Source organism: Chlorocebus sabaeus, chromosome 18 (assembly GCF_047675955.1).
Source record: "Chlorocebus sabaeus isolate Y175 chromosome 18, mChlSab1.0.hap1, whole genome shotgun sequence".
NCBI classification, from domain to species: domain Eukaryota; kingdom Metazoa; phylum Chordata; class Mammalia; order Primates; family Cercopithecidae; genus Chlorocebus; species Chlorocebus sabaeus.
In genome coordinates, this window is record NC_132921.1 from 35,034,237 (window position 1) to 35,137,921 (window position 103,685).

The 103,685-nt window shown below is 37.0% G+C and overlaps 1 protein-coding gene across 3 annotated transcripts; it reads left to right on the forward strand.

Annotated features, from left to right (window-relative positions):
* Window positions 1-2,468: 2,468 nt before the first annotated feature.
* Window positions 2,469-91,879, forward strand: SMAD2 (SMAD family member 2). 3 transcript variants are annotated; one of them, XM_007974097.3, is made up of 12 exons: window positions 2,469-2,793; window positions 3,147-3,232; window positions 36,452-36,740; window positions 62,757-62,846; window positions 63,880-64,073; window positions 64,833-64,967; window positions 68,185-68,259; window positions 81,841-81,894; window positions 83,765-83,977; window positions 86,341-86,478; window positions 86,653-86,797; window positions 90,189-91,879. In XM_007974097.3, the coding sequence occupies exons 3-12, from the start codon at window positions 36,505-36,507 to the stop codon at window positions 90,310-90,312; spliced, it is 1,404 nt and encodes a 467-aa protein (XP_007972288.1). In that variant the 5' UTR covers window positions 2,469-2,793; window positions 3,147-3,232; window positions 36,452-36,504; the 3' UTR covers window positions 90,313-91,879. The 3 variants fall into 3 exon arrangements, with proteins under 3 accessions (XP_007972288.1, XP_007972289.1, XP_072862433.1); XM_007974098.3 differs by lacking the exon at window positions 3,147-3,232; XM_073006332.1 differs by lacking the exons at window positions 2,469-2,793; window positions 3,147-3,232 and adding an exon at window positions 25,682-25,704.
* Window positions 91,880-103,685: the final 11,806 nt, after the last annotated feature.

Genomic DNA, 103,685 nt, shown 5'->3' on the forward strand with positions numbered 1-103,685 from the left:
TTGAATTGGATTCTGAATTGATTTAGATGTGATTTTGCAGTGTCATGTTTAATGAAGGGTTAAACTTGGTCTCTATCCATATAAAAATAAGACTCATTCAATCTAATTTATACAATAGGGACTTACTGATAGATCTTGAGGTACCCTAGTGGATTTCCAAGCTGTTTGTTGCCATGGCAATCCCTGCTTTATGTGCCTTCAGTTTCTGTCTTGACCCACTTTGGTTTAGATGCATTTCTAGCAGAGGGGACAGTAGGCATGTTCCCATTTCTAAACCCTTTGGGGACTGCATTGGTAGCCAGATCGTCCCTCCTCGCTCTTCCTCAATTATACATCCTGGAAGGCTTCCTAAATGGAAGAGTTATGGACCCAAAGTCTGTGACTTTGGATAAATGGTCTAACTTAGACCTCAGGCATACTACCCACTTAGTGTAACCTCAAAGTACCTAACTCGCATACTAGGAGTACATTCTGGAATTCCAGCCAGACCTGCTTTTGTTCCTATTCCTACTACTCAGGTGGACACCCAAATCCCCACCTTGTTCACATACGAGAAAATACTTGTGTGACCAGGGTAGCTTTTAATATGCTACTTCATATTACAACTGTTGACTTGTCTTAGCAGTAAGACAGACCAAAAACCAGAAACAGCCTTCCTACTTGTAAGTTGAACAGCCTTTGCCCTAGACCGGCCTCCCTAGTGGCTCTGGAAAGAGGAAACAAGGCAGAGGAGGTGGGACAGCTCCACCAATTGGCTTCCTGGGTCTCCTTCACAAACCATTTTCATTAAGGGGTTAGTAGAGCTATCTCTAAACTAATAATGGAAGAAACCACCCTGGAAGGGAATTTTTGGAGGAAGAATTTCTGCTGAGTAGGTTCGTCTTAACATAAATGTTTGCAAGCAACAGAAGAGAAGTTAATGATCACCGACTTTACTTGAACTTCAAAGCCCTATGCTATTTACTTTCATATTTATTATTTAATCATCACACAACTATATTTAAGTAGGCATCGTTGCAGGTGAGTTCCATTTGCCAAAGATAACAGATCTGGAACAGAGTCGTACTCAAAGCTACAATGTGCCTGACTCCTGGGTTTATGCTCTTCATCGCAACTTTCCCATGAGAAAAGTTCCTCTATGTGAGAGGAGAGAGACGGTGGAAAGGACAGAGATTTTCAAAGGACATCTGGAAAACTTGTATGACTCAGGGGATGGCCACATCTCTCTTAAGGTCCATCTGAAGGCACCCTCCTCTGGGACACGTTCATTTCTCAGAAGAAAGAGTATACTTCAAAAACTCTCATTGTTTGGAGTGCTCATTTGGTACTTTCTGATTACTGATTTGTATTGCTAGTGCTTCTTTCCCGCTTATCTGAAGTCCCCAATTATATCTATAAAGTAATCCATACATGAGAATGAATTACTGGACAGGCACCCCCCAAAAAACCGTGTTCTAGTCTTGTCTTTGGCACCTGTGTGAGACCTAAGTTTATTTTCAACTTTAGTTCTACGGTACTCCCTGCCTGTGTCACAGTGGGTGCATAGTAAACACCTGATGTGATTAGTTGGGCTCAATATTTTGTCAGCAGAGGCCTGGGTGCTCCTAAGGGTAAAAGCAACAAGGTTTTCCCTGGGTGCGGTTATGCCCTGGTCTGTGGTAAGTTTAGGGCCTTGCTGCCTCCTGTAGGGCAGATGTGCAAGCTGGGGCCTAAACGCCGCAACGGGAGAAAAGAGGAAGGGAAGATATCCCAGCCATTAGAGGACATTGTGAGATGCGTTTCTTTTAGACTTCACAGACCCTTCGGGACGTGGATTACTGATATTATTTTTACTGAAGACGGAACCAAGATTTAGGTTAAACACTTAAATCTGGCATCCCCTACCCGGGCCCTAAATGCTCTCCAAAGACTCCACCTCTGGGCTTATTTACATCGCGAACCTACCCTCGTACAGCAGCACGAGGGCCCCGCCCATTCATTTGCATAGGGCGCGCCCAGTCGCGGGACGGGTCCTCGGGCTTCTCCCAAACCCCCTTTCTCTCCTAGGCGCGTCCTCCGGGCTGCCCAGGGCCTCCCAGTGGGATGAGCACGTGTCTGTTGCCGGCCTCATGACGGACTGTGGACGAGGCGGCAGGCCCCCACAGGCCCTACCCCACGACGCTGGCGAGGGATCGGGCGGTCGCCGGGAATCGCCTTCCCGCGCGGCAGGGCGCAGGCCTTTCCCCCGCCGCCCCCGAACTCCGGTGGGAGCGCGCCGGAGTCCAACTCAAGCGAAACCGCGGGCGTCGAGCCCCGCCCGGCCGCGCCCCGCCTCGCCTCGCCTCACGCTAGACTGGGGAGGCGGGACCAATCAGCGAGCGACGTCTCCCTTCCGATTCGAGGCCCCCGACGCGCGGCTCACACCCCGAGCTCCCCGCGTGCTGATTGGCTGCGGGCGCCGCCGGTCCGGCCGGGAGGCGGGGCGGGCCGTAGGCAAAGGGAGGTGGGGAGGCGGTGGCCGGCGACTCCCCGCGCCCTGCTCGCCCCCCGGCCCTGCCCGCGGCGCTCGGCCTCGTTCCTTTCCTCCTCCGCTCCCTCCGTCTTCCGTGCCCGCCCCGCGCGGCTTTCGGCCGGCGTGCCTCGCGCCCTAACGGGCGGCTGGAGGCGCCAATCAGCGGGCGGCAGGGTGCCAGCCCCGGGGCTGCGCTGGCGAATCGGCGGGGCCCGCGGCCCAGGGTGGCAGGCGGGTCTACCCGCGCGGCCGCGGCGGCGGAGGAGCAGCTCGCCAGCCAGCAGCCCGCCAGCCGCCGGGAGGTGGGTGCGTGGCGCCGCGGCGGCCGGCGGCCGAGGGTGGAGGGCGGAAGCGGAGGTGGGCTGGCGGTGGAGGGCGCGGCCGTGCGGGCGGCCGGTAGGGCTGCGGACGCGCGCCTGAGGGGAGGAGGGGCAGCGCGGGCGCGCGCGTCCTCACCCCCTCCTTCCCCGCGGGCGGCGGCCAGGCTCCGTCCCCTCCCCTCCCCTCCCCTACCTCCCTTCCCTCTACCCTCCTCTACCCTCCCGCGCGCCGGGGCAGGCGGCCGGGCCCGGGCCTGGGGGCGGGGCGGGAAGACGGCGGCCGGGAGTGTTTTCAGTTCCGCCTCCAATCGCCCATTCCCCTGTTCCCCTCCCAGCCCCCTCCATCCCATCGGAAGAGGAAGGAACAAAAGGTCCCGGACCCCCCGGATCTGACGGGGCGGGACCTGGCGCCACCGTGCAGGTAAAGCCAGAGCGCCCGCGGGCCTCCGGCTAGGGGTGTGTTTGCGTGCGTCCGCGGCCGGGGCGATGGGCTGTGTCACATGGCCGCGGCGGGTGGGGGCTGGGGTGTGGTGAGTTCGGGGGCTGTGGGTGCGCCGGCCCGGGCGTGCGGGTTCGGGGCCAGAGAGCCGGGGAGGTACAGTGCTCGGCGGCCCGGCGCTGCAGCCCAGCCTGGCGGGGGTGGGGGCTGCCTGCGTCCCTTCCCCTCGCGGCTCTAACACTCCATAGTTTGTGGTTCTGATTTTTAAAGCCGAAGGGCCAGAGCTCTTGTTTCAGGAGTTGTGGGGAAGCCTTGTTAGGGGCGCGTAATACTTTGCCTCCACTTTTTTTTTTTTTTGGTCCGGTAACCTTTGTTAACCATAGTAGTCTCGGGTTTTCCATGGCTTATGTGTACTCACAAACACGCACACAGCTGATAACTGTGATCATCCTTCACTCACTTGTGAAAGTTGTTTTGCGGGTGGAGCCTATTAGTTTTTATTCACACGCTTTTGGAAAAGCCCTCGAAGTGATTTCTTTTATTTCAAACTTGGTTTTCAAAATTGCAACTTACTTTGTTCTCTTGGAGGGGGATACTGTCCTTGGGTCAGGTCCTTTTTTGTCTTTTATTTATCCTTACGGTTTCCTTTTGATCCTAAACAGAAAATACCTGGGTTGGTTTTGTTATTCCTTCCTCTTAACACTTTAAAAACAAAATACCACCAGTGTATTGTCAACCATATCTTTTAAAAAGAAATCTCCAGGGAAAACGAGTTTGCAAGCGGCATTTTCCATCGAAGTCATGTCTTGTTTGTTACAATTTGGACTATCTTAAATTTGGGTGTGTGAAACTTTTAAAACGTCATGTGTAAAATAATTGTTAATAAATAAATAACTTGGAGTAGTTACATCCTTTTAGAAATATCTTTGCAATGTGAATTTCCAAAATTCTTTTTCTCTCTTCTGACTTCATATGAATTGAACCTGATAGTTTCGTATGAATGAATCGCTGATAGGATGTTTTCCTTTAGCCTAATAATAAATTTGCTCTTATGCTGAAAATTTGTTATTCTACTTTAACCCCCGTTAAAAAAGTTTCTATCTTACAGAGAAGTTAGTTAAATTGTTAAATGGAGTTTCAACAGTTTTAATACCTGAATTAGTGAAGCAGAGATGGAAGAAATAATTTAAAATGAGCTTCATAAATATACCATAGTTTGAGGGTTTTTAAAAAGTTTGCCTTCGGAAAACCCATACAAGATATTTAAAGAATTTCCTCTGTCAGAAGGTCATTTAGCAGACGTTTATATTAAATTCAAAAGTAATACTTTTATTTTTAAAGTTCCTTACCCTTTGCCGTAAACTTAGCTTTGGTAGTAAATATAAATAGTTCACATCTTTTGGCATTTCTAAAGAGTGTACCCACTTTTACTATAAATACTAAATTCTATTGGATTTAATTGAGTTCAGGGCAGTTCACTGGCCAGGTTTAATGTAATGTGATTGGAAACGTTGATTTTGGGGTTTTAGTAAGAAAATACTCTTAGGGCTTGGTTTTTATACTTAGCCACACCTTCTTAAGTGCGGCCACAAGCATTGTAGGTGTTCAACAAAAGTTTGGTTTTTCAAGGTTGTAACCTACGTTTACTTAGTCATAAGTGGTCATGTCTCTACACAGTCTGTATGCTTCATGAAATAATAGTCTTTTAAGAAACTGTGCAGGGTAATTTCTTGTTGTTTGTGACTTACCAGGCTTGGTATGTGTTTTAACTCTGGTGTAGGAATATTGGGGATGGTTTTGTGTATTTCAACAAAACTTCTCTTTGATAGAAACAAAGGTTGTTTCTATTCTACTTCAAGATGGCCAGAGGTGGTTGTCACCTTTTCATTTTCACATTGTAAATATTAGAATCATGTTGCTATAATCTGGTTACTTCACCTTTGGGGGAATATATGTGAATGGAAAAGCTCAGTTTAGCTGTGTAAACTGTTGGGCAAAGACCTATTGAATTTTTACATTTTGCAAATATTGTCAGTTTTAAAAGACTTTCCTTATTCTTTTTTGGTTTTGATTCTGTTGGTTTTGTGCTTTAGGGCTCCAAAAACCTCGTTTTGTAGCAGCTTTAAATACAGGTGTTTTTGTAATGCATATAAAAGCTGTATTTAGTGCAGCCTGGCAGATGGAGATTTATTCATATTCTTGGGACAAAGAGTCATTTTTAGAGGGTGGAGGGGGACATGTCTTTTAGATCCTAGCCTTTTGATGGGTGTAGAAGAGCCATTTTTAGGCCCATAGTTTCTGTAAGAGGTAAGATGTTTTCCACTAAGTATTCCAAAGGTATGTCAGAAAACGTGAAACGTAAAGAATTTAAAACCAGTTTAGGAGAGGTGCATTTATTTTCAACAAATAACTTGTATTGAGCAAGTAGCATTTATTCATTTATTCAACAAACAGCTTTTTCTGTGTGTCAGGCTCTGGACTAGGCAATAAAGTATCTTACCAGCAAACAAGTACACCCCTGTTCCTTAATGGAGTTAGAAAAGTGGAAACTCATGTCCTTTGCCCAATTCTCCATTGTTCAGAGTAAGACAGTTGTTAGTGTACAAATCAGGGGCACATGCGTTACTGAGCCATTCCTAAAGTATGCTTGCCTTGCTTCCTATCACATGTACCGGATAGCACTAGGGAAGATGTGAAGTGTTAACTCAGTGTCACTGGGAACAATTGTCACCAGTTTTACACAGCTTATACAAACTGAAGATACAGCCAGTCTTTCAGAAACGTGTTTATTGCTGAACAGATGTACTCTTGTAGAGCTAAGCTTCATCTGACCTTAATTTGATCACTTATTGCCCTTTAGTTACAGAAACTGGTTAAGGAAAGAAAGCAAAGTTGAATAACTCAGGTTCCAGTGGAAGGATCAGGAATAAAGTGTAAAAACAGGTAGTTAAACCGAGACTCAGGATTGGACAGCAGTCTCGTGTAGTGGGTTTTGGAATCAGAGAGCCGTAGGCTAATATTTTGTTTCTCAGTTACAATATTGGGCAATTTACTGCTTAACCCCTGACCGTTGGTTTTCTGACAGAAAATGGAAGTAATAACCCCTTCCTTATTCAGTGATCACAATTAAAGTACCTAGAACATTGCCTGAGACATAAGGGTCCTCCCAAATGATTTCTTCCTCTCTTGTAGTTGTGGGTTTGTTACTTGGGCTTTTTCTAATCCAAATGATTTGCCTACACTATTATTATTGACCTATTATAAAATGTATATGAGAAGCAGACAGTGAACAACAAAGGCCTGGGATAGCCAAATTGTCCCAGTCATAGCTTAAAGCTTTGGAGCCCTTTAATAAGAACGCGTTGGCATTTACTTAAAGTGTTTCTAACAAGCAAACTTATCTGGCTTCTAAACCTGCACTAGATTAGAAACAAGTAGATTATGGGTACTGTGGGAGGTTTACAGGGGGTGTGGTGGGGGCTGGGTAATAGGATGTTAGCCTAGTGTCTCTTGTAAGAAAAAAACAGATAACAGCCCAGTGAGGATAACAGAGATAATCTACAAGACACAAAAATAGTCAAAGCCTGACTAGCATGTCTGGGGCCATTGAGTGCAGGACCAGACCTGAAAGCATAGTAATGGATGTTCATCAATTAGCTTAAATCATGTTTGGGAAAATCTTTTTAAGAGTGCAGTAATCTACATAATATACTTTAGATTGTCACTCAGGATGATTAAGAAATGTTCTTAAAGGGGTTGAAGATTGTGCTATAGCTTATGGTTTATTTCATGAAAGATCCACAGTACCTGTTATGACCAAGATGTTTTTCATTTGTTTTGCCATTCAGACAGCCATTCAGATTCTAAGCTGAAAGGGTAGCCAGCAGTAAAGAAAGGCTGTCTCAGTGTGGTAGCACCCTATGCCACCCCCTTTCTTCAGAGTAAGTAATTTTTTTTTGTCAGAATACAGAAGTATCGTGAAATTTCACTTGTGCTTTGACAGTAGCGTATGCTTTTCACTGTGCTTTGAGACAGAGTATGCTCGAGATTTCTAGGATAAAGCAAGAGTGAATAGTTGGCCAGTCTCTCTGTTGAGGATTTCTTGACTCTTGTAATGTCTGCCCAGTATTAGCATTGATAATACTTCTGGCCAGTATTAGCATTGATAAGTTTTTTGATCTCATTTCTTCTAACCTTACCTCAGGGTTACTTTTTAAAACATCTACACCATCAGATAATTATTGGTGACCTTGTAATGTGTAGCCTTGGCTGTTTTTAAAAATCGGATTTTTTTTTTTAGCAGTAGTACAAAAAAAAAGTACTAGCCTTTTTGGTTTAAAAATGCATAGTTAGAGGCTTATTGCTTGTCTCTGATCAATTTTGATCATTTTTTTCAGGTTGGTGTAATTGTGATGTATTCAGTTAGGACATAATTTAATGTTGATTCTAGATTTACATCTCAAAGATAGCTCTCAGCTTCAGTTCAGCAATTTCATGTAGGAAGATTGTAATTTTTCCAAGCCAGGTGGATTCAGACACTGCCTTTAGTTTGGTCAGATAGCCAGAAATATTAGGGCAATTCTGTGTCTTCTGTGCTTGCCTCACATTGTACAGTGTGAATGGTTCTCCTTGGCTCTGTGGGTTCCTCTTATTTGTAACTGAGGCACATTGATAGGACAGGTGCTTGATGTGTCTTTAGATTTGTACTCTTAAGAAAATAGAAATTCTAATGTGATTAATTCTTATCAGAGTTTGTAAATTTACTGTGAAATTGTCATTAATTCTCCTAGGTAGCCCTGTCATTTTTCAAAATCTGGTTTTACATTGACCTTAAGGCTGTAGAGTAGTGGAAAGTGAGGATAGACTTTAGTTACTTCTCTTTAGTACACGTATCTACCTTAATGTAAAAATGTGCATTTCCTTGAATAATGTACAATGTCATACCTTCCCTCATTTTGTGGGAAAGGGGGATGTAGTTTTACATTTAATATATTCAGTAAGAATAATCTTGAGTGAACCACTGGTGTTCCATCTGTTCATTAGTTTGAGTCTCTTAAGTCAAAAAAGACTCTTGATCTGAGGAAGTAGCATAGTAAATCTGTGATCTTATAGTTTGCCTATATTTAAAAGTAAACTACATTTTCATATGCTGCTTCAGCTACTTCCAGAAATTCTATAAAGACATAATGGTTAAGGTCTTGTAAATGTCAAGGAAATGTTCCATCCTCATCACATCTTTCATTTCAGAATGTGGAGTGGTGAGGCCGTAGGCAATGGCTCACGCCTGTAATCCCAGCACTTTGGGAGGCCGAGGCGGGCAGATCACTTTGAGGTCAGGAGTTTGAGACCAGCCTGGCCAACATGGTGTGAAACCCTGTGTGGTGGCAGGTACCTGTAGTCCCAGCTGCTTGGGAGGCCGAGGTAGGAGACTTGCTTGAACCGGGAGGCCGAGGTTGCAGTGAGCTGAGATCCTGTCACTGCACTCCAGCCTGGGAGACAGGGTAAGACTCCATCTCAAAAAAAAAAAAAAAAAAAAAAAAAAAAAAAAGAGAGAGAGAAAACGTAGGGTGGTGAATCTTTTTTGCAGAGTCCCCTGTATAAAATCCTCATAAATGATGCTGTGGAAGCTGGGCCCATGAGCCTTCTCCCTTGACTTGAATGAACTATTGAAACTTTTTTGTTGACTAGAGATACTTTATCTGTGGCAGTGAATGCAAATTTTCCTTATTGAGATCAGCTTTTAAAATTCTCTCTCTTTTTTTTTTTTTGGAGACGGAGTTTTGCTCGTTGACCAGGCTGGAGTGCAATGGTGCGATCTTGGCTCACTGCAACCTCCGCCTCCCAAGTTCAAGCAGTTCTCCTGCCTCAGCCTCCCAGGTAGCTGGGATTACAGGCATGCGCCACCATTCCCTGCTAATTTTGTATTTTTAATAGAGACGGTTTTTCACCATGTTGGTGAGGCTGGTCTCGAACTCCTGACCTCAGGTGATCCGCCTGCCTCGGCCTCCCAAAGTGTCGGTATTACATGCGTGAGCCACTGCGCCCAGCCTAATGTTCTTAATAGGCAGTTAGGTTGTAGTTCATTTTAGCTGATCAATTAAACATTTTTTTTTTTTAAACGTTTTAGTTTTCAGGAGGGTCCAGCTTTGGCCTGAGGTTGTGCATTGGCCGTTTCTGCTCTAAACCAGTAGTAGTCAGACTTAAAACATGCACACGCCTGTGCACACAGCAGCAACTAGAAAGCCTTGAGAGAGAAATACGCAGGATTTCAAAATGTAAAGCAGATAAAAGGAGTAAAGCTGTTTTGTAGAAGGAAGAATAGGCAGTTGTTGAAGTCCTGCCTGATCAGTTTTCCTCTCATCCTCACTACTAGGAAGCCTTTGAAGCACCACTGAACAGTAGGTCTTGGAGAAATTTTTGCTGTAGACCTGCTCTATCTTAACAGGTAGCTGCCAGCCACATGTGACTATTCAGCACTTGAAATGTGGCTGCTGTGACTGAGAAACTGAACATTAAATTTTACTTAATCTAAATTTAGATAGCCATATGCAGCTGATGGCTACTGTATTAGACAGCACAGATGCCCAGGGACATTTACATCATTGTATAAAGTTGTGTTGGATGGCACTACTGTAGACTTTCCTTTAATTGAACTTTTACGGCCTGAGGACCCCACTCACGTGATTTGACGTGGTATTAGTTGCTGCTTCAGAAGAGGGTCAGGATAGACTTTGGGAATTTGAAGAGCAATTGGAGTACTAGTACTTTATATTTGTGCTGATTTGAGTCTGGGCCTGTGTAGTGTTGTCATAGGTGCTTTTTTTTTTTTTTTTTTTTTTTTAATAATCTGAGAGTGATAAACCAATATGTAAGTTATATGTTTACAAGTTGATTATAGAGTTGTGGATTCTACAAAACTCATTATAGGTGATAGGAATATAACTCCTAGGTAAAAACAAAAACAAAACAAAACAAACAAAAACAAATAGGTAGTCTCTTTACACAGCAGTCCCTATTTCATGTGAACTTTTACTAAAATAATAATTTTCTTGAATTAAATTCAAGCTTGCATTAGGTTTGACAGTCCATAAAGTTGAACACATCAGTGTTTCCTGTTTGCTTTTGTTTAAAAGAAATCACCCATTATTCTCCATGAGGGCCAACCTAGGTTTCCAGTTGGCAGTGTCTTTCCTTACTAGCTTACGCTTTGGAAAGAACATAGTTATAGTGATAATTGAAAAATCTGTTTTTAAAAAATTGGCTTTTATGTATTTTAATTTTTTTGAGGTTTTCTGTTATCCCAGTTACTAATGAATTATTTATTTGACTAAAATTCTGCTGCTTTTTTCTCTGCCTTGTAGTATGTTTGAACGTACATTGCTAAAAATCTGGGTCTCCATAGAGGATTGCTTCCAGGACCCTCCTGTAGGCACCAGAATCTAAGAATGCTGAAGTCCGTTATATAAAATGGTGTAGAATTTGTTTTATGTATGTTTTATTGTTATTCTTAAATTGTCTCTAGATTACTTAATGTCTAATACAACGTAAATAGTTGTTATTCTGTATTGTTTTAGAAATGATGAGAAAAAGTCTGTACATGTTCAGTACAGTCACAGTTTTTTCCTGAATATTTTTTATCCATGGTTGGTTTAATCCATGTATTTGGAACCCACAGATAAGGAGGCTTGACTGTACAGTGATTTTATATTATTTCTAGTGGGATCTTAGATGTTGTAGATGAGGCAGCACCACCATGTTTAAAGTATGTTATGTTGAAATAATTAACTTTGGTTTTCTCTTGAAATAAAAATTCACATAGGTATTTGGGGAATATTTTGTATTTCCCTGCAGTTTGAAGATTTGAAATTTCTCTTCCCTCCATACATTTTAAAAGTACAATCTACATTTGCATTCTACATTTAATCACTATCTGTCCTTGACTTCAATTTTGTGAAATTTTTTTTAACCATTCTTTTTCACATTTCCCTTCCTACTGGCCTTCCAGATGAACTGCCAAGTTTAGCAGTCTTTTCTCAATAATCATACCTTCTTCAGTGTTTGCTGTTATTGTTTATACTGTCTTTATCTAAATTTCTTAAAATGAGACAGACACAAGTTAGGCCCATTCTTCCTACTGTAAACAGATGAAAATGTTGGATAAAATATAAAACAAGTTTTCTCTTATGTATATAGGTTATCTTAAAGGGGGAGAGAAAGTGCCCAGGTTCTAGAAACTTAGAAAAATCAGTCAACTTTAAGAACAGTCTGGCTGTGGGGCATTTACTAGAGGTAAGATTCAGTAGCTGGGGCTGAGATTATAATACCATTCAATGAAAGGAGACAGAACTCTGGGAACTGTGTGCTTAAAAAAATTAAAAAATAAAAAGTGTTCTCATATCATTGAAACATCTAGGGCTTCTGGGAGAAAGAAGCCTCAGACCTCTCTATGAAGGAACTGGAAAAACAGGCTTTCGATGGACTTAAATATCACAGCAAGGCAAGGCAGGGTCAATGAAAGCAGATCTACAGCTGCATGTGGAATAGTGAATTTTTATATACATAATACATGACTACAATCCAAAATTCAGGGATACGCAGTGAAGAGTCTCTTTACCGGTCTGTTCTTTGCCATACAGTTGCCAATCTCAAAGTTTTGGGATCACAGGCGTGAGCCACTGTGCCTGGCTAGATGTGTGAATATATCATCAGTCCTCTGTTGAACGTTTAGATGATTTCCAGTTTTGTGGTATTAAAAACAATGCAACAACAAATAACTTCATTTATATAGCATTTTGCTCCTTTGCAGGTTTGTCTGTAAGAGAGATTGCTAGGAGTAGTTCAAAGAATATCTACATTTGTAATTTATTTTAGAGAATGTGTTTCATTCATTTTTTCGAATAACACATGCACATGGTATAAAAGTCAAAGAGAACAGAATAGTAAATACTGAGAAAAGTAAGTCTCCTTCACATCTCCTATCTCCCTGTGCCCAGTTGTGCTTTCCAGAAATGTAATCACTGTTACCAGCTTCTCATTTATCCTTCTAGAGTTGCTCTGTCCAGTATGATAGCCACTAGCCACATGTGGCTATTGAACTCTTGGAATTGAGATGGACCACAAGCGTTAAATACACACTAATTTTCTAACAGTACAAAAACAGAATGTTAAATATTTCAGTGGTTTTTAATACCGATTGCAAATTCAAATAGTATTTTGGATATATTGGGTTAAATTAGTATAATTATTAAATTATTTCATCTTGTAATTCCTGTTGTGATGGCATCAGGAAATGGGATCTTTGGAAGATAATGAGCCCTCATGAACGGAATTAGTGCCTTCATGAAAGAGACCCTTGTTAGCATTCTGTCCTCCATGTGTAGATACCCGAAAAAAGCGGCAGTCAGCAACCCAGAAGAGGGCCCTTACTTGGAACCTAACCATGCTGGTACCCTGATCTCGGACTTGCAGCCCCCGGAACTGTGAGAAATAAATTTCTGTTGTTTATAAGCCACATAGTCTATAGTACTTTGCTATAGCAGCCTGAACGGACTAAAGCACACCTGTTTTCACTTTTTTAATATGGCTGATAGAAAATTTAACAGTATATGGTTTGCATCCTGTTTCTGTTGAATAGCACTGGTCTAAATAAATCCATACATATATAAATATGTACAAATATAAGAATTCCTCTTATTTAAAATTTTTTTCTTTTGCATTGTAATCTTTGGAATCAGAAATCTGCTGAGATGTTGGTAAAGAGTGGTTAAAAACTGTTCTTTATTGCCCCATCAATCACCCTTATCCATTTGTCATTATAGCTCTCATCAGTGAAGGTTATGCTTCCGTTGACATTTACGGTGTTCATTTTGGAGAGAAGATGCCATTGTTTTGGCTTCGTCTTTTTTTAACTTGCTCTGATTTGCACTGGTTGCCTCTACACCTAGTACACAGCAGTCATCCTGAGATTCCCCCTCACTAGCATATTAGGGATTGCCTTCATTTTCTCTTTTTGTTAGATCTCCTGTTGTTTCTTTATGTGTGCATATATGTATATGTGTGTGTGTGTGTGTGTGTGTGTGTATATTTTTTGAGACAAGGTCACACTCTGTTGTCCAGTTGTAGTAGAGTGATCATGGCTCACTGCAGCCTTGCACTCCTGGGCTCAAGTGTAGATCGTATTCCTTTTTGTTTTACTAGTATCTCCTTTTGATGAGACATATTCTTCAGGACCTTCCTGGAGAGGGTGTTGGCGCCGGGAGGGAGGGGCGGGGGCGGTAAATACTTGGAGATATTGCATGTCTGAAAATGCCTTTGTTCTGGGTAACAGAAGTCTAGGTTGGAATTTTTTTTTTTTTGAAAAATTATGAAGTCCAGGATTACGAAGCCATTGCTCTCTTGACTTTATTTACAGTGTGCTGTTGGCAAAACCAAAGCCGTTTTGATTGTTTTCTGTATAACCTATTTTTTTTTCCCCCCCTCGGAAACTTCAGGCCCTTTTTTTTGTCCTTCGCATTCTGGTTTCGCTACAATGGGCCTTCATGTAGGTTTGTTTTCACTTATTTTACTGGGGTCTTGATGGGCCCTTTCCATCTGGAAACTCCCATCTTTCAGTTCAGGGGCTTTTTCTTAATTTATCTGTTTGACTCCCCTACTCTGCATCTCTGTATTTGGAATTGCTGTTGGGACATTGGACCTCTGGAACCAGCCTTCCAATTTTTTTCGCTTTTTCTCTACTGTTTCCCGTCTTTCTTTTCTCATTTCTGGAAGATTTCTTCTACTTTATCTTCTAGCACTTCTATTGATTTTTCCCCCGTATTTCTGCTGTCATGAGCTATCAAGCTACGCAAGAGCTGTTCAGTTCTCTGAATGCTGCGTTTGAGAGCGTGCTGCTCTTTCTTCAGGGTTGCTGAGTCTTGTTTCTCTGGCCATACTGATGTTTTAAAAATGTTTTCTTTCTCTGTGTAGTCTTGAAGCTGATTTTTTTCTGGTTTTGTTTGACGTTTTTCCTCAGATAAAGTAATTCTTAAGAAGTGGGGATCTAAAAAGCTGATCAAAAACTGAACGTGTGGGTGAAACTTGTCTCCTTTCAGTTTCAATGGAGAGGGATCTGAGCAGGCTGTTTGTTGGTAAACTCCCAATATTAGCATCTGTGTGCCTTTCCTCCTGGCCTGGTCGGGTACCCTGGTGAAGTCTTTTGATCTGAATAACTGGGCAGAGGTCTGGCTGCTAGTATTTGGGAGCCAGAACCCAGTGGAGGAAGGGGTTTGGGAGTTGACATTTAGCATAGTGTGCTTATGTTCATTGACACGCTCTTTTCTTTCTACTTATACCCAGGCCATCTCCTAGTCCAGGGATTGTTGTTTTCCCCTTTGCAGAAAGTAAATGTTGAGGCAGAGGATTAGTTAACCAGAGACAGTAGGGGCGCAAATCTAAGAACTGAATTCTTTTCTACAAAGCTCTAACAAGTACCATCTATTACTCCTTCCCCCGCTTGGCCCTCAGTTCTTGCCGTGACTTGCCGTTGGTTCCTTAACTTTTTGAGGATTTCTGTGTTAATCTTTTGTTTTCAGCTTTCCCTACAGCTAGCCTAGAGTTAGTAGTTTGTGATCTGTTCAATTACTACTCACCCATTTTCCAGCCATTAAAAGTTTGCTTCTGTTTTCTCCTTACCTCTTCTCCCTATCATGAGGTTTCTGCTTTTTAAAAATTCCCTTGGACGGACGTGGTGGCTCATGCCTGTAATCCTAGCACTTTGGGAGGCTGAGGCAGGAGGATCACTTGAGTCCAGGAGTTAAAGCCTGGGCAACGTAGGGAGAACCCATCTCTTAAAAAAAAATTCTTTATTATGGTTTTTCATAGACTGTTTTCATCTGCAATGCAATGATAAGTTAAAGTTTTCCATTAAAAATTTTTTACCGATAACTCTCCAAAAGAATTGAAATAGAATAATGTGTAACTCCAAGTCCGTGGGGATGAGGGGTGCAAATGAAGAGAATTTGATCACTCCAATATAAGGCAGGGAAGAAGAAAAAAGTAAAGAAAAATGGATAGATATTAGAAAACACAAAATAAGATGGTAGAAAATAAGCTCAAATATCTCCATAAACTCAATACATAATTTCAGATTAAACTTGCTGGCTAAAGGAGATCAAAAATTTAAAAAATCCAGCCAGCTGTATTTTACAAGTGAAGATACTCCTAAAAGTATGATGACATAGTTTAAAAGCAAAGGAGATACCTAGTATCTCTTTTCCATTGGAAGAATTGGAAGAATTATGGGGATAAATCAAATCTGTAATCGTAGTAGAAAATTTTAATGTATCTCTCAATAATTTATGAAAAGGTAGATAGGTAGATTTAAAAAACTACAAGGTTATAAAGGATTAGAAGAGTACAATTAGCAAGCACCCAACAATTACAGGAGATACATGCTGTAAGGAGAATCGCTTGAACCCATGAGGCAAAGGTTGCAGTGAGCTAAGATCGCACCACTGCACTCTAGCCAGGGTGACAGGGCAAGACTCCATCTCAACAACAACAACAAAAATAGTACCTTTGGTTTAGTGTATGTAACTAAGTTGAAAAGAGTGCCAAGACTGATAGAGGAGAAAAAAAATGGACAAATGTATTGGAAATGAAGAGGTGGTGTAACTGCAGACAAATTGAGATTTTAAAACTGCAAGAATACTGTGAACCGTTTTCTTTCTTTAAATTTGGAAACAGGTAAAGTGGACAATTTCTAGCAAAATAAATTACACAGTTGGCTTAATAAGAATTAGAAACTTCACTAGATTATGATTTAAAAACTTAAAAGTCGGCCGGGCGCGGTGGCTCACACCTGTAATCCCAGCACTTTGGGAGGCTGAGGTGGGCGGATCACGAGGTCAGGAGATCGAGACCATTCTGGCTAACACGATGAAACCCCGTCTCTACTAAAAATACAAAAAAAATCAGCCGGGCCTGGTGGCGGGCGCCTGTAGTCCTAGCTACTTGGGAGGCTGAGGCAGGAGAATGGCGTGAACCTGGGAGGCGGAGCTTGCAGTGAGCCGAGATAGTGCCACTGCACTCCAGCCTGGGCGACAGAGCAATACGCTGTCTCAAAAAATAAAAAATAATAAAAAAAAAAGTCATGTTGGAAATATACCAGACTGGGCATGGTGACTACCACTTCGGGAGGCTGAGGTGGGTGGATCACTTGAAGTCAGCAGTTCGAGACCAGCCTGGCCAACCTGGTGAAACCCCATCTCTATCAAAAATACAAAAATTAGCAAAGCGTCGTTTCAGGTGCCTGTAATCCCAGCTAATGAGGTGACTGAGGCAGGAGAATCACTTGAACCCAGGAGGCAGAGGTTGCAGTGAGACAAGATTGTGCCACTGCACTCTAGCCTCGGCAACAGAGTGAGATTTTTTCTCAAAACAAAACAAAATAAATATACCTGTACCAATATAAAATTTTAAGTCCTCAAGGAAAACACCAGACTGCAAATGAAAACCCCATATGGACAAGTGCAACCAAACATGAGGAATTAAATCTTATACAAAATGTTGCAGAAAAATTACTTTGCAAGGCTACTATAATCTTGATACCCCAACCAGATAGTGTGAGAAGGGGATATAGGCTGCATTCTCACCAATGAACATGGCAATAAAAATTGTAGTTTGTAAAATGTTAGCATTTACTCAAAACAAAAATGCCATGACTAGTTAGGGTTTGTCTCAGGAATGCAGTGATGATTAAACATTAGAAAACTCGTAAATGAAATTCATCACGTTAACACATTAAAGGAGAAAAGTCATATAACTTTGGACAACAGGAAAGCATATGATAACATTTAGTGTTTGTTCGTGACAAAAATTCTTAGAAAACGAATACAAGAGAACTTTCGAAAGAGTGTTAAAAAAAACACAGAGTACTGACAGCATAATTCCATCTATATGAATTTCTGGAACAGGTAAAATTAATACTCAGTAATAGAAGTCAGTAGTTGCCTGGGATGGGGAGGGTGGATTGACTGAAAAGGGACATAAGGAGACATCTGAGATGCTGGAAATGTTGTCTTGTCTGGGATGGTGGTTACATGAGTGTAAACATTTGTTAGAATTATTGATTTCATGCTCACTCATGGCTCACGACCCTCAGTTTAGAGAAATTGTAGAGTGCAGCGTATGGTGAAATGTCTCATCTAGCTAAGTGTGTGTATATACTAGCTTGCAGTGTAAAATGTACTTTTCACTGTGGGACTTTTTTTGGTTAAGAAGTTTGAAAGCTTCTGCCCTAGAAGAGCTTTTACATAGTATAAAATGATATATGCCGGCGTATTCGTAGCAGGTTGTGAGAGAGGAAAATTGGAAACCTAACTGGTCATCCAGAGTGAATGGACAATGAACTGTGCTAGTCATAAAATGGAATTTCATGTGACAGCTAAAATGAATGAACTTAGGATTTAGGATTATATATGTATCAGCATGTACTGAACAGTATCAAACTTTCATATAAGTTTATAAAATGTACAGAACTGTATTGTATGGATACAATATGTAGCAAAACTGTTAAATGACCATGGGGGAACATCAGGATAGTGATTATCTCTGAGAAGCAAGGGGGAGGGAAATGATATCAAAAAGGAATACATAGGGGGCTTTAGCTGTATCCATATCTTGTCTTGTTTCTTATGTCTGATCAAGTACTGCAAAATGCTAAGATATGACAGCTAGATGGAAAGTACAAGAGTGTTCGGTATGATATTTTTGTATAATTTAAGTCTCCATTTACAATAAAAACCAAGATACCTGGAGAAATAAGGAAATTTAACAAGATGTAAGTTTTTTTATGGAGAAAATTATGCAACTTATCAATAGATAATAAATGGAAATATTCATTTGCATAATAGGAGTACTTGATATCATAAATATGTTTTCCATAAACTAATATAAATTCATTGCACTTCCAGTCAAAATCCTATAGGATTTTTGTAGAACATGCTAAACTTAAAGTAACCAGCAATACTACACATCTGAAAAGTAAGGAAGGAGGATCACCCTGGCAAATATCAAGACTAACTAGAAAGCAGTAGTAATTAATATTCTCTTTCACTGATGTTAAGTGTGAACAAATAACAGAATAGAAAGTGTGTGATCAGTACTTTATTTAGTATGAATTTGCTATGCGACAGAAGTGGCATTATGACTTAGCGAAAGGTAAACTTGAATACACAGGCTGTCCTTATGAGAGATGATTAGATTACTGTCTCACCTCTTAAAACCAAATTTCTGATCTTTCTTTTAGAAACTTTATTTGAAAAGTAAAACTGAAGTGTCCATAAGAATATCTAGAGGGGATTCTCTGTATTACTTTGCGGTATTTATTTGTGCCTCACATTCCTCATTTGTAAATAATAGTACCTACCCCAGTTGGTTCTTAGGATTTGGAATTCTTGCTTACTGGACTGTTAGTCTGAAGCACTCAGTAAATGTTTCCTACCATATTTAGAGGCAGAGCAAGATTTCTTTGAAAAGAGGCAAGGTTGTGTCATAAAAGATTTTTAATTAAAATACAACTTTATGTGTTCCAAAAGACAATATAAAATGAAAAGTCATTCTAAGGATTTGGAGATTTTTTTGTAATACATACTCAGTGATAGAGTTATGTCAGAATAAAAACAGTAAGAAAAGGACCACATAATTGAGGACTCTGCAAAGAATATGTACTGTTTAATTAAATGTGCAGAGAATGCTATTTGTCAACCTTCAGTATAGAGTTAATAACTTGAAGGCTTTACTACAAGTTCAGGATAATTAGACCTCTTACCTTATTGAAACTTTTCGTTGAGTAATCTTAGAATCCTAATTTTACTAAGATATCATTTGGTAAGCTGACTTATTCAACTGTAAAGATAAAGTCTTTGTGTTCTTTTGAAATGTGCATTATGTAAGTATCACTTATTGCTGGAATTAGAATTAGTGTCTGAACTTAGATTTCAGTTCTGCAGATGTTGAACATTTATTTCAGTAGAGAATTTGCTGCCACACCATTGAAGGAAATCTGTATATTCTGTAAATGACTCATTCATATTTTGATGGCAACTTGATCATAAGTCTAGTTTTCTTTTTTGTGTTTCATTTGTTTTTAACCTGGAACACATCGTTATCTGTTCCTTGTCAACCTACATTCAGTCTATTTACACTTCAAAAATATTGGCTAAAAATACTTCAGTTTTTAAAATAAAAGTTTAACTGAGATGTATTATCAGCGTTACTTAACAACAGATGCTATTTTATTACATAATTTTAAAATTTTCCAGAGATATTAGACAGATGTCAGCCAGCTGTGGTTACTGAGACATGCAAAGGTAAGGCTGGTAACTTTTAAGTGTTCACTTAGTTCCAAAATGGTTTTAACTCCTCTTGGAAGACATGGGACACTGAAATCATGTGGCAATACCAGGTCATGTGGCCATTCAGATGACCCAGAATAGCCTTAACTTAAGGTAGTTTCATTTCAGTTAAGAAAAAATACTGTAAAGGTTTTATAGAAAACTTTTAGGAATACAGCTTAACTCATAAGAAACATTTCTCCTGACAAAAGTGTAACAGAAGCTGGGCACGGTGGCTCATGCCTGTAATCCCTGCGCTTTGGGAGGCCGAGGCAGATGGATCATCTGAGAGGTCTGGAGTCCGAGACCAGCCTGGCCAATATGGTGAAACCCCGTCTCTACTAAAAACACAAAAAATTAGCCCAGCGTGTTGGCACCTGCCTGTAATCCCAGCTACTCCAGAGGTTGAGGCAGGAGAATTGCTTGAACCCGGGAGGCGGAGGTTGCAGTGAGTCAGGTCACGCCATTGCACTACAGCCTGGGCAACAAGAGTGAAACTCCGTCTCAAAAGAAAGTGTTAGAGAAACAATTTACTCTCATTCCTCCTAATGCTGGAAATCACTTTTATTTTTGCTGTTTATACAGAAGCTTCATTTTTTATTCATTTTTTTAAGCTAAATTCTTATGAATGGAGTAATTGAACAAAAGATATAGATACGTCTAGAGAGATTCTTCTTAAATTTTGCTTTTTCTATCAGTTTTTCGCAAGGAACAGAGATATTACTCATGTTAACTCAAAAAGAGGTTTTGTTCTGAGGATGTAATTGTGGAGCTGGAACAGGCCTGGACAGTCCTCAGAAACCAAGCCTAGAGATTGGCCGCTCTGCTTTTCTTCAGGACACCAGTTGTCTCAGCCTAGCCCTGGCACACACCCTTACTTGTACATTGATTGCTATCTCCCGAGTCTACTGTATTTTATGCTGCCTCCTGGCCATGTGATGAACATAGTTACTTACATAAAGGCATGTATAAAACTGACCCTTTAGCCTTCAGGGTTGTTTCTTTTTCCTCATTCCAAATGGTGATGAATGTACCATTACATGCTACTCAGTTACATTAGGTAGTTGGTCACATTGGTTGTGTTTCAATCCTTTTCCCTAAACTGCACATCCGGTAGATCAGCAAAATTGCAGATTGTCACTGAAATAAATGAAGTAATACTCCTATCATTAGCAGTAATTTCTGTCTTCAGCTTTTTAATCTGCACTGGTCTTATTTTCCCCTCATCTTCTACCACAGTGCTTCCTGTGCACCATATTTTAGTGATAACCTAAATTTTTCATCTCTCCTAGAACATTTCCTGTCTTTAGAAAACATGCTGAACTTCCCACCTGGTGTACTCTCTCTCTTAATACTTGTGCTCTGGTGTCAACTTCAGTGACACCTTTCCTTTCCAAAGGTTGAATTAATCCTGTTCTCTGTGCTAGGATAAAACTGTGCTGCGGGCCGGGCGCGGTGGCTCAAGCCTGTAATCCCAGCACTTTGGGAGGCCGAGACGGGCGGATCACAAGGTCAGGAGATCGAGACCATCCTGGCTAACACGGTGAAACCCCGTCTCTACTAAAAAATACAAAAAACTAGCCGGGCGTGGTGGCGGCGCCTGTAGTCCCAGCTACTCGGGAGGCTGAGGCAGGAGAATGGCGTAAACCCGGGAGGCGGAGCTTGCAGTGAGCTGAGATCTGGCCACTGCACTCCAGCCTGGGCGACAGAGCCAGACTCCGTCTCAAAAAAAAGAAAAAACTGTGCTGCATACTACAGTGTCTGTAGTTGGCTCCTCTAGAGCATATTTTGTGGCACAGAGTAGGATTCCAACAGGGGCCAAAGGTAGCCAGGTACACTTTTTGCTGCCCAATAGTCCCAGGTTTTTAGTTGGTAGATTATTACGTGTGTTTGATGGAGTTTTGTGTATTTGCTTTATTTTATCAAGTTACATGCTACAGTGCTTATTTGTGTGTCATATTACAGTTTAACTGGGCTACTGTTAAGTTCACTGTTGCTCTTTTATTTGCATTACAATTCCCTAGTTATGCGCAAACCTCACTTTCCCACCATTTCTACTATATTGCTAAAGAAAGGTACATAATCCTATTATTGACTCCTTTCAGATTTTTAGTGTTTGAACCCTAGTTGGACCCCCAGGGTTGCCGATGCAGTATTGTTATGTGGCATTCCATACATCCCTAAAAAGGGTTGACATGGCCAAATTTATGAAATTCATGAAATTTGGCATGCTATGTTGCCTCTTCCTGAAGGGAGGCCTTGAGACCAGTCTCCTGAATTGAACTTAAGGACGCATTAATTTTTTTTCTGTTTTGAGGGGTGTGACTATGATTATATTAGGTTATGGCCATTATTTTCTTTTTTTTTTTCTTTTTTCTTTTTTTTTTTTGAGATGGAGTCTCGCTCTGTTGCCCAGGCTGGAGTGCAGCGGTGTGGTCTTGGCTCACTGCAACCTCTGCCTCCCGGGTTCTCCTGCCTCAGCCTCCTGAGTAGTTGGGAGTACGGGCACTTGCCACCATGCCCAGCTAAGTTTTGTGTTTTTAGTAGAGACGGGGTTTCACCATGTTGGTCAGGCTGGTTTTGAACTCCTGACCTCATGATCCACCGGCCTCAGCCCCCGCCTTGGCCTCCCAAAGTGCTGGGATTACAGGCGTGAGTCACCACATCCGGCAGTTAGGGCCATTATATTTTCTAACAAATTATACCAAGGGCTGAATATCTTCAGTTTGAGGACTTTTTTGAGAGCATTCTTTTGATCATTTAAAGTTCTTTATTGAGCTTTTAGTTTCTTTTTTAGTAAATATACAGTTGACCCTTGAACAATGGGGTGGTTGGGATGCTGTCCTCCTGCACAGTGAAGAATCTGTATATAACTTTTGACTTTCTTAAAACTTATTACCTACTGTTGACTGGAAGCCTTACCAATACATAAACAGTTGATTAACCCATATTTTGTATGTCACATGCATGATAAACTGTGTTCTTTAAGCTAGAGAAAAGAAACTAAGAAAATCATAAGGAAGAGAAAATACATATACTATTCACTTAGTGGAAGTGGATCATCATGAAGGTCTTCATCCTCATTGTCTTCACTCTGAGTAGGCTGAGGAGTAGTTGGTCATGCTGTCTCACAGGTGGAAGAGGCAGACTAGGAGTCAGGCACATTCAGTGTAACTTTATGAAAATAAGTAATTTTTGCCTGACTTTTTTGCATTTTCATTTCTCTGAAAATGTTTCTCTGTGGTACCAATCCTCCTTACACCTTTTGCTTTAGTTTCAGTGCCCATGGCATAGAAGAATCTGTGTTATAAGTCAAAAGCAGCCTTGAATAACTGAAACCATATATATATATAGCTAGATTGTCCTATGTCATTTGTTTTCTGGCACTGCTTTTTCTGCATCTTCTTCCTCATCTGGAGCTGATTTAGAAGCACTGATCTCCATTATGTTGTCTTCTGTTAATTCCTCTGATGTGGTGTCTGTTAGCCCTTGAATTTCTCTAAAAAGATCCGTATCTTGAAACCTTTCACTCCCCCCTCCCCCCCCCCTTTTTTTTTGCCATATCCACAGTCTCTTATGATTTCCTCGATAGGCTCTGGTGTAAATCCTGTGAAGTCAGGCATATCTGTACACTGTTTTCTCCAGTAGGAATGTGTCATTTTGGACTTGATGACTTTCATGGCTTTTTTCTATAACAGCAATGGCATCTTCAATGGCGTAATCCTTCCACACTTTGGTGACACTCTATCAAAGTTGTTTTTCGTAGCACTGACAATCTTTTCCATGGAGTACTGTGTGTAATAAGCCTTAAAGGTTCCCACGACTCCCTAATGTAAAGGCTGATTTAGAGATGTTATTAATGTCCTCTGGGACAAGTAGATAACTTTGACACATTTGGTGTTGGAATCATGGGGTTATGGGTTACTAGGGGCATTGTCCAATATCAAAAGAACTTTAAAAGGCAGTCCTTTACTGGCAGGGTAGTTGACTTCAGGGACAAAGCATTGGTGGAACAAATCCAGAAAAAGGGCTCTGGCTGCCCTGGCCTTTTTGTTGTGGCAGCTGCTGTTTATCTTTTCCCTTCAAGGATTGGAGGTCAGCAGCCTTATAGAGAAGGGCAGTCCTAATCATAAACCTGACTGTAAATGCACAAAACAGTAGAGTTAGCCTGTCCTTTCCTACCTCAAATCCTGGTACTTGCTTCTCTTTTTGCTAATAAATGTCCTTTGTGGCAGTTTTTCCCCCTAGAATAGAGCACTTGTGTCTGCATTAAAATCCTGTTCAGGCAGACACCCTTTCTCCTCAATGATTTTCTTAATGGCACCTGGGAACTCATCTAGTTTGGTTGGCAGAAGCTCCTTTCCTGTTATCTTGACATTTCTTAAGCCATGCCTCTTTCTAAATTCTCAGACATCTTTTGCTTTCATTAAATTTTCCAGCTTTAGATCCTTCACTTTAATTTTGCTTTAAGTTGTCATATAATGACTGCGCTTTTTCTCAAACCATATGATAGTCTATAGGTACGCCTTTCTTTATAGCAATCCTGTACCCACATAAAACCTGCATTTTCAATATAAGATAAAAAGTTGTTTCACAGAAGGTGCAAGGTCTTCACACCTGCTGGCGTAGCTGCAGTGACAGCTTCACAAATTTCTTTTTTTTTTAAACAGTAGTTCTTACACTGGATTCATTTATCTTGAAATGGCGGGCAGCTGCAGCTGCAGACCTCAGTCTGCGGTACATACCAAGCAGTTGGAGTTTTTCTTGTAATGTCATGATTTTTCTCTGCTTCTTGGGAGGACTTTCAGCATCACTAGTGGTACATCATGTGGATCTCATGGTGTTAGTCAAGGCTTATGGTCTTGCACTACACATGGTGAAAATTACATGAGCTATGAGAGAGATCACTTTTTACCGTGATACTCAATTTACTGGAGAGAAGAACTGCTCATGCAGACATGATTAGCCCCACTCAGTGGATACCCGCAATACTTCCGCTCACCGTGATAGCAACAGGAGGTGGCGATGAAGTTATTACAGTAGTGCAGTATGTACTACCATTAATCTTATGTAGTTACGATTTAATACTTCATCTGAATGTTTACATTTCTCTTGACTGTAAATGGCTCCATGTATGGTCTGTGTTTGTGTAAGTTTTGATCCATTTTAACTTTTTATAGTAGATTTTTGTATTTCATGGTGGTAAATGATAGGCTAGTATCTACATATCTTTTATGCATTTATAACATACCTTTTCTTAGTTTTTTTCAGTGTTTCTAGGCTACCTGGTTTTTCTGAGTTTTTTTTTTTCAGATTGTCTCAGATCTCCAAGACATTTTGCAATGTTTCTTGAGTAAAATCTGTGTATAAGTGGACCTATACAGTTTAAACCCATGTTGTCCAAGGGTCAATTGTATAGCTGTTAGAACAACCATTTTGTCAGTGCCTCATGTAAGTTTGTGTTGGCTGTCATTTGGGCTCTCAATTTTTGTCCTCAAAACAATACCCCTTCCACCCTCCATCCACGAACATTTGCCTACATGTACTTGCAGAGGCTATCTGCATGTACACTTCTGCATAGACCCTTCTAAGCTTACATCTTTGGTCACTTGCAACCTCCTGTCTTCTGAAATTTACAATGTGTGTTGACATGTTGAAGCTTTTGAGAAGTTCTTCAGTAAAGAAGTCTGTTTAGTTTATTTAGGAACTTCTTAATATGTTTGTCCAGCTCCTTTTTAATTTTTTTGAATTGTAATTTACATTGCTAAAAAGCACAAACTTTAAATGTTCAGTTCTGTGAGTGTTTTTGAGATAGAGTCTCACTGTCGCCCAGGGCTGCTGGAGTGCAGTGGGACGATCTCAGCTCAGTGCAACCTCTGCCTCCTGGGCTCAGGTGATCCTTTCAAGTAGCTAGGACTATAGACATGCACATGGCTAATTTTTTTCTGTATTTTTTGTAGAGAAAGGGTTTCGCCATGTTGCCCAGGCCGGTCTTGAACTCCAGAACTCAAGCGATCTGTCCGCCTCAGCCTCCCAAAGTGCTAGGATTATAGGTGTGAGCCACTGGGCCTGGCCAGTTCTGTAAGTTTTGGTAATTTGTACTCATGTGTGATCACCTCTCAAACAAGATAGAAAACATTCAGGAATTCAGTGGATTTACAGGAGCGAGGGAATAAAACAAAGATAGAGAACACTTTTATCACCCTAGAAAGGTACTTTGTGCTTCTGTCCAAACATTTCCACTTCTCTTCCTCAGTGCCTATGAGACGATCATTTTGACTTGTCATTAGATTAGTTTTGCCTGTTGTAGGAAGCCATGGATGAAATCAGTCTATATTTTTTTGTCTTTTGCCCAGCATGTTTTTGAGACTGATCCATGTTGTGGAGTGTATAAACTCATTCATATTTGTTCCTGAGCAGTGTTCCTTTTTATGAGTACACTATCATTTTTTGTTTTCTTTTGGTATTTTGACTGTTTTTAGTTTTGGGCTATTATTAACATGGCTACTATGAACATTCTTGTACAGGTTTCTTTTTGTGGACATATATATTTATTTTTCCTGAATGTGTGATACAGGGTAGATCTATGTTTAACTTTTTGGAACTTGACGGTTTTCCAAGTGTGCTGTACCATTTTATACTTCCATTTCGGTGGAATATGAATGTTCTAGTTGCTTGATGTGGTAGGCTGAATCATGGTCTCCAAAGATATTCAGGTTCTAATCCCAAGAACCTGTGAATGTTGTTTTATATGACAAGAGACTTTACAGATGTGATTGAGTTAAGGATCTTGAGATGGGGGATTATCCTGGATTATCTGGGTGGGCTTTATATGGAATGCCAAGAGCTCTTATTAGAAGGCTGTAGAGGGAGGTTTGAATGCAGAAGAGAAGGCAGTGTGACAATGTAAGCAGAGATTGGAGTGATGTGCTCTGAAGGTGGGGAAGGGAGCACAAGCTAAGGACTACAGGTAACCACTGGAAGCTGAAAAAGGCAAGGACAAACTTCTCCTCAGACACTCCAGGAGGATCAGTCCTGCCAACACTGTGACTTCATTGAAACTGATTTTGCTAAATTTGTGCTGTGATTGTGATTATTTGTTACAGCAGTAATGGTATACTAATACATCCACATCCTCGCCAACATTTAGTAGTGTCAGAAAATTTTTAAACCATTCTAGATGGTGTGAAATGGTATTGCATTATGGTTTTAATTTGCGTTTTCTTGATGATTGGTGATACTAAATACCTCTTAATGTGCTCCTGTATCCTCTTTTATGAGATGTCTGTAATTTGTTCTTTTTCTGTTTAACAAAAAAGCTGAGGTTATCTTTTTCTGTGATTTTTAAATTTTGATGATTTACATTATATAAACAGTATCCCTTATCCAAAATGCTTGGGACTAGAAGTGGTTCAGGTATTTTCCAATTTTTAGAATATTTGCATTATAGTTGTATACTACAATGACCATTGTTTTTTGGGTGTCATGTTGGTACTCAAGAAGTTTCAGATTTTGGAGCATTTTAGATTTCAGTTTTCAGATTTGGGATGCTTGGCCTGTATTTCTTTTTCTTTCTTTCTTTTTTTTTTTTTCCTTTGTTTCTTTTTCTTGAGACAGGGTCTTGCTCTGCCTCAGCCTGGAGTGCAGTGGAGTGATCTTGGCTCACTGCAGCCTCCACATCCCTGTGCTCAAATGATCCTCCCACCTCAGCCTCCTGAGTAACTGGGAGCACAGGCACGCACCATGCCCAGCTACTTTTTTGTTTTTTAGTAGAGATGGGATCTTGCCATGCTGCCCAGGCTGATCTTGAACTCTTGAGCTCAAGCAGTTCACCTATTTTGGCCTCCCAAAGTGCTGGGATTACAGGTGTGAGCCACCATGCCTGACTCAACCTGTATTTCTTTTATGGTTAGTGCTTTTTATGTTTTAAGGTTATGAATGTATTCTGTATTTTCCTCTAAGAGCTTAAGATTCTGTTTTCTCGCTGAAGATGGTATGCACTTGTGGTTGAGGCTTATTATTTTCCATGTTGAAAAGTTGTTGCAAACTATATTGACCTTGTGCTTTACTGGAAAATGAGTTGACTGTATATGTGTGGGTCTATTTCTAGACTTGTTCTGTTCCACTGATCTTTTTTTCTTGTGCCTACTCTATACTCTTGATTACTAAGTCTTTTTAGTAAACCTTGAAATAAGGTGGTATGAGGCCTCCAATTTTGTTTTTCAAGAATGATTTGGTTATTCTAGTTTTTTTTTTGTTTCCATATGAATTTTATATCGTATGACTTTCTTAACTCTGCTGGAATTTTGGTAGGGATTGCATTGAATCCATATATCAAATTGGAAAGAATGGACATTTAAGCAATATGAGTCTTCCAGTCTATGAACATGGTCTCTCTTTGTTCAGTGTTTTTCATTTTTCTTAGCAATATTTTGTAATTCTTAGTGTTGAGATCTTGAGTATCTTTCTTTAGATATGTAGAAAATATCTGTTGTTTCAAGCATATTTCTTGAAATTTCGTTTTCCAAATGTTTTTGCTTGTAGGTAGAAATAGCTTTTGTATGTTGAATTTGCCTCTTGACCCTTTATCTTGAAACCTTGCTAAATTTACTAATTCCAATGTTTTTGTAGATTCCATGTACTATTCCATGGAGACAGTCATATCACTGTAGAATAAAGTCAGTTTTATTTATTTCTTTCCAGTCTATCTTTTCTTTGTTGCCTAGTTGTCCTGGCTAGAACATCCAATGCATTACTGAATAGAAAGGGTAACCGTGGATATCCTTGTCTTATTCCCAGTTGTAAGGGAGAGATTTAATGTTTCTTCATGACATATGATGCTAGCTCTAGGTTTTTAATAGATATCCTTTTCAGATTGAAGAACGTTCTTTTAGTGTTGCTGAGAGTTTTAAATTATAGATGAGTGTTGAATTAACATTTTCAAATACCTTTTTTCTTGCTCATTTGAGAGAATCATAGGTGTGTTTTCTCCTTTGTACTATAAATGAGGTGCTTGATTTTTGAATGCTAAACCAGTTTTTCTCCTTGGGATAAATCCTGCTTGGTGATGATGACCTTTTCTCTTACGTTGCTGGATGTGATTTGCTAATGTTTTGTTAAGGGTTTTTGCATCTAGTAGTAACAGACCTTTGCTGTGTATTAGTACGGGATCTTGGGTCCAAGCCAGTTTGTTGTCCCTTTTAAAATATCAGACAGCTGTCGTTTCTCATTCCTCAGCATCTGTGTACCTTTGTCTGGGACTGGTGGTAGCAATGTTCCCTCGCTTCCCCTGGCAGTAGAATGTGGTGGTTATTGTTACAGAGTGAAAGGTATGTTTGTGTGTGGGAGATGGGCGAGTAAGTTGTGCTCCACACATCCCCCAACTCAACAGCACATGTCTTTTGCTCTACTTTTCCCCTTGCGGCAGGGAATCTTTGCTTGCCTTTGGGTTTGGTAGACTTTCCTGCATCTCCCGTCATAGTTGAAGGCATTTGCTTTATACGAGATGCCACCAAGTGGAGAGGAAGGAGCTCTCTCCCATTTTCTGCCTTTTTTCAAGAGCACTCAGTTGAGGCCCTTGGAAAAGAGCTTGCGAATGAGTGCAAATTCTCTTTTCTGTCTGGGGCTCCCAGGAATTCTTAACTGTTGTCCTAGCTTGGCTTTTCGTCCTTACTTTTATCTTTAATATTCAGCAGGTTGACCATGATTGTGTTTTCTTTCCATATGTGGGTTAGTATCTGTCATCTCTTGAAAAGTTTGTGACCATTGTCTCTTCATACATTTTTTTGTTCCCCATTCTCTTTCATCTTCCTCTGGCACTCCAATTAAACCCAACTGACATTTGGTTTTGGATATTCTGAGTTTTTTCCCTACACTGTTTTTTCCCTCTTTGTGTTTTAGTTTGCATACTTTTATTTGGCCTGTCTGCAAGTTCACTGCTTATTTCTCTTAAGCCCATCTAATGATATCTTTAATTTCTAATACTGTATTTTTCATTTCTAACATTTTCCTGTGATCCTCTTTTGTAACTTTGATGTCTGTGATGAAATTTTTTCATTATTCATGTTGCCATCTGTTCCATCAGCTTCTTTAGAATTTTTATTATAGTTATCTGATTTTATTCATGTTTTGACTGTTTGCTACTTCCTGTATCTTGTAATTTTTGAATGAATGCTGAACATTTGTATAAAAACAATGGAGATTGAAGTAAATAATATTTACCTTTAGAAAATGGTCCATCATTTCTTGTGTTGTCCAAGTGTGATTTTGGATCTCATTTTGGTTTATAGCTGAGCCATCAGCTTTCTGAACCATGAGAGATTTCTCTATAGCTCAGCTATCAATTTCTTGGTCATTCTTACTTTCTTTCTCTCCCCCCACCCCCTCTTTCTCTATTCCTGTCTCCAAGCTTTTGTGCCCAGTGAGAGATCTTTCTGCTCTTAATACCTTCCAGAGGTTTCTTTTAGCAATCCTACCCTGTCTTCAAGTTCACTGCTCATTTCAGCCTTGGTAGGTCAATGTCCTGAGTATCTGGGTGAAAGTTTTTCTCATCTCTTCTGTCCTACCCCAGCCCTTGGCAGCTCAATGTCTAGAGTCTCTTGGGATCATCTTTTTCTCACCTTTCTTGCCTATCCCTCCCCACCACCCCCCATTGAGAGGGTAGATTGTTTGCATTTGTGGGAGATCTTAAGCTCCTTAAGGGATCTCCCTCAGCTTTCCAGCCGTGTTCCCCAACCTTTGACATACTTTTGCAAGTACTTAGTGGAAACCTATGGGAATGAGTGGTTGGGATGGATGCAGTCTTGCTCTGTGGGATCCTTGCAATTTAATATGTCATGTCAGTGCACATGTAGGCTGGTTTCTTCTTACTTTCATTCATGGCAGGATTATTCCTCATTAGCCACTCCACCAGGAAAGAGACCATGCAGCCTCTCTTCTCTCAAGGCTCTACACTTTGGAATTTAGTTCTACTTAGGCTACTTTGTATCCTTAACTCTCTGGTTCAGAGAGACCATGATTTTGTAGCTTATCTGGCTAGTTTTGATTATTAGAATGAAAGTGATGCTCTGTTGTAACTTTCTACATCCTAATCAGAAGTGGAATTCCTTCTGTGGAATACTTTAAAATACATAGTCTGATAATATATACCTGACACATTTTCTGTTGTTTCATTCTGGTTGATTTTTCTCAGGGCTAGGTTTCTAAATTTTTCCCATTCTTCTCAAATCTTAACTCTCCATCTCTGTCCTCAAGTGGTACGTGATCTTGTGAAATAAAGTCGTAAAATTATTTCAACTCACAGGTTTATAGTTGTAGAATACTTACTAAAATGGAATGAGATTATTTTGGGGGATAGGATGCAGTAGTTCTTGGTAGTCCAAGACTCTTAATAAAACAACTAGAAAAGCCAGGTAATTTACAAATTTATATATTTAGATAGAGAACAGTGAGTGTAAAAATGATTAAAGAAAGCAAAATTTTGCAACCTGGGGGAGTACCTTTCACAAGTGAGCTGAGAGAGGTCTGCAGCTGATCGTTGTTTTTCCTGGGTCCAGACTAGAGGAGGCCTTTGGGCTGCAGCCTGAGTGGCAGATTGGAAATATGAGGGGGCTTTAAACACAGAGAACCCCCTCAATATATTCGCTAAATTCCGTAGTTCAACTGGGTGGAAGAGATAAACCAGAATCTCAGAAAAGGAGATTGGGATATTTTCTAGTCCTGCGGTGTTGAGATAAAGATTCTCTAGGGGAAACGACTTGAGAACAATAGGTGAGAGTTGAAAGCGTTTGAGGAAGTGGTGAATACACACTGATGATTTTCAGCACACCCAGTTTCTTCCCCGTAGACATTTGCTAAATTCTGAAGCTGCTTAGGCTAGAGAGCTAAACCAGAAATCTCTTTAAAACAAAGCAATTCTTATAGTATCTAGGTACCTAGAAGATAAGCATCTACTAGCTTTTGAAATAAAAGCTCAGCAGAGTCTCATCCTAGGAACAGGGACAAACCAGAGGTAGTCTCGTTCATAGCAAAACTGCTTCTCAGCAGCGTTCTATGATTCTGGCATTATAGAGGAAGTAGTAAAAGTATATTTATGAAATTGTGTTAAGTGAAGGATGAATAAGGAAGTATCTAGGGTAACCACTAAAAGAAAAGAATGTAACAAATGAATACAGACAAAAATTGGATATAGAATATGTGATAAATTCAAAAGACAAGAAAGAAAATATAAAACAAGCAGACAACTAAATTAGCAATTACATTACATGGAAATGAGCTAAATATTCCAAGTAAATGGCAAAAATTATCAGACTAGACAAATAATAATTACCTAAATATAAGTACCTAGAAAGATTGAGAGAAAATGATGGGAAAGGATATACCATCCAAATACTAACTGAAGGAAATAAGTGTGGCTGTACTAATCAGGCAAAGGAGACTTTAATACAATAAACACTAGTAGAAAACAAGAACTACATTTTATAGTGTAAGCGGATTGATCCACCAGAGTTATCACAATCCTTAATCTGTACCCAGTAAAACAGCCCGGACATCTATAAACCAAACATTTTATTTTGAACTAAAAGAAACAGACAAATATGCCATCACAGTGGATGCAGGTATATAGGACGTACATACATCACAATTAGCAGGCTTGATCTAATTGTCATATGTAGAACATTGAAACTATTAATGTTGGTATTAACCATCTTTTCCCTTGCACATGGAAGTTGTATTAGAATTGACCATAATCTGGGGCCATAAACAAAGCCTCAACAAATATCATTGATTTTAATAATTGAATATGTTGTTTGTATTATAGTAAATAAAAATAACCAAAAATAACTAGAAAATTCCCAGCTGCCTGGAAATAAAATACTATGCTTATGAAGAACATATGGCTCAAAGAAGAAATTATGATGGCTATTAGAAAATATTTTAAACTGATTGAAAATGAAGATGAACTACAATGATCTGGAATGCTGCTGCTGAAATGCTAAGATGAAATTTATAGCCTTAAATCTATGCATTGGAAAAGAAAGCTTTTTTAAGGAGGTAGAAAAGGAATAGGAAATCAAACCTAAAGACAGCAGAAGTAAGGAAATAATGAAGACAAGAGCAGAAATTAGTGAATAGAAAGTAATTCCTACATAGAGAAAATTGACAAAGCTAAGAAAAAGTTGGTTCTTTGAAAAGATTAATGTAATTGACCACTTAGCAAAACTGATCAAAAGAGGATGGGGAGGGGGAGAGAGAACATAAATTTAAATATTAGGAATGAAAAATGTCACATTACTACGGATCCTACAGTTGTTAAATAGAGGTGTTTATGAACAGTTTATAGAGAATATGGGATAGGGAGAGTAGGCAGAAATTTTGAGTAGTTAGGGCTGGACCATTCAATATGGGTAGGCAATAGCTTTGTGTTACTATTGAGTAGTTGAAATGTGGCTAGTCCTAGTTGAGTTGTCCTGTAAGTGTAAAGTACTCAACAGATTTTATAAACTTAGTATGAAAATTTTTTTTATATTGATTGCATGTTGAAACGATGGCATTTTGGATATATATATTTGGGTTAAATACATCATTAAAATGCCACCTGTTTCCTCTTACTTTTAAAAATGTCACTAGAAAACTTAAAGTACATATGTGGCTCATATTACATTTTTATAGAGGTTGTTATATTGGCTTTAAGATAGGTACTGTTATCCCTGTTTTACAGCTGAGAAAACTGAGGTGTATAGAGGTTGCCATGCAGCTAGTAAGTGTCATCCTTGGGATTTGAACTTGGCCAACTGGCTTCAGAATCTGTTCTTCGAAGCATTACACTGTGTGTTCTTAAAGGATATTAAGTCATTTTACTATTATTTTTTGTAAATATTGAAGGATTTTTAGTAGTAGGGCGACATGCAGTATGCATTTTAGAAAGCTGTTTGCATCAAAGAAAGAAGATGGAGACTGAAAGACTAGTTAAATGATTTGTAGATTGAGAAAGCAGTTGGAGCTAAATGTGTTATTCTAATGCTATCTAATGGACTAATTTGTCAGGCACAGATAGCTCCGTTGATTGTATAAAGAGCTCAGCCTTTAATGGCTCTATATAGGTCTCTAGATTAGCTCCAGATTGTTATGTGCAACACAGTATATTGACACAATTAAGTACTTGTTCTCTGGCATCATGCTGCTTGATTCATATCCTAGTGTTGGCACTTAAAAGTTGGGTTATCATGTTGTATTGCTATAAATTGTCCTTTGCATTGATGACACCTTTCTCGCTAATCATCCACATTTTTCCTCCGTTTGATAACTCCTTTATATGTATTTCTTAGAATTTTTTTTCACTTGGCGGTTTCTGAGCTCTCCCATATACCAGCATTTCACTACCATGTGACCAATTTGATCTCTGTGCTAAGCCTCAGACCTTTGTTTCTACCTGCTTATTGGGCACCTCCTGGAGTTTCATAGTCACAGCAAATGTAGCTTGAGTAACACAACACTTATGTTCCCCAAATACTTCTTATTTTGGCCAATTGTATTTTCATTCAACTGGTTTTTCAAGCAAGAACCTGTAATTTGTAACTTTTTCTTTATCAACTCTGTTCCTTCTATCTCCCTAATATCTATTCTTTCCTTTTGTGTATTGCAATTCTCTGCTGGTTGATCTCTCTGCCCTCAGAAATTTACCCCTTCTCCATTCCCCACTGCCAATACCTTGCTACAAAGGGTTTCTCTTCTTCTATCCATCCCAGCTCAAAAGTGTAGTCTGCAGATGAATAACATAGATAGGATTTGAGAATAAACAGGTAAATACAAGCACAATAGATGGGCCAAAAAAAAAGAAGAGTAAAAGAAAATTGTTGAATGCAAGAAGGAATGAATAAATGGCAAGCTGCCAAGGAAGTGCAAATGTTTCCTCAGGAAAACCTTTCCTGACACCTAATGCAAAGTTAGGTGGTGTTTCTTTGTGTACCTGTAATTCCCATTGCAATTTCTCTTATTTGTCATGTGTATTTTGATCATGGCAGTCTTCTTCACTAGTCATTGACCATCCTGAGAAGAGGGAATATTTAAAAAAAAATTATTCTTCCATGTGGTACAAACCAAAATAATGGAATTATGGAGAGTTTAGAGCAGGAATGCAGTTTGTGTACATTGGAAATGAATCTTAGCATATAATCTATGAAAATTAGCCAGTTCTTTGATGGGAAATAAATTTGCATCTTGTGTTAGGATTTTCTTTAACGTTAAAAATATGTGCAAAGTGAGTTTAAAAACTATTGTCTGATCATTATGATTATTAAGGAACAAACTAATGAAAATGTAAGCATCATTGTTTTCATAAAGATACACTTTGAAAACTACAATTTCAGTATTTGGGGTGTGTGATGTGAAGACTAGAGACCTCTTTACTTTCTAAAAAGGATGCTTTTGGGAACTTTATTAAATATGACAAATTGAACACATGTGTTTTCCTTTATCCTACATCTCACTAAAATTGAAGGCAAAGGAAAGAAAAGAAAAGCATAAGAGCTAAGGAATGAGAAAGGAAACAGCATTAAAAGGAGAGGTTACCCAGATCTTGGAATGTGAATCACATGTAGAAATGTCTTAACTGATAGAGCAATACTAGTAAGGCTGAAGTCTTAAGTTCCATGAGAGACTACAGGGAAAATAGGGAAGAAAATAATTAAAGAAATAATAAAAAATAAAACTCTTAGAATTGTAGTATCAATTAAGTGCTCAGAACAGTTGATGAGAAAAAGAATAAACACTGCATACCCTCTTAGAACATTATGAAGTTTCAGAATCACAGAGGAGATACTAAGAGCTTCTGGAGCGAAAACGTTTTTAAACCCCAATTAAAGAATCAGGAATAAAAGTTACATAGTACTTATCAGTATTAGTAGTGGAGTCTAGAAAATTGAGGGGATGGTGCTTTCTAAATTCTCTGGGAACTGATAAGGAATGACCTACAGAGAATTAAGCAAAAAAAAAAAATTCAAGATATACAAAATCAAGGATTATTATGCTACTTTTGTACAGGAATAGGGTGGTGGGAATGTGGATAACTGTGTGTACACATGTTTATATTTGTAAAATGATGCTGAATAGACAAAACAGCTTAATAAAAATGATTCCTATGGAAGAGAAAAGACAAGGTACAATTCCTTAAATTGGGAAGAGAAATGATCTGACTTTACTCACTATGCAAATTGTTATTTAGATGAAAATGAAAAAAATATGTGTTAAAAAATTTCTCTCAAGGGCAGGTAAAACCAGACAACAGCTTTTCTCTACAGACTCTGTTTGCCATGGTTTTTTCTTTATTCTTGATTACTTCACACTTGATGCATTTTCCCTTCTTGTAACTGTAGATTTTGCCTCCTGATAGTTATGAAAGTTTAAAACCTGGGGGAGAGTGAGCTTACAAATTTTCAATGTATTTTTGTATAGTCTTTTGAGAGTAGATTGAAGTTCTAAAAAGTGAGAAAACCTTTTTTTGTGAAAATATTTTAATTGACACTATTAAGAGTTTAAAATAGTATTGGTAGTGAAAAATTGTTAAAAGTATCTGATTTTACTTGCAAAATTACTGTATTTTCCCACAAGAGGCGTCCTTATAACATTCTTGTTTTTAGAAGAGTTTGTTTCCATAATTCATTTAAATTCATAAAGATAACATTTTCATGGGTGGAGAAGTCTGTTGGGAAAGTCATAATTTGAATTTCTGTCTCGTTTTGCAGTTTGCTTTCTATGATAAGTTGAAATTATTACTTGATGTTTGATGTTCAAGTTAGTCTCTACATTATCCTTTCAATATCTTTGCTAGGTTCGATACAAGAGGCTGTTTTCCTAGCGTGGCTTGCTGCCTTTGGTAAGAACATGTCGTCCATCTTGCCATTCACTCCGCCAGTTGTGAAGAGACTGCTGGGATGGAAGAAGTCAGCTGGTGGGTCTGGAGGAGCAGGCGGAGGAGAGCAGAATGGGCAGGAAGAAAAGTGGTGTGAGAAAGCAGTGAAAAGTCTGGTGAAGAAGCTTAAGAAAACAGGACGATTAGATGAGCTTGAGAAAGCCATCACCACGCAAAACTGTAATACTAAATGTGTTACCATACCAAGGTAAGTTTTGTTAGATCCCAAGTTTGATCAAATTGTGTCAAGGAATCTGAAGGAAAGTTACTGAATCTGTGTTCCTTTCAAGTTGCCTGTAAAAAGTGATGGTTAAAATACGACTGTTTTTAACCTTGTATAAATTTTTACTAGCTGACTTGTTTTATAAATTATTTTCTTGAATAGTGAGAAGGTTTAATCGAGCTAAATAAGATACTTAGATTTATTATCTTCATTGCCTAAATTTGTATGTTTTCCTTATTTCTGTGATTGAATGATATTTGAATAAAGAATTGAAGCTTTTTCTATCACTAACATAGTAGCAGCCTATAGTTTTCTCCTCCGTTGGTCAAAACGTTCATCAGTCAGAGGTGAAAAGAGGCTGCTCACTTTTTAATGAATTTTATATGATTTTTCTTTGCGTTGCAGCATTACTTCCAAGAAAGAATAATGTGTTAGAATTTTATATCGTTTTTCTTTGCGTTGCAGCATTCCTTCCAAGAAAGAATAGTGTGTTAGGTGGCTTCTTATATGTGGTAGGCATTAGTCAGAACCTGTTTTAAAGACCTGCCTCTTAGGTTAGGAGGACCTGTTACTTTAAAAGTCTGAAGTTTTCTGAGGATAAATTTAATCATTTACAGATAAGTACCACTGTCATAAGTATTGCTTTTTAATAAAGTGGCACATATTTTAAAATATGTTTTACTACTTGTGTACATTAAAGGTTTTGGGGGGAGTGTTAAGAAATGTTAGAATTCTCTAAAATGATTGTTTGCAGTGTCATAACGTGGGCTAGCATATAGCATGTGAAACCATTCTATTTGACTTTGAGAAGTACACTTTTGATGCTTGTAGATAACAGATCCCAATAACACCAGTGCAGCCTGTCTGGTTACAAATACTAACAGCAGAATGTTTCTTGCCTTGTTTGGTAGACCATCCATTTCTTTCCCTTACTTGTTTTATGTATATCTTAAAGATTGCTTTTTTTGGTTTGTTCATTTGTTTTACAAATGCTTATTGAGTGTTTGCTGTGTAGAGGCACTGTTTCTAGACATATGGGGGATACAGTGACTAACAAAACACAAAACTCCTGCCTTCCTAAGGGATAGAAATACACAATAAACAAGTAAACAAATTAATTATAATTTGATATGGTAATGAGTGCAAAGAAGACAACCAAATGCAGTGATATGATAGAATGAAGAATTAAAAAGCTCCTTTGGGTTGGATTGTGATGCTTGCGCAGAGCTTCGAGAAGCAGCAGCCAACTGAGGGAAGAGTCTTCTAGGCAGAGGGAAGAGCCAGGGTGAAGACACTGAGGTGAGCTTCTTGTATTAGAATATTAAAAGGAACCCTGTGTAGATGGAGGACAAGACTTGCCCAAAGCTTATGGAGGGCATCCTAGGGTGTGGTGAGAGTTTGAATGTTAGTCTAAATATAACAGGATGCAAGTAAATTTATTCTGATGGATTTTAAAGAGGATCTTACACATTTTTACAGATTTTTCTGGCTGCTGAAGTGTGGTATGTGTGTAGTAGGGTAGATGGAAGCAGGAAAATGAGGAGACTGTGAGGAATCTAAATGCAAGGTGATAAGAGACTGGACTGGCGTGGTGGCTGTGCTAGCACACGAAGTAAACAGATTTGGCCTGGGTTTTAGAAGTGGAACTGAGGACTTCCTGGTGAATGGGCTGAGAAGTCAAGCTGTATTTCATTCTTCATTGTGTAGTGTGTGGGATTTCAGTTAGGTAACCATTTATCATATGCCTACTACGTGCCTGGTGTGCTCCTCCTCACTGGAGTTAAGATACAGTGTTTGCTTTTAAACTACTTACTTTCTAGTAAGGGAGATAAACTTAAAAAAAGAAAAAGATGGTTTCATAAGGCTTGGTAGATGTTATAAAAGAGGTATGCTTTGGGCTATATCCAGAGGAGGCTTGTGGAAAGTTTCCTTCTGGAGGAATACTGTTGCTTTTGAGTTGAGCAGGGTAAAGGAGGAATTAGGAGAAGCCTGTTTCATCACATGTGGTGTGGTGGTGTGGAGATTGGCAGGTTGGGGAGGATTGGTGAAGTGTTCCAAACAAGTTGGGTGTCCTTAGAGTTTAAAGTAAGGGATAGCAAATGGCCAGTGTGTGTGTAGGTGGTAAGGAGTCACTGCATGCTGTGCCAGAGTTCACACTTAACCTGAGGGTGACTGGTGAGATTGGGGCCATTAAGTGCCTTAGGGTCTGAAGGCTCAGAAGTCAGATTAATTTGAAGTGCAACGTGGGTTGCAGTGAGAAAACTTATGAGGCTGTCAAGAATGGAGGTCAGGAGACTGGTATCACTTGATCGAAGGGAGCTGTGTGATACAGGCGGAGATAGAGCCATGTTTTTGCACAACTTCAATAAGGCTCAAGTTGCCATTGCAGTGAGGTTATCCACAGAGCAGAGCCTGAGAGAGTCTTATCTTTTAGGGAGGTACAACAGTACTAAAATTGGCCATTGCTGGTATTTAACCTGTGGAGGAGGTAACCTTAGTCATAGCTCTTTTCCTTATTTCCCATTCTTTTTACAGCCTCTTTTGGAGATAGAGATCTCTGAGAGCTCATATTCTAGAGCTGCTTCATCATTAAAAACATTTTTTTCTGCCCTTTCACCTGATTAATGAAGTTGAAGTGATAGTTCTCCATATCTTGTTTTTCACTATTAAAGTTTCCTTGAAGCATAGAAATTTGCCTAATTTGGTGGTTTTTTTAGATGTTGCAAAAATGGAGATTTGTTATTGATCATGGTCTATCAAAAAATTTTTAACTTTTTATACACTGTAGCTTGGTGCCATATATTTTATAAAGCTTATTTTTAGTAGTAGAACAATTAAATTGTGTCACATTATTAGTCATTTCTTAACAGCTAAATATTCTTAAATGTAAGAAATTTAGTTGGAATTCAGGGAGCTCATTTATATATAGAGTGTAAAAGATGGGAAGCGGCATGGAAAAAGGTCTGTTATGGATAAATCTAAACCTTAGCTTAAACAGAATTATTCAAAATGTGATACACAATGGATTTGTAAGCACGTTTACTCAGAATTTCAAATAAAATGTTAATAAAGTGCCTTTACAGTTTTATAAGCCAAAAAATACAACTCAGTTCGACTAATGAATAGGAAACAAATTGCTTAATTTTAAGAAATGGCAAATGTTTTCTGTTGAAATGTTTACTAAACAGTTCCTCCTCTCTACTCTCAGCCCCTTAATATTAGAGTGGGGTTAAAGTTAGGACAGAAACATAGTCCTGGCTTTGTGTACCTCCCACTCCCCTCATCTCATTACTCTTGTTGCCTCTGGCAGTTTAGAAGCTGTAGTTATAGATATGTCACTGTTGCTTCCTTCCCACCATTTTCTATGGTGACACAGAGTAATTTATAGGTAGAGCTTAACCTCAATAAAAGCTGCAGTGAGCTAAATAATAAAAAATTTCAGGAAGCTTTTTCATCTCAAGCATTTTTGAGTTCGAGGAATGGGAGACCACTTGGTCGTGAAGTCAGAATGGCAGTTGAATCAGACATAAGGAAAAAGCTGTCAATATATTATTATCCACAATAAAGCAAAATTGAAATTGCAGTGGGGATGGAGTTCTGTAAAGTTAAAAGTAAGGGACTTTGAAGTGTTAAACATTCTAAGTTATAAGTAAGGAGTGGAGTTCTGTAAAGTTAAAAGTAAGGACTATGGGGTCTAAAATGGCTATTATAATATTGATTATACATAAATGTATAGGAATGCAAAATTTATTTCCATAAGCATAAATTAAAAGGACTTTCCTAAGGTGGTACTCTGACCATGTAATCATATTTTTGATCTTTCATCCTAAGGAAATAATCAGAATATTGTCAGATTTCTGATGTTCATTTTAGTATCATTTTTTCTGTTTCCACCAGTCCATTGGAATCTGTATTGTTTTTAATATGAATTAGAAAAAAACCCAGTCCTAACCTTTAGTTTATTTAACTCTAATAAAGAACACTTTTTATACCACAATTAAACAAGGATAGCAAAAGACAAGTTTATACCACTCTCTTATAAACATAGATGCAAAAGTCATAAAATATCAGAAACTAGAATTCAGTGGTTTATTAAAAACAAAACCACAAAAACATAACTAGGCACAGTGACTCACGCCTGTAATCCCAGCACTTTGGGAGGCCGAGGCAGGCAGATCACCTGAGGTCAGGAGTTTAATACTAGCCTGGCCTTGGCAAAACCCCGTCTCTACTGAAAATACAAAAACTAGCTGGATGTGGTGGTGTGCGCCTGTAATCCCAGCTACTCGAGAGGCTGAGGCAGGAGAATTGCTTGAACCCAGGAGGCACAGGTTGCAGTGAGCCTAGATTGAGCCAATGCACTGCAGCCTGGGCGACAAGAGCGAAACTCCGTCTCACAGACACACACACACAAAAATGACTAGGTAATGTTTATTGTTGACATTCAAGGATGACAACTACAGGAAATCTGTTAGTATAAGATACCACATAATCATGTTTAAGAAGCACTTTATGATCCTCATGGATCTAGAAAGGGCTTTCTATAAAATTCACTATTCATATTAACAAATTAGAAATGAGTTTTCTTAGCTCGATAAAGCATACTTCTAAAAATGTTAACACTTAATTATGAAACTTTTTAGAGATTAATTGACCAAATTTTTAGTAATGAGTATGGATGACCCAGAAAAGTCCTGTAGTTTTTTTCCTAATATTTATATGTAAAAGTGTATCATTTTTATAGTCAGCACAATTAAATGTTTAAATAGGACTTTTGGGCAATTTGATTCTTGCCTTTTTATGACAAGACTATTCTTGTCTCTTTTCTTTGAAGTCAGTTTTTTCTGTTAAAGGGCATTTCTATTTTTTTAGCTTTCTCTTTTGATATTTGTATGTTTATGACTATTTTTGCTTTCAAAAAGTATATTATTAGCCAGACGTGGTGGTGTGCACCTGTAGCCCCAGCTGCTTGGGAGGTTGAGGCAGGAGGGTCACTTGAGCCCAGAAGTTCCAGGCTGCAGTGTGTGGTGATTACATCTGTGAACAGCCACTGCACTCCTTACCAGGCAACATAGTGAGAGGCTGTCCCTTTTAAAAAAAAAAAAAAGTTGCTTAAAAACATAAAGTAGCATGTACATAACTGCAAAATCAACCGTGATTATACAGTGGAAAAATCAGTCTCCCTCCCATCCCAGTTCGTTTGTCACCCGGTTTTCCTCTGTAGTGAACATTGTATTACTAGTGCCTCATGTATCCTTCCAGGATGTTTCTTTTTAATGCTGCCATTAACATTTGGATTTTGTTTTGCCTCTTACAAACTTTTTTTTTTTGAGACAGAGTTTCTCTCTCATTGCCCAGGCTGGAGTGCAATGGCACGATCTCGGTTCACTGCGACCTCTGCCTCCCAGGTTCAAGCAATTCTCCTGCCTCAGCCTCCCGAGTAGCTGGGATTACAGGCATGCACCACCACGCCTGCCTGATTTTGTGTTTTTTAGTAGAGACAGGGTTTCTCCATGTTGATCAGGCTGGTTTCGAACTCCTGACCTCAGATGATCCGCCCGCCTCGGCCTTCCAAAGTGCTGGGATTACAGGCATGAGCCACCATGCCTGGCCACCTCTTACAGACTTTTAAACATCAGAGTAATTGGTAACTTTATGCAGACTGTCTTGGAATAGAGCAAGTCTAATTAAAAAAACTGTCATATTTTATTTCTAACTTCATGTTCATACCCTTTTGCTTCTTTAGGTAACCAGGAATAGCTAAAGAGAAGTGTTTTTGAACCCAATCTGTGGTATTCTTCCATTTTTAAGCGAGTGCTTTTTCGTAATAGGATAATTCTTTCTTCTCATTCATACATAGCTGTGTGTGTGTGTCTGTCTGTATCGTAATATGTATGAAGCACTATGGTGGAGGGAACTCTGAATTTCAAGTTTGATAACCTGTTTTTGTGTCAGCTTCTTCAGTATTGGTGAGTGTAGATCCTGGGGAATCTGTACTTTTTACTATTCACAGCTGTGAAAGGCAGTAGTGCTATCTGAGTACTTTCACAGTATGACTTTTGGGTCCATTGAAATAATGTAAATGAGCTTCATAAGCTATAAAACATTATAGCTAGGAATATGATTTATTGCAAATATTCAGATATTCTAGGTCTTCGTTTTCTTTCCATTTTTGTTTTTCAAGAGAACTCACATTAAATTGTAGACATTAAAATGTATTGTCTCTGCTTAGAAAAAGTTTTTGCCAGGCAACATTGCATGATGTATAATTTAGTTTATTAAATGTATAAAATTTGTGGATAAAGTCAGAACAGCAAAACTTTATAAATATGAATTAGAACTTTGTGGTTATGGGGAATAGGAACCTCTTATCAGCCTTAGCATCCAGTTTGTCATACACTGTTTATAAATGTGAAAGCATTTGTAATGAGGTCGAGTATCACAGGAAACACACTTTGGAAGGCTTTTTGCTAAACCCTGGACCTTGTCTGGTGCCTGCATTTACAGTTAGGTATTTTGAGGGGGCTCCTACTCCAGGACCCTGGTATTCAAAGTCCCTTGTGTATATGATAGCTTCTTAAATGGTACATTTTTATCACTTACCTTACCAGGGAAAATACCTACCTGCGCTAAGACCTTTGTCCTTTTATAAAAATTACTGAATTATACCCAAATTAATCAATTTCTGTAATTTTATCATGTAACACCTGATGCAATGAACAATATACCCACTTTTCTTGTGCTATTAAATTAACATATTAGCTTCAGGAAAGAGAGTCAACCTCACTAAAATAGACGTTTTAAAAATTACAATAATCTTTTGTTTTCCCAACATCCTTGGTCTGTTTCCAGTCTTTTTTTTTTCAGATGGAGTCTCGCTCTGTCACTCAGGCTGGAGTGCAGTGGTGTGATCTCGCCTCACTGCAAGCTCTGCCTCCCGGGTTCACGTCATTCTCCTGCCTCAGCCTACTGAGTAGCTGGGACTACAGGCAACCACCACCATGCCCAGCTCATTTTTTGTATTTTTAGTAGAGACGGAGCTTCGCCATATTAGCCAGGATGGTCTCGATCTCCTGACCTTGTGATCTGCCCGCCTTGGCCTCCCAAAGTTCTGGGATTACAGGCGTGAGCCACAGGACCCGGCCATTTCCAGCCTTATCTGGAACCATTCAAGGATACCCAGGTTTTTGTTTTTTTTTTTTTTAAAGTATTTACCATCCAGCCCAAAATGTCATACCCAGGCCATTTTTATGTGACTACATTCTGGGGAAAAACCATACTGTTTACTCCTTCCCCTTCCTGTCTTGTGGTAGAGTCCTTCCAGGCCTGTGTGGTACTCACTGGCAATGTAAGTAAATGTATCACTATCCAAAGTGCCTGAGATAGACAGTACCCATACATGGACTGTGGAGAGGTGAGATAATAGTAAAACAGCAGTTTAGGATATCTTGCTTTAAATCTTCTCTTGTACTTGGGCTAAAATCAAAACGTCTCTTACAATCTGTTGTTTTCATTTCCTTTTTTTTTCTTTTCTTTTTCAATTTAGATATTTTCTGTTGATCTACTTTTGAGTTTACTGGTCCTGTTTTTGTGCTGTATTCAGTCTGTTAAGCCTACGTAAGTTCTTACTTTCAAATATTATATCCTTCAGTTATGGTATGTTCCTTCGATATTACAGATCCCAAATCTGTTGAAATTCTCCATCCATTTTGTCTATTTCCTTAATATATTTATAATAGTTACTTTAAAGTCTTCTGTATGGCAGTTCTAATGTCTGGATCATCTGTTGGTCTGCTTCTGTTATTGTCCATTATTTTCTTTCTCAAATTTTCATGCATTTTCATGTCATACAGTATTTATTGTATGCCATATATTGTGTACATTATGTAAAGTTCACCCATAAAGATCTTGCAAACAATGCTTTCCCCAGAGTATTTGACCTTTCCTACCTTTACCAGGTAGATAGAGAGGATGCTCACCTTAATCTAATTAGCAATTGAGCTGGGTGGGGCTAGACTGCCATTTTAATTTGGTTTAGTCTGCCACTGGATTATACCCTTTCTGCAAACAAAGCTTTCCAGGGATTTTGATTGAAAGCTTGTTAGACTGTCACCTAACCCCTGAAACACTGGGAAATTCACTTCTACTTTTTCGAAGTATGAGGTGACTTTCAAAGTATGAGCTCTTTAGCCTCAGCTTTAAGATCTGATGAGTGTCTTGAGGGGCAATACTCATGTGACTGTCAAAAGTTCTACTGTTTTATTCCTCAGAGGTTCTTTCTCAGACCAAGCCTTCAGCCTGCACCTAGAATCTGCACATGACCCCAGGGGAGGAAGTGATAGGCATTTGTCACTTCACCTAGAAAGCTGCTTTGCTGCAGTTTTAGTTCATCTGGATCTCATTAGTTTGATAGCTCTCCATTGTCTTTTGAGCAAGTTTTTGGTTTTTTTTTTCCTTCTTTTTTTTCCGCTCTAGTAAGAACATTGGACTGCTGTGACCTGCTTATATTTTACCTGGAAGTGGAACTGTAGCAGAATGTTATAATAGGATCTGTTTTGGTATTTACCAAATCTGATACTTACCCCAAATCTGAGAACAGTAGATTGCCAGTAACCTACATTCAAAATTGAGGTGCTGTGGCATTCATGCAGGACTTGCAGAAAAGATACCCTGAGTCAAGCAGTTATACAGTTAAAACCTGTTACTCACCTCTAGGCTGTATAAAGGTGATGAGTTCAGGAGAAAGGACCCCATAGTGAAAAGATTTTTGGCGAGAGTAGTACATGTTAAGGTATTTCTCCCTTTTGTTAATCCAATTTGAAGGACTTGACAAGAACTTCTCAGTTTGACAGTGTCTGCTGAGGTTTGACAGAAAAATAGACTGGTACTTGACTTCTGTCTGAAAAAGCCTAGAAAGTGAGATAAAGGCCGGAGCTGCCCCTGTATCAGTAGAATGAAGAAAGGGCACAATGGGAGTGGCCAGCACTTTGTCAGAGTTCGATGGGTCAAAGCTGGAAAAATTACCCCCATGGACTAAGTAGACTTTAGTAAGACATAATAGTTGAAGTTGGCGTCCCTTGAAAGGATCAAGAGGCCATACTTGGTTGGAGGGTCGCAGTGATCCAAGCAGGCCAGCCTGAGAAGTTCCTGCATCAGGAACTAACTGTAGGTGAGAGAGTTCGCATTTAGACTTCCAGCCTCCACAGGACTCCATCACATTACTGTCACAGCAGATCACAGTCCAGCCAGCCACATAAGATTGTGCCCCTTTTCTCTCAGACTCCCTCTTCCTGCTATTTCAGAACTGGGAGGGGCCTTAAGAATAATAGATGGAGAGTATTGGAAGAGGTAGAGTGAAAAGAATTAATGAGATAGTGAGATTTTGGCTTTGCTCTGGCTGGATTTTTAATTTCTGAAAACGTTTGCTGTTAATACAGATATCTGGACATGACTGGAAAGTGTTGAAATCTTTTTGGGATTTTGTGTAGACAGGATAAAAGCAGCTTGAGAAGAGCTTGTTGGAGAGCAATGACTAGAGTGGTGGCGGGAGGGAGCTCACTAAGTCTAGCTTGTTTCATGAGCTGTCTGTATCCTCCTTTTGAAAACTGAGAATTCCAAATTTAGTGGTTGCTGGGGACAGGGAGAATATGTGGGGAGAAAAAAGGGATGTTACGTGTGTCTGCATGAAATAAAAGCTTTTTTTTTTTTTTTTTTTTTTTTTTTGCATATAATCGTGATACCGGTTAAATTAGCCAGTGATGTTTTATTTTCAAATAAATGTCACAACTACAGTTTTCTTCTATTATCATCATCGTTTTCCGTGAAGCGGTAGGTTAGTCTTTTCTCTCAGAATCCAACTTTCAATTCTGACTTTGGGTTATTATGGGAAGCGCTATGAAATGCTCTTGGTGCTCTTATGAAACTGTGATCACTAATAATACTTAAATTAGAACTGAAATATGTAAGGAGATTTCTCACTAAATCCTTCACCCCAGCCTTTTGTCTTTTAGAACTTTGCTTATCTTTATGGCTATATAATTTCTCTGAAATGTGCTAGGACAGTGGGGATTGGGGGCAGTGAAAGAAGGTTATATTTTTATTTAGGATGATAGGGAAATTGAGAGATACTGAACAAAAATTTATAATGAAGTTAAGTAACTTAAAAGGGTTTTCCTGTAATTTTTATATGATGCCTTATGTAATTTGCATCCACAAGTATAAAACATTAATCTATGTGCTTAAACATTTACCTAAACATTTTAACATGTTATCTAAACATAAACCTCTATGCATAAAAGCAGTTTATCACATTCAGAGTGCTGTACAAATTTGAGTTTTTATTTTGTGGGATGCTAATTTTCAAAATTGTCAGATTATAAAAATGTTTTACCATCAAAGTCAAGTGTTATAAAAGCGTTATATAACTTAAAAAGTTGAATTTCATGGAATCACATTCTGTATTGCAATCATTGTTTTATATTTGATATACAGTCATCCCTTGGTATCCTTGGGATACCCCGTATCTCCGAAATCTGGAGACACTCAAGTCTCTTATATAAAATGGCGTAGTATTCGCATATAACCTATGTACTTCCACCCCACAAACTTTGTTTTGGAGGTAGCAGGGAGACAGCATCTGGCTCTGTCGCCCAGGCTGGAGTGCAGTAGTGCAATCTTGGCTTACTGCTATCTCTGCTTCCTGGGCTGAGGTGATCCTCTCACCTCACCCTCTTGAATACCTGGGACTACAAGTGCGTGACACCATGCTAGGCTAATTTTTGTATTTTTGGTAGGGACAGGGTTTCATCATGTTGCCAGGTCTGATCTTGAACTCCTGGGCTCAAGCAATCTGCCTGCCTCAGCCTCCCAAAGTGCTGGGATTACAAGCGTGAGTCACCATGCCCAGCCTGTATTCTTTATTGTTGTATTGCTATTTTATATAGTTTTTCCTCTAGTACTTTCTATCCGTGGATGTGGAGTGCACAGATACAGAGACCAACCATGTATTCCAGATTTTATGCACTTATTTTATTATTAGAATGACATGTTACTTATATTTTATATTTATTTTGTCATTTACGATATTATTTTTTTTTTAATTGTTAAGAACAGTATATATTGGCCAGACACAGTGGCTCATGCCTGTAATCTCAGCACTTTGGGAGGCTGCGGCAGGTGGATAACTTGAGGTCATGAGTTCCGAGACCAGCCTGGCCAGCATGGTGAAATCCTGTGTCTACTAAACATACAAAAATTAACTGGGCCAGGTGGCATAATTCCAGCTATCCAAGAGGCTGAGGCATGAGAATTGATTGAACCCAGGAGGTGGAGGTTTCAGTGAGCCAAGATAGTGCCACTGTGCTCCAGTCTGGGTGACAGAGTGAGACTGTCTTGGGAGGGAAAAATATATATACACACACACATATATATATAAATATGACTAAATCTAGAAAATCGATAAGCTATGTTATTAAAGTAAATGTACCTGAACCCTTTCGGTGTTAGCTTATTTTTTTTTTTTTAAGTAAAATTTGTATTTGGAAGGGTTTGAAATACTTCGACCATTTTTAGAATTGATATTTAAATCTTTTCAATAGTAGAGACTATTTTATGCTTGGGAGATATTTTGTTTTTCAGAGGCAGCAGAAATATGAAGCAGTATCTCGGAGTAGAGTTTTTAATACAGCATTTGGAGGTGGAGGTAGAAAATACTGAGAAAGTTTTTTTCAATCATCACCTGGTCCTTCTTCTAAGAAAGGCTATACTATATCAAAGATGAGTAGAAGTGTCAATTTTATTCTCATAGGACTATGTGACTTATAGGAGTGTGATTATGGAAGTTCTGTTGTCTCCCTCTTTTTTATTTAGTTATTAATATTTGGAAACCTAAGCTGCTTATTTTAATTTGGAAGGGGCTCTCTCAATTTACTTGTCCAAAGAAATTTTCTTTCCTGAGAAAATACCTCTTACGGTGAAATCTTCAGTTTTTATAATTAAACATGTTATGTAAATGTTTTACCTACCTGGGATATTATACCAGTGTTACTGTTTTAGTTTTGATTTGCTGTGTTTATATTACTTGTTTCTTTTTAGTAACTATATATGGGGCGGAATAATGTTAGTAATTCAGAATGTGGCCTCTGTTTCTGCCACTTGCTGGCTGTAGGACCTTAGACGTGTTACTTTGTCTCTGTGCTTCCCTTACCTCATTTGTCAAATGGGGACAACAATGCTTCATTCATGGCATTGTTGAAGGATTAAGCAGTTTAATATGTGTAAGAGCTTAGTACATAGTTGGTGCTTAATAAGTGTGAACTATATGTGGGATGGGGTTTTATATATAAAATTTGATTTTGGTGTGAAACTAATGATGTCACCTATGTTACATGCACCAAGAGGGCATGAAAAGGTTTATTACTCACATAATGATGCTTTCTGGGTAGAGCATGGCAGGCTTCCAAGTTGGTCCAAAAATGACTTGAGAGAGCAGTGATAGGAGACTGGCTTGGGGTTTTATGATGATTAGGGAATGGGGCTGTGAGCTGGTTTTTACACTACATATTCTGAGACTTGCCTGGTTTGAAATTTCCCTAGTATCAACAGGTGGAGCACCTGGGCTTTCTTACCAGCTTGCCCAGATTCGAGGCAGAAGGGGAAGAGGAAATGGTGGGGCTTGAAACCTATCAGCATCAAATATCAGAAATGGAGTCGGATTTCTTATTCAACTCAAACAGCATAAATAAGAAGAAAACCACACTTAGATGTATCATGGTCAAACTAATGAAAGAGGGAGTCTTAAAGCTGCTGGTGAAAAATGGCTTGCAACATACGAATGACAGGTGATCAGCAACAGAGTCAGAAGATTGTAAAGTGACATCTCTAAACCACCAACATCAGGGTGTCATAACAATAAATTATATCTGCTTAATAAAGGACCTTAAAAATACACGCAACAAAACTGAGTAGAATTAACGGTACAGAATCACAAATCCACAATTGGAGAGTTCAATTAGAACAAAAAAATCAGTAAAGACATAGAAGTTTTAAGTTACATTATTAACTACCTACGTAGTATTTATAGAATACTAAACCCAACATGAGTAGAAATACAAGCGTTTCAAGTGTTCATGGTAACCTCACCAGGAGACTGTTTACAGGGCACAATTCTCAGTCAATTTTAAAAGATTGAAATCCAAAGTATGTTCTCGCCAACAATAGAATAAGAAATAATACCAATAAGACATCTGTTAAGAAATGGAAATTAAACCTTAAAATTCTGACTTATGGTTTAGGGGAAAAATGAGGTAAAATATATATTTAAACCAAATTATAATGAAAATACAGCATATCACATATGTGGGATGTAGCTGAAAGAGTGCCTAATGGAAAATTTTATAGTTTTAAATAATCTGCTAGGAAAGAAAGTTACCTAAAAAGATAAAATAGAAATGAAGTAGAAGGAAGAAATAATAAAAATAAAGAGTAGAAATCAGTGGCTAGTAGAGAAAGCCAAAAGCGGGTTCTTTGGAAAGATAAATGCTTATTAGACTGATCGAGAAAAAGACAGAGAGCCCACAATCACAAATGACCTATGTTAGTACTGATGGAAGAATTGTCGTGGTAGGTCCTACAGACAGTAAAAATATTATAAGCAATTATTATAAACAATTTTATGCCATTAAATTTGATGACTAAATGTAATGATGAAATTTAGGTTACACCCAGCTGATGCATGAAGAAATACAAGATCTGGGTAGCCCTATAACAATGAAAGAAGTTGACTTCATAGTCAAAAACTTGCCTGCAAAGGAAACTTCAGGCCCACATGGTTTTACTGGTAAATGTAAGCATTTGTGCAACAAATATCACCAATCTTATAGGCAAAATAAACTCAGAAAAATGCTGTTCTATGAGGTTCACGTAACCCTGAAACCAAAACCTGACAAAGATGCGACTAAAAGAAAAGTTAAAGATTAATATATCGCTAACATACATGAGAAAAGAATACATCATAATGGAGTTCTATGTATTCCAACAATGCAGGGTTAGTTTATAACTTTCAAAAATTAATCAGTGTGAGCCAGGCGCAGTGTCTCATACCTGTAATCCCAGCACTTTGGGAGGCCAAGGCAGGAGGATTGCTTTAAGCCTACAAGTTCAAGACCAGCCTGGGCAACAAGGCAAGACCTCATTTCTATAGACAGATAAAATTACCCACCCAGGCATGGTGGCATGCCCCTGTGGTTTCAGCTACTCAGAGGCTGAGGCAGGAGGATCACTTGAGCCCAGGGGTTCAAGGCTGAAGTGAGCTATGATTGCACCAATGCACTCTAGCCTGCATGAGACATTGGGACCTTGTCCCATACCCCGCAAAAAAGAAAAATTAATCAGTCCAGATGTGATGGCTCACGCCTCTAATCCCAACACTTTGGGAGGCCAAGGCAGGAGGATTGCTTGAGAGTTAAGGAGTTTGAGACCAGGCTAGGCAACATAAGACTCCATCTCCACTGCAAAAAAAAAAAAAAGTCAGGCATGGTAGTGCATTCCTATGGTTTCAATTATTTGGAAGGCTGAGGGTGGGAGGATTACTTCGACCTGGGAGGTTGAACCTGCAGTGAACAGTGATCACGCCACCACACTCCAGTTTGGGTGAAAAAGCAAGACCCTGTCTGGCAGAAACAAAACAAAACCAAAAACAAAGCAAAACTATGTAATTCATTGCATTAACCAAGGAGGAAAACTATAAGATCACCTCACTTGATCAAAAGCATTTGACAGAATTCATCATCCATTCATGATAAGCACTTCCAGCAAATGAGAAACGAAGAGACTTTCTCAGTCTGATAAAGGGTATTTAAGAAACACCAACAGCTAAGGATATACTTAATCATGAAATACTGTGTTTTCCCTCAAGAACAAGGCAGGGATGTCTACTCTTGTGTCTTTATTATTTTAATAGAAGACCTAGCAAGTGCAGTGAGTCGGGAAAACAAAATATAAAAGGTTTAAAGATCTGAAGGAATGTTTTAAAATTCTATTCGTAGATGACATGCTTATTTATTTATGAAATCCTAAGGAGTCTATAAATATAGCCACCAAAGCGAATGAGTAAATTTAGCAAGGCTGCAAATTTATAGCTTCAGTGTCTAAAAATCAATTGTATTTTTGTTAATACTAGCAGCAGACAAATAGGGGTGCTAAGAAAATTCATGAATAGTAGCGTCAGTACTCAACTACTTAGGAATACATTAAACACACACACACACACAACCTCTGCTTAAAATGTCAAAACCTTGCTGAGAGAAATTAAACAAATGAAGAGGGAGTTGTGATTCTCATTTGGCCAGGTATGCGCTTACCAGACTGACACTCCCTCAATAACAAACTGCACAAAATTCTAAAAATAACATGAAGTACTGGAGAATAAACAAAAATAGGCATGTTTTAGAGGGCATTGACACTTGGAAGAAGGAAATGGCGCAGGCGAATTTTCTGTTGTACAGCTTTTGTCCATGTAAAGTGTACAGGGTAGCTAAAATTCCAGTACAAAACCAAGTCTTTCTGGCCTTGAAGCACCACAAGTAGGACTTGGGAGAATCACAGCTACTGGAGAGTGAGGAGTGAATATCAGCAAGGAGAGTTTCAGAAAGAGAGCCCTGGATTCTGCCTACAAACTTTTCCAAAATCACCTGCTGACCCCACATGTGTGCGGTAGACAGTACAGCCAAATAATCAGCCTGATTTGAATTGCTCCATGGCAGAGTTTGTGGTTTGAATACAACCAGGTTAATTTTCTGGTGAAACAAAAATGAAGACTTTTTGGAAGATAGTAACAGAACCTCTAACTTCCATCAGATAAAATTCACAGTGTCTAGCATACAATCCTAAATTACTTGACATACAAAGAACAAACAAAATGTGACCCTTTAACATGAGGAGACCAACCCCAGAAGACCTACATGTTGGAATTACCATGCAGTAAACTGACCGATACCCTTGTGAATTGGAAAACACAGTAATAAGTTAGAGTACTTAAATTATGACTTCAAGAGTCACCTTGAAGCCATAGTAATCTGTACAGTGTGATACATAAAAACAAATAAGATAGCCCCAAATAGATAAACACTGTGTGCCTATTTGATTTTCAGCAAGGTTGCCAAAGCAACCCAGTAGGGAAAGGAAAGTCTTTCAACAAATAGTGCTGGAACAGCTGAATATCCATATGGAAGAATGAACATGACTCCACCTTACACTAGTGGAAAAAAAATAATTCTGGATAAATTGTAGTCCTAATTAAAGCTAAAACTATAAAGCTATAAAATATAGGAGAATATATTTGTGATTTGGGGGTAAACAGAATTGTTTAAAGTATGTAGAAAGCAGTAACCATGAAAGCTGCAAAGTTAGACTCCATCAGTATACAAAGCATCTTATGAAAATACATTGTTAAAAAATAAGTCAGAGTGGGAGAAAATATTTGCAAAACATTTCTGAAAGGATTGAATCTAGAATTTTAAAGATTTCTGTAACTCAGTAATGGAAAGATAGCCTAATTTTAAAATGGACAATAGTTGGCTACTTCACTGAAGATAAAGGTCCAGTAAAGAAGTGGAAAAGTGTGTAATATCAGTAGGCTTCAGGAAAATGAAAATTGAAACCACAGTGAAACACCACTGCACAATCATCAGACTACCTGTAATTAAAGACTGACCACACCAAATGTTGATGAGGCTTTGGAATAACCAGGAGCTCTCGTACGTTGAAAGAGGGAGGACTGTAAAATCATACTTCCGCTCTGGAAAAATATCTGGCGATTTATTGAAAAGCTAAACACGCATCTACCCACTGACTCAAGAATTTCACTTCTGGGTATTTACCCGAGAAAAAAGAAATCATATTTCTATAAAATGACATATACTTTCTTGAACGTTCATGGCAACTTTATTCACAATAATTAAAACCTGGCAACAGGTCAGGTGTCCATCAGTGTAAGAATGACTAAACAAATTGTGCTTGTTCAAGTAATGGAAAACAACTACACACACATACATCATATACATTAACATGGATGAATCTCAAAATCATGCTGAGTCAAAAAAGCTAGACCCAAGTGAATATCTATCATATTCCATTCATAGACTTTCCAGAAGACACGACACCTGTGGTGAAAAGATCAGATTAGTGGTTGCCTCTGGGGATGGGGGCATGGATGCCAGACATTGAGAAAGGGACATGGGTGATGATCTTGACAGGGTTGAGAAGTGTACCATCTATGCATCTGAGAAAACTCAAATGGTACCATTAAGATACGTGTCTCATGCTGTGTAAATTTCACCTAAAGAAAAAAGGAACCGCGAACTCTACTTATGTGCATTCTTAAGTGTCTAGATTTGTGGTATCTGCAACTTTTTTTTCTCTCTCTCTCAGACAGGGTCTAGCTCTGTCATCCAAGGTGGAGTGAGTGCAGTGGTGCAGTTTCACTGCAGCCTCCGCCTGCTGGGCTCAAGCCTTGGCCTCCTGAGTACTAGGAGCACAGGTGTGCACCAGCACACACAGCTAATATTTTGGATTTTTGGTAGAGATGGGGTTTGACCATGTTGTCCAGGCTGCCCAGGTACAACCTTATTTTTAATGTTCCAAAAAGTAAGAGATGGATAGAGAGGTTAAGTAGATAGATGACAGAGCAAAGGAAAACAAATCCAAATTGCAGAATCTAGCTGATGAATATGTAGGGTGCTTACGCATAACTTTAATGGATGCTTGAAATTTTTTGTAATACAGAACTCAGGAGAAGATGGAAAGCTTGTTCATGGAAGTATCTGAAAAGTTGGAGTAAATACTTGGAAACTATTGAGTTTTCCTTTTCTGAGGTGTTCCTCTCCAAAAGTTTGCTTGATTCTTTTTTTTTTTTTTTTTTTTTTTTTTTAAAAGATGGGATCTCACTGTTACCCAGGCTGGAGTGCAGTAGTGCATCATAGCTCACTGTGGCCTGAAACTCCTGAACGCAAACCGTCGTCCTGCCTCAGCCTCCCAAGTAGCTGGGACCGCAGGCACATGCCACCTTGCCTGGCTAATTGTAGAGATGGGGTCTCACTTTGTTGCCCAGGCTGTTTGCTTGATTCTTAAGAACGTGTAGGGATCCAGCTCTACAGAGCTTTCTGCAAACTTTCGTGATAGAATTAGTTGTTAAAATTGTACTTACTATATGAGCATCAAAGACCTTGGAATAAAGCTATTCGTGACATATCTGGACATACATTTGGACTTAACTATGTTATTGATTAGGAAGACTTGGCATTAGTTTATTTTTTAAAATTCTGTTTTGTGTGTGTTCTTGTAAAATTATACAAATGACAGTACCACAGCGTTGTGTGGTGAGCTCTACTTAGAGCTGTGTACAGTTTGGGTATCTGGAATGTAGACATGTTCTGTTCTGATTTGAAACTTAGAATGAAACCCTGACATACTGGGATGCGCATTTGGTGACCCTGTTTTTGAATGGTTACTATTTCATTGCTACAAGATAAAATCGAAAAACATTTTCTACAGAGTGAAGGTTTAAGCCAGTTAAGGACCCTGTTAAACTGTCTCCAGATTTAATTACTGCCCAATTATGCCTTAATTATGAAGGAATGTGAGCACTTATCAGCTATTGTTGATGATTCAATCTTTTTGAAATAAATTTCTTACTATATTTCTTTTGTATTTTCAGTTTTTATTCAGGAATATCTCAGGTTTTCAAGAGATACAGTTTTTTGCATCTGTAATACAGCAACTTAAAAATTCATTTGCACCTACTTGTTTCTCAATCAGGATTGTCTACATTTTGCAAACAATATAGGGAAGAGACTGGATTCTGAGGCAAATAAAAGGCCATAATTCTTAATTATTGATTAAGAATTTAAATTTAATCAAAGTAGTCACATTGTTTTCAGTGATGTGATAAATAAATAACATTTAAACATTTGTAGTTGAGTACTACAGTCTATTTTGTGTCTTTCAATTATATTTGTAGTGAAGATAAAATACACAGCCACACATAGTACTTGTAATTATGGAGACTTAAAAAAAATTATTACAGTGATCAACTCTTCATTCCTGAGCTGTTTAAACTTTTAGTCTTAAGTCACATATAAAAATGAACGGATTATTTTAAGTAGAAATAATTATGGATGCATAGTTACAGATTATTCCCCTAGAAGTCTGTATTGAATGAGTAGATCAGTAATCAAGAGCTGGAACCTCAGGAAAGTTCCTTTTGTTGATAATATTCTGCTAATTAATTTTACTGAGTGTTCAGCATGCTTTAATCTCACCAAGGTGACAACTTAGGTTGTTACCACTTTTGATTTCTTAAAAAAAAAAAAAATACACTGTTTAGGCAAGAAGATCATGAAAAATAACAAATGAGTAAAACAGTGGGGTTTATTACTTTCGATATTGATTGTCTAACTGCAGCAGTAAATCTTGCAGATATGGTAGGAACAGTAAAACTGGTTTAAAGGGTTACGAGATTCTGTGATACGAGCCACCTTTTGCCCAAAGTTGGTAGTGTTTTCTTCAGCTTCTCACTGCTTCTCTTTTCTTTCTCCATAACAAAGATGTGAATAAGTATCTATATCCTTAATGCAAAAAAGTAGTATATTAATTGACACAAACATGTAATATCTGGATGATTAGAACAAAGTGCAAAATGTTAATTTAGATGTGTATATATGTAGGCAAGTGTGTACTTTGTAAATTGTACACTAGATATTAAATTTTAACTTTAGTTTTCAAAAGTGAGCTTATTCTTAGATGAAGAAAATCTTTGTTTTACTGAAATACTTACTGTAAAAGTTATTACTAGGGAAATTTGATAAGGATTTCTATCAGGTTTACTACCAAGTCATCCTGTTAGTTTAGTGATTAATATACTGTATGCCAACAAATGTAGTTGCTATTTTAGTTTATTTATGACTTTAATAGCTGTTTTACCTCTCCTCCCCACATCTTTTTCATTCAAGCTGGATATATAAGCAAGAACATTACACAGTTGATGGGGGATAATCTGTTTTTAAGAAACTGTTCAATGCAAAGAACTTTGGGACTTTGCATGAGATACTAATATACGTATGCTTGTTCATTTGCATATTAATGCAGGGACATCATTGTAGTTAATGGTCTGTTACATCTTATTTCAACATATTGTAATATTTCACATTAATTTGTTAGTAAGCAGTATCAAATTTCAGACAGAATTTATGAGACCAATTTTTGGTGATATTTTTCAGTACATAAGAGTTTTAAGAATATTCTGATGCTAGATGGTCAAATAAGCTTAGGAAATGTTGAGCCAATGTGTTTGGGATATTGCTATCATTGTTATAACTTAATAATCTCTTTAGGTTATATTGTTGATTTCACATAGCAGGTAGTCTTAGTTTAACATTTTCAGACCTATTTTCTATCCTTAGTACTTTGTAAACAGCTTGATGTTGTACAGGTTTGTTTTTCACATTTGAGTAATGTACAGACATTTCTTGTGGACTTCCTTTAATATTAAATGTATAGAAACGTACTTGAATGCAAACGTACGCTAACCAAAAGACAAATTTATACTCCGTTATATAACCCATAATCTTCCAATTAACATCAATTTAATAGGTGATGGATACTAGTTTTACACAGCTTGCAGGTTACTTTGAGGTCGATAATCCATTTAGTCTTACACAGTACTTGATATAAAGTAGCTAGCCTATGAAGATAATTGTCATTAAATATTTGTAAGATGCACATTTTTTTCACTTTGAGATGCCCCTTATAAATAAAATTGAAAGAGGATTTTCAAGTGTTACACAAATAATGTTGCATTTTAAAGGACATAATCTTAGATTAGTGAAAGTTATTGAATGTATAAAAGGCTTTTTATATAGTTGTTACAATCAGTGCTAGTTCTCTAAACTTTTTCCTGCCTTTGTTTTTTTTAATATTTTTTTAGAAACTGGCCATACCTGCAAGTTATAACCTACACTTTTTATTAACAAAATGAAAACCTGGGAGATACAGTTCTTCCCCAGTGTTATTTAGAATGTTATAATTTAATGTGACTAGGAATATTATAATCCACTTTTTGTACTATGAAAATACCAGTTGGGTCATCAAATATGTTGTTTGCTGGGTTTGGTACACAAAGCCTTTGGGAGCTCAGGGTGTTGCGGGGAAATACATTGTGGTTAGACAGACTCTTTAAGGAAGAGTGGGTGATTAAAACTACTTGATTAAAACCTACCAAAAGGCATCTTAAAAATTGACCTGGTTTGCTAGACATATTAAAGAATTAGTAGTAAAGTTAAAAGGTGGCTAGGAAGGGGCAGTTAACATAAATGCACATGGAAGAAAATTGGTACCAAAGGTTCATGTGAGACAGAAAGGACATTGTGTGAGAAAAGAATGATCAGGGTTCAGGCTGGCATGTTACTATTTGTCTGTTATAATAATGCCCAAATTGTGCTTTAGATGATGCAGTATAGGAAGTAATGTGCCTCTGATGTTTTAGAACCGTATCTTTTTATAGAAGTGTCGAGAAGATGTTGATTTGCATTTAATTCTCTGGCAATATTTTCTTGTTTTATTTTTACAATTTTGGTGAAAGGCAGTACATTCACATGGCTCAAAAATACGTATGTTTATGTATGTATACACCTACAAGCATGCATATACACCAACATACATTGGAACCTCTCCCCACTCTGTCTGCACCTCACGTAACTACTGTTCATGATGTATGTGTGTCTTTATGCATATATTAGTGAGTAATTACAGATCTTTTTACCTGTCCTTTTTTAATACAGGAAGTAGCATGTTTTAGACCTTTCCATATCAATTCATAGGATGCCTTCATGATATGCTAAATTGTCCTATGAATTTTTTGTTGGGACTTTTTCTGTTTTGGTTTTTACTTTTCTTTGTGTTCTTCTGTGTTTTTCCTTTTTTGAGGTAAAATTTTCACATGGTGAAGTGCACAAATCATATATTCAATTTACTTAGATTCAACAAATGCATATACCAGTGTTTTAAGATAAAGAACGTTTCAATCATCCAGAAAGTTCTTTCATACTCTTTCCTAGTGGTTCTTCTGGAAACAACCACTGTTTGAAATTTTTCACTTTGAATTTGTTCTGCCACTTCTAGAACTTCATGTAAGTGGAATCATTCAGTGTAGATACTTTACTGTTCAGCTTCTTTTGATCACTATATTCCCAAGATTCATCCATGGGTCAGTAATTCTTTTTCAAGATTGTTTTGCTATTTAGGATCCTTAGTATTTCCATATGCATTTTAGATCAGCTTGTCAGTTGCTACAAAAATATTTTTGCTGAAATGGTGACTGTAATAGATATAAAACAAATCGGCAACAATTCATTAGGGAATGAGGGCAGATGGACATCTTAATATTGACTCATCTGTGAATATGCTGTATCTCTATATACTTAGCTTTTAAAAAATATCTTTGAGCAAAGTTGAGTTTGGGCAGAGTTCACAGTCACATTTTGATGTTTTTCCCTTGTGCCTCTTTCTTTACAGGGTATCTTCCTTCTTTTTTCAAACTCTCTGGCAGCCCCAAATGTGTCCTCTGATTCTAGGTCAGTAAAACTGCAGTTTTCTAAAAACAAACCCCCTGCAGTGTTCTGTTTGAATTCTAGTTGCCCTGCCTAGCTGTGACTGGGGAGTGCCCTTGGGTACACAGCCACAGAAATGCAGCTCTCATCCAGTACAGTTTGCAGCTTTAACGGGTGAACCTCTCTACAGCTTTTGTCTGTTTTTGATCTGTCTCCACTGTTTTCAAATAGTTTATTATTATATTTTGTTCAGAGTTTATCATTGTTATCTGAAGGAAAGTTAGCCTAATTGAGGCTGCTCTGCCATTACTGGAAGTAGAACCTCCATTCTGTTTTGTGTATTCTTTTACTAATTGCATACTGTTTTAATTATTGAGAATTTGTAATGTGCTTCAGAATCTGGTAGGACAAGTCTTTTCTTTGTTAGAATTTTTCTGGTCATACTTATTTATTTTGGCTTATTATAGTATTTGGACTAATACCTGGATTTTTAAAGCATTTATTTTTATTGAGATTGCATCAAATATATAAATTTGGTAGAATTAATACCTCTATGATGGCATCTTTCTGTGTAGGGTCATATGTTTTTCTTTTTGCTCAGTGCACTTTTGTGTTCTTTAGTTATGTTTAAAATGTTTCTTTGTATAGTTTGACACAGTTATAATTACATTTATCTAGATGCTGCTTTATACAACTCTCACTATCTAACGGGGATTGGTTCTAGGATTTTTCACTCATACCAGAATTAGTGGATGCTCAAGTCTCTGATATAAAAATAGCATTGTAAGGCTGGGCGTGTTGACTTACTTCTGTAATCCCACACTTTGAGAGGCTGAGGTGGAAGGATCACTTGAGTCCAGGACTTCAAGACCATCCCTGGTATCACAGTGAGACTTTGTCTCTACAAAAAGTGTTAAAATTAGCCAACTGTGGTGACACACGCCTAAGTCCCAGCTACTCAGGAGGCTGAGGCGGGAGAACTACTTGAGGCTGGGAGGTCAAGGCTGCAGTAAGCCTTATTTTAAAAATAAAATGGCATTGTATTTGCGTATAACCTGCACATATTTTCTCATATGTGCAGGTTATAAATTAAATCAGCTTAAATCAGCTGTTCCCAACTGTTTTGGCACCAGAAGCCAGATTCATGAAAGACAATTTTTCCACCAACTGTGGCGGTGTGGCAGTGGTTTTGGGATAAAGCCATTACACCTCAGATCATCAGCATTAGTTAGACTCTCTTAAGGAGTGCCCAACCTAAAGCCCTCGCATGTGCATTTCACAATAGGGTTCTCACTCCTATGAGAATCTAATGCCACTGCTGATCTTCCAGGAGGCAGAGCTCAGGTGGTAATGGTCTTTCCCTTGCTGCTCACTTCCTGCTGTGCATCCTGGTTCCTAATAGGCCGTGAACCGGTATCAGTCTGTGGCCTCTGAGACTCCTGCTTTAAGTCATCTCTATATTATGCATAATATGTAATACAATATAAATGCTGTATAAATAGTTGTTGTACCATATAGTTTTAAAATTTTGTATTTTTCAATTGTATTTTTTTTAGTTTTTAAAATTTATTTTTGCTACTTTTTGATCCACAGTTGGTTGAATCCAAGGATGTGGAACCCTTGGATACAGAGGACTCTGTGTTTTATTATAAATTGGTTTATTTTTAAAAATATTTTTTATTATGTAAACAGGTAATGATTTTACTAGCTAGAAGCAAATTTGATATTTTAAAATAAACCTTTTTTTTGTTCGGCATGATAATGATGGAACTGAGGCTTAAATATATCCTATGGCAGCAGTTGGAAAGTGACCGAATTAAGGTTGGGGTCTAGATCTGTCTGCCTTTAGATTGATTGCAAGTTCTTAACAATTACTGTTTATTCTTCTCTGATTCCTTTCAAGGATTAAATAAAGTACAAATTAAACTTCATGCTCTATTTTAGATTCTGGTTCTCATGTCAGTCCCAGAATAACTGGAGTGAAATGTTCTGATAGCAGAGCAGAATAGCCTCTTGCACTACACTTTTGTTAATTATTTTCAAAGAAGAGTCTACTGTATACCATTTCTTTCATAAACTGAGACTTGCAAGTCTGTAGAATTTAGGTGATTCTATTGTGATTTAAACTACATTGTGCTATATGTTTCCAATAGATATTTGACAGATATCTTTTAAATAAACCATTAATGTCATGGTTTTTAAATCAGTATATCATTGGAAAAAAGGAAAAGGTCTAAGCCTTAATTTACCTGGCTTTTTCTGACTTTTATAGTCTGGTAAATTTTGCAGCCTGAAAAAGCAAGAGAATCTGTAAAATACTTCAATGAGGTGCTGGAAAATATCTGAACAGGTTTTATTGTGAACTGTCCAGTCACTGTAGCCCCCAAAGCAGGGCATGACGTGTTCCTGCAGCCTGATAGCTATGTGACAGCACCTGTAGCACTAAAGCCAAGGATGCCAGGTGGTTCTGTTGCCTGGCCACAGGAAGCCAGCACTTCTCACCATTGCCCTTTGAACTGTTGATCCAGTTAAGCTCACTAACAATGTGTAAATTTGAAATTTAATCAATTGCTTGGTTTATCTTCAAAAGATGTTTTGAAATACTCCTTTCTCCGCATTGAAGTTTTGATGATTTTGTAATATGTGAGAAATGGACTTTTCAGAAAAGTACAACTTAGTACTTGAGACACTGAGTTCCATTCCAGAACTTCTTTTAAATTCTCTTTCCCTTCTCCCACTGACCAGAAGTTACTTTGAAATGAAGTAGAGGTAGGGAAAAAGGGAGAATTAACTCTGAGCTGCCCATATTCTGGAGAGAAATGTGGGAGAAAAATTTTAAGGTGGTATACTAAATTAGAATGACTTCAAAGTCTATTTCTTTGTTTATTCTAGAGATAAGAGAGCAAAATAATTTTCAGTAAAACTTAAAAGTATCATGACCAAATAACCTGAAAATCTTAACTGTGGATGTATGTCTATTTTTATGGGGATTTTTTTCTATATTAAAATCAGATGACATCTGTTTTTAGATAATTTTTTAGAAAACTGGATTATAAAATGAAGCACTGTTAGTAAAGCTGATGGCAGAGGTTTTAGATCTTTTGAATAGAGGAAAGTGGTAAGGGCATTATAGGTATGATTCATTGAGCTAGAGGGCATTGGTGTTCACATTTTAGAAACATAATCATGACTTATCTGGAGTCACATGTTCCATTTTATTGGCTTCCTTCATATAGAAAATATAGTAACTAGCACTACATGCCTGTGAAAAAGTGAAGCAATTGTATATTTTCTGGGTGAAGGAAGTATTCTGTACATTCTCCATGTTTTACATCATGGTATTTTGAATAACCATGCTTCCATGTTCACATCAATTTTTTGTTTTTCAATTTATGCACAGCACTTGCTCTGAAATTTGGGGACTGAGTACACCAAATACGATAGATCAGTGGGATACAACAGGCCTTTACAGCTTCTCTGAACAAACCAGGTGAATATTCTGCCCTCTGTTGAATCCTAGAGATCTTGTGGGAGGGGGGTATATTTTGAAAGACCTATATGGGGTTGCTTAGTGTAATTTTGCCTAGGATGTTTCCTTAATGTAAAATAAGGCATAGCATTTAAAATATCTGCTTGCCAGTATAAAAAATATATTAAATGTTTCAGCTGATGTTTTAATCAATGCAATTCTAGTTTGAATCTTCTTTAAATTGCTGTATCCCCTAAAGAATAAGAATTTTGATAACTATATATATATTTTAGCTTGAGATCAGATTATAATCTGTTGTTGGCCTAATTTTTAAGTAGATACATGATCAGTTTTGCTAAATTTCTTGTTACCAAAATCTCATCTTTATACTAATAAATACATATTTAATGAACCCCTTTTATTACAATTAACAGTAGGTTAACTCATTTTTATGTTACTTTTTAAAATCACTTCATTCTCTTTTTTGCGTATATGGTATTTGTTCATTTCATCTCATCATATTCATCACCATCCACATTTATTTGTAAACTACATATATATACCTCAGTTCTCAAAACAGTCACAACTGGGTAATGAGTTGTAGTAGTCTGAGGAAGTTACTATCACATCATTGTTGGTATTTATCATTCTTCACACTAGTTCCTTTTTTGACTATTCAGTCACCTCCAGAATTAATACCCTTAGAAGCATCTCCAAAATGAGTTTGATTTTCTAAACATAGAAGTTAATGAAGTTTTTCAAGTGTAACTGCATAAACTCTATTTTTTAAAAAAATCAGTTTTTCCCAAGTAGTTAGCCTTTCATTGGCATTTGAGTCATTTATGTGACGTATTTATGAGAAACATCTGCTAGTGCTGCTGCATACTTTTATCAGATCCATTAAATAGTACATTTTTCTTCTTGATTCTCACTAAAACTAACTAAATGGCTGTCATTCTTTTCTTTATGCTTTTGCTGTACTAATTTAGCCCATTCGACTACACTTTTTTTTTTTTAAAGTTCCCTCCTTTGTTTTCCCCTTGCTTCCCAATAGGTCTCTTGATGGTCGTCTCCAGGTATCCCATCGAAAAGGATTGCCACATGTTATATATTGCCGATTATGGCGCTGGCCTGATCTTCACAGTCATCATGAACTCAAGGCAATTGAAAACTGCGAATATGCTTTTAATCTTAAAAAGGATGAAGTATGTGTAAACCCCTACCACTATCAGAGAGTTGAGACACCAGGTAGGAACAATGCAAGTTTTTTTCTTGGTTTTGAGTTAAATGCCTGAACTTAAGTATATTTAAGTAATCTTGTGACCCAGGAAAATTTTAGTGTATATAAATTACCTTAAACTGTGCATATTATTTGGTGGTAATTAAATTTTTTTTATTTTTTTAAATTTTTAATGGGAAAACGTATCTTGAAAAGATGTGTCTGTTTCTTGGAGTAGCATGTAATTTGGCATGAAAGTGCATATCCAGGAAATCCTGTCGATGGGCAGTCTGCTTAGAGCTGTGCTGATGTGCTTCTACATGTCCCTGCTGCAGTAACTTATTTTCAAGCATTTTGCACTTGGAGTGCTTTTAGAAGTACTTTAATGACGTCATTTGTATATACGCTGTTTAGTAAAGCTTGTAATAAGACTTCATTTAGTTAGCTGTCTACCTGAAACTATTAAAAAATATAGCAGTAGCTGTATTTTTGGAAATTTTTCTGTATCTGATTGTACAGATAAAGACAATGATAACTTTTCCAATGGGGATTTATGAACTTTTATGGTAATATATTACCAGGATCACATTGTTTCCAAAAGTTTGAGATAAATTAGAACTTGGAAATTTGGATAATAGACTACGTAAGTTAAAGCCGTAATCAGATTTGTCAGACCCTAACTTTAAAAATTAAGCTACAACTTCTCTTCTTCTTGTTGAAACTTTAAAAAAGGTTCCCCCACTCCCCTTTGCTCTTTGCCATAACTAGGCTTTCTTGAACTTTTTCAGTTTTGCCTCCAGTATTAGTGCCCCGACACACTGAGATCCTAACAGAACTTCCGCCTCTGGATGACTATACTCACTCCATTCCAGAAAACACTAACTTCCCAGCAGGAATTGAGCCACAGAGTAATTATATTCCAGGTATTTTTGACTTCTGAATCTTCTAAAACTTGGATAGATACAAATGTTGTTCATAAGCATTGAAGCATTGGTAAATTGTGGTTTCACTTTTTTAAAAATGCTTTTGAGTTTTTAATAGAAAAATCGGATTTGTTGGGTGATTATTTTGTGAAATGTATAAGCCTAGTACATTAAACAGTTTTGTTTGGAGAAGAGTTTTACTTTATATTTCATTTTCTTTTGCAGTGACTTTAATCAAAGTACTGTGAGAAGCAGAAAAGAAAAGATCTTAGTAAGTTTATCTTAGTTGTTGAAGCTAAACGAGATGCAGAATGTAAGCAAAACAAATGATATAGGAAAAAAGTACCCCTGAAACACATGTAACTGAAAATCCACCCAGTGATCACTTTTTCTTAGGTAACTTGGTAATATTTAACAGAAATGTAACATTTCTATAAGAAATATAATACTTAGTTCTATAGACGTAGCAGCACTTACATATTATACTGAACATCAGAAAACCTCTTTTCATTATGTTTCGTCTGCATCTCAGTAATTCCTGATGAAAAATGAATTCAGCTACATGGTTCTCAAATTTTGTTCTGATGTATTGTGTGATCCAGTAAGACTCCACGATACGGTATCTGGCCTTTTCGTTTTTTATGGTTTTTTTTTTTTTTTTTTTTTTTTTTTTTTTTTGGAGAACGACTAATATTTTGTTACTTTTCTTGTATGTTTTCCTTTTTGTTTTGTTTGATTGATTTTTCTCCCTAGCAGAAACAGCATGATGTTAGGATGAGGATTAAGCTATCGTGTCTTGATTTCTTTCTTCCTTTTGTAATATTCTTCTATTCCACTCTTATTTTATACACTAAAAATATGTAAGGAACTTAAGAGCATTTACAAAATTGTTAAAATACAGTTTTAATACATTTAAACAATTATTTCTTTCATGTATGCATCCTGGAAATAATGCTTATGCATTGAAGATAATTTTTAAAATGTAAGGAAGAAAAAAAGAAAGATAAGAAAAGATAACTAAGAAAGATAAGTTTTTTTTGTTTTAAATAGCTGGTTTTACAGATGGGAAGTGGTTTTTGATTGTTTTAGTTTGATTACTGTTTTATTCCAGAAGAGGATTTAAAGCTGCTTTTTGGGCTGCTAGGAAATACAAACTTACTGAAGTTAAGAGAGGGAGAAGGTGGGGTGTAGTATGATATACTAGGATGAGGGAAAACGCGGGACTATGAAACAGGGTAGTTGCCAGGTAGGAAAGGGAGTGGAGTTTAGTGAACGTTGGTGTGGGGAAAGGGAGGCATTTTAAGTCATTAGTGTGGAGATTACCGTTTTTCAGCCAACAGTACTAACCTTAGGTATAAGCATGCAGTCTTACAGCACGCATATCCAGTAATTATTTGGAAGGATATTCACCAGAATGTTTAGTGGCTTTCACTTGTGAAGATGTTTGGGCTCATTTTTCCTTTCTTTTTTATTCTTTTAATTATTTAGATTTGAGTATTTTATAAAGTAGAAAATCAGAAGTGGATTATACCCATTTGCTTTTCTGGACAGTGGGGCTTTATCCAGTTTCAAGCAACAGCAAAACCAAAGGATTCATGTTTTATTCCACTTAAAATACATTTTAACGTTTTCTCAAAAATGCTAATCGCTTTATTATTTATTACAATGGAAAAAGTGCAGTAAGATAACATATTTTAAGGTTCAGCATTTCTTTCTGATTAGATCTTTGAGATACTGGTTAAACTCAAAAAGCTTAGCACCATTTAACTTTATTAGCTTTAACTTTTAAAATATACATAATGATATATACACTTATTTTTACGTTCTTTATTGTTTGCGTGTATGAAACTAGTTTATTCTTAGAATTTTTGTATTAAAAATTTTGGGGTACTGACACTTAAATGAAAAGTTTGATACTTAAAGTTTGTGGTTAGCTTATTGAATAGATATTGTAAAAGGTTATTGAAGGAGACCCTTAACCTGTATCTTCCCTCTCTCCTTTTTTTTTGTTTTTTTTTTGTTTTTTGAGATGGAGTTTCGCTCCTTGCCCAGGCCAGAGTACAATGGTGTGATCTCAGCTCAACACAACCTCCACCTCCTGGGTTCAATGATTCTCCTGCCTCAGCCTCCCTAGTAACTGGGATTACAGTCATGTGCCACCACACCCGGCTAATTGTGTATTTTCTTTTTTTTTTTTTTTTAGTAGAGATGGGTTTCTCCATGTTGGTCAGGCTGGTCTCGAACTCCCGACCTCAGGTGATCCGCCTGCTTTGGCCTCCCAAAGTGCTGGGATTACAGGTGTGAACCATCGTGCCTGGCCTCTGTCTTTTGATAATTTTAAAATTCTGTTTGGATATGTGTCTGTGTTATCTTGAATTGCTCAGAAGTGTTCAGCAGTGTAAATGTTGAACTGATGAAACTCTTTTGAACTTATTTTTCCTCTTTGGAATTACAGTTGATGTAATTGTATACATGTTTTTATTTTACATGCAGTTTATTCAGCTATTCAGATGCCTTTCTGAATATAAATGTTTTATTCAGACAACATGGTGGAAATAACATGTTAGAATCCTAAAGTTTATTTTCGGGGAGCATTTTACCTCTTTATACAGTAGTCTATATTTGAATTGAATTTTTTGCTTCAAACACTTAGACTTTACCAGTTAGGAATCCTTGGAGAAATATACTTTTTAGGTAGAATTCAGTCTGGACCAATCTGGAACCATACTACCATATTTTACCCTACAGAACTTAGTATAAGTTGTAAGCTGTATTATTTAATACTTTTATAATCCAAAATCTTGTGTGTTTTTTTAATTTTCTAAGTACTCATAAAATAACGATGTTCATTAGATTCAACAACAACAACAAAAAATTGTAGTTATTAGTGGTTTTGCAGCCTACTGATTCAGATCTGGGGCATTTTTGAAGTTACATTTTTGGCTCTTGTCACAGAATATGTACATACAGGAATGAGCGAGATATGTAAATAATGTATATGTCCAGAGAGTAGGATTTTATTAAAAGTAGATGTTAAGGATTCACTGCAAAATTTGGACAAGATCCTGAATTATACACCTTCAGTATGCAATATTACTTTCTGTAATAATGTTATATAACGTTATTATTTGTTATTTGGAGTGATTCATTGGTAGCTGGGAGAAAAGGTAGTGAGATTATGTTGCAGCTGTGCTTGATTTGTTTTACACTTTTGTAGAAACACCACCTCCTGGATACATCAGTGAAGATGGAGAAACAAGTGACCAACAGTTGAATCAAAGTATGGACACAGGTAAAAAAAAAAGTCTTTGAAAATTCCTCAGTTATTAGATATGCATTTCTTGTTTTGTTTAAAACTCACAGAAGATGTTACTCTTAGAGAGGTTGAGAAACATACCAAAAAAGATGATCTTCTATCTTGATTTAACATACCTGAACTACCAAAGGGGTCCATGTTGTCCCTGAAAAATTAACGTATGGTACTCTGCAGAATAATTATTTTTTAATTAGAGTAAATGAAAATTTGAAAACATGCACATGCTTTTATTTATTTTTAAGTATTTACTTCTGTTGAAAGTTTTAGTTAACCCTATGACTAAGTATCTCTCCATGATACAAGACCATAATTACTCAAATAAGAGATTTTCAGAGGAATTTGGGGGTGAAGGATGAGGAACAGCTTTTCACTGCTTTTTTTAACCTAATCGTGAGTTTTGAATTATAGTAGATTAATTTCTTATACTTAACTATCAACTCCAAACAGTGATGAAGAAAAAAATTAAAGCTTTAAATCATGTCTTATGTAATAAAATGTATAACTCAGCAGAACTAATAAATTATCAGTGAAATCACTTTGATGTCATTGTAATTGTACAGTTTGATTCATTTCACTCTATCTGTATCTTAACTATTGGACACCTTAATATTACAGCCTGATAGATTATACCATCATCTTTGTCCACATCTCAACACTAATGCATTCTTGGTTATGATAATCTAAATTAATTTTTAAATGGATTAACGTTGGTGGGGGAAGGAGGGGTTACAATAATTCTGTTGTTTAAATCCGTTTTTTAGACTCCCAGGTAAAGAAGTTTCTGCTGTAGCTAATCATACATTTGGGTCTTTACGAGTACCAGATAACTAAGAAAGGTAGATAATCTAATGAACATTGGAAATGACATGTTATACATCTTAATGCAAATATCTTAATGCACATGATATTTGACTTTCTGCATATGTTTTACTGAAATTAGATGTCAACTTTCTTCTTGAAGCAGTAATATTCTTTTTTGCCTGTGATGGACAGCTGTTACTGTGACATTTAAAAGTGAATGATAAGAAAAGATACTGAATGTCATAAGCCACAATGAGATGCTACCTCACACCTACTAGATGGCTATAATCAAAAAAAGGACAATAACAAATGTTGGTGAGGATGTGGAGAAATTGGAGTCCTCATATATTGCTGGTAGGAATGTTAAATGGTTCAGGACTTTGGAAAAGTTTGCTGTTCCTCAAAAAGTTAAATATAGAGTTAACGTATTGTGGCCAGCTATGTACCCAAGTGAATTGAAAACATGTCTACTCAAAAACTTGTACATGACCGTTTATGCAGGCGTTATTCTTAATATTCAAAGTTAGAAACAACTCAGATGTCCATCAAATGATGAATGGATAAATAACATGAGATGTGTTTCTGCAGTAGAATTATTCAGCCATGTAAAGGAATGATAGTACAGCATGAAGTGTGGCAACATGGATGGACCTTGAAAGCAGTATGTTAAGTGAAAGAAGCCAGGAAAAAAAGGCTGCAGGGATTCTAATTAGTGCACAGACACCTATTCAACAATATAACTGAAACCACAAATATGAGTATTGGTTATATATGATAAATGAATCAAAGTCAAAAATGGAGAACAAACTGAATCAGCCAGCTAAAATAATTGCAGTGTTGGGGCTAACTTTGAACCCAACCTAATATTTCTGTTTCAGTGGAGCAATGTTACTGGCTTTCTGAATGACACGTTTAAAATTACTGTATGACAATGGGAATATGTGATTCATGAGATGCCAACAGTTGGTTTGGCTGCCAGCCTCTTAACCAATATCAGTTTCTGTCTCGGGGCCATGACAGGAAACACAATTCTGACTGATGCAGGGCTCCAATTTAGAGCAAAGGTGGCCACCTCTCTAACTCTGGTTCATACCTTCCAGAGGGAGGGGCATAATTAAATTCATCTTCCATAACCTGCTGGGAAAAAAAATGAATTGAAAAAATGTTAAAGGGGCAACCAGAGGATAAATTAGGCATAATAAGTAACTATATGGACAAGCACTTGTTACTTTTTTCTTTTTTTTAATTGAGATTTCTCTGATCAAGACTTTATTCTTCCTTTATAGTCTTGTGGACATTAGAGATCAGGCTGGACATCGTAAGAAATTTAGAAGTTTGATTAACCTCTGTAATATTGTATAATCAGTCCCTTTTCAAGTCATGATTTTTATGAACATATTTATTCTAACAGGTATATAGAAAAATAGAACATAATAGATCGTAAGATGTGGATTTCATAACCCACCAGTTTTGTATCTTCTACATACACTGTGCTTGGTCCAAGATATACAAAGAGACTTAAAGGGTTTTTTAATCTGCCTGTGTCCCAGAAGATAAAATGAGGTCCTGACCTCCCATGCCTCAGAATATGGCCTTGTTTGGAAGTAGCATCTTTGTAAAGGTAATTGTTTAAGATGAAGTCATACTGAAGTGCGATGGGCCCTAATTCTATATGACTGGTGTCTTTAAGAGATAGGGAGGAATGTGCCATATGAAGATGGAGGCAGGTAACTGGAGTTAGCACCTGCAAGCTGAGCAATTCCTAGGATAGTTGGGAAACCCAAAAGCTTAAGAGAAAGGCATGGAACAGCTTCTCCCCTTGAGCCTTTGAGAGAGCATGGCTTTGCTGACACCTTGACTTGGCACTTAGGTCTTCCAAAGCTCTGAGAAAATAAATTTCTGTTGTTTTAAACCACCCAGTTTGTGGTATTTTGTTAGAGCAAGCCCTAGGAAGCTGATACAGTGAGTATTAAGATTTTGAGAGTATCCTACTAGTATGTATATTTAATTATTTGTAAGTTATATACAGGCACTTCATGTACATTTTAAAATGTATACAAAAATTAGAAATTGAAGGATGAGATTAAATAGAAAATATGTTTTAATTTTTTCTTTTTGTAAACTAGTAGTTTCGTGTACTCCTAGACAGTGTTCACATACACTCCACTTACAAGACTGCTTTTCTTAACCAAATGCATATAATCAAAATAGCATAGTGGGACTCTGAGCTTGACTACTTGAGTTTGAAATGTTCCTCTTCCATATACTAGCTAGGTAGCCTAGTTTTTAAATCTGTAAAATAGGGACAATAATAGCATTTAACTCATAGAGTATTAACAGGTCTTATATTTATAAGGCATCTATGGGTTCCTAACCTGTAATAAGCACTGTATGAATGTAGTTAAAGAAAATGTTAGGAGGAGTTAACCATTAAGAAAAAGGAAGATAGTGGATTGCACAAAAATTTGAAGGAAAGTGAAGAATTGAGATCCAGACACAGAAGCACTTGACCTTTGTTGTTTAGGATCATCTCTATAAAATAAGAAAGTAAGATTTTTGTCAAAAATGAGGGGTCAGGTTTGACAACTTCAGGATAAAAGTCTTAATAACAATGCCTTTTCTCTGCCATGTGTTAAACAGTTTTTTATGTAGATGTATATAGCATGTCTTTCATTAGATAAATTTTTTAGTATTTTATACTTTCAGTGCTGTTATACACATTTTTGTTATTACATTTTATTTTCCAGTTGTTCCTAGGATATGGGAAATATTTGATTTTTTGGTTCTAGAATTCTGTAGATTCTTGAGGTTTTCTGCATACACAACCATGTCATCTGTTGATAAGGACAGTTTTTCTTTTATCTTTTTTTTTTTCTTTTTGAGACGGAGTTTTACTCTTGTTGCCCAGGCTGGAGTGCAGTGGCACGATCTCGGTTCATTGTAACCTCTGCCTCCCACGTTCAGGCGATCCTCCTGAGTAGCTGGGATTACAGGCATGCAACTCCTCACCCAGCTAATTTTTTGTATTTTTAGTAGAGATGGGGTTTCTCCATGTTGGTCAGGCTGATCTCGAACTCCCAACCTCAGGTGATCCACCCGCCTCGGCCTCTCAAAGTGCTGGGATTACAGGCATGAGCCACGGTGCCCGACTGACAGTTTTTCTTTTTTTCCCATCTTTATGCTTTTTTCTTTTTCTGTCCTAAGACCTACAGTAAACTGTTGAAGTTATAAGAATGGACATTTTTGCATTGTTCTGATTATAGGAAGAATACATTTCGCAATTCCCCCTTTAAATATGATGTTAATTGTGGATATTTTGGAGATTGTATCTGATTGAGGAAGTTCTTTTTCCTTTTTGTTCTTCATGTTTTAAGTGTGTTTTATGAATGGCTGTTGGATTTTGTCCAATGTTTTTTCTGCATTTATAAAGAGGATCATATAGTTGTCATGGATTTCAATTGTTTTATTTTTGAGAATTTTTCCATCTATGTTTATGAGAGATTGGTCTGTAGGGTTTTTCCCCTTGTTATGTGTTCATTAGTTTCAATATCATAAAATGTGTTGGAAAGGGCTTTCTCCTGTTTTCTGAAAGTGTTTCTTTAAGGTTGGCATTATTTCTTTCTTAAATTTTTGATAGGGCTGGGCATGGTGGTTCTTGCCTGTAATCCTAGCACTTTAGGAGGCCAAGGCTGGAGAATTGCTTGAGCACAGGAGGTCGAGACCAAACTAGGGAACAAAGCAAGATGCCATCTCTACAAAAAAATTTTTTTTTTTTTAATTAGCCAGGGGTAGTGGCATTCACCTGTGGTCTCAGCTACTTTAGAGGCTAAGGTGGGAGGGTCACTTGAGCCCAGGAGGTTGAGGTTACATTGAGCCACGTTTGTGCCGCTGCACTCCAGCCTGGGCAACAGTGAGACCTTGTATTCAGAAAAAAGTTTGCTAGATTTTACCAGAGAAACCATCTCTTGTAGGAAAACGTTTTTTAAATTGAGGATTATTTACATTTTTAATTTTGTGTATGTATTTGATAAACTTGTATTTTGTTAGAAATGTGTTCATTTCATCTAAGTTGTAGGATTGATTAATTGAGACAGGATCTCACTTTGTTGCCCAGGCTGGAGTGCAGTGGCCTGGTTGGCTCACTGCAGCCTCAACCTCCCAGGCTCAGGCAGTCTTCCCCACTATAGCCTCCTGCAGAGCTGGGACCACAGGAACATGCTACTGAACCTGGTTAATGTTTGTGTTTTATGTAGAGATGGGATTTCACCAGGTTGCCCAGGCTGGAGAATTTATTGATATAAAGTTATTTCTGATATTTGTTATTCCTTTCGTGTATGTGAGATCCATTTTAAAATTTATAATGTTAGTAATTTGACTTTTTAATTTTTTATTAGAACATCTTGCAAGGGATTTATCAGTAGTCTCAAAGGACCAATTTTTTGTCTTGTTCATTTTTGTCTTTGTCTCTTTTCTGTTTTATTTGTATTCATCATCTTTTTGTCTACTTACTTTTCATTTAATCTGCTCTTTTTCTGTCCTCTTGTGTTATACATTTAGATCATTGATTTGTTTATAATGTAAGCATTTAAAGCTATAATTTTCCCTCTAAGCTTTATGTTAGCTCTATATTACAAATTTTTTGTTGTTTTTTAATTATCACTTAATTATTTTCTAATTCTTCTTAACTCATGAGTTATTTAGAAGTTTGGGTTTTTCTTAGGAGTGTGAGGATTTTCTAGATACTTCATTGATTTTTAATTTAATTCTGTTATAGTCCAACATATAGTGTGTGTGACTTTAGTCCTTGGAAATTTATGAAAATTATTTTATGCTACAACATGTAACTTATCTTGATAAGAGTCCCATATATAGTTGGAAAGAATGTATATACTATAGTGTTCCAAATGTCATTTAGGTCCAGGTGGTTGATGGTGTTTAAATCTTCTTAATTCTTTATGATTTTTAAAAAAATCTCCGTATTTTGTCAGTTATGATTGGTGTTAAAATCTTCAGCTCTGATTTTAGAGTCATGTGTTTCTGCCTTTAGTCCTGTCAGTTTTTGCTTCATGTATCTTTAACCTCTGTAATTAGAAGATAATACATTTAGAATTACTACATCTTCCTAATGAATTTACCCTAATTATAAAATGCATTTCATATTAACATCACCATATCTTCTTTCTTACCTCCGGTTACATGATATATTTTTAATTGTTTCAGTCTATCCGAATCTTTATATTTATAGTGTGTTTCTTGTGGCCAGCATATTTTTGGTTTCATTTAATCTAACAATTTTTGTCTTTTAGTTGGAAATTGAGTTCACTTATATTTAGAGGAATTATTGATACTGGGTTTAGGCTACCATTTTGCAATTGTTTGTCTGTTCTCTCTGGTTTTTGTTTATCTGTTTGTTTTCCTGCCTTTTAGACTAATCAAATAATTTTTGTTTCATTCTGTTTACTCTCTTGGCTTTTTACCAATAACACTTAGTATTATTTTCTCAGTTGGCATTCTTGTGATTACATTGTACTTATCATGTTATACCTAGAAGGTTACTTCAGTTGTAATATTTTACAATGTCACGTAAAATTTAAGAACTTTATACCACTCTAATTTCATTCATCCACTTCTGTTGTTTGTACTATTATTGACATATATTTTACTTAATAAAAATGTATAAACCCCAAAGTACAGTGTTATTTTTGCTTTTTTTTTTTTTTTTTTTTTTTTTTGAGACGGAGTCTCCGTCTGTTGCCCAGACTGGAATGCAGTGGTGTGATCTTGGCTCATTGCAAGCTCCACCTCCTGGGTTCGTGCCATTCTCCTGCCTCAACCTCCTGAGTAGCTGGGACTACAGGTGCCTGCCACCACGCCTGGCTAATTTTTTTTTGTGCTTTTTTTTGTTTGTTTGTTTGTTTTTGTATTTTTAGTAGAGACGGGGTTTCACCATGTTAGCCAGGATGGTCTCGATCTGACATCGTGATCCGCCTACTTCAGCCTCCCAAAGTGCTGGGATTACAGGCGTGAGCCACTGCACCTGGCTATTTTTGCTTTTGATATCAAGTTGACTTTTCAAGAAAATTAGAAGGGATAAAAAGGAGTGTTACATTTACTTACATATTTATCACTTTTGCTCCTTTTTGATGCTTTTTATTCCTTTAACTGCAGAACATTTCCTTCAGTTGTTTTAGCACCATTTTGTAGAGACTCTCCTTTCTCCATTGATTTACATTGGCTCCTTTGTTGAAAATCAAGTGATAATATGTATGTGATCCTGACTTTGGGTCTTCTTTTAATCCAATTAAATGAATTTTTCATTTCAGATCATTTATTTTTTAGCTATATAATTTCCATTTTAAAGTCTTTGATAATTTATGTCCAGTTAATATGTAACATGGCCTGCTTTTGTTGACTGTTTTATCTCTTGATTATGGGTCATTCTTTCCCCCTCCATCTTTGAATGTCTCTTGTTTTTTAATTGGATAGTGGGTGTTGTATATAAAATAATATTAGAGGCTAAAATAGATACACTGTCTTTGGAAAGACCAACTCTTTTCTCTCTCCAGTTGCTAAGTTGAAGGGCTGATTCTTTCCCTACCCTTAGGATTTGAGTTGGAAAGGTGATAATTTGGTGCTTTAATATCACATCACTCAGGTTTCAGGGAGGGTCAGTTCCCTACCTTATCAGGACTTTCAGATATGAATATGGCAAGACTGTATATTCTCATTTCTTTCCAGCCTTGCCCAAGACTTCCTATGCTACTATGTACTCAGCTAAAGACATGTATTGGAACCGACTGGTGAAGAGGAGCTCTGTGCTTGCAGCTTCTTAGATTCCCGTCATCTGTGCATGGCCTTTTGAAATTTTAGTTGGCTTCTCCTTTGGCAAGCGCAGTCCTTTGCCTGTGTCCTGACTTGGCAGTTGCTGTCAGTAGTGAAAGTGATTACCATTCTGTTAACCAAGGAGGAGCTCATCCCTGTCTTTAAATTAGTTCATACGGACTTGCTTGGATCTATATCTATATAATAACTTTAAAGAAAAATAGGATTTTTGTTTGTTTGTTTAACCACTATTTTCTTACTGCTATTTCAGAAGCAAAGATTTTCCCCAATCTTCTACATACTAAGTATAAGGGGAACTCTGTAGGAGTTTCTAATAAAAACAAAAGCAGCCTTTTTTCTCATTATGAACAGAATTATGCTCATAGAAAATATGGAAATATATAAAACCTAAGATGCTATCACATTGGGGATTAAGTTTTTTAAAACAAGAAATGAGAAAATGGTCATTCATGCATTATATATTTCATAAGCTGAATTTGACAATTATAATGTTGTCTCACTTTGGCAGGGAAGCTTAATCTCTTATTTTTACCATTATTCTATGTCACATAAAAGTTAAACAGTGTTCTACACATAAGATTATGATACAGCATTTCGAATTATACAACAAATGGATGTTCATTATAAAAAATTAGACAGCATAGGCAAGACAGGAAAACTTAAGCATTACATATAATTGCATCTAGCAAAAAATTAAAATTTTAAAAGGTTCAACTTTTACCAGAAATTAAAAAAAAAATGCTGTCACGAACCTATTAAAAAATAGCTAGAAAATGACAGAGAAATTCAGTAGGATGTCAGATTCTAGAGTTCCTGTTCTTGTTTACTACACTGTATCTCTGGCTGGTTTTAGGTGACATGGGGGAGAAATGGATGCTTTTGATACATATTGCTGAGGCTTAGAATATGACTAGTGATCATATTTGGGATAAGGTTGAAGAAGCAACCCAGGATGATTCCCAGTTTTCTGGAAGGTTTGTGAACACTTTGGTCTGTATTCAGTAAATTAGACTTTTTAAAGCGTACATTTTTATTGTGTATGTTTAAGGTATATAACGTGATATTTGGTGTATGTCGTGAAGTGGTTATTGTAGTCAACTAAATCCATCATCTCACATAGTTACCTTTTTATGTGTGTGATAAGAGTACCTAACATTGACTCAGTAAATTTCCAGTATACAACACAATATTGTAACTGTAGTCCTCAGGTTGTACATTAAATCTCTGGGCATATCTTACGTATCTGCAACTGTATACCCTTTGACCTGTAATCCCCCGGTTTTCCCCCTAACCTGTAATCACCATTTTATTATTTTTCTATGTATTTGGCTTTAAAAAAAAACCCACATATGAGATTATGTCATGTTTCTTATTCTGTGTCTACCTCATTTCCCTTAGCATAGTGTCTTCCAGATTCATCCATGCCAGAAGTGGTAGGATCTCCCTTTTTAAGGCAGAATAACGTTCAATTGTGTGTATAACCCACCATTTGTTTATTCGTTCATCTGTTGATGGGACACATGAGTTGTTTTCTGTATCTTTGCTATTGTGAATAAAAGCAGCAAGAGAAAAAGCAGTGTGCCACGTAACAAGGGAGTCTTCATTAATCAGTCAGATTTTTCAGCAGAAAAGTTTGCAGGCCAGGAGAGATGGGTGGTGTATTTAAAGTGCTCAAAGAATTAAAAACCAAAACTGAAATTAGCTGGATGTGTTGGTACGCACCTGTGGTCCCAGCTACTCAGGAGGCTGAGGTGGGAAAATTGCTTGAGACTAGGAAGTGGAGATTGTAATAGTAAGCCAAGATTGTGCCACTGCCCTCCAACCTGGGTGACAGAGTGAGACCTCGTTTAAAAAAAAAGTACCCCTGCCAACTGAGAATACTATAATCAGTAAAGCTGTCCTTCAAGAATGAAGGAGAAATAAAAAATTTCTCAGACAAACAAAAGCTGAGGGAGTTCATCAGTGCTGGTGTGGTGAGGATGGGGAGCAACAGGCACACTCATTTATTGCTGGTCAAAATGAAAAATGGTATAGCCACTTTGGAAGATAGTTTGGTGATTTCTTACAAAACTAACCATATTCTTACCATATGGTTTAGCAGTCTTGCTTCTCCTTGGTATTTACCCAAATGAATTGAAAACTTAGGTCTACACAAAAACCTGCAGATGGATGTTCATAGTAGCTTTATTTATAATTTCCAAAACTTGGAAGCAACCAAGATGTCTTTAATAGGTGACTAGATAAATAAACTGATACATCCAAGCAATGTACAATAGGTCCTCAAGTAATGTCATTTCATTACAATGTTGATGATTGGGGAAATTTGGTTTTGTTGTAGTTATTTTGCTTAAGTCAGTTTCCAAAAAACCTATGGAAGATGTTAAATGAAGACTTACTATATATGACATTCTGGAGAAGGCAGAACTATGGAGACAGTAGAAAGATAAGTGGTTATTGAGGCTTTGTGGGAGGGAAAGAGGACTAGGTGGAGCACAGGGCATTTACAGGGCAGTGAAACTACTCTGTTTGATACTATAAATGGATACACATCATTATACATTTGTCAAAACCCAGAAAATGTATAACATAGTGAGCCCTAATGTAAATTATGGACTTTTGGTAATAATGTGTTGTAGGTTCATTATTGTAACAAATGGACCATTGTGGTTTGTGGATATTGATAGGAAATTTGGGGAAGCAGGGCAGGGGTCATGTGGGAGCTCTTTGTACGAAACTTCTGTTCAGTTTTGCCGTGATCTTGAAACTACTCTAAAAAAATAGTATATTTTAAAAATTAAAACAATTTAATGTCACCTTAAAAGATATAACATTTTTTAAAAAAAAAATCCTGGGTATTTGCAAATAGATGACAAGTCTAAGAACTGATTTTTAAGTTTAAAAACTTACAAATCAAGAAGAAAAAGATAGTTAATAGAATTGGCTAAAAGAACAGGAATACACTATTTACAACAAAAACAAGAAATTAAAAAATTGCTCCCTTAAAACCTATCATATTGGTAGATGTCAACATGTAGTGACACAGTGTGAAGAAACACTAGCTTTTAAATTCTTGGTGAGATGAAACATTTTTGAGAGGGTATTTTGGCACTTATAAAAGTTTAACACATTTCGTTTGACATTTGTTAATTTGTCAAAGGTTTGACAAATGTATCCCACAAATATCTGTAAATTTGTATGCGAAGATACACGCACAGGGATTTCTCTGGATGGTTTAGCTGTAAGTAGACACTGCTAATTCACAGTGGATCTCAAATAGGATATTTATATTTCTCCTAAGTGGAAGGCCTGTGGTAGGCGAGGTTTCAGTAACAGCATTTATGTATGAATAATTCATAGGCTAATCATTAGTTACTTGCCTCTGGTTTTTTAAAAAAATTTTTTTAAAGGCTTCTATTAATTGCTAGCTTATTTTAAGTTTGTAAAATTTGTCTTTTTTGTAATCTGTAATTCTAACGTATCCCATCTGACTGAACGCCTGTTAATTTAAATGATCCTACTGGTCATTTCTAAGTATTTAATAGAGGAGTAAACAGTTAAAAGATATTAATAATTGTGCAGTTTCCTCCATTTCTAATAGTGACTTTGTTTATTTTATATTGGCTTCAGGAAACAGCAGTGAATTTTAGCTTATTGTTCCGAATATATTTTGACCTTTCTTAGTTGTACCTGTTGTGACTTACCAACAGATTTTTCAAACTGAGAAAAAAGGAGCATAATTATGTTGTGGAAGACTGTTCTGTCTTGTAAAAAATAAGCATCTCTTCTCTGTTTCTGATTCATTTATTTATCTAGGGCTGCTGTTTCACCTTTATTGCCTGGTATTTTATGTCGTGGTTATAATGGTGTGTGGTAGGGAGGAGGTGTGTAAGACAGTCTGACCTATCTTACTCTTTTTTTTTTTTTTTTCTCTTGAGACGGAGTCTCGCCCTGTTGCCCAGGCTGGAGTGCAGTGGGATGTCCTCAGCTCACTGCAACCTCCACCTCCTGGATTCAAGCGATTCTTCTGCCTTAGCCTTCCGGGTAGCTGGGATTACAGGTGTGCACCACCACGCCCGACTAAGTTTTGTGTTTTCAGTAGAGATGGGGTTTCACTGTGTTGGCCAGGCTGGTCTCAAACTCCTGACCTTGTGATCCACCCACCTCAGTCTCCCAAAGTGCTGGGATTACAGGCGTGAGCCACCGTGCCTGGCCTGACCTATCTTATTCTACAGTTATGCTCTTGGTATACATTTGAAGCTTGGGTCATGCTCTTTTAGGTAACTTTCCCTAAACGTGTAGAGAATGATGATCATAAAACATTTTTTATATTTTTACTAAGATTATTTAACAACGCTTACAGCAAATGTGTTTTAAAATTGAGTTGCATGGAATTGAGCAGACTAGTCGCACCTTGATTTTTCATCTGTTGTCTCTGGTGGTTCTTATTTTGTATATTTGTGCCCCCTTACTTTCTTGATTAGATTTAGCCTGTTTACCCAAAAGAAAAAACATCATTTTCTAAGAAAGTGTAATTTACCAAAACTGACTCCAGAAAATAGAGCTATCTGAACAAGTCACCCTTCATAGAATAATGTCTCATAGTAAACACTAGAAAGTTACTAACTATAAATAATTTCACAGAAGAATTCTACCAAACTTTTGAAGAATATGCTGTTATAATACTGTTTAAACCTTTTCAGAGGATAAAATTGCTAGATTGTAATAACATTGACCACAGAGCCTTACAAACATAGCACTCATGTAAATTTTCAGGCTCATATTGCTTGAGACTATTGATGCAAAAATCCTAAATAAGTATTTTATTGCTGTCAGCCTCAAAGCCAATGCCATGCTTAATGGGAAAAATGGTAGAAACATTACTCTAAAAGTCAAGAGTAAGATACCCACCGTCATCACTGTTTTATCCCAAAGTGTGACAGTAACCCAAAGATGATTGATAAATCATGTAGAAGGTTTTTTTTTTTTTTAGTGCTACATGATCAAAATTAGGAGTAAGAGTCATAAGACCAATGACTAAATATTTGTAACTCATACCATAAGAAGTCTTATATCCCTAATATATATAAAGAGCTTTCGAATGATCAGTAAGAAAATGATCAACATCACAAAAAAAAAAAGAATAGGCTATTACAGAAAGGAAATACAATGTAAACATGTGTAAAGCTACTCAAAATTAATACTGTACTTGTGACCATGTTTTCATCTAGAAGCAATAACACCACAGTCATCCCTTTACTATATTCTGACTGGGAATGTAAACTGGTACAACCTTGATGAATGATAATTTTACCCAAATCTATCAAAATTGCAAGTGCACAAACCTTTCGACCTGGCAGTTTCTTTAAGAATGTATCCTTCAGATGTGATTGGAAGCATGCAGAATGGTCAAGATTAGTTATTGCAATCTTAAAGCGTTGGTTCTTGTAGCAAAAGATTGAAAATAGCCTGAATATCCATCAGTATGGGATCCCAGTGTTATGTGACTAATAACACATTGTGAACAATCTGGTAGAATAATATAGAAGATCAAAAATGGTTACCACTTGTGTATGAAAAGAAAGGACACAGAACAAAAATGTATTTGCTTATGTGGTTCATAGAATATTTTGGAAAGATACCTAAGGAACTGTCAGCATTAAGTATCTTTGGGAAGATGAACTGGTGGGCTGGAAGCCAAAACTGTTGCACCTTTTATACAGGAACCCCCCACCTTTTCTCCCACCCACCCCCCACAAATGAAATTTAAGCGCTATATATCCTGAATTCTTGGTATTTAAATTATCTTTGTATTATTGTTGATAATTATTACCATATAAAACCAGTTTTATGATTACTTGATCAGAAGTTCTGGAAATACTTCATTTATTTTTAAATTAAATCCTTTTGTTTTAGGCTCTCCAGCAGAACTATCTCCTACTACTCTTTCCCCTGTTAATCATAGCTTGGGTAAGTTGCAAATACGTTCCCCTCATCATGTTTATACTATATCACCTACTTAATAATAAAAATCTTCTCTAGGAGTTATTTTTTATATATCGGAGAAAGGGATCCTAATGAATAACCAAATCATTATATGTGTAGTTTACAATAGTGCTTTTTAAAAAGAATATTGATGCCATCCCTCAAAATTATTAAGTCTTTTCTGACACACATAAGAAATAGGTATAATCTTTTTATTATTGAAATCGTATTCCTCATAGAAAATTATGTAACCTATTATGGCTAGATTTTTATGGTTATGTTTTATGATGTAGCAATTAATAACAGGTATGGTATTACATATATATATACACATTGACATAAATATGTATATGTAGTATGGGGGTTATATATATATGAGAGTGTGCGTGTATATGTACAAATGTGTATGTGTATGGTCCCTTCATAACCGTGAGTTCAACCTACAGATTCAACCAACTGCAGACTGAAAATACTCGGGAAAAAATGAAAATAACAATATAAACTAATACAAATTTTAAACTAATACAAATTTTATTTATTTATTTTTATTTATTTTTTGAGACAGAGTCTCGCTCTGTCGCCCAGGCTAGAGTGCAGTGGCGCGATCTTGGCTCACTGCAACCTCTGTGTCCTGGGTTCAAGCAGTTCTCTGCCTCAGCCTCCTGAGTAGCTGGGACTACAGGTGCATGCTGCCACACCCAGCTAATTTTTGTATTTTTAGTAGAAACAGGATTTCACTATGTTGCCCAGGCTGGTCTCAAACTCCTGGCCTCAAATGATCCACCCACCTCGTCCTCTTAAAGTGCTGGGATTACAGACGTGAGCCACCGTGCTGGGCCCAAATTTTAAAATACTGTATAACAACTATTTGTATAGTGTTTACATTGTTAGGTATTATAAGTAATCTAGAGATGATTTAAAGTATACAGGATGACGTGAATTTAAATTACATGCAAATACTATGCCCTTTTATGTCAGGGACTTGAACATCTGAGGGTTTTTAGTTAGGAGGAGCCGGTCCTAGAACCAATCCCCTGCAAATGACAAGGGATGACTATATATACATTTCTGTATTACTATTATTATTTTTGCCCTCATTTTACCCTGCTATTTCACAATTTCTCTTGGGTTGTTATATGTTTGGAATTTATTTTACACAATTATGAAGTTTTTTTCTTTTGCAGTATTCCTATGTTTTAGTCAAAATTGCAGAAGCTAAATACATAGTTTTCCAGTGAAATAAGTAGTCTTTTGACTCTATGGTCTGTTTCCACTTGCGTGATCTTTGTGTGTTACTGCTTTCTGGTTCTCTTGTGTGAGTGGGTTTTCTCTTTTTGTAGCTAGGGTATCTCACCAAGAATTTGATGTTAAAATAGACAAATGTAAAAATATGTCATATTTTGTATCCTTTTATTATGTCTATTTTTCTTTGTGTGGCTTTTGACATGTTAATCTTTGCTCCGGCTTTATCTTACCCCACGTTAGCTTTTTTATGTGCTTTAGAAATGCACCAAGTATGGCAAGTTGACTGACTTTGCCTATGATTGTTTTGTATTTGAACAGGAGCTAGACTAAAACTACTGGTAAAACAAAGAATCCAACAAAAAGTGATTTAATGACATGGGGGAAATTTGAAAAAATCTGGTGTGATATATGAAACTGGAGTTTTGGGTGAAAAATATTGAAAATCTGGTATGATCTATGGAAACCGATTATGTCTACTTCCTGAGCTTTTGCCAGTGCAGGCTGGCATAGAGCATGTAAAGATGATTATATTCAATCTAATTTTGGCTTGAATTGTTCACACATTTCTTCCTTTTATTTATTTTTTATTTTTATTTTTTTTCTTTTTCAGACTTACAGCCAGTTACTTACTCAGAACCTGCATTTTGGTGTTCAATAGCATATTATGAATTAAATCAGAGGGTTGGAGAAACCTTCCATGCATCACAACCCTCACTCACTGTAGATGGCTTTACAGATCCATCAAATTCAGAGAGGTTCTGCTTAGGTTTACTCTCCAATGTTAACCGAAATGCCACAGTAGAAATGACAAGAAGGCATATAGGTATGTTTTTTGTTTTTTTTTTTTTTTCAGTTCCTTTATATAGCTTCCAGGTTTTTTCCCCCTTTGGTGAGTTTATATATTAAATGAAATCTGCTTGCTGTTCATCTGAAATGAGATATCTAAAACAAGAACTGTGTTTAATATAGTTCAAAATATAATTCAGGGACATCTCAAAATGTGGTCTGGGGACTTCGGGTAGTCCCAGAAACCCTTTCAGCTAGTTTGTGAGGTCAAAGCTATTTTCATAGTAGTACTGAGATGCTGTTTGCCATTTTTACTCTCATTCTCTCATGAGTGCACAGTGGAGTATTCTAGAACCTACATGCGTATGATTTTGCAGGAGATCAAATGTAGATTTGATAGTGAGACTCCAATTCTGTTACACTAGACATTAAAGAGATTTGCAAAAGGGTGAAATGTGGCCACTGTTTTTTTTTTTGCTTTGGAAATACAGTTGTTTTTCATAAACATTGTTTATGTTAATATGTAATGGATTTATTATTTGATTTTTAAATGAGTTTTTTAACTCTCAGTTTTTATATCTAATATGGTCATTTTCCATAATATTCACATAAACAAAAGCTCTTTGGGGTGCTCAGTATTTCCTTAACAATTAAGTGAAAAAGTGTGAGAGCCATTCATAATTGAACATCATTCTCATCACCTTAAAGTAACTTATTTTAACAATAGTTTGCTTCTGTTTTTTTTTCTGATTAACCATCACCTCCTGTGAGAAGTAATGCTGGTTATCAAAGGCTGATTTTGATACTGCAAAATGATAATGACTAGAAGATCTATGACTTGGTTCCATGTGGAAGTTCTCAAATCTTGCTTGATGTATAAATTTGGATAATCTTATTAAGATACCCAGTGGCACTGTAGGTGCTTTAACTAAAATAGTTAGTTTTATGTTTTTGTGTCTTATTTGGGGTTCTGCAAAAAAATTTAATGGGTTTTTTCCTGCCCTATTCTCTTCTCCCTGCAAAGTTTTAGATTGCTGTCGTTATTAGATTTTTTTTATTTTTGATTTCTAGTTTTATAGGTGATTTTGATCAGGGAATATAGCCTGAAAAATCTCTACTTTTGGACTTAATGTTTTTCCAATGACCACATGCATAACTATTTTACAAATATTCCATAGTCTTAACAGAACCAGCGTACCAGGTTCTGTATTTATTAAATCTGGAATGTTAGTTGTTTATTAGTTTTCTTTGCTGTGTAACAAATTACCGCAAACTCAGTGGCCTAAAACACCAATTTTTTACCTCACAGTTTCTGTGGGTCGGGAGTCCAGACATGGGTTAGGCTGTCTTTTCAAGGTTTAACAAGGCGATGATTGAGATATTAGCTGGCCTGTGTTCTTATCTGGAGCTTGAGGTCCTCTTCTAAGCCCACATGGTTGTGGCAGAGTTCAGCTCCTAGATGCCATCTGAATTCCTTGTCACGTGGTGCCATCCATCTTCAGAGTCAGCGATGGAGAATGCCTCTTGTGTTGAATACTTCTCATGCTTTGCATCACTACCCTATGACAGTCTAGTCCCTTTTAAAGGATTGCCTGATTGAGTCAGGCCCACCAAATATAATCTCCCTTTCTTAAGGTTAACTGATCTGCTGCCTTAATTACATCTGAAAAATTCCTTAAGAGCAGACCTAGTGTTTGATTAATAGAGAATGTATGTGCATCTCAGGGCTGAGACTCTTAGGTGCCGTGTTAGAATTCTGCCTCTCACAATTTTTTTTTTTTTAATTCTTATATCTCATATTATTTTGCATCTGTGATCTGTCATACTCTGAAAGAAGTATATTAAAAATCTCCCAGTAGAATTTTTTCTCACTTAATCATGCTTATACATCTAGAGGCTTGGTTTCCACCGTAATATATAGTTTTCAAAATGGGAAATGACTCTTAACCTCTTGATATTTTTATATCTTTTTTTCTTAACGTTAGTGGGAATTTTAAGAAAATACAGTTGTAACGAAGATATATTTCTCCAAACAGTAAATTCCTTCAAAAATTAACTCAATCTTTTACTTATTTTAAAATAATATATATCATTTGTATGAAACTATTTTACTATCTGTGTACTTTTTCTACATTGTTTAAATACTTTTGATACACATGTATTTTAAAATCAATAAAACCTAGAATATTCTTGGAGAAATATATAGTATTCTTGGTGAAATAGTATTCTTGGAGAAATATACAGTAGTATATTTAAAGTTAGACTTCAGAAAGACATTATCTGTGAAAAAGATCCTCGAAATACCTTATATCATTTTAGAATTTTCCCAAGAAAATGCTTCTAAAGTCACACGGAAATAGTAAATGTTATAAAACTAATCTCCTTTGTATTTTGTTTCAGGAAGAGGAGTGCGCTTATATTACATAGGTGGGGAAGTTTTTGCTGAGTGCCTAAGTGATAGTGCAATCTTTGTGCAGAGCCCCAATTGTAATCAGAGATACGGTTGGCACCCTGCAACAGTGTGTAAAATTCCACCAGGTATGCATTCAATAATGTAAATAAACCTATCATGTCAACTTGCTTAGTTTTTCTAGTTGCTAATTTTAGGAATTGGTAGATGATTGCATGCTCATATTCTAAAACTTGTAACCCTTTTAAAATTTTTAGTAGTGATACTCTTTTGACAGTTTCTTTTACCTTTTTTAATCATAGGCTGTAATCTGAAGATCTTCAACAACCAGGAATTTGCTGCTCTTCTGGCTCAGTCTGTTAATCAGGGTTTTGAAGCCGTCTACCAGCTAACTAGAATGTGCACCATAAGAATGAGTTTTGTGAAAGGGTGGGGAGCAGAATACCGGTATGAAATACATATTTGGTTCTTAAATTTCCACAATGTAATTATGTTTCATTCCGTTTTTGCATATTCTGGAGTTCATTTGTATCTGTTTTCATTGAGGTTATAGAGTCAGCTGATCTTTATGTAAAATAAAGTTGGAGGCCTCCAAATTAAAAACTATTGCAAATTACTGAGCTGCCATCATGGAAGATATCATTAAAACATGCACGGGCATGCATTTTAAGATAATGCAGAGTGTTAAATACCATAAACGGGGTGTATATGAAGAGTTATGTTAGTTTATGGAAGGAGATATGTTTGCACACAGTGCTCAAGAAAAACTTGATGGCATGGGATCTAGTTGTAAAAGATGCGTTGGATTTCAATAGTCATAAATGGGGTGGGCAGAGTTGGGAAGTGATAATCTTGAGAATAGCATAGCAATTCAGTTTGGAGAATAGAAAAAATAAGGCTGGACAAATAAATTAAGACAAACTAAATGTAGGTTAAGAGGAGGAACTTCATTCAGAAATAGGAGGAATACTTGCTAATGTGACAGGCACTGTGCTGTTTTAAGTGTAGTATCTAAAAATTACTATTTCTGTTGTCAGTTCATTCTTTGTAAGGTTGAAATATATGAAATTGCCATCCTTGCAGGTAACAAATGGTTCAAACTAATACATATTTGTAAATAGGCATAGAAAGCTGGTAATTTACCCAAGGTTACATTATAAGTGGTTGAGATGGGATTGGAAGATAGTTCTCCTGGACTCTTAACCTCTTCTATAAGGATAGTAGTAACAATTATATATTTAAGTTTTACAAAAACTAATTTGTCATCAGTGGATAAAATAGATTATTGATAAACAGTAGATTGGATTTCACATCAAAGAGAGGGAAGACTTCTTTACCATATTTAAGAGTAGGAATTAAGTAAAATACTTAGTCTTCAATTTGTATTGCTTTTTCTGTATGCTTGCTTAAGAAATCTTCATGTAATATAGTGATTGTATTCCTGCTGCTTCTGGCAATTTGGTCTCTTCCAAATTGATTTGTTTTGAACTTGCTTGTCTAACTTAAGTTTTGTCAGAAATCTGACTTTGAGAGTGAGGTGTACTTGTTGAATACATTTTAAAATATATGTTACGTATTTATATCAAAATGAAGACTTGTTACTAATTTTTCTGAGTTATATTGGTAGAGTCATTCATTTTATGATTTTGCTATAGTTCTGTTTTGATTATTACCCTTTTGAGATGTTGTTACCCGTAGAGAATGGTGAATGCCGTTTTCTTAAAACTTTAGACTTGACCTGAGTTGATAGCAAAATTGGATTTAAATTATATTGTCTAATAAGGTTTCAGGTCAGACTTTTTTCTTCAAAAGGTTAGAATAAGGCAAAATGTGGTAGGAATTTAGTGGAACTAAGAGTGAATTACAGAGAGAATTCCATGTGTATCTATAGATCTTCTGCTAAGAGCAGTTTTACTTGGTAAAGATACTGCCCTTCTTCATTCACTGTGGACTCTGCTATTCTTTAACTCAGAGATAAAGTAAAATCTGTAATTACAGAAGCAGTAATATGCAGTATGTTTTTATGAGTCTTGGGAGTCAGGTACATCTGACTTTGGAAGATCAAGTGGTTTCCTCTAACATTTAAAAATCAAAGTGGCAAATACCCATCTATTTGTGGATATGTAGGTAGCTACCAGGGACTTACTGTCTTTAATCATTCTGGAGCTGAGGAAATAGACTTAATATTTAGGTTTCTAAAACTATGTTTTTTAAATTTCTTTAATGCCATCTTGGTTGTTAGCTTAAAAATTAGGAAATGTAGTAAACAGGGAATTTAGATGTATGAAGAATTCGTATTTAACCAAGAAATATATCTGTGTGGCAGCCTTCTTAAACCTACTCCCCTTGAGTGACCTGGATTATGACTTATTCCTGAAAGGGAAGTGGGACAGGGGAGAAAAGGGCAGCCAGGACCATTGTTAAGCCACCTACACAGTGGGTGGGTCACTAGAACTGACACCCTTGGGGAAACTTTGGGAAATAGTAAACAGTCTATAGAATTATCCTCCCCAGGGGGACAGAACTGCTGGGCATGTAAATGTCAATTTCTGTTTCCTTGGTTGAGGGCTGCTCCTGGGGATGTTAATTTCCTGGCGCCTCTAGCCTTTTTTGGTATATCAGAGAAGTTCCTGGGCACAGAAATGAAGATACCTGCATTTGGAAGTTGCCTAGAGCACACTGAAAAATCTGAAGGGTATAGTGGGGCACTGATGCCATCTGCCTCAGAAAATGACATCCTTGGAAGTACAGTTTTAAATTATGTTGAACATGTGTTGCTTGGAGATGAAGAGTTGATAATGGGCTTTTCTCATATTTGAAGGGCTGTTAGTTTATAGAAGCAAGTGGATTTATTGACTTATTCTGTATAGCAAATAAGATGGAACTAAAATCAATGGATGGAAGTGACAGGAGGTGTTTGAATAATTTGTAATTCCCTTAGAGTTGCCCCTTTTGTTGAAGCACTATGAACAGCCCGAATGGTGTTGCTAAGAGGGATGTTCATTGGCTTTGGCAGGGAAAGTTGAATTCCAGCTTTTAACACTCTGTGGTATGGGTTTAGCTTGGGCCAAAATTTTGTTTTTGCTTTGGTATACTTTTATTTAGATTCCATTTGATGTTTGAGTATCTACTATTCTGTGGTTGTTTTGATGAGTACAGTGACTATATGTCTTCGTTTGCTTGGACAATCCTTATTCACGCCTCTCCTTTTGGCCTGATTTTTTTTTTTTTTTTTTTTTTTTTTTTTTAACCCCTCAAGACAAAGTCTCGCTCTGTCTCCAGGCTAAAGTGCAGTGGCATGATCTCGGCTCACTGCAACCTCTGCCTCCTGGGTTCAAGTGACTGTCCTGTCTCAGCCGCCTGAGTAGTTGGGACTACAGGCATGCGCCACCACGCCCAGCTAATTTTTGTATTTTCAGTAAAGACAGGATTTCACCATGTTGGCCAGGATGGTCTTAGTCTCTTGACCTTGTGATCCGCCCGCCTTGTCCTCCCAAAGTGCTTTGATTACAGTTGTGAGCCACCACGTCTGGCCCTGGCCTGATATTAATAGTATGTATATTCTCTCTCAGGTGTTCCATTTTGGATGATGGTGAATAATAAGATCACCTTATTAATTTTAGTTTGATGAGAAAAAAATGTTCTTGTAAATCACTTCTAAAACAAGATCATCAGAAGTACTTTGAGGATCAGCCATTTTTTGAAATAATCGTGTCCAAAATTATATACACAACCTTTTAATTTCTCTAAATTTTTAATGCAGTGTACCTAAACATAGCCATTTTCCCTGCCTGCGGACTTGAATTTCATAACCATTTTCCTGTATTCTTTTAAACAGAAGGCAGACGGTAACAAGTACTCCTTGCTGGATTGAACTTCATCTGAATGGACCTCTACAGTGGTTGGACAAAGTATTAACTCAGATGGGATCCCCTTCAGTGCGTTGCTCAAGCATGTCATAAAGCTTCACCAATCAAGTCCCATGAAAAGACTTAACGTAACAACTCTTCTGTCATAGTATTGTGTGTGGTCCCTATGGACTGTTTACTATCCAAAAGTTCAAGAGAGAAAACAGCACTTGAGGTCTCATCAATTAAAGCACCTTGTGGAATCTGTTTCCTATATTTGAATATTAGATGGGAAAATTAGTGTCTAGAAATACTCTCCCATTAAAGAGGAAGAGAAGATTTTAAAGACTTAATGATGTCTTATTGGGCATAAAATTGAGTGTCCCAAAGGTTTATTAATAACAGTAGTAGTTATGTGTACAGGTAATGTATCATGATCCAGTATCACAGTATTGTGCTGTTTATATACATTTTTAGTTTGCATAGATGAGGTGTGTGTGCGCTGCTTCTTGATCTAGGCAAACCTTTATAAAGTTACAGTACCTAATCTGTTATTCCCACTTCTCTGTTATTTTTGTGTGTCTTTTTTAATATATAATATATATCAAGATTTTCAAATTATTTAGGAGCAGATTTTCCTTGTAGAAAAACTAATTTTTCTGCCTTTTACCAAAAATAAACTCTTGGGGGAAGAAAAGTGGATTAACTTTTGAAATCCTTGACCTTAATGTGTTCAGTGGGGCTTAAACAGTCATTCTTTTTGTGTTTTTTGTTTGTTTGTTTGTTTGTTTGTTTTTAACTGCTAAATCTTCTTATGAGGAAACCATACTGAAAACCTTTCCAAGCCTCTTTTTTCCATTCCCATTTTTATCCTCATAATCAAAACAGCATAGCATGACATCATCACCAGTAATAGTTGCACTGATACTGCTGGCACCAGTTAATTCTGGGGTACAGTAAGAATTCATATGGAGAAAGTCCCTTTGTCTTATGCCCAAGTTTCAACAGGAATAATTGACTTGTGTAATCTAGCAGTCTGTTGATTTATCCTTCCACCTCATAAAAAATGCATAGGTGGCAGTATAGTTATTTTCAGGGATATGCTGGAATTACTTCCATATACATATCCCTTTTTTAAAAAGCGAATCTTTAAATACCCATTTTTCAAAAGGTATTTTAAAATATTTCAACAGCAGACCTTCTGCTCTTCGAGTATTTTGATTTGGATTGTATTATGAAATGGACGTTTTGTAAATGTAATTGTTTCTGCAAAATACCTAGAAAAGTGATGCAGAGGTACGATCAGCAGATATGGGCCATCTGTTTTTAAAGTATGTTGTATTCAATTTATAAATTGATTGTTATTCTACACATAATTATGAATTCAGAATTTTAAAAATTGGGGGAAAAGCCATTTATTTAGCAAGTTTTTTAGCTTATAAGTTACCTGCAGTCTGAGCTGTCCTTAACTGATCCTGGTTTTGTGTTTGACCATATTCCATACTCTGTAGTGAGAGGAGATTTTCGAAACTCTGTTGGTAGTTCATTCTGCAGCAAATAATTATGACATCTAATACTGACTCATTGCAGTTTAAACATTTCTTTTTGTTTGCGTCTTAGTAGAAATGGAAAATAACCACTCCTGGTCGTCTTTTCATAAATTTTCATATTTTTGAAGCTATCTTTGGTAATTGTTCTTTGAAATCATATTCACCTATCTCTACAGGTATCATTTTTCAATACTTTCAACATTTGGTGGTTTTCTATCGTGTACTCCCCATTTTCCTATATTTGTGTGTATGTGTATGTATTTATGTAAATTTGCTATAGTAATTTTTTATTCTTTCAACAAATATTTATTGTTCACCTGTTTGTACCAGGAACTTTCTTAGTCTTTGGGTAAAGGTGAACAAGACAACTACAGTTCCTGCCTTTGCTGAGACAGCAGTTACACTAACCCTTAATCATCTTACTTGTCTATGAAGGAGATAAACAGGGTACTGTACTGGAGAATAACAGATGGGATGCTTCAGGTAGGACATCAAGGAAAGCCTCTAAGGAAAGGATACATGAGCTAATACCTGACATTGAAGAACCTAGCCAAGTGATGAGCCAGGGGAGGCAAGCATTCCTGGCAAAGAAAATACCTTCAAATGCAAAAAGGTTCACACTAAAGGAAACTCGTGATTAGGTATTAATGCTTTATACAGAAACCTCTATGAATCCAAACTTGAAGATTGGAATGATTCTATAGTTTATAATATTTTGAAGGTGGCCTTATTTTATGATCTGCTTCATGTCATTCTCACTAGTATATCTTCTTCCTCAACCTTTGCTGTAAAAATTGCATTTGTACCACATACTGCTTAATTTAACAAGCCTTTGTTGTGTAAACTCCCACTGTTTTAGTGCCCTGCTGCTTGCTTCTAGACTTCGTGCTGTCCAGTAATTATGTTTTCTACTACCCATCTTGTGAGCAGAGTAAATATCCTAGGTAATACCACTATCAGGCCTGTAGGAGATACTCAGTGGAGCCTCTACCCTTCTTTTACTTACTTGGGAACTTGTAATAGTGTTAGGGATCAGTTGTAGGGGCAGAAAACAACTCTGAAAGTGGCAGAAGATCCTGATCATGGCGGTTAGTCTTGCATTACTGTGTTAAGTGAAGCCGTGCCTACATGTTATTTCAATAGTGGAGCACATCTCTACAGTTCTGGTGCGATTTTTCTATACAGTGTGAAATTGGGACTCTTTGAAAAAACCACCTATTGAGCAGTTATACCTGTCGAGCAGTTTACTTCATGGTTGTAATTACATTTGTGTGAATATGTTTAATGTTTTTTAATGAGATGATGTTTTTTGTATTTTATCTACTGTGGCCTAATTTTTTTTGTTTTCTGCTCCTCCCCCACATTTATAAGTGTGGTTTTCATTTTTCTAAGTGATAGAATCTCCTCTTTGTTGAAATTTTTTCTTTATTTAAATTTGCAACATTACTTAGGATTTATTCTTCACAGTACTGATAATTTTCTAGGTGTGATGACCTCGGAACTGAATGAGTATGCTTTCTATCACATTTTTAAGATGAGCAGTAGTTTTTCCAGTAGGTTCCACAGAGACACCTTGGGGGCTGGCTTAGGGGAGGCTGTTGGAGTTCCCATTGACTTTGGTCTAGCCAGTGGCATCTTTATTCTGTATTGAAGTACTGCATGGGGTTTCTTTTGGAAAGAGTTTCATTGCTTTAAAAAGAAGCTCAGAAAGTCTTTATAGCCACTGGTTGAGATTAGAAAATATAATTGGATTTAGGCCTACCTTCTGGAATACCACTGGTTGTGCTCTTTTTATCCTACTTTAACGAAGCTTTCATGATTATATTTGAGCTATATCGGTTATACTGATGATACCTTATAATACATATTCAGTCAGTAAACATTTATTGATGCCTGTTGTTTGCCCAGCCACTGTGGTAGATATTGAATAAGAAGAAGATGACTAGGTTGGGGCCCTGACCCTTGAGCTGTGCTTGGTCTTGTAGAGGTTATGTTTTTTCCCTCAGGACCTGTCACTTTGCCAGAAGGAAATCTACCTAATTTTTCTTGAAAGTTAAATTTTCTTTGTAAGATTTTACAAATTGTTTAATACCTAGTTGTATTTTTTACCTTAAGCCACATTCAGTTTTGCTTGATTTGTCTGTCTTCTAAACACTGTCAAACACTTTCCCTTTTGTTAAAATTATTTTAATTTCACTTTTTTTGTGCCCTTGTCAGTTTAAAACTAAGACTTTGAAGATAAAACAAACATCAATTTTAGTCTCTTGCTAGTTGAAATCAAATAGAAGAGAATATATACACCACTGGATTCTCTACCTCTTCCAAAAGCTTCCCATATATACCTTTAAGTTCCTTCTCTTTTTTCTTTAACTACTAAATATTTTCAGCATTTATTCAGTGTTGGATACCCTCTTAGTCTGAGGGTGGGGTAGGTTTATGGTGGGATATAAAGTAACACAAGACAATCTTCACTGTACTTAAAATATGTCTTCATGTACAGTCTTTGCTTTAAAAGCTGAACATTCCAATTTGCACCCTCCATCCCAAGCCCCTGCCCACCAAGTATCTCTTTAGATATCTAATCTGTGTACACGAACAATGAATGACCTTTTTTCTTACTCTGATCTAAGGCATTGATATTTAGACATATCAAACATTTCTTCCTTTCATGTACTTTACTTTGCTAAATCTATTAATTACCTGAATTTTATTCTTCCTTTCCTCCTGACATTACACATCCAGGTAGTACTTGCTGGTTACCCTCTTTCTTGTTAGCCATGTTTTTTTTATCTGTATATATCAGAATGTTTCTCTCCTTTGAATTTATTAACAAAAAAGGAACGTGCTTTTCATACCTAGAGTCCTAATTTCTTCATCATGAAGATTGCTTTTCAAGTTGATTCAATCATTTTAATTTTACAGATGGCTCAAAAATTCTGTTCAGTAAATGTCTTTGTGACTGGCAAATGGCATAAATTATGTTTAAGATTACGAACTTTTCTGACAGTCGTAGCCAATGTTTTCCCTGCGATGCCAAATTTTCCATCTTGGGGCATGTTGGATTGTTGTATTTAAGACAATCAGGAATAATGATAGTGTGTGGTCTTCAGAGGTAGTCAGAATCCTGCTATTGAGCTCTTTTTATATCTTCCTTTTCAATTTTTTATTACCATTTTGTTTGTTTAGACTACACTTTGTATGTGGGGATTGAGGGGCAAATTATCTCTTGGAGTGGAATTCCTGTGTTTTGAGCCTTAGAACCAGGAAATATGAGCTATACTAGATAGCCTCATGAGAGCATTTATGATAAGAACTTATCTCGTGTGTTCATGTAATTTTTTGAGTAGGAATTGTTTTATCTTGGCTATTGTAGCTAACTATATATAGCAGAACTGCCTCAGTCTTTTCAAGTATGAAATAATGTGTGTGTATGAATTTATATATATGTATACATTCATAGACAAACTAACAGTTGGGGTCATTCTAACAGTGTTAAAACAATTGTTCCATTGTTTGAATCTCAGATCTTGGTAAAATGTTCTTAATTTGTCTGTATACATTTTCCTTTCATGGACAGACCATCGGAATACATTAATTTTCTTAATCTGCCATTTGGCAGTTCAGTTAGTATACCATTTTTTGGCAACTTAGTAACAGAATCACAGCCAGAATTCGTTATCATCAAAGAAAGCTCTGTCATATACCCCATTACTAAATTATTATACATCCAGCGGACTCTGGGATGTACTAAATTAGGGTTAACTTTGTTGTTTTTGTTGATAATACTAGATTGCTCCCTCTTTAATTCTTCCTCTGGTGTAAGTTTGTTGCTTAAGTTACCCTGGGAAATACTACTACAAGACCAAATTTTTCTGTATTTGACAGCCCGATTGAAGGTGATTCAGAGCTTTGCTCAACATAAATGGATTTTCCAAGATTCTCTGGGCCATCTTTGACCCACAGGTGATCTCGCTGGAGTATATTAACTTGCCTTCAGTGTCAGTTGGTTTGGTGCCATGAGATCCATAATGGACCCAGAACTTCACTGTTGCTTAGATGTTAAGAGTCCCTTGGAGGAATAATGCCATTGATGATGGGGGTCAGAAAGGTATATTAACTCAACATAGAGGGCTTTTAGATTTTTCTTCAAAAAATTTTCAAGAAAAATACTCTTTTACCCTCCAAAAAGTAACAGCTCTTAGTTGCTCCAAAATATGCTCTTTGATTTACTTCTTATTTTTAATTAACGATGGTAATTTATTGAACAATGAAATCCGTAATATATTGATTTAAGGACAAAAGTGAAGTTTTAGAATTATAAAAATACTTAAATATTATATATTTTCCATTTCATAATTGTTTTCCTTTCTCTGTGGCTTTGAAGTTTTTGACTATTTTACAATGTTAATCACTAGGTAACTTGCCATATTTCTGGTTCTGTATTAAGTTCTACCCTTTATAATGCTGTTATTATAAAGTTGGTTTTTAGCATTTGTCTGTAGCAATAGAAATTTTACTAAGTCTTTGTTCTTCCAGTAAGGTTTTTCTTTTCTCAGTAAGTCCCTAAGAAAACATTTGTTTGCCACTCTTACTATTTCCAGTGTTGAATTGTTCAAGCTGAAACAAAATTTGGTGAGAAACAGTAGGGTCCTTTTCTGGTGAATATAGGTTCCTGCTTTAAGAATGTGGAAATCCATTCCTTTATATAACTGATATACACACAGATTAATTAAAATTGTGAGAAATAATTCACACGTAACAAGTAGGTAACATGCATGAGTTTTGAATTTTTTAAAAAACCTTTAACTGTTTGACAAAATGCAGAACCCAAATTAGTACTTTCTTAGACCAGTTTAACCTCACGCCTCATTTTTGCTTTTCCAACCCTGACTTTAAAGGCATATTTGTATCTTTTTATTAGTGATAGTGAAGCTGTGCCACTAACCTTTTATACAAAAGAGTAAAGAAAGAAAAACTACAGAGATTAAGATGAAAACAGTTCTGCAGTTGTTGAACTAGATCACAGCATTGTAGGCAGAATAAAAAATGTTCATATCTGAGAATATTACTTTCACCATCTTTTCCCAAGGCCAGACCTCCTGGTGGAGCACAGTTAAAAGTAACATTCTGGGCCTTTGTAACCAGAGGGCTGTCTCTCCAGCTGGCAGTCTTTGTTTCAATATATAATACAAGACTGTGGAAAACAGTTGGCATAGAATATTTTCACCTTAAAAAAAAAAAAAAAAGACATACAAAACTGGATTAATTGCAAAAAGAGAATACAGTAAAATACTATAGAACCGGACAAAGCTAGAAGAACCTTTAGAAGATATGTTTGAAAACAAGTTTCAAGAGTGAGCTTTTATACACTGCTCACAATTTGCTTGATTACTGCCAACTCTTCTTAAAGTTAACACCTTTAAGTAAGGTATTTCTGGACTTCCTAGCCTTTTAGCAAGCTTGGAGGAACTAGCCATTAGCTAGTGATGTAAAAATATTTTGGGGACTGATGCCCTTAAAGGTAGCCTCATGCCCTTGAAAGTTCTTACCTTTTCTCTAGTGATATTAAGGAAAGAGTGAGTAGTGTTCTCAGTGTGACCAGCTGCCCTAATGTGCCTGGGACTGAGGGTTTCCCTAGATGTGGGACTTTTCAGTGCTAAACCCAAGCAAGTCCCAGGCACACCTGAAGGAGCTGACCACCTTAGGTGTTCTCGTGATTTACCCTCACTTCCTTACATTGTCATAGTTGCTTCTAAACTCAGCTGCACTCTGGCTGTCAACATTTCTGATACTTATTGGCACTTACTACTGTGAATGGAACATGAGATTTATAACACAGGTAATCGCTGAAGATACCAGCATGGTGGTGAGACTCACACTTCGTGATCCAGCAAAGGTAACTGATGTTTTAATGAAACAGAGAAGAGGCCAACTAGATAGTAAGTTCTTCTGAACCTATGTGTATATGTAAGTACAAATCATGTGTCCTTACGGGGTTAAACTTAATCTGAAATTTACATTTTTCATAGTAAAAGGAAACCAATTGTAGCTGCAGATTTCTTGTGAGGAAATACATGGCCTTTGATGCTCTGGCGTCTACTGCATTTCCCAGTCTGTCCTGCTCAAGAAGCCAGAATGTGGTGTTGTATTTCTCCGTGAATGTTGTGTTGAAATGATTAAATGCATCAGCCAATGGCAAGTGAAGGAATTGGGTGTCCTGATGCAGACTGAGCAGTTTCTCTCAATTCTAGCCTCATACTCATAAGGTGCTTACCAGCTAGAACACTGAGCACGTGAGGTGAGATTTTTTTTCTCTGATGGCATTAATTTTGTAACGCAATATGATGGATGCAGACCCTGTTCCTTGTTTCCCTCTGGTAGTCCTCAGTGGCTGCATCCTTGGTGCACTGTGATGGAGATATTAAATATGTTCTTTGATTAAATGCATCAGCCAATGGCAAGTGAAGGAATTGGGTGTCCTGATGCAGACTGAGCAGTTTCTCTCAATTCTAGCCTCATACTCATAAGGTGCTTACCAGCTAGAACACTGAGCACGTGAGGTGAGATTTTTTTTCTCTGATGGCATTAATTTTGTAACGCAATATGATGGATGCAGACCCTGTTCCTTGTTTCCCTCTGGTAGTCCTCAGTGGCTGCATCCTTGGTGCACTGTGATGGAGATATTAAATATGTTCTTTGTAAGCTTTTGTTCTATTATTGTCAAAAGTATGATGTGGTTCCTTTTTTATTTTTATTAAACAATGAGCTGAGGCTTTATTACAGCTGGTTTTCAAGTTAAGATTGTTGAATACTGCTGTCCTTCCCCCACCTACACCAAATATTTTAGTCTATTTAAAGTACAAAAAAAGTTCTGCTTAAGAAAACATTGCTGACATGTCCTGTGATTTCTGGTCAGTTTTTATATATATTTGTGTGCATCATCTGTATGTGCTTTCACTTTTTACCTTGTTTGCTCTTACCTGTGTTAACAGCCCTGTCACCATTGAAAGGTGGACAGTTTTCCTAGCATTAAAAGAAAGCCATTTGAGTTATTTACCATGTTACTATGGGACTAATTTTTAATTGTTCTAATTTTTATTTAAACTGATCTTTTTTTATATGGGATTACATTTTGGTGTTCACTCCCTAAATTATATGGAAACCAAAAAAAGTGTGTTCCACATATGGACGTTATGATTTTAAGAGTGCATGTTTTTGTTTTTTAAATTTGGTGTTATATAAAAGATTATCCTATCCCCCTGGCAGATAAATTTATACTACTTAATATTGCCCCATAACAGGCACACACTACACACTGCACAGTGCTATTTATACATTTTTATTTATTTTAGAGTTTGCCTATGCCACATTAGTGCTCTAATATATAAGATCTATGCTGTAAACAAAATTATCTTCAGAGTTGAAATTTGCTAAAATATATTTTTAACAAAATAACATTTTTAAGGCTCCATTGAAAAATACTAGATAAGATATAATCTCGTATAATCATATGAAATAATTTTAAAAATGAGAAATATTTAGGTCAGCCACTCTTCCTCTGTGCCTTGCAAGAATTCAGTTCTGTGGATGAATCAGTATTTTTCTGGTTAGCAGACTCTTTTCTGCAAACCATTTTAAACATGCTTTAGTATGCAACAAAAAGGGACCTCAAATGCTAAAATACACTATTCCACATGGCATTGGATAGCCCTGGGACTGGTACAGTTTTATCAACACTTTTTTATTATGAGGAAACCCAAGAAGATTTACTATAATTGCTACCACCTGCCACTATATAAACAATCTAAAAGGGACCTCCCAACATTGAACAACAACATTGAGGGATGACTAGAGGAGATCCTTCTACATTGTCACCTCACCCTTGCATTGCCTGCCACTGCTTAGCTTGAAGTAGTGACACTGATCTGTATCAGGAGATTTTTCTAATGGCCCTAGCATCCATAATTCCACATGTTCATCAGGTGGCTGAAGAGTATGAGAGAAGTATTAAGGTCTGTGTTTGGGCTGTCTCCCCACTTGGCATATTTTTTCCCTCTTCAAAATAGATTGAAAGCCTCTTAGTGCAGGAAGCAGGCATATCAGTATCAAACTGATGTCATCCAATGCAATTATTGTAAGCTCCAGGTTTGTCTAAGTTTGGATGAAACGTGTGTTCATGAACATGTTTGCAACATACAGTTATCTAGCTTCCCCTTTGACAGAGTCACCCTTTTCATCAAAATATACAGTAAGCCCAACCTAAAAATTACAAGTTTACAAATATAGGAATAGAAAAACCCAAAAAGCTAATTTGCACATAAAAATTATCTTCTGCTGCTATAAATGGGTATGGAAATATTTGTAGAATTGGTTTAACTGATTTTGTAAAACAAATATGCTATTTTGCCATAGTGAGACATGCAGTACTTCTTAAAATCACATTAATAGAAGGCAAGAACATTGAATCAGACATAGCAGATAACAGGTTCGGTGATAAATGAACAATAGACTAAGCAAGCTCTTTAGGAAGCTACATGAGAACAGAATGTATTACTGTGCCCCAGTCCAAGCTGCATGACTTTATTGGTTATAGAATAAATGGAATTTGAGATGGAGATTTGCCAGTTTTTACAGTCTGTCTTCAATAGTTCTGTTGGCTGCCTCTGCACCTTTCTAAGTGTTACGTGAAAATAAAATTACTTAAGTTCTAAAGTAGTTTAGGAAGGAGATGTGATGACAAGAAAAAGAAGTTAACTTCTGAACAGTTTGGTCCAGGAAGAAGATGGGCAGAGTACAGTTTAAGCCCCGGGTTGAAAAATACATTCAATTTGGAGAGATGGAGAAGACCTTTGAAGAAGGTCAAAATGAGATCTTGGAACAGAACTCTCACCTGTGTGTCTGGATATGCATGATTACTGGACAGTATTATTGAGCTACTGCTTACATGGTGAGCAGAAAATCGATAACCAGAAGCTGGGTAGGTTCTGCTATGAAGCCCACATACAATCACAAGGCCTAGATAGCTTGGAGTTAAAAGCCAAGGATAGCTGTATAGTTTGGGTTCCATAGTTTACAGTGAGATTGTGCTACTGAGCAGTCATTTTGGGGGCATTGGTTCTGAGATTACAAGCCATAACCCAGCCAAGAATGGGCTACATGTGGAATGAGGATGAGGAAGTTGCTGCATATACACCCTAGTGTGTGTGTTTGTGTGTGTGTGTGTGTGTGTGTGTATGTATATGTGTATTAAGTGAAACGTAGTTAACTTTTTTGCTCACAGCCAAAGATTATTCATCTAGAGAAGCCATTGGAATTTTAGCAGAGTTTTGTGTGTATGTGGATTTTTCTGATAAGTAGTAAATCAGAGGCCTTAACCACTGCCCAACAGCGATTCTCCATTGAGAGTACATATCATGAACTTAAGAAATTCATTTGCTCTGATTTTAAATCTTGTAAAGTTTTCCTTCATGAGAGGCCTTATCTCTAAACTATATTGTGGCAGTATCTGATCAAACTACTTAAAATATAAGTACCATGTAAATAAGGTTTTAATACAAACGATGACTCACTTCTAAATGGTTTGCTGTTTAAAAATGTGCTACTGTGGGAAAAATGAATTATTTTTTTTTTTTTTTTGAGACGGAGAGTCTTGCTCTGTTGCCCAGACTGGGGTGTAACGGCGCAATCTTGGCTCACTGCAGCCTCCTCCTCCCAGGTTCAAGTGATTCTCCTGCCTTAGCCTCCTGAGTAGCCAGGATTACAGGTGCACACCACCATGCCTGGCTACTTTTTGTATGTTTAGTGGAGACGGGGTTTCACCATGTTTGCCAGGCTGGTCTTGAACTCCTGACCTCAGGTGATTTGCCTGCCTCGGCCTTCCAAAGTGCTGGAATGACAGGCGTGAACCATCGCGCTTGGCTGAAAAGTGAAAATGTAAGCCTAGCTTACCACCTGGAATAAAAATGTTTTATAGGAATGTCTAGGTTGCTCTTTTATATTGAAAAAAAAAAACATATTAGTGTGTGTTTTACCCAAGAACCACAAGTTACTTCTTTTAAATCATGTTAAATCAAAGTTTCAACTTTTAAATCATGAATAATAGCATGTGTTATCACCACATTTAAAAATGTATATCGTCAATCACAAACACATACTCTAAGGAATTGAATTTTATAGAGATAATTGAATGCTTTCATCTATGAAAGAATTAGTGGCCTGTAAACCACTGTGGATTCTTGCTATGCTTTGAAGTTGTTAATGGGGGAATTTGCTGCGGCAAGTTACTTAACACTTGTAGGCAAAGGGAAATTCAAATTTTTAATTCTAAAATGAAAACCACTGACAAAATTTTATACTCCGAAGGTATAGTTATTAGCTTAGTCATTATTTTCCTGTTCTTTATCGTTTCAGGATTCAGATGCTTAAATTTAACATAATTATTTGTTGGTAAAATATATAAAACATAAAAAGCTACATTTAGTAAACTAAATTTTAGGATTCAAAGTCTCTAACAATTTCTGTGTGACATGTCATATGGTGCAATTTTTATTTGCCAAAATGTCTACTTCATACTACCTATGCACTGCTTCCTGTTTTTATCTCTCTACACCTAACCCCCATAATTAAAGAAACCCCTAGAAAACTGCCTTCTTTTAGAATACCTAATTGATTCCTTTAAATATTTTTTTCAGAATCAAAATTGCAAAAGGGAGAGATATCTGAGAATCTGGCTTGTTTGTATTCTTTAAAAGATTGCGTTTGATTGAAGGTGGGTGCGTTATTTTTTTGTAGCCACTCTTTCCGCATTTGTTATGTGACCATTGTAAAGGTGGATGTGCTTTTTTTTCTAACCAATATTGCCACCAAGTAATAATGTCTTAATTCAAAATTTACATAGTGACTGGCTGGAGAGGGATATTGAACATAAATTTCACTTTAAGATTAAACTGGGAAATGGATGATTTACATGACTTTAGTCTCTTTAGTTGTCTGGCTTTTTCTCGACTGGGAATAGCAATATCTTAAAGGCCATTTTTAACAAGAATACTAAGGATGGAACGCTTGAAGCAAACAGTCCTATACAGTCAGTTATCTTGGATAATGGAATGAAAACTCAATTGCCTACTTTGAACAAAAGTTTTTGGATTTTAATGGCTGGACAGAATAACATTCTGCTAATTTTAATCCTTGGTCATTTCCGATGTAATGGAAAATGCAATTTGACTCAGAATCAGAGGCCTGGGGTTTGGACCCTGACTGTGCCAATTTATGTGACTTTAGATAAATCTTTTCATCAGTCTGCCTTAAAGTTCTTCATTTCCTCCAGTTTTCTAAAATGAGGAAGTTAGTTTTCAGGGTAGTTATGATAATTAAGTGAGAGCACTTGAGAGATCATTCAGCTCAAAGTGGGTACTCAATATTGGATGACTGAATCTGCACAGTCTACAGAATACCAGGCGAAGGTTACTCTGCTAATTAACAAATCTTTCTCTAAGAGAGTTTGCAAATAAGATGTCAGATTCAGAAATGTCACATAAAACATACTGGAGCAATTGTTGCCACAAAAGTAACTCGTAGCAACCACAAAAACCCAGTGGTGTGCAGCAATAAAGAGTTTATGAATTAGATAAGTGATTTTGGTTAGGTGTCTCTGGAGCAGTTGTAGTCTTTCCTCGTTCATGAGGGAATTGGCCTGAACTGGAGGGACTTGGCATTTTTCCATGTGCCTCCTATCCTCCGTTAAACAAGCATGTTTTTGTAGAAGTTGTAGAAGGCAATAACAACCAAGCCCAATCCCATAATTCCCTTTCATGTCTGCATGCTTCATGCTAACCAGCATTCACCAGAAACAAGCCACATGGCTAAACCCAGTGTAAGAAGGCACTACAGAGTTATTAGACCATGGGAGAGAACACAGGAGGGGTGAAGAATTGGAGC

Coding starts and splice junctions, on each gene's coding strand:
- SMAD2 (XM_007974097.3), top strand. CDS start 36,505: ATGTCGTCCATCTTGCCATTCACTCCGCCAGTTGTGAAGAGACTGCTG. Junction 36,741..62,756: donor AAATGTGTTACCATACCAAG/GTAAGTTTTGTT, acceptor ATTTATGCACAG/CACTTGCTCTGAAATTTGGG. Junction 83,978..86,340: donor AATGACAAGAAGGCATATAG/GTATGTTTTTTG, acceptor ATTTTGTTTCAG/GAAGAGGAGTGCGCTTATAT.